This window comes from Oryx dammah, unplaced genomic scaffold (genome assembly GCF_014754425.2).
Source record: "Oryx dammah isolate SB20612 unplaced genomic scaffold, SCBI_Odam_1.1 HiC_scaffold_28, whole genome shotgun sequence".
NCBI lineage: Eukaryota > Metazoa > Chordata > Mammalia > Artiodactyla > Bovidae > Oryx > Oryx dammah.
This window is the reverse complement of record NW_024070212.1, coordinates 67,992,314-68,136,492: the sequence shown is the minus strand read 5'-3', so window position 1 is coordinate 68,136,492 and position 144,179 is coordinate 67,992,314. Positions and strand designations below refer to the sequence as shown.

The 144,179-nt window shown below is 39.8% G+C and overlaps 3 protein-coding genes across 3 annotated transcripts in view; 1 reads left to right on the top strand and 2 right to left on the bottom strand.

Moving 5' to 3' along the window:
- The window catches only part of ERICH3 (glutamate rich 3), a 125,278-nt gene extending 75,895 nt beyond the window's left edge, over nt 1-49,383 (bottom strand). The window contains exons 1-6 of the mRNA XM_040232552.1: nt 49,277-49,383; nt 15,129-15,222; nt 12,433-12,558; nt 7,986-8,057; nt 6,249-6,377; nt 851-1,009 (exon numbers count right to left, since the gene is read on the bottom strand). Coding sequence (XP_040088486.1) covers nt 851-1,009; nt 6,249-6,377; nt 7,986-8,057; nt 12,433-12,558; nt 15,129-15,222; nt 49,277-49,299 — 603 coding nt within the window. The 5' untranslated portion in view covers nt 49,300-49,383. The remainder of the gene's footprint in view (nt 1-850; nt 1,010-6,248; nt 6,378-7,985; nt 8,058-12,432; nt 12,559-15,128; nt 15,223-49,276) is intronic.
- A 43,419-nt stretch (nt 49,384-92,802) lies between these two features.
- CRYZ (crystallin zeta) lies at nt 92,803-120,659 on the bottom strand. Its single transcript, XM_040232550.1, has 9 exons — nt 120,546-120,659; nt 115,251-115,374; nt 113,505-113,657; nt 109,706-109,869; nt 103,242-103,293; nt 97,304-97,453; nt 93,685-93,786; nt 93,480-93,575; nt 92,803-93,066 (listed from the first exon to the last, which is right to left on the bottom strand). Exons 2-9 carry the CDS (start codon nt 115,359-115,361, stop codon nt 92,902-92,904), a joined length of 993 nt encoding a protein of 330 aa, XP_040088484.1. The 5' UTR covers nt 115,362-115,374; nt 120,546-120,659; the 3' UTR covers nt 92,803-92,901.
- A 98-nt stretch (nt 120,660-120,757) lies between these two features.
- On the top strand, nt 120,758-142,426 carry TYW3 (tRNA-yW synthesizing protein 3 homolog). The gene is made up of 6 exons (XM_040232551.1): nt 120,758-120,946; nt 125,074-125,154; nt 127,410-127,508; nt 127,726-127,797; nt 130,070-130,203; nt 141,967-142,426. The coding sequence occupies exons 1-6, from the start codon at nt 120,773-120,775 to the stop codon at nt 142,181-142,183; spliced, it is 777 nt and encodes a 258-aa protein (XP_040088485.1). The 5' UTR covers nt 120,758-120,772; the 3' UTR covers nt 142,184-142,426.
- The last annotated feature ends 1,753 nt before the right edge of the window (nt 142,427-144,179 follow it).

The window sequence follows — 144,179 nt, the reverse complement described above, 5'->3', positions numbered from 1 at the left end:
CATTTGGGGGTTATATTTATACTTTTAATATGAAAAATAATTTATTTAAATTAATTTCTTAGTGACAAGGTCATCTGTCAGCTTTAGGTAAAAACATCTTAATTTCATATGTCTTGTTTACTAATAATGACTGGAACTAAATTCACCCATTTTAGCATAATTACAATTGTACTCATAACACAGATTCTTTCTTAAGCTGGCAAATGTTTCTTCTTGCTCTTAGAAATACAAACAATACCTTTTCTAATTACTAAATGCCCCAATTGTCCTTCCCTGTTAGAGTAACTCATGTTTTATGACTTCCCTACCTCCTTCTTGTGCTTTGTTTAAAATAAGTGAAAATTACCTGAGACATAACCTTGAAAAAGAAGCATAGTCAAGCTTCTGAGTGTGATTAATTCAGGATTTTTTTAAGACAGACATTCTTTTCCTTCTATATCCAACCTTCTCCAGAGTCAAACTTGAAGCAATTTCATACACTGATGGTAAAGTAAGTCAGCATGCAAATGCAAGCCTATTCTTGGAAATTTTCATTTTCTAGGTTTCATGCATTTTAAAATTTGGAAGCAGTCAACACTGTGTCTATTCTGTTAGAAGTCATATCTAGCCATAAAAAGATCCTCTTGGTTTTTATACAACCTTTCAAGTTCATGAGAGATCATCTTATATTATTACAAGTCTATTCCTTAATATTTTTCCCAATAACACAGAAATTATAGGTCTTCCAATTAAAGTAAAATATAATTAAACAGAAGTACAGAGCAAGTGTTTAATAAGTACAGAATATAAATTTCACTGATCAGATTAATTGAATCTAGCATCTTAAAAACTGAGAAGAAAAAGCATTTACCCCAACGGGAAATGGAGTTTCAGTTTCCAGCAATGAGGTTTTTGATCTGGATCCCAAATTTATCTTTGGAACAGTTCGTACTGCAGGATTACTGGGAAGAGGTTGTAATCGAATTGGAGGCTGCATATTTCCGGGAGCAGTGTATGGTCGAGGGGCTGTCTAGACAATTAGGGAAAAAATTCCATTTAAATTAGTATCTTGACATGTTTCCAGAACCAATTAATAACTCAACAAATTGCCTAGAGTAATTAATGGTGCCTTTTTACTGAACAGATTAAACTTTAATTATGTCCTTCCATTATACATACCCTTATGACCCAATGTATTTGTTAAAACATATGATGTGGAAGTTTTCTACATACCTAAATGTCACAATTGTAGAGTATTTTAGATAAAGATGTTCTCTGTTAGGTTCCTATATTTTATTCATACTGTAAACTCACTTACAATACCTAGTTGATGCTAAACACAGAATGAAAGTTTTAGTCACTCAGTCATGTCTGACTCTTTACAACCCCATGGACTGTAGCCCACCAGGCTCCTCTGCCCATGGAATTCTCCAGGCAAGAATACTGGAGTGGGTTGCCATGCCCTTCTCCAGGGATCTTCCCAACCCAGGGTTCGAACCCAGGTCTCCCACATTGCAGGCAGATTCTTTACCATTTGAGTCACCTGGGAAGCCCTTTGTTCAATTAAATGTTAAGTTGAATAATGTTCTAATTTTAAAGACCTAGGGCATATGATTAGAATAAACTCATTCTAGGTTTTAAGCCTTAAGACTAGTGCTGAAGTAAAAGCAGACAATATGATTCAAAATGAGGGAAGGCGAATGCTTACCTCCAATGCATTACCATTTATTCAATCTCTTCCTTGAACTATTAGGAAAACAAAAATAAGAACTGGTAACTGGCAACTTTGGAAAATGCTATCAAAATGTAGATGTTTGGAGATGTTTTCCAAGTTAGACAGTTTCCACTTGCTCCTCTTCTCTGCCTTCTCCTTTCTGCTCTGGCTGTTGGGAGTCATTTCTTAATGGACCACACCAACTAACCTCAGGTTTCCAGTCGGATTTGGCCAGTGAAAGACACTGGCAGGAGATCAAAGACAGGAGGGAAGGAGACTGGGGTCCTAATGCTGCTGGACCCTCCTGCCAAGGTCACCATGGGCCAACTGGGTCCCTCCACCAAAGTCCACAGCTCTTCAGGAAGTCTTCCAGAAACCGCCTGCTGGTTCTGGTCTCCAATACCTCCCTTTCCCCTTAGCCCTACATGATGTGGTTTCCCGCTGTGTTCACCCCAGCATGCTTTACATCCCTAGTTGGTTTTCCTTAACCCTGCCCGCATCTTTCTAAATAGTTTCTTTATTAAACTCATCCTAATTACCCTATTTGTGTGAGCCATCTGTTTCCTGCTGAGACCCTGACTGATGCATTTTCTAATCAAGAATGTACTGCAGAGAACACCAAAAGTGCCAGTTCAGAGCATTAGATGTGCCTTTGGGAGCACTGACAGAACACTGTAACCTTAGCATAAAGATCAGCAATGTTTCAAAAATGGAAAAAACAAAATGTTTGGCCCAGTTGTTCTATTACAATAAAATACTGGTAAACCCGTTAAGAATAATACATGCAAATTTGGGTAAGAGGGTGTGAGAAAGATAGTATGTAAATGATTCATAAAAAAGGTTTATTACATTGACTCTAAAGAATAGTGACCACAAATATTCAACTCTGGAAAAGTGTTGTATAAATACATAAAAAATGGTGATAGGGCTGCTCCCACAAGCAAAAATGGATCTTAGTACCATCTTGACAAGCATGTTATACATTGCCAAAGCTTTGCTTTTGTTAAGTCAGCACTTGTTGAATTCCAACTCTAGTTACTGTGAGGAGATGAAACAGTAATTTGTAACATCTAATGGCAACACAAGACAATTAGTGTCAAATGAACCACACAAATACTACCAAAGAGAGAATAATAACAAAATACCTGGAAACTAACGAACTTAGAACTAAAAGTTATTTGGAACAAGCCAATGAGACAAGTATTAAAAGTGAAAGTTTCACAAAAGTAGTTACATTTTATCCAAATGAATGAGCAATAAAGGATAATGTTAAATAGAAAAGAAGGATGGTGAATTTGGACATCCAAGTAAGAAGAATCAGTTGTGAACCAAACATGGGAAGGAGAGCAAAAGCAATATATATCAAGATCTGCTTTCCTTTCTTCCTGTAACATAACATTTATTAGGGAACACGTGTGCTGTGCTTAGTCGCTCAGTTGTGTCTAACTCTTTGCTACCCCATGGATTACAATCCATGGGGATTCTCCACGTAAGAACACTGGAGTGGATTGCCATGCTCTCCTCCAAGGGATCTTCCCAGCCCTGGGGTCGATCCCAGGTCTCCCACATTGCAGGCAAATTCTTTACTGACTGATCCACCAGAGAAGCCCCAAAATACTGGAGTGGGTAGCCTAATCCTTCTCCAGGGGATCTTCCCAAACTAGGAATCAAACTGGGGACTCCTGAATTGCAGGCAGATTATTTACCAGCTGAGCTACTAAGGAAGCCCATTAGGGAAGATGGCTATAATAAATAAGAACTATATTTCCCAGCATCTTTTCCAATTCCATATAGACGTATGCCTCAGTTTTGTCCAATGAGATGTGAGCAGAAGTGATATATGAAACTTCCAGACCATGCTCTTAGAAAGAAAAAAAGTGTCTTCACTTTCCCCTATCCTCTTCTCTCAAGCTGAAATATCCACATGGTAACATACAGGGATGCCTGGCGTGCTGCAGCCCATGGGGTCACAAAGGGTTGGACATGACTGAGCAACTGAACAACAAAAATATGCCATTGTGGCTTGAGTGGATGAAGACAACACACTAAATATGGCAGATCAGTGACCCAAAAGGAGTCTGAGCTTTTTATGACTGAGAAAGTAGAGATAGCACATGACCTGAAACTTAAGGTGGGGAGCACATCCTCACATTAAAGTCATTATCTTGGTCTCTGCACACAAACCTAGACAGGAAACCAAGTGGATTGACTAGAACAACATTTAGTTTAAAGAAATAGGACGTAAGCCTCTATGAGCCAAAAGGTGCAAGGTCTTAAAACCCACAAAGAGAAATCAAGCTAGATGTTTTCTGAAAAAGGGAATCAGATTATCCAAAAGAATTCTTTTGATCTCTGTGAAGGAAATATGCCTTAAGACTCACTCCTGTCTAAAAATCCAACCGAATACAAAAACACTGAACACAGGATTTGGAAAGCAGGTTACTATAAACTAAAACATGATCTATTTGCTGCTGTGCTCTAAATGTTACTTCCCCACATTTGCATTCAGTTAGATAAATGTGGCAGTCAAATGTTTAACTGATTACATGTATCTCTAAAAAACAAATCTGTACCATTCAACTAACAGCTGTGAGCTACAAACTGTTGTAGTTCACATCAGAAGCCACCTTAAATTTGCTACACTTTAAACTGTTCATAATGTATTTTCTGGGAATAAATATGGCACTGTAGCTTAACATTTTCAAAACGGTACCAGAATGTGAATTGAAATTCACTACCTGGTGATTACTCAGCATAGCTGAACATTTCTAATTCTTCTAAGAAGATCTCTGGGGGTGAATTTTCCAAGCATGTACAAAATTACTTGAATGACTCTCCACAGTTTTAATGGCATGGTGCAGCTAAAAGCTACGTGCTATTTTGAAAGTCCAGGTGCAATTAGTGATCAAGTGCAGTAACTATTCACTGTATGCTTTCTTTATTCACTCAAAAAAGTTAAAAGAGAAAAATGAATGGCAGTATCCCCAAAGGATTATCTTCATCCCAATAGCACCTAGAGGTCAGGAGTCAAGTTTCAAGGATATGTAAGCAAGTCAGGAAAACAAAAAAGAAGGACTTGAATTTCTGTAAAATGTGAAGTACAATTCCAAAATCACAATAGGTATCCCTTCCAAGGCAGAAGCACCACAGGGGGTGATCAAGTGAGGGATCCTGGCTTACCAGATAGAAAGGCTGCTAAAGTGCTGGTGTCAGTGTTTCCTGTAATTTTTAAATTACTTTCTCACTCCTGCCACATTAAGATCTCCTGGATGTATCATAAACTACTTATTGAGGCTGTTCAGCTGGAAAATTGAAAAGAAAGCCTTTCAAGGTTTTTTTCTCCCTAAAACAGGTGGGAAGATAGAAAAGGGAACTTGATTATTTCTTTTGTTTCACCCAGGATAAGCTTTTGAAATTCTAGTGAATCTGCCACCCAATGAAAGAATATCTGTGTACATATACATTTAAATGAAGCCTGGAAATATGGTAACAACAAAGGAAAGACAGTTGCTTTTTATAACTTGAGCTGTTCATCGGTAAATGTCAAAACACATTCACTTTTGAAAAATTTCAAACCTTAACACTATATCTGATGAATCTACTTCAATAATCTGTGAAAACACTGCAATACCTCTATAAATACTATACAATCCAAAAAATGTTCATGCTAACAAGGAAATATATTAGGCCACAAAAAGCAAGAATAAAGACGTCATCAAAGTTATTTGTTGAAAGCTGAAACCATCAACTGCCAGCAAATATTTTGCAAATCTCTTCCTGTATTTATATTGTTTCAAGCTACCTATTCCTTCAAGCAAATACCACCCCTAGGTTGTAAATGAATTGAACTAGAATGAAATTTAGGGGTGTGTGATTTCTTTAAATGGAATTTTTGTGCATTTAATTATTTTTCTTCTAGATTATGTACATAGACTTCTGATAAAAGAAGCTCAGATGTAAGTATCTGGTTCATGTTCTGTAGCGTATTGAATTTGTGTGCATAAAAACCCTTTACAGATAAGGCAAGAGTAGAGAGAATAGCAAGAACAGGATCCAGAAGTCAGAAAACACAGAACATGTACGGAACAACCGACGGCTCAATTGTGCTGCACTACAATCCATAGGGTCACAAAGAGTCAGACGCAACTGAAGTGACTTGGCACACTCACACATAGGGTGCTAAAGGGTAATGGTGAGGAAAAATATTAAGATAGCTAAATTGATGTCATGTGGTTTGGAATCTTAAGTGTCAGTTGCAAGAGTCTGGATTTGCACAGACTACCGTCTATAGGCAACACAGAGCCAGTGAAGGTACTTGGGCATATAAGTAACAAATAATCTGCCCTTCAAGAAAACTAATCTAGTAGTAACAAAATGGATTTGAGAGTGGTGACACTGGATGAAGGTGGGACATTCAGTAGGCACAGAGTTGAATGGATATAAGACTATAAGGATGATACAACCATGTACCCAGAGAGCATTCTTTCTGAGAGTTATAAGAAATCATGAATTAATTATTGGCATGGTGCAAGTCAGCATGATTAATGTGACTCACCGGCGTTACTGGACTGGAATGCCCTTCATCAACCAGAACACTATGGCCACGGTTAGTCTTGGGGCCAACGGGGGGGCGGGGAGACAGGAGGGGTATATTATTTTCTATAGTCCATCTTGTGTGCTCTCCCTAGAATAAGAAAGTGATTTAACAAATCAGTGCATAATTAGTCGTCTAGGTTAAATTAATACCTGCCAGAGAAGTGTTATATGACTGGAGAAGTTCTTTCTCGTGCTTTTCAAAAGTACTCCATCCAGGGACCATCATAATAACGAGGAGATGTTTCCACAGCTGTACTAGAGAGTTGGGTACGGTAGTGAAAGGCAAGAAATTGAGTATGCTTTACCTAAAGGAATAGCTGTGCTCATGGTAATAGCCACAGATGCAATGTATCCTTAGTTTTAGCATAATGTTTATTAATTTGCTTGAAGCAGATCACTAAAAAAGCACAATGTTCCTCACTACTCTGATCAGTAGACACTACCAGAAAGTATTACATTTCTGTCTTGAAAAAATTAAATAATGCCATCAGCAAAAGGTTATATATGACATAAGGGGGGCCTAAAATATAAGTCTTTTGCCAAGTGCAGCTACAGGTGGAAATTGTGATGAATAAAAACTGTACAAGGAGGAAATAAAGTGTCTATCAGGAATTTCTGCCAAGGTTGCAACATGCCCATGTACCTGGTTAGTGTGTCTGGCAATACAGGCAAGAGTGAATACAACACTGTTTCAGAGACTATTTCCAGTAACCATTTTCTCCACCAACACTTCAGCAGATAAATTATAGAATCTATCATTCCTTGACAGAGAACACTATTGGCAAAGTTGACTTAACTACAAATCTTTCCACACCAACTTTTCTGATCCGGAGAAACTGACCCATTGCCTGTTATTCAACAAAACTTTTACAACAATAGTATGTTTTGACCAAGATAAAATAGACAGATTTGAGTTTATCAGGCAAGAGGGAAAATTACTGTTTCCTACTGCAAGTTATTCCACAGAAGCTTCACGAATATTCATCAGTTTGTGAAATGTGTCTGAAGTCCCACATTTGTAGCACTACACTGAAAATGAAGAACAACATGTGGGCTTGAATGACTCAACAAATTGAGTAAAACTGCCAACCTAAACTGAAACCTTTCAAACATGCCTAATTGAATCTCTCATCTCTTAATTTAAATTTATACATTCCCTAAATTGACTGCAAACAAGAAATATCAAATGCAAAAGTAGAAAACAAGAATTTCTAAATGACTTCACAAAACCTCTAAATCTTATGTTTTGTTTGCTAATATAGATCTTTCCTACCATATATTTTCAAAGGTCACATTCACATGAAAAAGTACCATTGGATAATTCTTAAAATGCTCCATTTTTGATAACATTGAGAACAGCACAGTCTATTTTTACCTTCTTATGACAAACAAATCTTTTGGCCTCTATCACAAATCAATCAAGAAAATACAGAAGCAAAATTTCAAACTTGAGGACATTTTCAAGTTTTTCTTTGAATTAATTGTGCCTTATATAATTTCTCTTGTACAGTAGCTCCTATTTTGTTCTGATCTTCCAAAATAACAGTGGCCAAGATTCAAGCATGGTGGAACCATTTGATGTCAGTTATGAGTTACCCCAAAATAAAGTGACCCCAAAGAGCTTCAATAATAGTACCACTGACCTTCAAAATCATGAAATAATATTATGAAGTAAAATAGTTATGGAACTCCTTACCTTAAATCTCTGAATTCGCTCCTTCTTAGCTAAGGTCTCCAGTTTCTTTTTTATTTCAAGCTGATGGTAACGCTAAACAAAGAGGAAAGAGTGAAGGAAAGCATCCTATCAATTATAGTAAAGAAATTTTGAGAGGAAAATAACCCCACTAGCTAACGGTATTCTCAATTACCCCTCTTGTCATTGAGATGGAGAAGAATCATGTGCATAAGTGTGCAAGTGGGAATATAAATTGGTACAACTCTTTGGAAAGCCAATTCCTAACATACATTAGGCAGTTAAAAGTGCTCCTACTGATAACCCATAAATTTCACTTCTAAACCTAGGGGAAAATCTAAATAATAATAAAAAAAATGTTTTATGCACAAAGATGCTGTCTGAAAGTTTTTTTTTTCCTTCAAAGCAAAAATTCAGAAGCATTATAAACCTTAAAGAGAATGGTTTAAGTTTGGGGCACATCCATATAAACGGGACAGAATGTAATTTTTAAAATAAGGTTCCAAAAGATTTGGCTTTAAAAATGGAAAATGCGTGTAATGCTGATAGAAGTAGAATGCTGAACTGCTTGGAAATGCAATTTTGTTGATCGAGCTCACATCGTGTGCCTGTCCCAGTGTTGGGAGAGTGCTTTGTGAATATCATCTCTTCTTGAACAAGGCCAATTGCTAAACACTCTAGTTCTACAAATGAAGGAACGAGGCAGAGGGCCATGAACTTACCCCAGGTCACACATTTAGTCAATGGTAGAACTGTAATTTGAATCCTAATCCTGGGCTTCCCTGGCGGCTCAGCTGGTAAAGAATCAGCCTGCAGTGCTGGAGACCTGGGTTTGATCCCCTGGAGAAGGGAAAGGCTACCCAACCCCTGGAGAATTCCATGGACTGTATAGTCCATGGGGTTGCAAAGAGTTGGCACGACTGAGCGACTTTCACTTTCCTTCTGACATTAACTTCCTGGCTTGTCTCTTTTTTTTTTTTTTCTTGGAGAAACCATGTTTCTCTCACACCATGATATGGGTTTATTAATGTCTATATATGAATAGACAAAAGACAAAAAAGAAATGTGACTGTTAACAACAGTTATCTCTGAGAGGAGAAATTATGCACAGTTCTTTTCATTTTTTAATGCTTTCTTATGTTTTTCAATGGAGAAGGAAATAGCAACCCACTCCAGCATTCCTGCTTGGAGAATCCCATGGACGGAGGAGCCTGGTAGGCTACAGTCCATGGGGTCGCAGAGAGTTGGACATGACTGAGCCACTTCACTATGTTTTCCAAAGTTTTGGTAGTATATTAGTTATATAACTTAAAAATAAATTTCATGTAAAAATAATCTGCTTATAATTTAATTTGAAATCATTCAGACACCTTTGAGAGTGTTTGATATATTGTCACTTTTAAAAACTGTTTTTTAACTGTTCTTGATCCCCTCCTGCTGCCTTTAAGACCCTGCAGACTCAATCATTCCCTCTCTAAGTATCATCAATTCTCTCCTCAAAGCCTTTCTCCTCTTTCTTTCCTGTTATCTCACCCACTTGTCACCAAACTTCATTAGATTCACTATCAACCATTTCCCACCTTCCGCTTATTCTCACCTCACTGCAGTCCCCCTCTCCCATCCTCACTCCTCTCTGTGCCTGTGTGAGCGCTCAGTCGCCTCAGCCATGTCTAACTCTTTGCAACCCTGTGGCTCTTCTGTTCATGGGGTTCTCCAGGCAAGAACACTGGAGTGGGTTGCCATGCTCTCCTCCAGATCTTCCAGACCCAGGGATCAAACCAGCGTCTCCTGCATTGCAAGAGGATTCTTCACTCACTGAGCCACCCAGGAAACCCCACTCCTTTCTACCATCCCTGAAACCACTTTCCCAAGACTACCAATGTCTTGGCCCTTGAGGTCAAACAGGATTTCCTTTTCTCCCCAGTAGTCATCCTACGGAACCATTCTGTAGCTTGTAAGACCCTGCTGGCGTCCGGGTCACCACTCTATCAGGTTTTCCCACCAGTTGGAGGTTCTTATCTAGTCCATGTCGTTGTTCCCAATTTCCTGCAAGGCACACACCACCATGCTAGAAACCTCAGGGCGCCTCATGTGCCTCCTCCCTCTCCTGGTCCAGGCAGAGTCGGTCTCTCTGTTCTCTCTCCCTCTTCCTGATCCCCATGGACAGCTGCTTCTCCCCGGCACTTCCACTACTGCTGTGAGCCCACACCCTCTGGCAACAGCTTCCTAATTGACCTCCCACCTCCAATCTTTTCCAGCTCATTAATCCATCTTCCACATTTTTAGCAACATCATCTTTCTAAAGCAGCTCTGCTCATTAATTTCACTCCCCTGCTGAAAAATGTTTCATCGCCTCATCACCTACACATCTAACCTAGCTGAGACTTGAAGGCCTCAAGAAACAGGGCCCCAAACTTATTGGAGAGTGTCACTTGCTGCCGCTCTTTCAGCCAACTCACAGTGCAGTCTGGCCTCAGTGAGCTTTCTTTTCTACCCACAATGTCCCCTCACACCTCTGCAACTTCACACCTGCTTTGCTTAGATCTTTTCATGTCAAGCAGCATTCAATCCTCCAGGCTCAGTTCAAATGGCAGGACCTCTGTTTAGCTTCTTCCTACTCTCACAGAGGCAAGTCATCATTCCCTGCTTTTTGGGCTCAGTCTCTTTGTTCCTCTCATCTAGCATGTGATCACTTTCTACAGCATTTTTTAAAAAACTTTATCTCACAGCTACATCATGTAACCCCATACTGGTACATGGTAAGCTTGCAATTAACTTTTCTTGCATGAATGAATATATGAATATTAAAACAACATTAGTAAACAGTATTGGCATAAACTAAATGTGAGACAAAGGTGACAATTTAGAAATACTGAATAGTTTATTTTAAATTATATTAATATATTGTGTATCATATAAAATTATATATTACACGTTAACATTTATCTGAACTATTTATTTCAAACTTTAAGAATACACAAAGACTTTCATAATTGCACATTTAATAGTTATGATGTGTGCATTATAGGAAACTCTAGAAAACCAAAGTTCAAGGATCAAGACTAATATAGAACTTGGTCCCTATTGATTAAGTTTGAAATTATGTACAGGTTAATTTTACACTGTACTATTTTTTCAACATTAGTTGTAGAATTGCAACTAATACTTTTACAAGGAAGTGAATTTGGGAGCCATAAACAATGATTCTATATAATTCAAGCACATGATATAAGTCACAAAGTGACTCAGCCATGACTTAGTCGCTCAGTCATGTCTGACTCTGCAACCCCACGGACTGTAGCCTGCCAGGCTCCACTGTCTATGTAATTCTCTAGGCAAGAATACTGGAGTGGGTATCCATTCCTTTCACCAGGGGATCTTCCTGACCCAGGGTTTGAACCCTGGTCTCCTACACTGCAGGCAGATTCTTTACTGCCTGAGCCATCAGGGAAGCCCATAAATCACAAAATGAATTCCTAAATGAACAAATCATATACATCTGAAGTGAGCATAACACTTGCTCACTTTAGTAGCAGCATACTAATAAATATTTTCAGTGACACTACACCCACTCCAGTATTCTTGCCTAGAAAATCCCATGGATGAAGGAGCCTGGCAGGCTATAGTCCATGGGGTCCCTAAGAGTCGGACATGACTGAGCAACTTCACTTCACTTCACTTCACACTTAGTACTGGTTTACTCTTGAATCTACAGTTACTCATAATTGTATAGTGCACCCACAGGTTGATGGTTTCATGAGCCAAGTTTTCTGATTTACTGCTACTTGGTCAAGCAGAGAAGTGATATGCTTTTTCACAGACATTAAAATGATGCTGATGCTTGAAACTACAAGTTCCATGGAGCAAAGCTAAAATGATTTATCAAGTTAGCTAGATATCCTTCTAAAAATGCCATGTCAGAGTGGAAAAAAAAAGTTGTTGATGCTTGGATTGTGAATCTATGCTGACCAATGTAGCCTAAAGTAGGAGGGACGGCAGATGTTCCAATGCCTGTTCCTTGAAATTTAGCATACGGCTGAGCTTCGGAGCCTTCAAAGAATAACAAATCTGAAATAATTCATGGCAGTGGAATTACTGATATTTAAACAGATGTCACTTTTTTTTTAGCAAATGGAAATTGAGGTACAGATGGTGAGGACTGGTATGTTTTAAAGTAGCCATTATGGACTAAAAATCTACATTTGTTAAGTTAAATATCACAAATTATACAACGATGTCCGTATTTTTCCCTAACTGAAATGAAGAAATGCTTACTTTGGTGTCTTGCCTCCTCTTACTACCTAGAGAGATATACAGTATTTCTCAGGTCACCTTGTTTCATTCATTTTTAACGAAATACAGTAAGAATTCCCCCTGCTTCTGGGTACAAAAAGTATTAATTTTCTTACTAGAAAGTATCAGTTGTAAAGGAAATAGTTAATACTTGTACCTCCATATCAAGAACCTTATGGAAAATAGCCTGGGCTAAGCACTCCCGGATATATTTTTGGTGATCCTTCTTCATGATGTTTAGTTTGTATTCCTTTTCAGAAAGTATTCTTCCATTTCTTGTGATCTGTCATGAATAAATAAAACATACATAGAAACACAAAGCAGAGAAATAGATGGACAGTCAGTCAATCGAAAGAAAAATAGGCAGCATCTTTAAAGCCTAGAGTATAGTACTATGGTTCACTTTTAATGAATGTTTCATAAGAGGGGAAAAAAGCAAAAGGCGGTCTCATAAACTCATCATTGGGAAAACACATACAGGTGGTGCACTTGATGTTTAAAACAAGGTTTTCATTAGTGTAACAATTTTCCCTTGATAGAACCCAGGTGTTCTTTTCATTTCTTTTTTTTTTTTTTTTTTGAACACATTGGGGAAGAAGGGGGAGTGCTGCCTTGAAACAATAAATAGGAGCAGTGATCATAAGACTGATAATCTCACAGGAAATACTTTGAAGGGCAAAACGTAAGCTACAGAGGATCTCATCAATTTGTTTTTAAAATAATTGGTTTCATTACTTTGTTTTCACACTGCTTTTCTTCTTCTACTCTCCAGCCCAGAATGTAATTTAATTTGCTGTGATTCAGATATTTTCAGATTATATAGTACTAGAGATACAAAGTATCCCAGATGGGTTTCCAGAGACATCATTGCAAGTCCCAGGAGTGATAGTTTCTGGTTTTTATTTTATTCCTTCCTAAGTGCTATAGGTATATTTGTTCTATTTTTAATATCTTCCCTAAACTGAGGATGTTATACTTCCTAGAATGTTCATCTTCTTCCTTTTCCCTTATTTAAATACTGCTCTTCTCTTCACATCTAATTCAAGTCCACCTATTTCTTAACTGATAACTAGGTTTTTAGCACTGTTGTTGCAACATATTGGAGTATTGAGATCAACTAGAATTGTGCTACAAGTGATTGGTTATTGATCATCTTTTTCATGAATGCATTTTCTAACGGAAGAAAGGGGTGTGGTTATAGAAAGTGTGCTTGGAATTGTGAATAAATCAGTTACAGACCTTGAAATGTGTTGTCCATGGGATACCATGTCCTATTTATCCAATCAGGAAAAATTGTTGAGAACTTCCTGTACTGCCCCTCCCTCAGCAATTAACGTTGTTATTTCTCCCCAGTTAGACTGGAAGCTCCTATAGGGCAGAAGTTCTTAAACCTGAGATGAAGAATCACCTGGAAGACAAGCTAAAAAACACTGAAGGGCCCTCCTCCAGTTTCTGACTTAACAGATCTGGAGTGTTGTTGTTTTGTTGCTGACCCTTTGTAACCAAATGGACTGTGGCCCACCAGCATCCTCTGTCCATGGGATTTCCCAGGCAAGAATACTGAAGTGGGTTGCCATTTCCTTCTCCGGGGGTCTTCCCTGATCAAACCTGTGTATCCTGCATTAGCAGGTGGATTCTTTACCATCTGAGCCATCAGGGAAGCAGATCTGGAGTGGTGCTCTAACAAGTTCCCAGATGATGCTGAACACTCCCGATTCAGGGACTGTATTTGCACGACTGCTCTAGAGAAAGGGCTGTGTCTTTGCTGTTTGAGTTGCCATGTATATAATTGGTATTCAATAAGTGCTTGTTAATGATGTTGATAAGAAATACAAAGTCCTTCCCATTTCATAGGAAGCTCATGGACTGTTATCCAAAAACGCAGTGTTAATAGCAACCACAGTAATTACAACAACCATTTCTTCTACCTCTCTGATTGTCACAACTCTGAGTGCTGGGTATCATTATCTTCATTATCTTTCTTCAACTGAACACTTTGGAGCTGAGAAACTTAAGTGTTTTGCTGAAGATTTTGTCTTGTAAATGGCAGAGCCAGGTTTCAGCCAGGTCTATCTGATAACAAAGCCCCAGGAGACAAAAAGCAAACTCTCTGAGATCTACCCAGATAGAGTGCCAAGCACATAAACAACAATTAGAAATGCGCTGCATATCCTTTCAACACCATGGCAACAAGAGTTAAGGAAACTCACTGTGTTTTAAGAAAGTAAACAGCTAAAATCGTTAGTCACACTTTTTATAACCACACCCCTTACTTTGAATGGAAAGCTATAGTATTTTTTAAAGGTTTTCACATTATAGACATTTAGAGAAGTGGAAATTTTCTGGAAATGGTAGTTTTGGAGCTAATGAAAGACACTAATGTATCAATAAACTGTCACATGAATGAAAGAGTTTTTAAAAATTTAAAGGAAAATTTTAAACTGTTCATATCTTCCACATCATATTCTGTGATTATTAAAAACAATATTTTTTCCTGAAGACAGTAAAGACTTCTCTATCCTAACTCCCTAATAGTTCCTGGTTTATACAATATGTTCAATAAATATGTGCTGAATAAATGAGTGAATAAGCAAATGAAATATGTTGTTGGAAAATAACAGGGATTTTCCTTAATAATTTATAAGTTGCCTTAGCAGCCATCCTGATCCCTCTTCTTATCTTTTGAAAGATAGACTCAAATAGATAAATCAGAGCTTTGGAAAGGAAGTAATTGTTCTAAAATGAGGGAAGGGAAAAATGTCATTGTTAAGTTCAAAGAGGAAACTAGAAAAGATAGGGAAATATTGGTCTTAATGAAACAAGAGGGTAGGTAGAAACAAAACCGAATCTTACCAGCCCTGATCTTAAGAGATGCCGCCTTATCCTTGTATTGTTAAAATATCCAGCCAGGTGTTTATCCGTGAGACTATTATATGCAGCAAGTAATCTGGAACAGAAAAATGAAACCATTAAGGTTTTATGAAGTGTTACTTGATAACCAAGGAATTCTTGACTCTCATCCCCAAAGTATGCATTATCTTTCACTCATCCAGCCAACCAGTCATTTGTGTATGTGTTTAATAAGCAGGTATTAAGCACCTATTGGGGCTTCCCTGGTGGCTCAGATGGTAAAGAATCAGCCAGCAATTTGGAAGACCTGGGTTCAATTCTTGGGTTGGGAAGATCCCCTGGAGGAGGACATGGCAACCAACTCCAGTTGGAGAAGACTCTTGAGAGTCCCTTGGACTGCAAGGAGATCAAACCAGTCCATCCTAAAGGAAATCAGTCCTGAACATTCATTGGAAGGACTGATACTGAAACAGAACCTCCAATACTTTGGCCACCAGATGCAAAGAGCCAACTCATTAGAGAAGACCCTGATGCTGGGAAAGATTGAAGGCAGGAGGAGAAGGGGATGACAGAGGATGAGATGATTGGATGGCATCACCAACTTGGTGGACATGAGTTTGAGCAAGCTCTGGGAGATGGTGATGCACAGGGAAACCTACTGTGCTGTAGTCCATGGGCTTGCAAAAAGTCGGACATGACTGAGTGACTGAACAACAAGCACCTATTGTGTTCTAGGTTTGATGATAAGAACTGGGAGACAGTTTAATGCCATTTTATCTCACAGACAAGTATGGAAATCAGATGTGAACTATTAAATTGGTTATGAAAAATCCAATAACAGAAAAATACAAAAAAAAACATGAGGATACAGGGAAGAAGATCAGCAACTCCTCTTGTCAAGAAAGTCTTCTTAGAACTTCCACAGTGGTCCGGTGGCGGGGAGTCCGCCTGCCAGTCGGCCTCATCCCTGGTCCACATGGATCCACATGCCACCAGGCAACTGAGACCTTCCTTAAGAGACTTGTCTTGGGCGGTTGCAAGATGAGTATCTCTCCACACCTGCCCACCAGAATCTTAAAAGCTTATACAGAGGCCTTAACTGGGTTCAGTCATGTACAGGGTCCCAGTGGTCTCAACAACACATTGCTCTCTCAAGTCTGGGGCATACATTCCATGGACGAGGAGTGGGGGGTGAGGAGCCTCTGATTACCCAGGTCCAGCTTGAGGTGGTCATATGCTTTCAATAACCTCATTAAATACCTCTGCTAGATTTGAAGACCAGGGGGCACATTATTTTCGGTATCCTTACTGATGCTATTTATTATGTTGAACACATCTAAATAATGATGTGTTCAACACATGAAGGTACAATTTTGTTTGTGAAACATTCTTATTGGTATAAGTTTCTAACTAGCTCAAGCTCAGCAATTTAGAAGTGTTAACTTCCACATATATAGCTCGACAATTTCATTAATTCCACATCCAGAACCAAAAAAAGAAATTCATAGAATTACAGTTGATTTCTAGGGTTTTTCACTTAAAAGAGAACAAATTGGTTCCCTGGTCATATGCTACACCTTGGTAGATAGTTAAAATAAGGGTATAAATTAAAGTTTGAAACTATGTTTTCTAAGTTTTAACCTATCCTTCATTAACTGTTATCTTACAAAAGCAGGTACACTATACATGTACATATATGCATGAATGTGCACACACATATATATACATACACATAAATATGACTGTGTGTATATACATAGACATAGGGAGTGAAGGAAAACACATCAATCTAAACACAGCCCTAACATAAAGCTGTCCTAACAAATGCATGCCCTATTACCTGCCATAAAGATTAATAATCTATATGTTTAATGAACAGCTGATCCTTAACTTAAACTTATTCTGAGACCAGAGCAGGGACACATATCATAGAATGAAGTAAATGTCATTAGCAACAATTTTATTTAGCTATTTGCACTACCTTAATTACATGGAGATAGTGTTGGTGACCTTTTCCTGTCTCTTCTCCTTAATGCCCACCTCAGGAAAGTTCCATGCTGTTGAATAGTATGGAAAGTTTGATTTTGTCCACAAAAGAGAGTGAAAAGCATTTACAAAGCTCAGAAGCCAAGGTGCCACATGAGAGTTGCAGATGTATGAACAACTGCGGAAACCATTATTTCACTGGGTTTACGTAAAAAGACAACCTGAGGGCTTCGGTAATGCACACACAAGACCAGCCCTGGGTAATGCTTTGAAACCATCTTTTAAATCAACTGTCTTGGTGTCCTATAGTTCATCAAAGGTTTCCTGTCTCCAAAAGGTCAACGTTGTATCCCTTACCCTTTCTGAATCTCAGAATACCTTTTCAGCAACTCATTTCAGAAAGGTGAGCAGGTGTCTCTCAGTCCTAACAATCATGATTCCACAGTTCACAGATTCTTAAGCTAAATCATTAAACTGATATCATATATAGTCTTTTTTGTCTGTTTTTCAGGCTCACTTTTTTTTTCAGGCTCACATTTTTAAAAATCAATAGTTTTGGAATAACTATGAGTGCTAAAACCCTGATTAAATGTAGCAGGGTCAAAATGTTAAGATAATGTGAACCTCAACTTCCCTAATGACAGTAAAATATCCCATTCTTTTCATTTAGACTTTGAAACATTTTTAATATTTAGGTCTTAATAAGAAAACTTAGCCAGCTTTGGCACCATCTCATTCTAATTCTGCTCTCTCAGGCTCGTATTGAATGAGTATGTGTCTATGAGGCCCCTCCAATCTTACTGAGAAGTGCAATAGATCTAGGCAAGTTGAAATCTTTGCACACATCAGTTTTCTCACCTTCTACTGTTTAGGAAAGATTGAGGGCCCCTGGTAGGGATGCCATGTGTAAAGCATCTCTTTCCGTGACTATGAATAATAACCAGCTGGGTCCCCTCAGGCTCAGTCATTTCTTTTTCAGACAATGCCTTAATTTTTTTAAACTGAAATTTTAGATAAATGAGTTATTTGCTAACAAGAAACTATACTAGATTATATACAGATTTAGTAAAATGGTTGTTATGGATTGAATGTATGTTTCCCCCCAAAATTCACAGGTTGAAGAACTCCCTAGCAGTCCAGTGGTTAGGACTCTGAGATTCCACTTGCAGGGAGCACTGGTCAGGGATCTGGGATCCCACAGGCCCAGTGGTGCTGCCGGAAAAAAAAAAAAAACAGAAAAAAAAGCACAGGTTGAAACCCTATTCCCCCATATGATGATATTAGGAGGGGGGCCCTTTGGGAGGTGGCTAGGTCATGAGGGTGAGCTCTTAGAATGAGATTAATACTGTATAAAAGAGACCCCAGAGAGCTCCCATGTCCCTTCCACCATGTGAGGACACAGCAAAATGGCCATCCACGAACCAAGAAGTGAGTTTTCACCAGACACTAAATCAGCTAGTGCCTTGATCTTGAATTTACCAACCTCCAGAATTGTGAGAAACAATTTCTGTGGTTTATGCTGTCATAATACCAGATTATGGTATTCTGTACAACAGACTGAACAGAGACAGCAAATAATGCAAACATTTCCACAGTCAACATATAAATGTCACCCTCATTGTGACCATCAAGCCCCCTTCACAGGGAGAGGGTAGCAATCCCATGGCTCAGTCACAGCCATGATCTGTCTCATCCTTTCCACTGTTTCTCTTCACAGGCCTTGGTATGATTTGCAGCTTCCTTTTGCATGTATTCAATTACAAGATTTACAATTACAGCCACACTTAGGTTTAGCAGAGCTCTTCCGATCTTTCTGCCTTTGTTCTCTCCACTCACTGCTACTGTTCCTCCTCCCCAACACACACACACACACACACACACACACACACACACACACACACATGTTGTTTCCTTGCATCCAGCACAACCCTGGACCAGATGAGGTCACCTCGCCTGGGTTGGGATTGCACTGCGTCTTGAATATTCCATTCTTTTGCAAGTTACTGTCGGCATCCATCAAAGCTGGACTTCCTGGTCACCCACATCGGCCCTGTGATCCTCTCCTGCTCCTATCTGTAAGATCAACAGCTGTGTTGGTCACAGTGACCACCTGGCTACTGTGATCACATCACTCACACGCCATGCTGTTTACACAAAGGCCCATAACTAACTGGCCAAACCAACCTGTTGGCTTCTTTACATGAAGGACAAGACTCTGTACACAACCCCAGTACACTGGATGGGGAACGACCCACTTTCTGGCTCAATGCACTGGGAAAACTTTCCCCCAGGAAACAAAGCAACTCTACGATGATTCCTGTTTCCCCCGCTTCAGTCTGCACCTCCCCATTCCTGTGGTGCCTGAGTATTAATGAGCAGCTGCTGAGTCACAGGGAGAGCGGCCTTCCCAGCTGCAGCCTTTCAACATTTGACCCTTCAACCCTTGACTCCTGCCTCCCACCATGTAGATGATATAATAAGGGCTCTGAACTAAAAAGGTCAGTTCTTATCAATCCCTCCATCTGCCCCTTAGAGAGTCTATCCCATAGAAACCCAGACTAAAAGGAAAGTCACGATAATATGCATCACAGACCATTTACTGAGTACTGACTATTTTCAGGGCATTCTGTACAGCCCCAGGGACCCAGAGATGGCACAGACACTGTACTCATGGAGCTCCAATGAGGGGCTATGCATGTACATAGGTGTGTGTGTTTGCGTGTGTGTGTGTTCACACATGCTTGATTTCTTCCCATGTCATAGGCTAATTCTTTCACAAATAGTTACTGGGTGTCCCCATGTCAGACACCATGCCCTCAGCTGGGGAAGGAGTGTGGAATCTCTGTCCCATTCTGCAGATTACACTTTCACATACATAGTCCTACTTGTCTGCTTCCAGGCCTCTGGAATGTGAGCAGTATCTGTTACAGCTCTTCCATCTTCCTAAAATGGAAAAGCTCCAAAACAGGATTATTGCTTAAGGTGAGTCAGTCCAAAGAAAACATAATGAGAGTAAGGTATCCTGGACCACACTGATAGAGGGATCTCTTGAACTCCAACACCTACTCCCAGCATGCCAGTCCCCACAATGTCTACTTCTGTAGAGGGAGGGATGTAGGGAGGGAGAGGGATATAGTGGTGAAGACGCAGCTTCAGTCCAATCTGGTTTTACCATTCCTGGCTCCACAGCTGGGAGCACATGACTTAACCTCTCCATGCCTTGATGATTCTGCCTTGCACAAAACACTTGAACAGTCACACAATTCAGTCAAGTTCTTTGCTACTTTACAACAAAGATCACCTTTCCTTCAGTTTCCGATGACATATTCCTCATTTCTGTCTGAGACTCCATCAGAATGGCCATTACCATCCGTATTTCTACCAGTGTTCTCTACTGTGATGTGTTGTGTATGAAGATGGATGCTTCCTCTCCTGCTCCCTTTTCTTTGAGTCCTCATGAGAATCACCTTTAAAAGCTCCTTCAGGAGAAAATATTTTCACACCATATGTATCTGATAAGGGGTTAATATCAAAATTATATAAAGAATTCATACAACTCAATAGCAAAAGCAAACAAAATAAAAAACACAAAACACAGATAATCAGATTAGAAAATGGGAAAAACACCTGAATAGATATTTTTTCCAAAGATTTATAAATGGTCAAGAGGAACATGAAGAGGTGCTCAGCATCATTAGCCACCAGGGAAATGCAAATCAAAAACACACTGAAATATTATCTCACACCTGTTAAAATGATTATTATCAAAAAGACAAGAGATAACATGTTTTGCCAAGGATGTAGAGCAAAGAAAATCTGTGTGCACTGTTGGTGGGAATTTAAATTGGTGTGGCCACTGTGGAAAACAGTATGGAGGTTTCTCAAAAAATTAAAAAAGAGAACTCCCATATGATCCAACATCCCACACTTGGGTACATATATAGAGGAAATAAAATCACTATCTCAAAAAGGTATCTATACTTCCATGTTCACTTGGAGCATTATTCATAATAATCAAGACATGGAAACAACTTCAGTATCCATCAATAGAAAAATGGATAAAGAAAATGTAATACATGCACACAGACTTGAATATTATTCAGCCGTAAAAAAATGAGCAAATCCTGTCCTTTATGACACAAATGGACCTTGAAGATAGTCAAGTAAAATAAGCCAGAATGTGAAAAAGAAACACTGTATGATCTCACTTATATATGGAATCTAAAAAATCCAAACACAGAAACACAACAGAAGGGTGACTGCCAGGGACTCAGGGGTGGGAGAAATGGAAGAGATTGATTAAAGGTACAAACTTCTGATTATAAGGTAAGTAAGTTCTGGGAATCTAACACACAGCATGGTGACCTAGCAAGGTTATGCACAAAATCCTTCAAGCTAGGCTTCAGCAGTACCTTAACCAAGAAATTCCAGATGTACAAGCTGGGTTTCGAAGAGGCAGAGAAACCAGAGATCAAATTGCCAACACTTGTTGGATCATGGAAAAAGCAAAGGAGTTCCAGAAAAACATCTGCTTCATTGACTATGTTAAAGCCTCTGACTGTGTGGATCACAATAAACTATGGAAAATCCTTAAAGAGATGGAAATATCAGATCATCTTACCTGTCTTCTGAGAAACCTGTATGTATGCCAAGAAGCAACAGTTAGAACCGGACATGAAACAACCAGTTCAAAATTGGGAAAGGAGTCTAACAATATTGTATATTGTCACCCTGCTTATTTAATTTATATGCAGAGTACCTCATGCAAAATGCGGGGCTGGATGATGTACAAGCTGGAATCAAGATTGCCAGGAGTATTTACACCACAGAAATTGGCAAACACTACAAGTAAAGTCTCTTTTTTTCTTTCTGAAAAGCCAGTTTATCAGCATACCACTGACTAAATTTAAAAATAAGTAGCAAGATATATAACATGGGATAAATAAAATGATTAATTATATGAGCAAAAATATAGAAATATGTTTTATATACTTTTAATCCAGAAATTGATCTTTTGTATTTAATATTTGACCAAGTGGCCTCATATTCCTATTCAACTTTCTCCTATCCCTGACAACAACAACAAAAAAAACATAAGGACTCCAACAAATCCACTGACATTTTTCAGCAGCATTTCAATCAGGAAATTTTATGCAGGATGTCCCTTTACATTGCCACAAATGGAAAGATTCAACTCATCTACCAATCTGGAAAAACTGATTACACCATTGTATGCTCAACAGAATCAAGTGAGACTTAGGTGAATGAGCGCAGTTTTATTATTAAGGATGAGAAGCCTAATCAAGAAGTACTTTGCATTTCAGAGGTCACTAAATCTGCAATTTGTAGAGTTTGATGGTGTCCAAGGGGGGCCTATATCAAATCTCCACTGCAAAGCAGGCTTTCAGCCAGATAAAATGTTTCCTCAACTCGCATACCAAGTGCTTATACTGGGAAAGCAAGTTAAACGAACCACAGGATATTATGGCTTGCTTGCCTTCACGTTACAGTTCAAGAAGAATGGAGCACAGTGCACCAATCCAAATGTCTCTCTTTCTGTCCATCAGAAAAAAATTTGTAAGAATCCACTGAACTCCCACTGCATGAAGAAACTCATCACACTCAAGCCAGCCAACCAAATGAAAGACTTTGAATCACAGTAAGAGTCTTAGCAAAGAAAGTTAATAATATCTAGATGGAAACAACTCCCCCAAATAAAATATTTGAAGGCAGCACTAATAACTAGAAAAAGCTTTCTATCATTAAAAATTGCAAGTTTGTTATTAAAGAGTAGGAAATTCAAGAAATATGTGACCTGACCCCTTAACTCTTAAGAGATGCAATGATTTTCCTGCAATTAGTTAAGGCAAATGCATTTATAACACTTCCTGCCCAAAGTAAATTTAATGAGATTTAAAAAAAAAGGAAATGATTGGGAGCCAGAAGGCTTGAGGTCAAATAATAACTCTACCCCTTAAAAGATGTCTGGCCCTGGAGAATTCAATCTTCTTCCCTTTACAATTATTGTCACCATGAAGTAAAATGCTGTGACTGCTTCCTGAAGGAGATGATCTATGCTTATGGGTCTGGAAACAGATTTACCTGGAGCCCTTCCCAGGTGGTGCTAGTGGTAAAGAACCCACCTGCCAATGCAGAAGACATAAGAGACACAGGCTTGAACCCCGGGTCAGGAAGACCCTCTGGAGGAGGGCATGGCGTCCCACTTCAGTATTTCTTGCCTGGAAAATCCCATGGACAGAGGAGCCTGACAGACGATAGTCCATAGGGTTGCAAAGAGTCAGACATGACTGAAGTGACTTAGTACAGCATATTACATCACTGGATTACAGAAATTCATATGTGAAAAGGTCTGGTCAACTCCCTCATTTTATATTTAGGAAACTGAGGTTCTAAAAGTAGGCATGATTCATTAGTACACTCAGATCCATGTCCTCACAAAGAAAATGCAGAACGTCTCAGGAGTTCCCACAAAATTGTTCCTATCCCTTTCCTTCGGTCTTTGTCTTGCCTTCCACCAGAATTTCTTTCATCCATGTTTAATCACTCCATTTAGATTCTTACAAGATTCTTCCCTGTACACTTCTCATCTGTTGTAGTATGGAGCCAGGTCCACTGTAAATACCTATCCAAAAGTGGTTGAATGAATGCTCAATCATTAATAGAAATCAAATATATTAGTCCAATTCATCAATGTATAACCTTTAAAAAAAATCATGTGGACGAATCATAACATTTCTTCTGCTTCAGGGTAAGAACGGAAAACAATCTACAAGAGATTGAAGAGCGTGTTTTACATGCTCTCTGTTAATGCAGAATGCTCAGTGTCGATGAGCACACATCGCTGACAGTGTTAGTGTTGCTGTTTTGGTTTTGTCAAATAAGTGCCTTTGTGGTGTGCTTCAAAGTTACATTAGAATAAAAGTTCCCAGGGAGGCAAGGAAAAAAAAAACCGTTTGAGGAAACTTGAAGAAAGACCAGGACAGAAGAGCAATTGACATAAGGGTCAATTATTTTCCAACCCTTTATAAGAAAACTCTGCCAACTAAAATTAAACCATGAGTTTCTGCTGCCTGCCCCTTTATAGAGGGTGATTGGACGGACTAATATCATATAAATGATTTTGTATTATATTCTTCATTTTTTTATTTGCATCCAAATCTGCCGTACTTCAGCAATTATGCTAAATATTGATTTACAATTTCTCTCAGTTTATTCTAATTAGGCATCCAGATGTGATCCATCAGGTTATTTTATTTATGGCCTTAATATTAACAGTTAGAACTGGACATGGAACAACAGACTGGTTCCAAATAGGAAAAGGAGTACATCAAGGCCGTATATTGTCACCCTGCCTATTTAACTTCTATGCAGAGTACATCATGAGAAACGCTGGACTGGAAGAAACACAAGCTGGAATCAAGATTGCCAGGAGAAATATCAGTAACCCCAGATATGCAGATGACACCACCCTTATGGCAGAAAGTGAAGAGGAACTAAAAAGCCTCTTGATGAAAGTGAAAGAGGAGAGCGAAAAAGTTGGCTCAACATTCAGAAAACGAAGATCATGGCATCCGGTCCCATCACTTCATGGGAAATAGATGGGGAAACAGTGGAAACAGTGTCAGGCTTTATTTTGGGGGGCTCCAGAATCACTGCGGATGGTGACTGCAGCCATGAAATTAAAAGATGCTTACTCCTTGGAAGAAAAGTTATGACCAACCTAGATAGTATATTCAAAAGCAGAGACATTACTTGGCCGACTAAGGTCCGTCTAGTCAAGGCGTGTGGTCATATATGGATGTGAGAGTTAGACTGTGAAGAAGGCTGAGCACCGAAGAATTGATGCTTTTGAACTGTGGTATTGGAGAAGACTCTTGAGAGTCTTTTGGACTGCAAGGAGATCCAACCAGTCCATTATAAAGGAGATCAGCCCTGGGATTTCTTTGGAAGAAATGATGCTAAAGCTGAAGCTCCAGTACTTTGGCCACCTCATGTGAAGAGTTGACTCATTGGAAAAGACTCTGATGCTGAGAGGGATTGGGGGCAGGAGGAGAAGGGGACAACAGAGGATGAGATGGCTGGATGGCATCACGGACTCGATGGACGTGAGTCTGAGTGAACTCCAGGAGATGGTGGTGGACAAGGAAGCTTGGCGTGCTGCGATTCATGGGGTCGCAAAGAGTCAGACACAACTGAGCAACTGAACTGAACTGAACTGAACTGATTAACAGTGTGGAGTGACTAGTAAAAACAAAGCTAGTGTCCAAACTGTGCTGACTGCTGGCAAGATAGTTTTTGCAGTGTTCACAGATGAGGCAAGAGAAAAACAGGTCATGAGGAGTCAGTTGCTAATTGTCTATAAGAACTGACTTGAGCCACAAAGCTCTTCTCTGGAGACTTAAGAATTTTTTATCTTTTAATAACAAAACAATTGTGGCCACTTCAAAAATATTCATTAATAGAAGAATAATATCCAAACACGGAGAAGGCAATGGCACCTCACTCCAGTACTCTTGCCTGGAAAATCCCATGGATGGAGGAGCCTGGTAGGCTACAGTCCATGGGGTCGCACAGAGTCAGACACGACTGAGCGACTTCACTTTCACTTTTCACTTTCATGCACTGGAGAAGGAAATGGCAACCCACTCCAGTGTTCTTGCCTGGAGAATCCCAGGGACAGGAGAGCCTGGTGGACTGCCGTCTATGGGGTCGCACAGAGTTGGACACGACTGAAGCGACGCAACAGCAGCAGCAGCAATAACCAAACTAAGGGAGAGGAGTAGGCTGTTTGGAGGAAAGGTGACCAACAGGAAAGTTCTAGAAACCAATATTTCTTATCACTAGCATTTATTGATCATTTCCTTTTTTGTAGTGCACAGTAAATTCTCTATGTTAGTTGTTGTTGTTTAGTCACTCTTTGTGACCCTATGGACTGTACCCTCCAGGTTCCTCTGTCCATGGGATAATCCAGGCAAGAATCCTGGAGTAAGTTGCCATGTCTTCCTCCAGGGGATCTTCCAGACCCAGGTATCTAACCCACATCTCCTGTGTCTCCGGTATTGGCAGGTAAATTCTTTACCACCGAGCCATCTGGGAAGCCCAAACTCTCTATATAACATGCACTGTATATTTTAACTCTCAAAACAACCCTGCAAAGTACTATTATCCTCCCTCTTCATAGATGAATAAACTGAAATGTAGAGTAGTTATTATAGACAATTAGCTCACAACTGGAGAAGGCAATGGCATCCCTTTCCAGTCCTCTTGCCTGAAAAATCCCATGGATGGAGGAGCCTGGTGGGCTACAGTCCATGGGGTCGCACAGAGTCAGACACGACTGAGTGACTTCACTTTCACTTTTCACTTTCATGCATTGGAGAAGGAAATGGCGACCCACTCCAGTGTTCTTGCCTGGAGAATCCCAGGGCTGGGGGAGCCTGGTGGGCTGCCATCTATGGGGTCGCACAGAGTTGGACATGACTGAAGCGACTTAGCAGCAGCAGCAGCAGCTCACAACTAGTTAAAAGGCATATTCTGAAATCAAACAAGGAGCTGTTATGCTTTAATCACTCTACTGAACTGTGCTCTATGAAGTACAACTGCCCCCACGGAGCTCAGCCTGGAGAAGGAAAGGCATGTAGGGTGTCAGTAAGTGAACAGTCAGCCTGTAAAAGGTGCTAAGAAGGCAGGACTGTGACAGGTGACGAGTGAAAGTTCAGGGAGGATGTATTAGCTCAGTAAAAAGAAAATTGTTTAAAAATCAAAGGAAGGGCCTGTAAGATGGTGTGCCCCACGCTCCCAGGACTGGATGGTTTTGTGACAGCAGTGAAGAGTTTTAACAGGGAAATGGTATGACCAGATTACCCTAACCCTCCTTTTAACACCAAATTCCTCCTGTTGTGTCTTGAGGAGGTAGAGGATAGTAGGTAGTTGAGAGTCTGACCTCTCTAGTCTGGTTTCCTGAGTTTTCTGGTTTTCTGATTACTAGACTAGCAATCAGAGGCAAGGGTTACAGTACAGTTCAGTTCAGTCCCTCAGTCGTGTCTAACTCTTTGCAACCCCATGGACTGCAGCATACCAAGCTTCCCTCTCCATTACCACTCCCAGAGCTTGCTCAAACTCATGTCCGTCAAGTGGTGATGCCATCCAACCATCTCATCCTCTGCCATCCCCTTCTCCTGCCTTCAATCTTTCCCAGCATCAGGGTCTTTTCTAATGAGTCAGTTCTTCACATGAGGTGGCCAAAGTATTGGAGCTTCAGCTTCAGCATCAGTCCTTCCAATGAATATTCAGGACTGATTTCCTTTAGGATTGACTGGTTGGATCTCCTCGCAGTCCAAAGGACTCTCAAGAGTCTTTTCCAACACCACAGGCAAGGGTTAAATAATGGAAATAGTAATAGTATTATTTCAGAAACTCAGAGCATCATATCGTTCAATCTTTACATAGCATTTACCCAGTACATAGAAAATGCCCAGTGAATGTTAGAAGTTACCATTGATTATACTCATCCCCTCTCATCATCACTTTAAACCCAAATTGAAATATTACTACATGGGTTAAATCTAATTCCTTCTTAAAAACTTCCAACATGAGTATTTTCTTCCCATATTTAACTTTCCCCATTGGCTTCCCTGGTGGCTCAGATGATAAAGAATCTGCCTGCAATGCAGGAGACCTGGGTTCAATCCCTGGGTCAGAAAGATCCCTTGGAGAAGGGAATGGATACTAGCCACTCCAGTATTCTTGCTTGGAGAATCCCATGGACAGAGGAGCCTGGCAGGCTACAGATCATGGGGTTACAAAGAGTCAGACACAATTGAGTGACTAAGTACACATGTACATTGGCAGGAAAACCTTCCTTAAGGAGGCTATGCTCAAAATCTACTTATCCCTATTTGTTCCTCAAAAAGCGGCTAATCGTTATCCTCTCAGGAATGGATTCCATAAATCTAAACAGTATATTTTTGAAGTGAGAAAGCCAGAGTCCTTAATTGTCCTTTTTCTGTATTAAAACATCATGAGAGCATTAACTTTGTCCTACTCACTAGGACCTCGTGCTCTGGTTACATGGTACAATGGAAACTACTTTTTGAATATACAAATATTTTTGCTTTGTGTACCTTTTCAAATTCTTTCTAGTTGTAAATTACCGATTTTGAGTTAAGAAGTCATAAAACTAGTATTTTAGAGAGGAAGGATCTGAAAACCCTTCATGTTATTCCATTTGTATAGAAACCAGAAACCCAAGTCAAAGAGGTAACTTTCAGAAGTGGGGAATATTTTCTAAAATCCAGTATGGAGGTAATTGTCTCCTCTATTTCATTAATATCCTATTTGCTTTAATCCACTGATCCAAGTTAGGATACAAAGTATTGCAAGTAGTATATTGCCACTCCTTGATGTCATAAATGATTACATTTGGGAAGCCTCTTTTTTCCCTTAATCTGAAATTGTCTATGTAACTCTCATTCAAATCACCTATTCAAATTCACTAAAAGAATATTGAGCTTTGATTCTATTGGCTTCTGGATGTCCATATTTTCCAAATCTAGTTGTATGTTTGCACTTAATATTCAGCCTCTCTGCTGGGTCAGTGATAATCATGGTAGACAGCTCTAGGCGTGGGACCGACCAATCAGTGAGCAATCAACTGACATCTGTGAGTATGTCCCACAAGCCACTGTGCACTTGGCAAAAAAAAAACACAAAAAACATGCTGTGTTCTCTAATGTACTTTGAAGAATATCGTATAAGGGAAAAAACTAAAATTGTACTAAAGAATTTCTGCAAAACTTCTGTTGTTTATGTCCCCCAAAGTTTAAGTCAGTTTCACAAGGGCTGGGTTTCTTTTTAAAATGTCATGCTATTTCTAATCATTCTCAAGACCATGTCACCAGTGGGTTGTCCACTCACCCCCATCATCTGGAATCAGAAATATCCAGTTTAAGCTTTATACTGCTACTTTTGCTTTTTGAGTTTTGACAAGTTGTTTAATCACAAGTATCCTCAGTTTCCTCATCTGTAAAAGGGGGGAAATAGTAGTGCCTCACCCATAGAACTTAAAGATTAAACTTTGAAAGGTTACAAGGTTAAAGATTAAATAAGATAGTGCCAATAAAGCACTTAGTACAGGGCATGGCATCATTTGCTGCTGTAGTGTTTAGCAATGTTTTATTCTGAAAGGAACCACATATACACCTGTGCTCAGGTAGGGGTAAACACACCATGCTTTGGGATCACAGAGGAGGTACATCAAGAGTTGAGAGTAGAGGGACAATTCAAAAAAACAGGAATGAAATGAAGTCTGAGCCAGTAGAAAGAAGTCTAATAAATGCCAGCCTATGTGAAGAGAGGGTGAAGAAATTCACATCAAGACTGTTATAGGAAGAGGGAATATATGCAAAAGCTCAGGGATGAGAGAGCACCCTGTTCCCAGACTTTACCCCGTAGTCCTGCCAGGTTCTCCTGCCCCAGATGGAGCTTCCATTTCCACATCCATTGCATACAAACACACACACACAAACACACACACTCTCTCTCTCTCTCTCTCTCTTCCAGAGCCTCCATGGGAAGCATGGAGGATTTCACTATCTCAAAGGCCAGAGGATAAAACTGAGTAGAGGCTGGTTAGTACACCTCTGAGGTTCATACAGTTTTATGCAACAGGGTGCTTATTAGGTAATAGGCCTGGGCTGTTGAAAGGTTACAAGGGATCTTTGAGGTCTTTGCCCTCAAACTACTTAAAATTCAACTGAGGAAATACAAGCGTACCTCAGAAATATTGCAGGTTTGGTTTCAAATCACTGCAATAAGGTGACTATTGCAATAAAGTAAGTATTATAATAAAGTGAGCTACATGATTTTTTTCCCTTTCCTGGTGCATAAAGAAGTTATGTTTATAACCTGTATTCTATTAAGTATGCAACAGCATTATATTAAAAACACCTTTATTAAAAATATTTTAGCTATAATATACTAACCATAGTCTGAGTCTTCAGAGAGTAATCTTTTTGCTATTCGAGGGTCTTGCCTTGATCTTGATGTTGACTGCAAGGTTGTGGCTGTGGCAATGTCTTAAAATAAGACAACAATGAAGTTTGTTGGATCAATTGACTTTTTGATGAAAAATTTCTCTGTAGCATGTAATGCTGTTTGACAGTATTCTTTGCTCATCCATAAGATACAACTCCTCAGCCATCAACATTTTACCATGAGATTTCAGCAATTCAGTCACCTCTTCAGGCCACACTTCTAATCCCAGTTCTCTTGCTATTTTCACATCTGCAGTGACTTTCTTAAGAAGTCTCGAACACTTTAAAGTCATCTACAAGGATTGGAATCAACTTCTTTCAAGCTTCTGTAAATGTTGGTATTTTGACTCTTCCCATGAATCACAAATATTTATAATGACATCTAGAGTAGTGAATACTTTCCAGAAGGTTTTCAATTTATTTTGCGCAGACCCATCAGAAGAATCATTATCTATGGCAGTTATAGCCTTACAAAATATGTTTCTTAAATAATATGACAAAACTGAAATTACTATTTTGTCCATGGGCTGCAGAAAGTATGTTATATTAGCAGGCATAACAGCATTAATCTTATACATCTCTATTAGAGCTCTTGGGTGACCAGGTACATTGACAATGAGCAGTCATATTTTGAAAGGAATCTTTTTTTTCTAAGTAGTAGATATCAACAGTGAGCTTAAAATATTCAGTAAACCATGTTGTCAGAGATGTGCTGTCATCCAGGCTTTGATGTCCCATTAATAGAGCAGACAAAAAGTAGATTTCACATAATTCTTAAGGACTTATAGTTCAGTTGAGTCGCTCAGTCGTGTCTGACTCTTTGCGACCCCATGAATCGCAGCACGCCAGGCCTCCCTGTCCATCACGAACTCCCGGAGTTCACTCAGACTCACGTCCATAGAGTCAGTGATGTCATCCAGCCATCTCATCCTCTGTCATCCCCTTCTCCTCCTGCCCCCAATCCCTCCCAGCATCAGCGTCTTTTCTAATGAGTCAACTTTTCACATGAGGTGACCAAAGTATTGGAGTTTCAGCTTTAGCATCATTCCTTCCAAAGAAATCCCAGGGCTGATCTCCTTCAGAATGGACTGGTTGGATCTCCTTGCAGTCCAAGGGACTCTCAAGAGTCTTCTCCAACACCACAGTTCAAAAGCATCAATTCTTTGGCGCTCAGCCTTCTTCACAGTCCAGCTCTCACATCCATACATGACCACTGGAAAAACCACAGCCTTGACTAGACGGACCTTAGTCGGCAAAATAATGTCTCTGTTTTTGAATATTCTATCTAGGTTGGTCATAACTTTTCTTCCAAGGAGTAAGCATCTTTTAATTTCATGGCTTTAGGATTCTCTGAATAGTAAATAAGCGTTAACTTCAGCTTAAAGTCACCAGTTGCATTAGCCACTAACAAGAGAATCAGCCTGTCCTTTGAAACCAAGCATAGACTTCTCTCTACCTATGAAAGCTCTAGATGGCATTTTCTCCCCATATAAGCCTGTTTTTATCTACACTGAATATCTGTCATTTGATGTAGCCACCTTTATTAGTTATCTTTGCTGGATTTTCTTGATAACTTACTGCAGCTTCTACAATAGCACTTACCGCTTCACTGTGCACCTTTATGTTACAAAGATGGCTTCTTAAAGCTCATGAACCAATTTCTGCTATAATAGCTTCAAACTTTTCTGCAGCTTCCTCACCTCTATCAGCCTTCATAAAAGTGAAGGAAGTTAGGGCCTTGCTCTGGATTAGGCTTTGGTTTAGGGAAATATAGCTGGCTTGATCTTCTATCCAGATCTCTATACAGTAGTAACACTGTTTCGTTTTCTTATCATTCATGTGTTCACTGCTGCTGCTGCTGCTGCTAAGTCGCTTCAGTCATGTCTGACTCTGTGCGACCCCAAAGATGGCAGCCCACTAGGCTTCCCCGTCCCTGGGATTCTCCAGGCAAGAACACTGGATTGGGTTGCCATTTCCTTCTCCAATGCATGAAAGTGAAAAGTCAAAGTGAAGTCGCTCAGTCGTGTCCGACTCAGCGACCCCATGGACTGCAGCCTACAGGCTCCTCCGTCCATGGGATTTTCCAGGCAAGAGTACTGGAGTGGGTGATGTGTTCACTGGAGTTGCACTTTTCATTTCCTTCGAGAACTTGTCCTTTGCATTCACAACTTGACTAACTGTTTGGTGTAAGAGGTCTAGCTCTTAGCCCATCTTGGCTTTTGACTTGCTTTTTTCACTAAACTTAATAATTTCTAGCTTTTGAGAGATATATGACTCTTCCTTTCACTAGACCACTTAGAGGCTATTGTGAGGTCATTAATTGGCCTAATTTCAATATTGTTGTATCTCAGGGAATAGGGAGGCACAAGGAGAGGGAGAGAGAAGAGTGACCTTCTGGTTGCTAGAACAGTCAGAACACACACAACAGTCATCAATTAGGTTTGCCGTCTTATATGGGCCAGTTCATGGAGCCCCAAAACAAGTACAGTAGTAATAGCAAAGATCACAGATTATGGTAACAAATTTAAGAATGAAAAATTTGAGACATTGCAAGAATTACCAAAATGTGATGCAGAAACATGTAGTAAGCAAATGCTTTTGGGGAAAAAAAAAAAAAAAGAAAAAAAAAAAAAAACGGTGCCAATAAACTGCTCCATGAAGTGTTGCCACAAACCTTCGATTTGTAAAAACTGCAATATCCTTGAAATGTGATAAAGTGAAACACAATAAAATGAGATATGCCTGCAATGGAAGGACAGTTGGATGTGCTATAATCATAATAGCTTATCGTGTTTGGCATATATGATCTCATTTAATCTTCAAAACACCCTATGCACCAGATTTTTAACCCCATTTCACAAATAAGTGAACTATGCCCACATAGGATGAGTATCCCAGGAGAACTGAAATCAAAACTGGGTCTTGAATGACAAGTCAATTGTTGAGGGAGAAAATAAATGTAAATGGGTGATGACAAGGGCAGAAATGCTGTCCAGGCTCATCCTAAGAAAGGAAAACATTATATACAAAATGTCCCAAAGAGATAGAACACAAATCCCCAGTACTCAAGTTGAAACTTGCTACGTATTTACCATAGAATTAGTGCAATCAAAGAGAGCTGAATTCTACAGTATTAGTAAATCATCAGTTAAGTCAGTTACATATTATATGTCAAATAGGCTTCAGTGGGTTGTCTTGGCTTAGAAGTCCGGTCATTGTTTATATTTGACCATGGAATATAACCTCTTATAGATGCAAAGAGCTCCTTAAAAAAAAAGGAAAAAGAAAACAAAAAACCAGCCACTAATGAGGGCAAAACCAATAAAGTTACCAAGCATGTTGGGTAGGGAAGGCTAATATAATCAACCTCTTTAAAGATTATCTCATTCCTCTAAAATGTAATTCTTATGTGTAGTAATGAGGTTTAAAATAGTAAGGACATCCGGTCAAAGGTTAAAGAGATTGACTAAGTCTTAAATGATCAATGATTTTTTTAAAAGTGCTTATAAAATTCACCAGTCCTTCTAGCATTTGTCAATGTCAATGTAATGATGCAGGTTTCTGAGTTTGTCCTGAATTAGATAAGAAAACTAAGTAATCTGGAGAAGTAAAAATGCTCTGGGTCAGAGTTTCCATTTTATAAAAATCCTCAGTTGTCCAGATCATGGTTTCTTTAAAAGGGCAGTTTCATTTTCAAGGTTATGAATAGGTGGATCAGTGCTAATTTTCATTGTAAAAATCCATGAATTTAAAAACAGGTTACCATTTAAAATAAATTAGTTTAACTGAACAAGAAAGTGATTTATGGACTAGAAATACATTCATCTTCCCTCTCAGTTAGTTTAGTCTATTTCTACTTATTTTGGGCTGTATATTTACGTATTTTTGGTTGATGTACTTTAAGAATGAAATTTTAAGGATTTTATAATTAATCTTATAATAATCATTTCATAATATATACATATATAAAATCATCATCATTGTTCACCTTAAACTTATACGGCTTTATTTGTCAGTTATATCTCAACAGAGCTTGAAAAATAGAACCAGAGGAAAAAACAAACAGAGAAAAATACATATGCAGCATATGCTTTGCACAAAGATCAAAGTAAATATGCAACAGCTGCCATTCATTGAGTTTGTAACATGTGCCAACATTCCTGCAAGGGATGTATTTATATTTACCCCATTTTTTGAAAGAGAAAAGTGAGACACAAAGGAAATTGACTTTCTTGAGTTCACATAAAGCACAACTGAGATTCAAACCTCTATCTTCCTGACTCCAAACATGCTCCTCTTTCTACTGTGGCATGCTTATTTCCTATTTTTTTTTAATGAAACATTGAGTTTCCTCTTGGAATATCATTTCTTTCCATTTAGAGAAATACAAAAAAATAAGGACAGTTTTCACACACTTCTAATCCTGCAGATACTTTAAACCTTTGCTTGTTTTCCCTTTTAAGCGTTCCAGCCTTCTGCCCACACTCCCCAGAACAATTTCTCAATGTTCTTCAGTCCCACACCCCAGCTTCCTTCTTGAGCTGCCCTGCTCTCTGTCACTTGAGATCCCTGGGACTTTGGGATCAGTTCTTCCTCCTTGCTCTTGTATTTGGCCCTGAAACCAGACTTCTTCCCTTCTGAGTCAATATCCTCACTAAGAACTGGAACCTCAAACCCCTCTCTACAGACTAGCCTGAGATTAGCCTTGCCCACTCCTTAAACCTACTTCCAATTCTGGAAGATACCAGCCAGGGTCAAAGCTCTCAGTCTCAAGTCTGATTGGGGGGAAGGAGAGTTTTTATAAGAAAGAATTTAACAGTGATAACCTTATGTAAATCCCTACAAATTGTGGTGAAAAAGTCATTTGCTGGCATTTAGAGACAGAGAGCCTAATTTCAAGGAGAAAAGGCACTCAAACTCACTTTTAAAAAGATTTTGGAGATGAACAGAGATAAATCAGAAATTAATTTCTTACTTAGAATTGAAGGCAAAGATCTTTCAGTTAAGAAAGGAAATCCTAGTGCACACACTTGGTATCATATCCAAGGTTCTGAAACCTGAGCAAAAGAGAGTCTTGAAAGAGACAAAAACAAATTTGAAATATCAACTTCCCAGGTAAGCCAGATTTTGCTTGGTTTTACAGCACCTTTGACGGCTCCTAAGAGTTTGTCAACTAAATAAACACACAATGTTGTCTTCTTTCACTTATTCAAAGTCACAACTGGCTACTCTTACCCTGGCAATGATGATTGTACTTACAATACTGATTTTAGAGAATACTTTTTACTTTTTTAAAATATGTCCAGGTATCTTTTCTCCCCTCTTTCAAAACTCTTCCCCCAAATTTAATCTCTCTAGCATACCTTGTCCAATTAATCCAACTCTACATCTGGCTCAGGACTTGGGTATGGTAGTTCTCCTACAGAAAGTTGGGCTTACTCACATATGTTGCATCTAAGCTCTAAGGCACTCAGTTAGCACATTAACACTTTCTATGTGCTAGGCCCTGTGCTAAATGCTTTAAAGTATTTCATTCAATCCTCACAAAACCTACAAAGCAGACATATGTTCCACAAGGATGAAAAAAACAAGTTAGAGACACGATAGAGAATTTACGTAGGGTCACACAGCAGCTATGTGGCAAATCTCAGCTCAGACTACCCATATCCTGAGCCAGACAGCTCATTACTGAGGCTCTGCACTGGACACTGTTGACTGGCTCCCAGAAACCTTTCCCAAACCATTCTCTCTTGCCTATTGCCCACAGATGTTAGGAAAGCCAAACCTATTCTTTCCCACTCTGGTAAGCAGGCATGTTCATTGATGCAGTTCTTGGGCAACAAGATATAAAGGAAAGTCTAGTGAAAACTTCTAGAAATGTTTTCCTCCCAGATTAAAAGAAAGCCATCTTTATCTTTACTTTCCTTTTTATTTTTTAAAATTTATTTATTTCTAATTGGTGGATAATTACAATATTATCCTTTACAATATTGTGCGGTTTCTGCCACATATCAACCTGAGTCAGCCACAGATATACAAACGTCCCCTCCCTCTTGAAACTCCATCCCACCTCCTATCCCATTCCACTCCTCTAGGTTATCACAGAGCACCAGTTTGAGCTCCTTGCATCATACAGCAAATTCCCACTGGCTATCTATTTTACATACGGTAATACATATGTTTCCATGCTACTCTCTCAATTCATCCCACCCTTTTCTTCCCCTACTGTGTCCATAAGTCTGTTCTCTATGTCTGTATCTCCACTGCTGCCCTGCAAATAGATTCATTAGTACCATCTTTCTAGATTTCATATATATGCATTAATATATGATATTTGTTTTCTCTTTCTGACTTACTTCACTCTGAATAATAGGCTCTAGGTTCATCCACCTCATTAGAACTGAAAAAGTCATTTTTTTCATCCATGTTTTTCCTTTCAGTTTGGGATGGTTTTATAAAGCTATCATACATGGATCTAGGATGGTCATCTTGGTACCATAAGGAAAAGACCAAAAAAATTTAAAATAAGGACCTTGATATCATAAAATAGAATCACCTACCCCCCAACTACTTGTGAAATAAACAGTAAGTGTTGTTATAATTTTAAGTGAAAGTGTTAGTTGCTCAGTTGTGTCCAACTCTTGGTGACCCCATGGACTGTAGCCCTCCAGGCTCCTCTGTCCATGGAATTCTCCAGGCAAGAATACTGGAGTGGGTAGCCTTTCCCTTCTCCAGGGTATCTTCCTGACCCAGGAATCCAACCCAGGTCTCCTGCTTTGCAGGCAGATTCTTTACCATCTGAGCCACCAGGGAAGCCCATTTGGCTTTCTGTTACTTGCCAATGAAAATATTTCTGTCTGATACTTACTAATCACCCTGCTGCCCAAGGATGGCAAAATTTAAGGAAGGTCAGTGACTTTTAAATCTTTTTTAAAAAATAAAATGTACTATTCTGGTCTTTTCTAGAACTCAAATGACTTTCTGGAAATAAATATGTGCTGAATATGATAATATAGTAAGCACTCAGCAAATATTAATTGAATTGATGAGCTAATGTACTCTTAGAATTTACCATAAATGGTCACTAAAACAGGTGACATATGTCAGCAATTCCTGAGCTAAATCCTAGGGATATTGGACAAACGCAAGATATAGAGAGATGTGGTTTATACCTCAAAGAGTTTTCATTTTAGTTAAAAGTAGGAAGACAACTGGAACACTATGAGGGCAGTGCCCATATGGTACTTTAAAACAGCAGAGTCTTCATCATAAATGGATGTTGAATTTTGTCAAAGGCCTTCTCTGCATCTATTGAGATAATCATATGGCTTTTATTTTTCAATTTGTTAATGTGGTGAATTACATTGATTGATTTGCAGATATTGAAGAATCCTTGCATCCCTGGGATAAAGCCCACTTGGTCATGATGTATGATCTTTTTAATGTGTTGTTGGATTCTGATTGCTAGAATTTTGTTAAGGATTTTTGCATCTATGTTCATCAGTGATATTGGCCTGTAGCTTTCCTTTTTTTGTGGCATCTTTGTCAGGTTTTGGTATTAGGGTGATGGTGGCCTCATAGAATGAGTTTGGAAGTTTACCTTCCTCTGCAATTTTCTGGAAGAGTTTGAGCAGGATAGGTGTTAGCTCTTCTCTAAATTTTTGGTTGAATTCAGCTGTGAAGCCATCTGGACCTGGGTTTTTGTTTGCTGGAAGATTTCTGATTACAGTTTCAATTTCCGTGCTTGTGATGGGTCTGTTAAGATTATCTATTTCTTCCTGGTTCAGTTTTGGAAAGCTGTACTTTTCTAAGAATTTGTCCATTTCTTCCACGTTGTCCACCAGAATTGAAAGAGACACGTGTACCCCAATGTTCATTGCAGCACTGTTTATAATAGCCAGGACATGGAAACAACCTAGATGTCCATCAGCAGATGAATGGATAAGAAAGCTGTGGTACATATACACAATGGAGTATTACTCAGCCATTAAAAAGAATACATTTGAATCAGTTCTAATGAGATGGATGAAACTGGAGCCTATCATACAGAGTGAAGTAAGCCAGAAAGAAAAACACCAATACGGTATACTAACGCATATATATGGAATTTAGAAAGATGGTAATGATGACCCTGTATGTGAGATAGCAAAAGAGACACAGATCTGTAGAACGGACTTTTGAACTCTGTGGGAGACGGAGAGGGTGGGATGATTTGGGAGAATGGCATTGAAACATGTATCCTATCATGTAAGAAACAAATCGCCAGTCTATGTTCGATACAGGATACAGGATGCTTGGGGCTGGTGCATGGGGATGATCCAGAGAGATGGAGGGGGAAGGGGGTTCATGTTTGGGAACTCATGTACACCCGTGGCTGATTCATGTCAATGTATGGTAAAACCAATACAGTATTGTAAAGCAAAATAAAGTAAAAATAAAAATTAAAAAAAATAAAACAGTAGAATCTTAGAAACATCTTTTTTTAAAAGAGAGCCTTGATAGTATCGCTTAAAAATAGGAATATTCCACAGAAAAATGAAGAAGAAAGAAAATGACCAAAATGATTATTTATGGATGGGAGGATTTCAAGCAATTTTCATTTCCCTCTTTGAATTTTTCCACATAGAAAAACTTCAAAATATAGATAAGTATAAGAGGGAAAATAAAAAATCTATTGTGTCACTAGTACCAAGAGATTTGAGATCCTTTCTAAGTCTATTATTCTAATTTACAGCAGATTAGTTTTATTTGAATCTAAGCAACAAAAACAATATTATTGTAAATATCTTCGAGCAAACTATGAAGAGAGACAACTTCTTAAAATGAGAGCCACATAATATTCACAAATATGAAATATTATCATCCATGGTATATAGAGAATGCCAAATTAACTGCTACTATAAAACATTATGATTCAATTCAATTTAAAATCCTTAGCTTTTAATGCTGTTTCATAACTACTATGTGCAATTTATATTGTCTGTTTAGTTCCCTGCTGTGTCTTCTCTTGTTTCAATATTTTGCCCTAAGAATTTTCATTAATTTATAAATATTTATTACTATTATAAGAAAATAATAACCTTCATAGAGAAATGGATCACCAGCTTCAAATGTTCAATTTTCTATCCCAAGTAGTGTCAGACACTGAGAGGTGGGGAGTAATTTGATTACTAATCAGACTTAACAAAAGAAAAGCTCAACACTTACTAGTAGAGATCATTGACTTATTGCCTTAATTATTTCTCTTCACTTAGTCCTTTAATCATATTTTCTGTTTGCTTTCATTTTTATCTCCCTTTTTGAATTTCTGGCTTGCAATCTCCACTCCCTATGACCCTCATATTGTTAAATAACTTATTTTCAGTTATCCTACACATGTCATAAAAACCATCTTCAGCTTTAGAAGGACCAAGTTGGAAAAAAAATAGCATCAGGAGTTGCAAACAGGTAGTATCATTGCACTGCTGCTGCTGCTGCTGCTAAGTCGCTTCAGTCGTGTCCAACTCTGTGCGATCCCATAGTTGGCAGCCCATGAGGCTCCCCCGTCCCTGGGATTTTCCAGGCAAGAGTACTAGGGATTCCATCCCCATGGACTGCAGCCCACCAGGCTCCTCCATCCATGGGATTTTCCAGGCAAGAGTACTAGGGATTCCATAACAAAGTACTGCAGACTGGATTGTTTAAACAGAAATGTACTGTCTCATAGTTTTAGAGGCTGGAAGTCCAACATCAAGCTGTCAACAGGGTTGATTTCTTCTGTGGGCCATTAGGGAAGGATAAGCCCCAGCCTTTCTCTTAGGCCTACAGATGGCCATCTTCTCCCAATACCTTCTCATGGTCTTCTCTCTGTATGTACGTGTCTGTGTTCTAATCTCCTCTTCTTATAGGGACAACAGTCATACTCGATTGAGGCCCACACCATTGGCCTCATTTCAGCTTAATTAACTCTTTAAAGACTTCCCTGGTGGCTCAGATGGTAAAGCATCTGTATACAATGCAGGAGACCTGGGTTTGATTCCTGGGTCAGGAAGATTCCCTGGAGAAGGAAATGGCAACCCACTCCAGTACTTTTGCCTGAAAAATCCCATGGATGGAGGAGCTTGGTGCAGGCTACTGTCCATGGGGTCGCAAAGAGTAGGGCACGACTGAGCGACTTCACTTTCACTTACAAATATAGTTATAGCTGAAGTATTGGGTGTTAGGCTTCAACATAAAAATTTGTAGGGAGGGGAGAGACAAAATTTAGCCCCAAACACAGCTATAACCAGAAAGGTGATCGATTTAAGTAGGTAACATGGACTTAGACAAAGGTACCAAAGAACATGCTTCCTGGGTTCAAAGAAATGCAAGCTACTGCACTTTGACTCTGAATTATCTGTGCTGACAAACGGAAAAGATCATTGATGATCCATCAAAACAGAAAACAGATACCTCCTGGATCCTACCACATCTGTGCAGGGAACTCGGATGGATGACAAGAGGATAATGAAACTCTCCAAAGACAGTCCCCAGAGAACAGGGCACAAGAAGAAACTGCACCTTATGGTAATCTGCCCATAGACAAAAGTTTACCACCCAAAAGGGGCAGGAGACAGAAAGAGGAATAGTGAGAGGGGTCTCACCAGACAATGAGAAATTATTTAAAAATCCAAATCCATACACCTACATTCAAAATGTTCTTCACTTGTTAAGTACATTTCTTGCAGCTTACTATAAAAACAATTTGACAACAATTCTCAAAAAACCTTTAATCCTAATATCGACCAGAATCTCTCTAAAGCATGATTTTTCAAGCTGTGGCTACTGAACTTGTCACATCTTTTCCTCTTTTCTCTGGAAAGACATTAATCCAGAAAGGCAAGCTCCCAGGTGGATAAGTTTAATTCAAATATATTTTCTGATACAACAAGGCACAGCAATGATCTTGTCAATGAAGGATGTGTTCTCTAACCGGGAGCCCTACAAACAGAGTGATTTGGTGCCTCTGGGTAGTGAAAGAACCAAATGGCTTCTTCTGGGCTGGAAACAAAGGTATAATGCAGTATTACATTTGGGTTGGGGCTTCCCTGATGGCCCAGATGGTGAAGAATCTGCCTGCAATGCAGGAGATTTGGGTTTGATCCCTGGGTTGGGAAGATCCTCTGGAGAAGAGAATGGCTACCCACTCTGGCATTCTTGCCTGGAAAATTCCATGGACAGAGGAGCCATGGGATCACACAGAGTTGGACACAGTTGAGCAAATAACACATACACACACACACATACACACACACACACATTTGGGTTGAATTTTTAGCCAACACAAGATACAAATGAACTATGTAGTAAAAATTATCATTGAAATTTTAATTCATAAAGTATAATAATAGTTTTATGTATACCATACTATTCAGTAATTATTCATATGCTTGAACCATAGGAGCTAGGACAAAACAAGGAACTAAGGAAAAAGTCAAAATGCAGTGTCCAACACAAATAATCTACTTTTGAGGGCACTAACCAAGTCCTGTTCAATGCAATCAGTGAGACAGGCTGGGATTGGGGAGCCCTTGTTGCGGTGCTGCAGTGCTTGCACCTGAACACATCTCTCCTCCAGCAACAAAATACAAAGAAACTATATGGGATGAAAAATAACTACATGCTTGCGGCAGCTGGGTCAAATTCTGGACAAAAGATACAAAGAGACCAAAAAACCCAACTGCTGCTTTGAAGAGCCCAGAGCCACATTGGGGTACTGCACATGCCCCTGCACTAAGGGGTGGGCAAACTATCTAAGCCACCCTCTGACCCAACCCCTGGATAAACCCCTACTCTCACCCCATATAAGGAACAAGCTCACCCCCAGCTCAGGGAGTGAGTAAGCAAGGGAAAGTGTAAGAATATTGGGTTGGGTTGCCATGCCCTCCTCCAGGAGATCTTCCCCACCCAGGAATCAAACCTATATCTCTTATATTTCCTGCATTGGCAGGCAGGTTCTTTACCACTAACACCACCTCAGAAGTCCACATTTATATTTATCTTATTTTTATTGAAAGCATAAATGTATGTCCTTTTTTGTACTGACAAAGGTTTTCCTCTGAATGCCTCAACTGATTCTCCTCTTTCCTCATCCTCTTTAAAAATATAAATCATATTCATAATGTATCATTTCAGATTTCAAGTTTAGAGAAAAGTGACAAAAGACACTAGCAAACCAGTATGAATGCAGAAATTTAACTTTTTTTTCCTCTTTTTCACAAATTTTCAGTTCAGTTCAGTTGCTCAGTTGTCTCCAACTCTTTGTGACCCCATGAATTGCAGCATGCCAGGCCTCCCTGTCCATCACCATCTCTTGGAGTTTACCCAAATTCACGTGCATCGAGTCAGTGATGCCATCCAGCCGTCTCATCCTCTGTCATCCCCTTCTCCTCCTGCCCCAATCCCTCCCAGAATCAGAGTCTTTTCCAGTGAGTCAACTCTTCGCATGAGGTGGCCAAAGTATTGGAGTTTCAGCCTCAGCATCAGTCCTTCCAACGAACACCCAGGACTGATCTCCTTTAGAATGGACTGGTTGGATCTCCTTGCAGTCCAAGGGACTCTCAAGAGTCTTCTCCAACACCACAGTTCAAAAGCATCAATTCTTCAGTGCTCAGCCTTCTTCACAGTCCAACTCTCACATCCATCCATGACCACTGGAAAAACCATAGCCTTGACTACATGGACCTTAGTCGGCAAAGTAATGTCTCTGCTTTTGAATATGCTATCTAGGTTGGTCATAACTTTTCTTCCAAGGAGTAAGCATCTTTTAATTTCATGGCTGTAATCACCATCTGCAGTGATTTTGGAGCCCCCCAAAATAAAGTCTGACACTGTTTCTACTGTTTCCCCATCTATTTCCCATGAAGTGATGGGACTGAATGCCATGATCTTAGTTTTCTGAATGTTAAGCTTTAAGCCAACTTTTTCACTCTCCTCTTTCACTTTCATCAAGAGTTCCTCTTCACTTTCTGCCATAAAGGTGGCGTCATCTGCATATCTGAGGTGACTGATATTTCTCCTGGCAATCTTGATTCCAGCTTGTGCTTCTTCCAGTCCAGCATTTCTCATGATATACTCTGCATATAAGTTAAATAAGCAGGGTGACAATATACAGCCTTGATGTACTCTTTTTCCTATTTGGAACCAGTCTATTGTCCCATGTCCAGTTCTAACTGTTGCTTCCTGACCTGCATATAGGTTTCTCAAGAGGCAGGTCAAGTGGTCTGGTATTCCTATCTCTTCCAGAATTTTCCACAGTTTATTGTGATCCACACAGTCAAAGGCTTTGGCATAGTCAATAAAGCAGAAATAGATGTTTTTCTGGAACTCTCTTACTTTTTTGATGATCCAGGGGATGTTGGCAATTTGACCTCTGGTTCCTAACCCCACCTAATTGGACAGTTTATTTTAAATTGACAGACAGTTATGGAATCATTCCAAAGAATATATGATTTTCAACTATTTGTATGGGGAAGTGAGTAAGTCACAGAGGGAAAGATCCAAAGATTCAATGTGCATACTACTTCTTTTGTTTTGTACCAAAATCAGCAAATCAGCTTAAGGATTTTTTCAGTACTAAATTCTAGAATCTGAAGTTTTCATTGAAACTGATATCTGTGGAAAGCAAAAGTCCTGAAAATACATAAGCATCCCAGATCAGGATTATTTGAGGTTGATTTTAGAATTGCACAATGAGTCAGTTGAACATTAAAAATGCTTTATTTTCTTATCTCCCCCCAAAACTTTTCATAGTTATTAATAACCAAAATAAATTGGGGGAAGTCTCTACTTCTAACAGCTAAGAGATGCCAATCTTCAATAGGGAATGAGAGAAAGAAGTGTGGATTGCTACACAGCAGCCTGCATTTGACAGCGCCCTGTGTGCTAAACCAGAAGTTTGTAAACTGGGATATGCACTCCCTTGGGATACCCAGAGATTTCCTAGGGGAACCCAGGCAAGGCTTGTTTGAAGGGAATCAATCTCTAGACCCTTTAAGTTTCCTCTGTATACTCTCCTAATACTGGTCTGCCTAAAAAATGCACTCCAAGCCATATTGAGCCACCTCCCGCCTTTCTGTTTTGTAATCAACTTTCCACTTTCACAAAAGAAATACATCAGTCTCACCATACGGTGTCTTCTTAGGGTGTACTGAACTTAGAAAAACATTTGTGAGACAAAGGGACAATTTGAAGTATTATGTAGGTGTTGATATAATAAATGGCTTTGACTGGGCAACAAACATGATTGCAAGTAGTTTCCAAGGTTTGCTTCCAGCACAACTGAAGGAGGACCTAATTGAGCTGTAATTTGACAGATCATTGAAAAAAAGGGGTAATAGATCACTATGTGATGTTTGTCATATATCTCTGAAAACTTCAAAGAACTGAGTGATGTTGTAAAGCAAATAGGGCTTCCCAGGTGGTGCTAGTGGTAAAGAACTTGCCTGCCAGTGCAGGAGACATAAGAGACATGGGGTTTGATCCCTGGGTCGGGAAGATTCCCTGGAGGAGGGCATGGCAACCAACTCCAGTATTCTTGTTGGAGAATCGCCATAGACAGAGGAGCCTGGTGGGCTATAGTCCACAGTTGCAAAGAGTCGAACACGACTGAAACAACTTAGCATGCACTCATGCAGGAATAAAACAAATAACAAATCCCTTTCCATTCCCATCTAGTTATGTGAACAGGTTTGTTAAGCAAAGGGATAAGAGATGACATCTCTTCTATAAAAAAATAAGAGAACAAACTCTGTAACAAAATGATCAGAGAGGAAGCCAAGACAAATGAGCGTGTTCAGTTCACTTCCTTTAACCAGAAACAATTTACTCCATGAAGTCATGTTAATACTGAATATGAAGGTAAATAGAAACTACCCAATTTGAAATCAAATATTTAATTACTTCAAGTCTGAAATTCTGTGCCACAGATAACTTTGGTGGCAGGAGCTGTGAGCAACAAGGAGACTAGAATGCTACTACAAAGTACTACACTTGCTAGGAAGGCAAAGATACTGTAATCAGTTTCATTAACAGTCAACAAGAGACGTAAGTTACAAATTATGTACGTGTGTGTGTGTGTGTGTGTGCGTGTGTGATGATAACTTTTAAGATCTACTCCCTTAGCCACTTTCAAATTTAAAATACAGTATTATTAACTACTGTCACCATGATGAACATCACATCCATATGAGTTACTTACTCTATAACTGGAGGTTTGTACTTTGACCACCTTCCCCCATTCTCCAAGTGCTCCCCCACCCCCCGATCCCTGGCCACCACCAATCTACTCTCTGTATCTATGAGTTCATGTTGTTGTGGTTGTGGTTTTAGATTCCACATATACGTGAGATCATTTGGTACCTGTGGTGATCATTTCACAAAGTAGACAACTATCAAATCATTATGTTGTATACCTGCAACTAATATAAGGTTGCATGTTAATTATATATCATTTTTAAAAAATAGAACAAGAAATACCATGCTGGATTGATAAAAAGAAGGCAGAGACAAAATGCAGTGGCTATTCCATATGTAAATGACATGTTGGTTTATAATCTTTGTCACTTTTGGATATACATATACACTATACACTATCTAAAAATTGATAATTTTACCTATAGCACTTTGTACTCTGCCTTTGATGAAATAGAACTGAGTGATTTGAGAGTACTAAGGATATGCTCATTCTTTCTAAATCACAGTTCAGCATCTTCTGTTACTATAGAAACATATCTTCACATTAAAAGGTATAAATTAATAAGTCTAAACCAAAAAAGAAAAGTTTCAAAACCTTGGAATAATCTTTCCCAACATACATCTTCTGCATTTTTATTTTCTCATAAACTATAATGCTTCCCATTCTTCCAGTTCCTCAAAGCAAATTTACAGATGAGTGTGACTATCTCTACTCAGAGCCAAGCTTATCTTTCACACACGGAGCCAACTGCACATGGATTCAGTGATGATCCTTTGAAGGAGAGAGAAGAGCCATATCATTTTATCCTCATGCATGACTGAGGGGTATAAAATCCCCATTCCACCTCCAGAACTAGAGCATAACCCACAAACACCCACACAAACAAATAGCAACTCAGGATGAAATTGAACAAACTAGAGGGACTATCAATTGAAATTTTCCACCCTAAAACAATTTCATTAGAGACGGCATTGCCAGAAACGGTATGTTATAGTTGACTTCCCCCAAATTACAATGCAGCTCAGAAACAAAGTCTCTATTATAATCTTTGGCAGAAGTTTTTAAGACCATTTTTATTTACTCCAAACTCTATTGGAACAAAGTCAGCACCAGGCCCTTTGCAATTTTTACGTCAAGTGTTTCCTGCTGTAATTAAGGAAGCAGTGGAACTCAAAGCAAGCACCAAGAGAAAGCATCTTATTGACTGGTGGAATTTTAGGAATTTTAAATTTCTGTTTTGCTGTACAACTGCATTTTATTACCACTTTAAATCGTAAAATGTAATAAATACAAATTGCTTCAGTAATGATGGAAAACTTTCTCAGCTTTAATGAAACCTTTTATTTGCTACTGGAACTTCTATTCTTTCCAAATGGTAGCATAGACAAGAAAAATAATGACTACTTATATTGAGGGAAAACTTTAGCAATTTGAATAATTTTATTCTTGGGTGACTTTTAAGGCATTTGGAGTTGTTATGTTTATTGTTTTCATTTATTTTTGAAGTAAAAACAAAAATATATACATATAGACACTATCACAATATTATTTTCTAATTCTATATCAAAATACTGATAGCTATGTACCACTATCACCTGTCAGAGGTTGGTCTGATCTGATTGAGAATTTTCATCTTTTTAGGGCTCCCTCACATCTCAGCTCTTGACCATGAGAGGCAGATACTGTATAGGTTAGTCACACAGGCTCTGCAGCTGGACTCCTTGGCTTTTTATTAGAGCCCTGACCCCTCCTACCTGTGAAATCTCTGAAAACTTCTCAGTCCTCAGTTTTCTTATGTGTGAAAACAAGAGTGACTAGAATCTGCCTCATGAAGTGAGTAAGAAGATTAATGAGGTACTTCCTGTAAAACAGTAGACTAGAGTCTGGCACATGGTAAGCATTTAATAAATATTTAGCTCTTATATGGTTTTCTTTTGTGAATCCATCCACCTCTAGATTGGATGCACTGTCAGATGATATCATTCATTCCACAAACAGCTGTTGAGCACTACTTTATACAGGAATAAGCAGAGGGGGCACAAAGATGAATGAGACACAGTGTCTACAACTTTAGTGCACGATTATTATTGCATCTTGCTATCTTTCTTACAGAGTACCATGAAGCACACTCTTTTACTAGATCACACATTTTCCTATTTTTCCCATGTGCTTGGAACTAATCGAGCTTCAGAAAAATTTCACTTCAGTTTCTGAAATCTTAATCATGCACAATTTAGTCAGCAGCTACAGGTTTTTCCACATTTGAAAATAGATGATTAAATGGTCTAATCAGATTCTGACTTAGCCAAAAACTTGAAAAACATAGGAAGACGACCATGACTGACACATTCATTTTCCTGAATGTGGACACTACAAAAAGCAGCTGCAGAAAAATAGTGCTATTTACATCCCACTGACCCACAGCAACTAAAACTGCACAGAAGTTCAGCAGAAGTTCAAACCCTTCAAGTACCTAAGTGTTAGTCGCTCAGTCGTGTCTGACTCTTTTCAACCCCATGCACTGTAGCCTGCCAGGTTCCTCTGTCCATTGATTCTTCAGTATTCTTCAGAACACTGAAATGGGTTGCCATGACCTCATCCAGGGATCTTCCAGACGCAGGGATCGAGCCCTGGTCTCCCGCCATTGCAGGCAGATTCTTTACCATCTGAGTGACCAGAGGATCCCCTCAAGTACCTAAACTAAACTCAATTTAAGATAAAATAGAAAGCTTACTTAGGCATAGTTTCATCACTTTCCAAAAAGTTCTGAAACTGACTTACAACAGGTCACCTTATAGGCCTTTAGCTTTTTCAAACAATTTCATTTATATCTTGCGTTCAGAGAATTCATTAAAAAGCAAAATCTTTAAGTTTGACTATAAATACTGAACCCAGCGACTAATGTGGTATTTCAGACATCACAAACTCTGAATGATCTTAAATATGTTGTCCTCTGCTAATTTGCTGCTCTTGAAAATGTGCAATAAATTCAATTAAAAAGGAAAGCATCTTCAAATTAGTTGCAATATCAACTAGGATATTATCTGCTTACTAGATGTATCATAATAAAAAAAAACCCAACTAATATGCATTACATTGTTTAATTCAAAAGGAAACTGGATACTCTCTCTTCCAATGAAAGGACCAAGATCCACTGGGGGTTGGTTTTATTTTTTTCTTTTCAACAGCCAATAATGACTGTGTTAACTTTCTAAATCAGACTGAATAATTGCCAAAATATGTCTTCCAAGGAGTCACCCTGCCCAACACAACAGGAGATCATGTGTAAACACACAGGCACCCTTCTTCCTTCTTCCTTCTTGCCTTCCTGCATCACACCACCTCCCTGGTCACAATATTTTTTTAAAAAACCCCTATGATCCTTTTGAGATGGGGCAGATAAAAATCCTGAAATATGGGGTACCCTCACAGGAAACCTCCCTCAATGCGTGTTAAATCAACGCACAACTCGTTTAAATGCAAGACGCCACAGTGAGAATTTATCTCTAAGCCTTGATTCTCCAAACGAATGCGCATGCTTTGACCTTTGCTTTTGTATTTAAACATGTATGTTCCACCACGCAGGATCCTCTTGGTCTCAGCTAATGTCCCTGCTTAATGTATGCATTTTTCACATCCATTTTTAAATCCTTCCTGAGTGAACATTTCAAAGGGGGCAAACGTCATCGAAAGAAGTGAGGGAGGGGAGAGGGGAGATACGAAGCCTGGGATGTCTGCCATCCTCGCTGCCACCCAGAATCCGTATTCTTTTCCTCCTCTCCCCAGCCCCCTCTCCCCGCTCGCCCCTTCCCTCAGCAGCAGGAGGAACGGGCGGAGGGGCCGCTGGCTGCAGCCACCACCTGCCGCGGCGTGGAAAAGCTCCAGTTGTCACTTACCCAGCAGGGTGAGAATGGCTCATTTTTGCAGGATCCCTTTTGGACCCGCGGCGGGCACGGAGGATGCGTTCGCGGGACCTGTGCACGCCGGGGCCGCGACAGTTGCCTTTGCCGGGTGGTTCTGCACTGCGGTCACCAGTGCGCGGGGCACTGGGGCTGGGCCGCCGCCCCTAGGCGCCCGGGCTGCACGCAGCCTCCCAGGCCCTCACCCGCCCGCGGTATCCACGTCCTCCGGTTGCTAAGGAGGGAAGGAAGGCAAGCGGGGAGGATTTAGAGAAGCCCAAGCGCTGCTGGAGCCGAGCCCCGGGAAGCTGGAAGTGAAGCCCAGCTTCCAGCGCTTTTACTGGGCCCAGATGTGAGAGGACACCCAGGCCCCTGCGCTGTAACTCTATGGCTCTCGTTCCCTAGGCACCTGCGATCTGAACACACACACCCACTATGTGGGCAGGTTCCCTTGGCACCTACGACATGAAAACACACGCGCACACACACACATACACACGCCCTGCTTAGGCTGGCGTGCTTTCTGCTAGGCCCTGGGAAGGGAGGGTTAGTTCATTAAGAGCAGGGAGCAGCTACTGTGTTGATATCTTGGTTTCCAATTGTAAAACAGACCCTAGATTGCAAGTTCCAGGCAAAGAAAGACGCTCTGGCTTTTGATTTTGTTTCTGCAACTGCCAGAGATTGCTGTTCCTAGATTTCCTCCTTGAAAACCCCCAACCTTGCTCCTAGCTGAGGTCACCATTTCTGGTGGACAGGGCTGAGGGTTCTGATATTCAGAAAGTGGGAAAGATGCTGTTTCTCAGTGAAGCATGCTGGCACCTGGAACTTGTATTTGAATCTAGTAGGGAAAATGCAAGTTTTAGACAAAGAAGCCTGGGTTTATGTAAGTGGGCCTTGGTGTGGAGGAAGTTGAAAGCCCAGGATTCAGATGAGCTATTCCTAGTGCTGTTTTTGCTTTGTCAGATTCTATGCTGGGTAATTTGACCTCCGGCTTCAGGTTTGCCTTGTATAAGTCAGGGTTGGACACATTCAAGGTGACTGAGTTTTCTATGGATCTCAGTTCTAGCTCGGCCACACTTACCAGTGTGAAGAGCATCACCTCATTAATGACGTTCTGCTTTCCCACGTGTCCTAAAGGCCCAAGAATGTCAGAGTCCAGTCTCCTTCACATGACATTCAAGCCCCTTTATCATCTGTCCCCAGCATCCTTTGCCAACCGCATTATGACCACTGTCTCCGCCTCTGCTACCCTAAACTCTAGCAAGATCAAATTTTCACTTTCCCTCTCAGGGGAACATGCTTCTACCCTGACAACTTGACAAACTTCTATTCATCCTTCAACTCTTACCTCAAATCTTGTCTTCTTTGACTTCCTTGGGTGAGTTGATGACTCCTGCCTCTGGGGTCCCCCTCTGCCTGGACATATCTGTTTCACACTTGCTTACTGATCTATGGCTGCCCCTACCTGAACCTGAGCTTCTCTATTTCATGGTGTATATCGACTTTATTTTTCAGTAGTCTCAGAGGCAAACAGCCGTGTAACAATTGTTTGGAGTATAAATGAAGGAAACAAGAAAAATCTCTTCAAAGTGGTAGCATTTTTACTGAGTACTTACTAAATGTTCTCCTTGGTCTTTTATTGAGCACTTACTAACTGTTCATTATCTCACTTAATCCTTACCTCTATTCTCTAAAGTTGGTTTTTTTTTCCCTCCATTTCTTTTTTTTTTTTTTTTTTTTTGCCTCAAGTGTATAATAGCTTCTAAGTGGAAAAACCAGGATTCAAATACAACTCTGATTCCAAAACTTGTGTTTTTAACAATTACAGATTCCTTTCCCCATAACTCCTGTGCATTGCTGTAGAAGTCAAATTTTCTATACTATCAGAGTTTTCTGACCTGAAAGACCAAGAGTCATCTCTGTAGAGACATAATAGCATTCTAGCTCAATAGCTTAGGTCCTGAGACAGAGGACTCCAAGCTGCTTTGGGGAGCAGATGGCTAGAGCAGCTAGAGAGAGGCCAAGGTTGTCAAAGAAGAAATGTGTGATTTGAAGTGGCATTTTATATTTAAATGAGGAAGCCTTATAGATAGATACCTAATCACTGCACAGCCATAAATGGCACTTGAACCCACCCTCCCCCCATAAGCTTACTCCTATTGATTGTCATTTCCCTTGGATGGTGTCCTTAAAGTTCACTGTAAGTAGATTTCACCTGGATAAAAACTGGGAGGGAGAGAGAAGGGACTACAGAGAGACTTCATCATTTTCCTAAGTGTTACCAACCCCTAAGGATGGTGTAAATAAAATAATATTATGTAAGTACTAGTTGTTACATATTAATTCATTTGTGCAAATAGAAAGTGGTATTCTCTCACTGGTGGAATGAGAAAGAAAATTAAGATCCACTATTTAGATACTCAGGGTTTTGTAGGAAAGACTATCTGGCACGCAGCAGACAGTGAGGTACCCTGAGCAGCATGTAATAATTCATAAATGGGGTTTGAGTTCACTACCCCTGCAAGCTGCACAATTTCACATCCCTGATGAAAACTGCAAGGAAGCTACTAATTTTCACTTCAGAAAATGCTCACTGTGAGAATGCATTGGGAATTTAGCCAGAAGGAATTTCTATGTTAATTTCTAGTATGGAGATGGGAAAAAGGAAAAGAGAAAAAACAAAACAGTAAATTAAACTGTTTCAGAGTCCAAATAGTCACTAGAGTCATTTTCATTTTCTCACAGGGAAACAAGTCCCCAGATGTCCCTGGTAGTATCATAAATACAAAGAGATTTCTGTTTTGTACAAAGACCTGTGGAATTGTGCTTTGGGGACAAGAGGTTGATAGAAGCAGGAGAGAAGAAACACGAGAATTAATCCTAGAATGATGACTGGATCTCTGCTTTGGTTGAATACTAGCTGAACCTGGAAATCACAGATCTAAACCATCAGTGACCATCTCCTAGGTCGGGGTGGGAAATCCATGGCTCAAGGGTCAAATCTTTGCTGCTGCCTGGTTTTTTACATTCCACAAGTGTAGAATGGTCGCTACGTTTGTAAATTGTTTGAAAAAGTCAAAAGAAAAATAATGTCATAGGATACATGAACATTACATGAAATTCACATTTCAGTATCCATAAGTAAAGTTTTGTTGGAACAGAGACACACATTTGTTTGTAAATCACCTATGGCTGCTTTGGTGTTACAAAGGCAGAATTGAGTAGCTGTCACAGTGACCTTATGGCTCACAAACTCTAGAATATTTACTATCTAGTCCTTTACAGAAAAAGTTTGTCCACCCCTGGCTTAGATTGTCACTGTAGTCAGAGAGGTAATTTACCCTCCTGGACTTTGAGAACAGATACCACATCTTTTATCTTTTATCCTCAGTACCTACCACAGTGCTTCTCACAAAAGTATACTCAACAAGCAAATGAAGGAAAGCATAAACAGATGAGGAATAAGTTTTCCCAAGGGTTTATTTTCTCCCACAGGTAAAGATCAACTCATCAGTACTTTCTCCTCAGATGTAGCTGACATGCATGACGATCTGATGTAACCTTCTTTTAGCAGCACTATACATAACTCCACTTTATTTTCTTGGGCTCCAGAATCACTTCAGACGGTGACTACAGCCATGAAATTAAAAGACACTTGCTTCTTGGAAGAAAAGCTATGACCAACCTAGACAGCATATTAAAAAGCAGAGACATTACTTTGCCAACAAAGGTCCGTATAGGCAAAATGACGGTTTTTCCAGTAGTCATGTATGGATGTGAGAGTTGGACCATAAAGAAACCTGAGCACCAAAGAATTGATGCTTTTGAACTGTGGTGTTGGAGAAGACTCTTGAGAGTCCCTTGGACAGCAAGGGACTGTCCAAGTCCCTTGCTTTTAGTGCAGAAATCTGAATCCTGGGAGCAAAAGTTATGCTTGAAATGTATGAGTGTGATTAGCTTCCTACTTAATAATACATATTTTATTTTTAAAAATCAACATTTTACGCACAGAACCATGCACAAAACTGTGTGTGCTTCTGTGCACAGTCACATCCCAAAGGGTGTCAATCCTAAAGGAAATCAGTCCTGAATATTCACTGGAAGGACTGATGATGAAGCTGAAGCTCCAATACTTTGGCCACCTGATGTGAAGAACTGACTCACTGGAAAACATCCTGATGCTGAGAAAGATAGAAGGTCAGAGGAGAAGGGAATGACAGAGGATAAGATGGTTGGATGGCATCACCAACTCAATGGACATGAGTTTAAGCAAGCTCTAGGAGTTGGTGATGGACAGGGATGCCTGGCGTGCTGCAGTCCACAGGGTCACAAAGAGTTGGACACAACTGAGTGACTGAACTGAACTGATAAAACTCCAGTGGGACTTCCCAGGTGGCTCAGTGGTAAAGAACCCACCTGCAAATGCAAGAGATGCAGGAGACATGGGTTCAATCCCTGGGTTGGGAAGGTCCTCTGGGGGAGGAAAAGACAACAGCCCGCTTCGGTATTCTTGCCTGGGAAATGCCATGGACAGGAGCCCGGCAGGCCACAGTCCATGGAGTCACAACCGAGAGTCACATGACTGAGCATAAAACTCCAGTAGCAAGTAGCGTAAGCATTTCATCAGGACACAATTGTAGATGGTTACGTTTATAAGAGAGCTTCCTAATATCTTGTATTCTCCAACATTAGCTTGGGTCCTTCAGAACTTCAGCATTGAGAAGTTGGAAAATAAAGAACAAATGTACAAGGATTTAATTTCAAACCTGAATTGTTTTCCAGCTTTCCCTAATAATCTTCCCTAATTAGCTTAATTCCAGTGAGTCATTTGGTGAAGCATGGTATTGGGTATTATATAGGAAGGGCTTAGCAGGCATATGCAATGGATAGAATGACAAACTCAAGGGGACAGTCCTAATTTAGAGTTCTGAGCAACCAGGATAGGCGAGGTGTCTCCAAACACTTCTACTCCTGTTTCTGAGCTAGAAAGAATCTACAGACAGATTGGAATGGACATTTAATAGACTTATTCAGTGGCCATGGGAAATCAATGGCATTTACTGTACCTGAGGCCTCAAAGACAGAGTGACTGTCTGCCCTGAAGCTAAAGTATATCGGCTACATAGACATGCAGAAAAAGAATGACAAAGTAAGTGCAAAGTGCAGTGATAGAAGTACAGATATGGTGCAATACAGGATGCCTTTTGACTAATGGCCTCATCCTACCCCATCACCCATCATTTCCAGTCGGGTACTCACTCATTGTGATGATGAACACCAGTTCTCACTAATCACATTCTTATTTCAACTAGCCTTAATACCCTGATTATTCCTCACCATCTCCCAGGGATTCTATGCCAGCAGAGGGAAAAGACTGGCTATGTTGGAAGAGAAACATAGCTGTTGGGAAGGCATAACCATAAGAAATCTGAGAGTAAATGATATTTGTATTTTAATTACCATTATAATTCTGATAAATGCATTCCCCACCCCATCCCAAAATTTGTCTAGGAAGGTCAAGGAAGCACTCACAGATGAGGCAGGATTTAAGATGAGCCGAAAAAGATGTGTAGGAGTTGGCCAGGAAGATGGAGCTTCGGGGGGAAGAGGATGTCTTCCCCAAGCCAGGACCTCCCCATTTAAGCCTCTCAAGCTGACAGTGGACTCAGCCAGTCTGTAGAACCTATCCTGGTTTCTACAGCCCAAACATTAATGGAGGTTGTGATTTGGAAGAGAAAAAAGGAAGAAGAGGAGAAAAAAAGGTAGGAGATGACGGTTTTATCAAGAAAATGGGAATTGAACAGAGCTCAGTCCTGTTAAGCCACTGCTTCGGGGCCACCTCCTCTTCTAAGGCTTTTTCTGACTGCTCATGCTACATAGGCAAATACTTGGTTTTGCATGCACGTCTCCTCCAACCCCAAGCTAAGTTTCTGCTCTCTACATCAGGCCAATAAAATTGCCATGAATTTAGGAAGCCCTTAATAAATATTTGTTAAGTAAGTGGTATAAGGGGTGTAATCTATGTTGTCCTAGACACTCCATTTGGAGGAGAGGATGTGAAGCGGGTGATAAGGGTCATAATAAGTATTTCCCAGGCTATGGCTCTAACCATGTAGAAGTGAATTTGTTAGATGTTAACAAGCTCACCATGTCTGTAACTATCCACCATTAGCCAAAAACTGCTTTCTAAGTCATAGGCATTGAATCTGGGAGAGGAAATGAGCAGAGATCTCACAACATCTGGATGCAATGGAAGACTTTCTTCCAATAGGTTTGCTTATTTGGTCCAATATTTCCTAAGCAGCTACAGATGGCTGACACTACTGTTTGCCATGAAAAATAGCATATCTGGAGTCCACAGAACCCCGCTTTGGCTCCTCTTGACCTAACAGCAAAGAATATCCATTGACTTTACTATGTACCAGACACTATGCTAAGTGCCTCCCTACTTGAGTTCTCACAACTGTAAGGTGGGTGTTATTTTTCTCTCTATTTTATAGATAAAGAAACTAAGACTCAGGTAAGTTAAATACCACCTACTGAATGGCACAATTGAGATTCAGATTCCATTTTCTGTGATCCTAGAACCCACAATTTTAAACACTTTGCTCTCTTCCCTCCCACCTTAAAGAGGTAAGGAATACAGCCACACATGGGGAAGGTAATTGCTGTAAGTTCACTGACTGCAAGGAAAGTTGTCCTCGATTATACCAACCGTTCCCCCAGCTTTCCCCATGCACCATGGCTCAATAATATGGCTGGTGAAAAGAAACCGACAAGCAGGAATTTCATTTATTACAGCACATCTGTTTTCTGACAGAGTAAATAGAATGGTCCACATCCTCTAGCCCTTAAAAGAAACGATCTCTAAAATGTTTTACAGCTTCATTTGATTTAAATGGCACTGGACTTGGCTCTTCCATGGGAGCAAACTGCATTGAACTTTAAGCATTTCGGCATCAGAAAAACTGCTGACTGAATTTTCTTTTCTCTAGCAAAAAGACAAGGGGGAATGTATATATAGTACTCTATGCAATGAAGTTGATTGTATAAACAAAAAGACTGCATTTCTTAAACTCAGGTTAAAAGTAGATTCATGGTGTTAAAGAGAAGACTAAGATTGTTCATATAGGAAGTGGATGATAGTGAAACTTGTGAAACAAATCATATGAATGGTGGTATCTATTTTTAAATAAAAACATAGCTTTATTGAGGCTTCCTAGGTGGCACAATGGTAAAGAACCTGCCTGACTGCAGGAGACACAAGAAACGTGGGTTCAATCCCTGGGTTGGGAAGATCGCCTGGAGGAGGAAATGGCAACCCACTCCAGTATTCTTGCTTGGAAAATCCCATGGACAGAGGAGTCTGGTGGGCTACAGTCCATGGGGTCACAAAGAGCTGGACATGATTGAGTGACTGAGCATGCATGCGCACATAGCTTTATTACCTACAAATTCATATTATAACTCAAGCTAGATTAAGGTCTTAATCCCAAAATTAGGTACTACTTGATAAGGTCCTTGAGAAACAAATACTGACTAAAGATATTTTTTGGTAATTAACATATTAGTTTCATGTAAATAAGTACCCCTAGAGGAGTTTGAGTATGCTTTCACTAAGAACTGCTCAGTTAACACTTTCTTCCTAAGAGCACGGAGGTTAAAAAAAAAAAAATAGTATTGTCATTGTTAGAGTGATCACAGATTCTGAATTAATGAGACTTTCCCATCCTGATCAAAGAAATGGACATGTGTACCAAGCAGCAAAGAACATACAAAGGAGAAGATACCTTCTGGAATGGAAGTTGGAAACTGAAATTATCCACCTGTCAGCTCGGTGTAGGAAAACGCAGAACAAGTGAAAATAAATCAATAGGTGGGCAGATTAAAACAGCAAAACCATGAGTTCCTGAGCTCTACAGATTTATTTGGAAAGAAAAAATCTGGTGATTCCGTGAAATATGGATTATGTAACACAGCCCCCATAGCCGACCCAAAGTCAGAATTGTGGGGGTTCTCCCTTGCTCTAAGTTTTTTTCTTTTTTTTGAAGTGAGTTTTTCTCTCATTTAATAAAGGCCATTTCAGATTCCATAATTCAGTAGAGGAGGAGGCACCATGACCACAGGGCTTATTGTCTGCATCTGTGCAGGGCTGTCACCATAGGGAGCTTTTATCCCTGAGCTAAATGGTCGGCCCAGGTGGGGACACAGGAGAAGGGCTCTGATGAGCCAGAGTTCCACATCACTGGACACGGGAGCAGGAAATTTCGTGGCTTCATTCCTCCGATATGTTCTATAGGCTCACACAGTAATCAAGACTATTTCCTCAGCTGTAAGCCAAAGGGGGGAAAATTAAGCTGAACATTAAGATGTGCTGTGGTATGCAGACGCTTTTGGCAAGCAGGGGAAATATAGCTTTAGTGACTTAAAAGGTACTAAGTGGCAAAGAAAGAGGCAAAGTCTTAAATGGAAGGTACTTAGTTTCAATTATCCACAATCACAAAAAAGTAAAATACATAAATCCCCTTCACTTTGCTTGCTACCACATCTTTGCACCCAGACTTAAGTGGTTATGTATATGTGACATTTAGATTGTGAGAATTTTCTTCAGATATACCAATGAGGTTGTTTTAAAGAACAGGTTTAAGAAAAGTAAGAGTTTCTAGCTCCCCTGTTTCATCCAGATTTTAATCAGAGACTGGGGTTTGAACTGGAAAGCTGTCACCACGTGAGGTGACACCCATATCTGCTTCTCGTCCACTTCAGATGGGGCTTGCACATCTCTGTCACCTTGACATTAGTGTTAGTCGCTCAGTCGTACCCAACTCTTTGCAACCCCATGGACTGCAGCCCTCTGTCCATGAGATTTTCCAGGCAAGGATACTGGAATGGGTTGCCATTTCCTTCTCCAGGGTATCTTCCCAACCCAGGAAACGAACCCGGGTCTCCTGCACTGCAGGCAGATTCTTTACCAACTGAGCTACAAGGGAAGCCCCGAAGTCACTTAGTCGTGTCCAACTCTTTGTGACCCCGTGGACTGTAGCCTGCCAGGCTCTTCTGTCCATGGGATTTTCCAAGCAAGAATACTGGAGTTGGTTGCAATTTCCTTCTCCAGTGGATCTTCCCAACCCAGGGATCGAACCCAGGTCTCCCGCATTGTAAGCAGATGCTTTTACCCTCTGAGCCAAGTCCTTAGTCTAAGTGAAAAGTCGCTCGGTCTCATCCGACTCTTTGTGACCCCACGGACTACACAGTCCATGGAATTCTCCAGGCCAGAACACTGGAGTGGGGAGCCATTCCCGGCTCCAGAGGATCTTCCCGACCCAGGGATCGAACCTGGGTCTCCCGCACCGCGGGCAGGTCCTCTACCTGCTGAGCCGCTGGGGAGGCCCCCTTGACATTAGGCACGGCCATAATTCTTGTTCTAGCTGAGGCAATACAATTGAAAAATGATATGTGTCACTTTGAGGTAGAATCATTGAGGGCTCTGCAGTATTCATCTTTTATCCCCTGTTGTTGTTGTTGTTGTTGAGTCTCTCAGATGTGTCTGACTCTTTTGTGAACCCGTGGACGGTAGACTGCCAGATTCCTCTGTCCATGGATTCTCCAGGCAGGAATACTGGACTGGGTTGCCATTTCCTTCTCCAGGGAATCTTCCCAACCCAGAGATCAAACCCCATCTCCTGCAATAGTGGGTGGATTCTTTACCACTGAGCCACAGGGGAATCCCCTTTTACCCCCTGGGCCCAACAGTCAGTGACATTCCTTAGCCTATTGTTCAAGTAAGGAGAGCATGGAGCAGAGTGTCCTGCAAACACATGAACACAAAAGAGGAACAAACTTTCACTTTTTGAAGCCACTGAAATATGGGGGTTATTGGCTATCACAGTTTGCTGGCCTAATACAGCCACAGAGTGGCTATGAAAGCTACTGACAGGCTCCATCCCTCAAGTTTCTCATCAGAAAATAAGGGCCTGGTATATGGTGAGCTTTCAAAGAATGGTAGCTTGTTCATCCCCATAATAAGAGCCACTCTTTAATAACGACTTATACTCTGCCAGTCGATGTCTTCCCTTTCCATGCATCATCTCTCATCCTCACACCAATCTCATAGGGGAGGTGTTATTGATCTTTCTATAGATGATGAAACCAAGGTGCAAAGAAGTATGCTAGCTTTATAAAAGTTGATCAGCAAGCTTGTATGTAAAATGAGCCAGATCTTTCTGATCCAGAGCTCTTACTTTTCCCACCATGCCTCCTCCCCTCAAAATAGCTCACCTCTACATAAATGAGATATTTAGTAACAAAGCCTCTTGACCAATGAAGGATTAGTCTCCAAAATTTACAAATAGATCATGTAGCTCAATACCATAAAAACAAAGAGCCCAATCAGAAAATGGGCAGAACTCAATAGGCATTTCTCCAAAGAAGACATATAGATGGCCCAGAGGCACATGGAAAGATGTTCAATGTTGTCTTAGAGAAATAAAAATCAAAACTACAATGAGATATCATCTCGTACTAGTCAGAATGGCCATCCGCAGAAGAATCTGCAAACAATAAATGCCGGAGAGGGTGTGGAGAAGAGGGAACCTGTTGGTGGGAATGTAAATCGGTACAGCCACTGTGAAGAACAGTTGGAGGCTCCTTAAAAACTAAAAACAGAGCTGCCGTGTGATCCAGCAATCTCACTCCTAGGCATATATCTGGAGAAAAACTTGGTTCAAAAGGATACACGTACCCCAGTGTTCACTGCAGCACTGTTTACAATAACCAAGACATGGAGACAAACTAAATGTCCATCAGCAGAGGAACGGATAAAGAAGATGTGGTATGTATAGACAATGGAATATTACTTAGCCATTAAAAGAGTGAAATAATGCCATTTGCTGCAACAGGGATGGACCTAGAGATTATCACACTAAACAAGGGTAAGTCAGCAGAGAAAGACAAATCATCATATGATTTCACTTATATGTGGGATCTAAAAAAAATGATACAAATGAAGATATTTAAAAAAACAGAAGCAGATTCACAGACTTGGAAAATGAACGAACGGTTACCAGGGGAAAGAGTGAGGGGGAGGGATAGATTGGGAGTTTGGTACTGACAGGCACACACTGTTATGTTTAAAACAGATAACCAACAAGGACTAACTATATAGCGCAGGGAACTCTGCTCAATATTCTGAGATAACCTAAATGGGAAAAGAATTTGAAAAAGAATTTTTTAAATGTTAAGCATCTTATTAAAGAAACAAATGAAAATAGAATAAGTTATTTAAAGCTTTAAATCATCATCTTTTACATACATGACATCTTTCTCACTAAAGACTTGGTTTTAATGATTCTAGCTAAAGCCATAACCAGCAATTCCTAATCTGAGGTTGCCAACTGCTAAAGGTTTATTAAAGTAATAATGTGGTTTTTTAATCTATTTTCAAGATTTCCACAAGTCTAGAAGAAATAATATAGTTTTGGCAGGTGACATGGCTGCTAAATTTAAAAAATCACCATTTTATTTTCTATTTTCTCAAAAATTATGGATCATCTCACTGTAGCACATTTAGATTTCTCAAAGGAAGCAATAGTTGTTATCATTCTTGAATAAAAATGTAGTCTTTTTCAGAACATGAGATTTATGATGATTAAAAAATATATATACAAGGAGCTCTTGGTTATAAAAAGGTGGTTAAACACTATTTTGGTTTCCCAGATGGTGCTAGGGGTAAAGAACCCACCTGCCAATGCAGGAGACATAAGAGAAATGGGTTCGATCCTTGGGTTGGGAAGACCCCTGGAGAAAGGCATGGCAACCCACTCCAGTCAGTATTCTTGCCTGGAGAATTCCATGAACAGAGGAACTTGGTGGGTTCTGGTCTATAGAGTCACAAAGAGTTAGTCAGTTAGAGTAAGTCACAAAGAGTTAGTGACTTAAGTGACTTAGCAAACACTTTCATATCCCAAATCTCAAATTTTGACTCAAACAAGCCTAAATTTACTTTTCTCCATCTTTTTGCATCTTAGCTCCTAATAACCCAGGTTGCCCCCTAGAGTCCAGAGAGGCACTGAGAAGCTGCGCAGCAGGAGACATAGATGCCAGCATAGGAGGATGGCAAATACTGCAGTGTTAGTAGAGAGATCAGCAGGGGAGGGAATTCAGAGGAATCCATAAAGGGAGCAACTCCTCTGTAGTTAATTCAATAAAAGGAAGAGCTGATGGATTGAAATGAAAGGGACAGAATAAAAGTAACCTGTCACTTTTGGGGATATGCTCATGACACCTAGAATTAGGGAGAGGATACATCTCAGAGGAATTTACAAGAGATATTTGTAGGAAATGTGAATCAGAATGAATGAGAGATGATGAAATGGCTTTCTGTAGCCATCCCTCCCTCCATCTCCCTCTGCTGGAAACCTGCTACTCACTTTCAGACTTATTAAATTAGAGGTGCTCCTGGCATCCCCAGAGCAACTACAGTAAAATGTGTTTCAAATGGACCTTTTGTTCAGGTTTCAGGAGGACAGTTTCAGCCTCATCATCAAAGCAAATAAGCAACTCAGCTACAGTTGCAGTAGCAGTATGGTAATGACAATGAAGGAAAAAGAATCACTGAGTATGTGTTGAGGGCCACGTTCTGTGCTAAACACTTTAAATGTCATGTTTCATCTTATAGTCAAACACTAGTATTTCCCCCTATTAACAGAGAAAGGTGCTGAGAAGCAGGGAATTGAAGTAATTTGCTCAAGTCACAGGCTTGTAAGTGGTGACGCTTTCTTAACAATGGCGCTCAGCCCTTGTGTTACACTGTCCCCTGCAGGGTGACTCAGTTCAGTTCACTTCAGTCCAGTCACTCAGTCGTGTCCGACTCTTTGTGACACCATGACTCACAGCATGCCAGGCCTCCCTGTCCATCACCAACTCCCGGAGTTCACTCAGACTCACGCCCATCGAGTCGGTAATGCCATCTACCATCTCATCCTCTGTCATCCCCTTCTCCTCCTGCCTCCAATTCCTCCCAGCATCAGGGTCTTTTCCAATGAGTCAACTCTTCGCATGAGGTGACCAAAGTATTGGAGTTTCAGCTTCAGCATCAGTCCTTTCAATGAACACCCAGGACTGATCTCCTTTAGGATGGACTGGTTGGATCTCCTTGCAGTCCAAGGGACTCTCAAGAGTCTTCTCCAACACCACAGTTCAAAAGCATCAATTCTTTGGCACTCAGCTTTTTTCACAGTCCAACTCTCACATCCATACATGACCACTGGAAAAACCATAGCCTTGACTAGACTATGGGTGACTGGGGATGAACAAATCCACCAATGAAGGGTGTCATCAAGAAGGCAGAAGGGAACTGGTGTTTATCAAACTCTTCCAATGTGCTAACCCCCTTCACATACCAGCCCATTAAACTCTCAAAATTCTAGGTCAGGGGAAGGAGAGGAGGAGAACAATGACGCTCAGGGAGATTCATGGATTGGTCAACCAGATAGACAAGGTGAGACACAAACCAAGGCAATCTAAATCCACATTTGATACTGCTGCCTCTGTAGTAAGCTGATTCTGATTTGACCTCAAAAAAATTATTTTTCCATGTAAAATATCAGGATACATGACCCAATTGCAGTTTATATGAGAAACACCTAGATGTTTGCTCGGAAACTCAATACAAAGTCATTTTGTTACATGGCAGTTAAAAGCATCAATGTGATACTGGTTTACATTTTCAGATGGACAAGTTCTTCTGTATTATGCATTGATCTGGTCACATCTAGACACTGTGCCCACATGATAGGGTCCTGTCTCTAGGTGCTTATGTCACTGCATTCTCCAAATTCAGAGGCAAGGCCCAGCCAAGCTCTCTGAGTTGTATTCTGAAATCCGTCTTCATTTGGTTCAAGGTAAGGGAAAAGCATTTCCCTCTCATCCATGGTACATAGTTGTGGAATTAGGGAGAAATCAACATGTGTATGGCTTTTCCAATGAAATCTTCACAACCAGCTCCTTCCTTCTGGCAATGAATTGCCTTATTTCTTAAACCCTGGTAGTGAGTGAGTGATGGGTTAATGCACATCCTTTAAGTGTGATCAGCACTTCTAAGAAGTGTCTGGGACAGCCATGTAGGGTCACAAAGGTGTGCACAGCAAGTCCCAAAGTGTACTGTTCACAGACCATGATGTGAATGGTGCCTCCTGCAGTTGTGCAACTGGCAACCCTACTGGCACCTATTATTTTATTCTCCATACGTGAACCATGAACTTCCTGATGTTCAAGCTGGATTTAGAAAAGGCAAAGGAACCAGAGATCATATTGCCAACATCCGCTAGATCATGGAAAAAGCAAGAGTTCCAGAAAAACATCTATTTCTGCTTTATTGACTATGCCAAAGCCTTTGACTGTGTGGATCACAATAAACTGTGGAAAATTCTGAGAGAGATGGGAATACCAGACCACCTGACCTGCCTCTTGAGAAACCTGTATGCAGGTCAAGAAGCAACAGTTAGAACTGGACATGGAACAACAGACTGGTTCCAAATAGGAAAAGGAGTACATCAAGGCCGTATATTGTCACCCTGCTTATTTAACTTCTATGCAGAGTACATCATGAGAAACGCTGGACTGGAAGAAGCACAAGCTGGAATCAAGATTGCCGGGAGAAATATCAGTCACCTCAGATATGCAGATGACACCACCCTTATGGCAGAAAGGGAAGAGGAGCTAAAAAGCCTCTTGATGAAAGTGAAAGAGGAGAGTGAAAAAGTTGGCTTAAAGCTCAACATTCAGAAAATGAAGATCATGGCATCCGGTCCCATCACTTCATGGGAAATAGATGGGGAAACAGTGGAAACAGTGGCTGACTTTATTTTGGGGGGCTCCAAAATCACTGCAGATGGTGAATGCAGCCATGAAATTAAAAGATGCTTACTCCTTAGAAGAAAAGTTATGACCAACCTAGATAGCATATTCAAAAGCAGAGACATTACTTTGCCGACTAAGGTCCATGTAGTCAAGGCTATGGTTTTTCCAGTGGTCATGTATGGATGTGAGAGTTGGACTGTGAAGAAAGCTGAGCACCGAAGAATTGATGCTTTTGAACTGTGGTGTTGGAGAAGACTCTTGAGAGTCCCTTGGACTGCAAGGAGATCCAATCAGTCCACTCTGAAGGAGATCAGCCCTGAGATTTCTTTGGAAGGAATGATGCTAAAGCTGAAACTCCAGTACTTTGGCCACCTCATGCGAAGAGTTGACTCATTGGAAAAGACTCTGATGCTGGGAGGGATTGGAGGCAGGAGGAGAAGGGGACAACAGAGGATGAGATGGCTGGATGGCATCACTGACTCGATGGGCGTGAGTCTGAGTGAACTCCGGGAGTTGGTGATGGACAGGGAGGCCTGGGGTGCTGCGATTCATGGGGTCGCAAAGAGTCAGACACGACTGAGCGCCTGAACTGAACTGAGGGTACCTCTCCTGAAATTAAGATACAAAAAGACTGTTTCACATCAAGAGTCTTACATTCAACAATCCAAAATTGTTGCATTAAAAATGCAATATTACATTCAACAATCCAAAATAATATTCAACAATTACATTCAACAATCCAAAATAAAATAGTTGCATTAAAATGCAACAATCCAAAATAAAATTGGTGGATTCATGTCAATGTATGGCAAAACCAATACAGAATTGTAAAGTAAAATAAAAAATTAATTAATTAATTAATTTAAAAAAGAAAGAAATAGCTCTCAGAGTAAAAAAAAAAAATCCAAAATAAAATAGTTGCATTAAAAATGCAATAAAAAGTATAAGTTTACCAAACTGGTGAGTACTCTGGAAAGCATCTCATTGACAAATCCACTGAAATAACTGGTGATGTCTAAGTTAAACATGACTTGGAAAGTATCAGTGTCACTAAATATCTGAAAGGATTTCATACAAAAGAGAGAAAAGCCTGAGAAGTTTCATGGATGATAACTAAGGAAAGAATCTGTAAGATAATTTTTGGTTAAGTAAAAGAAAGAACCTTCCAGAACCAAACAACAATTATAAATCCTATTGCAATGACTCTATAGGTAAGAACACATTTTATACTCATGTTATAGAGGATGTGTCCAAAAAAGCAATGGGCAGTGTTTGATGATAGAGAGGTCATTATCTCTTCAAATAATCAAAAGGGAGGATCAGTAATGTTCTTGAGAAGATCCTCACAGAGAGTTATACTGACCTAAATGGATCATTAGGCTTCTCCTAGGAAATCTTCACTTGATGAATGTATGATAGTGGCAATCTCCTGTGATCCTCTAGCCCTTCACCTTCACCAACCCTTATATGTGGCAATTTAGAAGTTTCTCTCAGGTCTCTGGAAGGGATGGAGAGAGTGGGATGAATTGGGAGAGTAGTATTGACATATATCAGTTCAGTTCAGTTCATTTCAGTTGCTCAGTCATGTCTGACTCTTTGCAACCCCATGGACACCAGGCCTCCCTGTCCATCACCAACTCCCAGAGCTTGCTCAAAATCATGTCCATCAAATCAGTGATGCCATCCAATCATCTCATCCTCTGTCATTCCCTTTTCCTCCTGCCTTCAGTCTTTACCAGCATCAGGGTCTTTTCAAATGAGTCAGCTTTTCGAATCAGGTGGCCAAAGTATTGGAGAGCTTCAGCATGAGTCCTTCCAATGAATATCCAGGACCGATTTCCTTTATGATTGACTGGTTGGATGCCCTTGCAGTCCAAGGGTCTCTCAAGAGTCTTCTCCAACACCACAGTTCAAAAGCATCAATTTTTCAGCACTCAGCTTTTTATGGTCCAACTCTCACATCCATACATGACTACTGGAAAAACCATAACTTTGACTAGATGGACCTTAAAGTAATGTTTCTGCTTTTTAATCTGCTGTCTAGGTTGGTCATAGTTTTTCTTCCAAGGTGCAAGCATCTTTTAATTTCATGGCTGCAGTCACCATCTGCAGTGATTTTGGAGCCCAAGAAAATAAAATCTGTCACTGTTTCCATTGCTTTCCCATCTACTTGCCATGAAGTGATGGGACCAGATGTCATGATCTTAGTTTTTTGAATGTTGAGTTTTAAGCCAGCTTTTTGACTCTCCTCTTTCACTTTCATCGAGAGGTTCCTTAGCTCCTCTTCATTTTCTGTCATAAGGGTGGTGTCATCTACATATCTGAGGTTATTGATATTTCTCCTGGCAATCTTGATTCCAGCTTGTGCTTCATCCAGCATGGCATTCCACATGATGTATTCTGCATATAAGTTAAATAAGCATGGTGACAATATACAGCATTGACATACTCTTTTCCCCATTTTGAACCAGTCCATTGTTCCATTTCCAGTTTTGTCTGTTGCTTCTCAACCTGCATACAGATTTCTCAGGAGGCAGGTGAGGTGGTCTGGTATTCCCATCTCTTTAAGAATTTTCCACAATTGTTTGTCACCCACATAGTCAAAGGCAGAGGTAAGGTAAGGTGAAGTCGCTCAGTCATGTCTGACTCTTTGCGACCCCGTGGACTGCAAACTACTAGGCTTCTCCGTCCATGGGATTCTCCAGGCAAGAATACTGGAGTGGATTGCCATTTCCTTCTCCAAGTCAAAGGCAGAAGTCAAAGGCAGAAGTAGATATTTTTTCTGAAATTCTCCTGCTTTTTCTATGACATATATAAACTGCCATATGTAAAATAGATAGCTAGTGGGAAGCTGCTGTATAGCAGAGGGAGCTCAGCTGTGTACTCTGTGATGACCTAAAGAGGTAGGATGACTTGGAAGGGAGTTCTAAGAGGGAGGGTATATATGTATACATAGAGCTGATTCACCTCACTGACTGCAGAAACTAACACAACATTTTAAAACAATTATATTCCAATTTAAAAAGTTTCTGTCAGGGCTTTTATAACTAAGCAAACAAGCACAGAGAGCACCCTGTTTAGTGAAGCAGCTGTATGTTTTCTTTTCTGAAAGATCCAAGAATCACAATTTGAAAAGCAAGTGGGAATAGAAATAAGAAACCCAACACTTCTTTGTATGTTAATGAGTTCTACTGACTCCTCTGTGTCCAATCTAAGATGATTTTCTTCTTCCTTCCACCAGGAGTCAAAAGCCCCAAAGAGAAAGAGAAAGTAAGACACTAAGGAGCAACAGGCCTGTAGCAGACGTGGTCACATGGCCTGCCTAAACCTGGGCTCCTGAGCTCAGTTTGTTACTTTCTAAAAATGCCCTGTAGAAATGCCACATCTTGTTTTTCCAAAGAAGATAAAATGCCAGATGTTTTTGGTGAAATTTTCTGATTTTTAGAACATTATGCAAGCCAAACAAAAATTATCTGTGGTTAGAATTCTGCCCACTGACTTTCAGTTTATGACAGCAGATGAGGAGTTGACTGTCTGACTATCTCTAGAAAGGAAGGCTTGTCCTTCAGAGAAGGATGGGCGGGAGGTCCGGGCACGAAGTTACATTTCCACATGAGCCAGCAGAATTCTGCAGGGAGGCGGAAGATAAAGCGAAGTGTGACTGGCTGTACCTGTGGGCAGATCTAAGGAAGGCTCTCTCAGGGTGACACCCCGACGTGCTGCTGCACTGCAGGCTTCGATACAGGGCCCTGCGGCTCCGCAGGGCTACAGTCTGCCCTGCACTGTCCTGCTGGAGCTTCTGAGCATTCCTCTCTCCCCTCCAGATCAAATGTGGGGAGACTGCTGGACCCTCAGGCAGTTCCAGCCCCTGTACCTGAGGACTACTTTTTCCCCAAAGGGTACATGAAAATTCTCCAGGCCAAGTCTGACTCTGAGAAAGATGTTCTTCAGTTCAGTTCAGTCGCTCAGTCGTGTCCGACACTTTGCAACCCCATGAATTGTAGCACGCCAGGCCTCCCTGTCCATCACCAACTCCCGGAGTTCACTCAGACTCATGCCCATCGATTCGATGATGCCATCCAGCCATCTCATCCTCTGTTGTCCCCTCTTCCTCCTGCCCCCAATCCCTCCCAGCATCAGAGTCTTTTCCAATGAGTCAACTCTTTGCATGAGGTGGCTAAAGTACTGGAGTTTCAGCTTTAGCATCATTCCTTCCAAAGAAATCCCAGGGCTAATCTCCTTCAGAGTGGACTGGTTGGATCTCCTTGCAGTCCAAGGGACTCTCAAGAGTCTTCTCCAACACCACCGTTCAAAAGCATCAATTCTTCGGTGCTCAGCTTTCTTCACAGTCCAACTCTCACATCCATACATGACCACTGGAAAAACCATAGCCTTGACTAGACAGATCTTTGTTGAAAAAGTAATGTCTCTGCTTTTGAATATGCTATCTAGGATGTCATAACTTTTCTTCCAAGGAGTAGGTGTCTTTTAATTAGGAAGAAGCAGAGATCTTGAGAAGTTCAGCAACAATAGAAACTGGGATGACCACAAAGAGATCCTCGAAAATGTTTTAATTCCTTCGATGTTTTTTTCCTCAGACTGGGGGAAAAGTCATATTTACTGTGTAATTTTAAGTGTCTTTTGCTGACTAAGGTATAATGCTTTAGTTCATAGCACATCTGACTTCAGCCCTGTTTTTAAATGTAAGCTCTTACAGCTTGTTCATATGGATTTTAGTTTTGATAAAAGTTTGGTTAAACAACAAAGCATGAGAAACACCAACAACAACAAAAAAAGTGACAGGGGTAATTCTGTTTCACTCTATAGGGGAATGTGTTTAAGAAGGATAAATGGAGAAAGAAAAAAATTTGAGATATGGTTAGATTGTAAAGGTAATGGAGCTCATATACAGATATTATAATAAGCCTCAGAGAGGCAGTCCTCAATTTTCCAGACTGAGAAGAAACATGGTGAGTAACTCCAGGGCTTATACATTGTTTTTCACTTACTTAGTGAAGCTCAACACAGCTATTCAGAGAAATCCATCAGCGTGGAGAGGCAGCCACATGATGAAACGGCCAGCCAAGTCAGGCCAGATGGTGTCCAGCCTGAACCGCCCCTGCACAAAAATGGGTGTCAGACAAGGTCGTCAATAGGCCCTAAGCTATCTAGCTTCCCTGCGCAAGGACGCTCAATCATGCAACAAAAATCATGAACATCTGGGTAGAACGTGCAGCTGCGCCTCCCCAGAGCGCTCTGGTCTCATCAGATGGCTGGCCTCCACTAATGTCTTTAGGGCAGGCCAGCCCTGAATGACTGAGTGCTAATGACTATGAACTGCAGGGTCATACACCTGAGGTTGTATGTCTGATTGTCAATCATTTCTCAAGTTTGGCACTGCTGCACAGGCTGACAATTAGCCTGAGTAAAACCAAGGTGATGTTTTTAGTTGCCCCAGGCAAATCGGGCAAGCAACCAAAAATTACCATCAATGGCGTGGAGTTAAAAGTCATATTCAATTCCCACTGCCTATGTAGTCTCCTTGCTGTATAGTAACAGGTCCTCTCCTCTGCTTTTCTGTGGTTCTTTGAACAGTCACCAGTAGAGGAGCTCATTATTGGAACAAGGAGTAACAACACATTTTAATAAATCCGGCTTACTTGGGGGAATTTGACAGACAGGATTTGTGGTGATGAAGAATCTGATTACAGATAAAAACCAAAGTGCAAGACTGCCCTGCTGTCCAATCTCCTTTGTGGATGTAAAATTTAGTTCATTACCTTTACCTTCTGGAATAACATTAATTCCACTCTGCACAAAACATCAAATGGCAGCACTGGTAACCTTGTCAAGGAATAGAGCTCCTCATCAGCAATTGACATAATATTTGACCTGCCTTTTTAGGAACTGGCAATAGTTTCGGTTCAATAGTCATGGATACAATGAAGTTTTGCAAAAGTGCACAAGAAAATCTATGGGAGTTATAATCCATTGCATAGACTGCTAATATTCTAACAGTGTTTGTGAAATACTGATCCAAACTTCTATAAATTTTTAAGGAAGAAAATTTTAATTTCCTGCACTATTTGGTTTCTTTTGGCAGCAAATAACTCAAATGTAAAAGCTGAAGACAAATAAAAGGAGAGAATATTAGAATCGAACTGAGGACATAAATTGCTGTAGGGTTTGCTTTCTGCTGAAAGGGTTTTGCTTTCAGTTGAATTAAATCTTGGACTTTCCTTTCTCTCTTTCACTATTTTAATTTTCGCTTCTTCTTTTCACCAAGCCCATATGAAGTAAGTTAGAATAATAACACTCTTGATACCGATGCATACAAAAGTGTGTACTTCCAAGAAAGCAAATTTGCCTGTCCAAATCCACTTATTCTGAAATGGAAAAGACAAACTAGTAAACAACTTAAAATCATATGTATGTAGTGAAACCAACAAACTTAGAAATATGGATCACTAATGTTGAAAGATGTAGAAACTGATCTTTATTTAGTAAATGTTTGTTGAGAGCACATTCGGGGCAAGGTTATTCCTGTTGTCTCTAAAGGTGTCATCTTCCAAAACTGGTTTTCTCATATAATAGAAGAAACCTTCCAACTGAAGAAAAAAGTCTCATCTATCTACCGCTTCAGGTGTAAAAGGTATCTGCAATCTTGATCTGATGACAAATTCCTTTATATCTTTTTCCTTCAAAAGGAAGCTTCAAGCAGGAACCTATTGGCAAATACATCCAGGGCTACCTTTAAAGCACCAGGTCTAATTCCCACTGCCACAAGACTACCAACTCTGACAAAGCTCATCCTGCATGAAAATCCCTCAATGTTGAGAGATTGGTAGTAATACCTATAATTTCCATATATGAGAGATGTGTACAACAAGTCCCCTACAACAAAACTTCAACTTTTGAACTTTCAAAGATACAAATATGCACAGAGAAAGGATGTAGATAGACAAGAGAAAGAAGAAGTAACTGATGAACCCAAGAGATTCACAATGCAGGAAATGGCAAGAGGATTTGCTTTATTTGAGGAGGCACTGTTGGTTTTTCAGGCACAGGACCCAAACGTAGAACCCTGCACGAAGAGCCAGTGCTCCCGTGTCATCTATGATGAGAAAGAAAGAGCTACTCTTCAGACAGCACTGGACCATTTTTTCAAGAGGGTAGATAGAACTGAGTCTAGCCTCAGAACCAGAATCTGTGCCATCAACAACAGGGGTGAGTGAAACTGTGGCTTGCCCTCCATCTCCTTTGCTGATGATCCTTCTCTACCATCTCCTACCTCCTCTATCTCCTCCAGTCAGTAACTCTTCTTGCATGTTTGCTCGATACCAGCCCGTGTATGCCAGCTGTTATACTGTACTACTGTGCTTTTCAAGGTATTATTTTTATGTATTATTTGTGTGAAAAGTATTATAATCCTGTTACAGTACAGTAATGTATAGCTGATTGTGTTACTTGGGTACCTAGGCAACCTTGTTGGACTTACAAACATGTTCTTGGAATGGAACTTATTCGTATGTAGGGACTTAACTGCATTGAAACACGGAGATGACCAGGAGTGAGTGTAGGGACCTGTGAATGCAGTTCGATGACTAGGTCAGTCTTGCCTACTGGAAGAAATCAAAGGTATTTTTCTGTCAAGGGCTTCCCAGCACTTACCTGCAACAGGGTAAACGCTGAATAAATGTTAATTTCATGTTTCTCCTCCAATTCTACTTTATGTTGCTATAGCATTTTAAAGAACACAAAGAGTATTTATATGCATTATCTTATTTTACTATTACAACACCATTTGGATATCAGCTTTATTTTATGTTTCAAAATACAGACAATTGGAGAGGACAGATCTATATAGCCTGAAGTCACACAGCTAGTCTTAGAATTCATAACCCTGATCTTCAGATTCCAAGACTCAGTCTCTCCTCTACTGTTCCAAGCTGCAAGTATTTAGTAATGTGTATCTGGCCATTTTCTATCTTATTTTTAAAATTCTTTTCACTGTATGTCTTCACACTTCCAAGGATCATTTATCATCTCCTTTGTTTTCTTTTCTGCTTGTTTCTGTTTCCCTGATTCTCAGGTTGTGCAAGTATTAGACGTATAATATTCATCAGTGCATGATTAAAGATTCTTTATGCAGGATCTTGAGTTCCTCAAAGCTAATGACACCCTACAAACAAAGCACATTTTATTCTGGGCTTTGTTTTTCCTTCGAGCCCTTTTGCTCAGATACCAAACACAATTTGCTTTTTGCTTGTGAGATGGAAAGAAACAGTTGTGTGGCTACAGCTATTATTGTGCCATTACCATTCTGAGGTGTTGATTTTGTGCTTCACGTTTTTCCTGTGTTCTTAACTTGATCTCCCATCTTGAATTTTTATTTCACTCTAATCATCTTTTAAATTTGAAGTCTTCTTTTTAGTTTGGCAATTTCAGTTGGAACACTAGGTTTAGAAAAAATGTTCACAGAAAAACTGAAGGTTAAATCAGTTTTATTCTGTAAACAGTGCCTAAATTATCATCTCCTTCCCATAACAACCCAATTAATATGTGAGAGCGGAACAGAAAAGCCAAAATGTGCTCTAAAAAGATAGAGCTAGTGCGACACCTACTGGTGAAGAACAAACTGCACTTTGTCATCAGTAACAAAATGGACTTCAGTCAAGGATCCTCCCAGAGAGATTTTATTTCAACAGACCTATATTGTGCGACTACCTGGTAGGTCTCAGGCTCTGTGACATGCACTTGAACTACTGATAGGAGAGAGATGATCCTTCCATTCAATAATCTAGCCACGTACTGGGGAAGAAATGTCCATCTACATACCTATCTTTAGGGAGATGACAAGTATGTCAGTACTGTATTTGGGTTGGGGACACACAAGATGTTACAGGGGTCACAGAAGCAATTTATTCTCATGGATCAGGAGGGATCCACAGAGGTGGTGATATTGAAGCCCTGAAGGATGAGTAAGTTTAAGGCAACTTTTAACTGGGGTCAGTGTAGAATCCCAGAGCTGATCTGAAAATCATGCTACTTTATGTGTGACCTTGGGTAAATTTTCTAAGAGAAATAAGGGAGTGGAGGGTTGATTGCATTTTTAAAAAATATAACGCAGGGTAGGGAGGTTTTTTATAATATTTTGGGTTTTTTTTGTTTTTTCCTATTCACATTTTCTTTTAGCCTTGAATTCTTACTAAATTTCCTCCTGATTTTAAAATCTTGCTTCTAACCTGAGAATTTGCTATCTCAGTACTTAATGCTACACCAATTTTTCCAGAGTTCAAGGCACTTTAACACCAAAACATGGTCAACAACCTGCAGCCATTCAAACACAGTAGCGAGTAGGGCGTACAGAGGGAAAGGAGCTGCACACTGGAAATCAGAAGTTATTTTGGTTCACTTGGAACACAGAGAGCAGGCAGAGAAATGAGCCTGGAGAAATGGAGAGGCCCCAACCCCAAGGGGCTTTGAGAGCTCAGCTAAGGAGTGTGGATTGATGGTTTAGGCTTCAGGCAGCACTGGAAGGTACACAGGACAGTGATAAAATCAGATTTTCTAATTAGGAAAATTCCCCTCACTGCAGTGTGGAGGGAAGGAGGAAGACTGGTGAAGGCCAGGCAGGTAAGGTTCAAAGCTGTCTAAGAGCTCAAGAGACAGGAGAGCCTGAACTGGGGCAGGAAATGTGGGGATGGGCAGAAAAGAAAGTGCTCTAGGAAGGAGCATCAGCCAATATTAGAGTGTGTCTGGATGTGGACTCTGAGAAAGAAGGATTTTTAAAGACACTTTATGCTTATATGGCTAGAAAAAAAGAGGACATTTCTTTTCCTTAAACAAAGAATGAAAGCCCAGTCTTTTAAAGCAGCTCTTTTTTTTTGTATCTAACATTAGGAAAGAGTTAAAATATTTCTCATCAGGTAAGAGCATAATTGCTCCACAAGCCAAGCATGCAATTTTACAAACTAAATTTGTAAACTTTCAAAAAGTATTGATCGCACCTGAAAACATTTAATGAATGCAATTAGGAAACAAGGGCCCAGAAATGGCAATTTGTATTAACAGTGCTTTAGTACTGCCATAAAAACCACACCCATGATCTCTGGGAAATTGGGATCACCATAATATCTTCCAAAAAAGTTTAAAATTTTTTAAATGAACAGCTATGATTATAAATTGAGACATCAGATATAATGTGAAAGAAACCATGATTTCCCTTGCTGTCAAAGTAATTCTAAAGAATACATTTTGTCCATTGAGTATCAGAATAAAACATGCACTTATTGATACATTTATATATTCTACAAATATTTGTTGAGTGTTTGGATGAATGAATTGCCAAGAAAAATACAAGTATGAAATATAAACTTCTAACCTTCCATGAATGGATAGTTCATTTTTCAAGATTTCTGTATGCACATCCTACCTACACCTATATGTATGCATACATGCTCATATGTATGTATGCATGTATGTACATATTTATCATATATATCCATTAAACAATAGTTTTAAAACTATAAAGTATGAGGAAATATTCTAGAAATAAACAATAAAAATATCTTCTTTAATAAACTTATTTGACCTGTGACAGTTGAAGAGTGAGAAGAGATTATTTAATTCAGGTCTTGTTTATATAAAAACATAACTTTACAGCTTTAAAGCATACCTTACACTTTTAACCACCTATATCTTACTACCTATCAATGTACTTGCTGTTGTTGTTTAGCTGCTAATTTCATGTATGACTGTTTGCAACCCCATGGACTATAGCCCCAGGCTTCTCTGTCCATGGGATTCTCAAGGCAAGAATACTGGAGTGGGTTACCATGTCCTCCTCCAGGGGATCTTCCTGACCCAGGGGTCAAACTGGTGTCTCCTGCATTGGCAGGCAGATTCTTTATCATTGAACCACCAGAGAAGTCCAATATAATATTCCTCCTTCAATTGGGTTCATTAAATAAAGCTTATAGAAACTTTTTTTTAAAAAGTCAAGTGACTATTAAAGTTATGATAATGATATATATATACTATATATGTATATATAAGTATATATGATATATATAATGAGTATATATATAATAAGTATATATGATATATATATAATGGTATATATACTATATAAGTATATATATAAGTATATATGATTATATAATGAGTATATATATATAATAAGTATATATGATATATATATAATGATATATATATACTATATAAGTATATATATATATAAGTGTATATATATATATATACACACACTTATACACACTTCTTTGGGTACTACATACAGAAGATATGCATTTTGAAAACTGTTTCATTTAATACTTTACATGGTTCCAGAAGAATAATCATTACACACAGTGTTCTCTTCAAAACAAAGTATGTATGAAGTGTATTAAAAGCAGCACAAAGGAGAATAAAAACAACACAAAGTGAGTAAGGTGGTTACAACCATCACCTGGGAACATGTATCCTATACTAGCTAAATAGGCAAACTGAATTATTTTTATCTGTAAAATTATTTGATCAAGAAGTAAATATTCTGTTTATTAAAGGTCTGTTTTTGAATCATCTGCTTAATATCTGCAACATGTATTTCAGATGCTAAATTAAATGTCATCAGGTGGCATTTATCCATGTTTTGGAATTTTACATTGCTCCGAGATGCAAGAATTGAAAAAGACAAACCCTAACTTTCTTATTTAAAAAAAACCAGCTTTGGCTACATTACCTGGATTTGTTTATCAGAATATTTACCACATCCTGACCTATAAAGCAATGAGCTTTTATGAGGGTCAAATAAATAAGCAATGTTGCTAAGTGTGCGAGATGTTTTGGCCCTCTATCAGGCCTGGGAGAGAATAATTGTCCATAACCAGCTTTCTCATAAGTTTTGACATGCTTTACATGTAGACAAGTGAATTCAAACTAAGGGATAAACTGATTTCTCTTTTGATATTAAGAAATGAAAGATAACAGTTTATAGCTATTGAAATCTTTGGATGTACATAACCATCATAGGCAAGATGACTTTAAGCTTTGATTCATATAGCCATACACATGTCATTCTTGGTTTTACAGAAATGTTTAGATCTGATTAACTTGTTTTCCAAATGTGGCTTGGGTGTCTGTAGTTGGGGGAACTTAATTTTGTCATGAAATTTGTCTTTCTGGCATTTGCATACAGGAAGGCAGGCTAGAAGGGCCCCCAGCAGACTATGTTTAGAAATGTTCAATAAGATCACGTGAGTGCATTTCCCCAGGATTAAGCCATGCAATCTGTGTTGTGGTAAAATGCATAAACTGATGAGTGAATGAATGGCATCAGTTCAATGAGTGAGTGGACCTAGACTGTAATATTTCATCTAACACAAGATTACACCAACCACCATAGTCTCTCACTGGATCATGGTGATGGCCTCTCTTTGTATATGCTCTACATGGCAGCCAGAGTGGTCTTGTTGAAACAATTCAGATCGTGTATTTCCTTGACATCTTCCTGTGGTAGTCTGCTGGGGCCCCTTCTAGCCTGCCTTCCTGTATGCAAATGCCAGAAAGACAAATTTCATGACAAAATTAAGTTCCCCCAACTACAGACACCCAAGCCACATTTGGAAAACAAGTTAATCAGATTCGGCAGACGAGTTAATCATCTGCTTGCCCTTGGGGCATTGCCTTGATAAGCAGCACCTTGGAGACCTCAGGATTTTCCTCATCAGTGCTCTCACAGCCAGTCACTCATTCTTTGGGTGGCGAGAACCAGATGTCATATTGCTGGTGGTTTGTTAGCCCTGGATTGTAGCTAATGCCCCATCTTCTTTATAGGAGCAGAGACAGCAGTGCCGCTTGGAAGGTGCTTTAGAGACTTGTTCTAGGAGTCTTTTCAGGAGGTCCAGCCTAGACCCCCATCCCTGTCTCCCTTCTAGTGATGTTCAAGCACTTATTCTCTATATAAACTACTTCCTGCTTCACAAAGTGCTTTTATTTCTGTATCTAAACACTAATGGGTACACTTTTAACTGACATTAAAAATCTAAATATTTCCACTGATCTCTGATTCCACGGTAATCTCCTTGTTACTGTGCGGATGTCACCTGTTACTCTCCCTCTTCCTCATTCTACCTTGGTTACAGATCCACATGCTCCTTCCTCAGGGCTTTGCACTTGCTATTTGAGTTGCCTCAAATACTCTACGTCCAGATATTTTATCTGCATGCCTGACTCCATTACTTCTTCTAGATTTCTTGTTTAAAGATCACCTTCATGGGTGGCATCCTTAATCACACTATATAAAATAGCAATCGCTCCCAACACTCTCCTGACCCTTACTCTGCTTGATTTTTCTCTATAGCTCTTATCATCACTCAACATTTCATGTACTTACCTGTCTATTTGCTTATCACTGTCTCTTTCCACTAAAGTGCAAACGTTATGAAAACAGACACTGTCACTGATGTATAACCTGCCTAGAGAACAATGCCCATCTGAGAGCAGGTGCTTAACAAATAATCATTAAGTGAATGGTGTGTGCTAAAGTAGTTGTGAAAGTCTTTAGTCAAATGGGAGAGCTAGAGATTTTCACAATTTACCAACCAGTTACTATGTGGCAAGTACTATTCTCTACCTTACATGAGACAAAAGACCATCACCCGTCCCTGGACAAACAAAAGGTAGTGGGGGTCAGACAAGTCAAAAATAATTGTAGTCAATTATACATCAATAAAACTGGGAAGAATAGATAATTGTAATTTATTCACTCATCCAACATATATTTATTGAACGCCTACTAGAAGAGAGAGAAAGAAATTTTTCACAAGCTTTCTGTGTGCCAACCATTGTGAAAAGGCACATTAAGATTTATCTAATATATTTCACAGCAACCCAATATGGTAAGTAATTGTTGTCCCTGATTTACAACCAAGAAATCTAAGGCTACCTGAGGCCCAAGGTTTCCCCATTAGTGAAAGATAAAGATTAGACCCTAGTTCTGTCTGACTCAATACTATTATTCTGCTTAAAGGAACTTGGGAAAAAGCCATCTAATATGTTATGAGATCAGAAGAGCTTTCTGAGTAGAACACTGAAGGTAAACCTCTAAAGGTAATATGTTGAAATTAGGCAAAGATTGGAGGGTAGGGCATGCCAGGCTGATTGAATAGCATATGTGAAATATTGTGATAGTCTACTTTGCCTGAAGAAAGAAACACAGGTTGTCTGAGTTTCTGTTTTCTTTGATAAAGTATGCTAAATTTTGGCCTTCTGAATTACAAAGCACACACACACCACTATAAACAATGGCAAAATCAATTTAATACATGATATAAATCAATCATGCAATGCAAATAATCAGCATGAAAGAATTACATATAAAAATGAGATTGAGGAAGATCTAGAATTCTAGAGTCTAACAAAAGAGATATGATTGCCTATAAACAACATTTTCCATTTATAGCATATAATTAAATAACTTACGTGACAATTAAATTACATGCCAATTAAATAGAATTGCAAGCTTTAATAAAACAAGTTTAAAACAAGTGGAAGTTATTACTGAAGCACGTCAGTTGCTTTTTTTTTCTACTAAGTTGAATTGACATTCTAAAAATTAATACTGACCTATGTTATGCACTTTCTGTATTTAGAATATAAGTTTAAGAACAGGCTGCTAAACATTTTCAAGGTAAAAATTAAATAAGGTTAAGAGGAATGGATGCTTATTTCATCCAAAAAATAATAATAAAGGGAAATAAATGCTTTGAGGGATTGGTTTTACTTTTATTTTTTGAAGAATTTCATTTTTTTTTTCTGTTGACCATCCAAAGTAAGGTTTTCTTTGAAGCAAGATAACAAGAGCTAAGCTTTGATAGCACATAAGGTTAACTTTTTCATACTTGATCCAAATGTCAATTTTGTAATTTATAGTTAATGTAAAAACCTGTATACATACCTCTGTGTTTTATTCTGTGACATAATTTAAACTTCAAATTAAATATGATATACATTGCATGTGTGTGTGTGTGTGTGTGTGTGTATTAGTTGAGACAGAAATTTTACAGGTAGGAAAACCTAACCCACCTTTATCCTCCTTCATTCTTCAAACATTTGAGTGCCTGCTCTTGGCTAGCACTCTGCTAGGTCTTATTCCTCACCTCAAGAAGCTTAAGTTCTAGTGCAAGAAAGTTAAAGATGAAAACATTCAGTCCTCCTGATCCGAAACTGCTAATCATACTAAGCTTCAGTGATTCCATCTTCTTTCCAATTGTGTTTTTTAAATTTATAGAAATACACTCTCACAAATGGTTTGAGTGACATCTGGCGAATAGCTGCTCCCACATTCTACCTACCTTCCAGAAGGAAAAATGTCTTGCTCATTTTCTAAATACATGCACCCAGGAATACATGCAAATCATCATAAAATTAAATGATGAGGTTCCAATTTTGTCTGGAGAAAAGGTTATAAATGGGAAATAAATGACATGGACAGGAGCAAGGGCAGGAAGACTCTGAGTTTGAGGGCAAGTCAGAGGGGAAGGCTGAGCAGCGTATGCTACATGCAATTGGCTAAACTTAAATGTAGATGAAGCAAAGTAGTGAAAATAAGGCTGGAAGTTGAAGATTGATTATAGGTTCGATCCAGGGTTAGGTTTCCTTGAGTGGCTTTTGTAGGAACGTGGCTCAAGGTAGTTGAGGATTTCTAATGACCACCCTAGGCTTGATGGAATGGAGGCTAAGGCCAGTGGACTGGGGAGAAATGAGAGGTCAAATGAATGAAGGGACTAAGTGAAGATGAAGAACAGGAATCATTAAAACAAGAAAAAGGACTTTAAACTCCATCTGCTCTGGAAGCTGATGTCTCCCCTCTAATCACTTTAGAAAGGAGTATTGAATCGTCCTGGTCCTCAGCCTGGGGGCTGGAAGTGAGGTAAATGAGGTCACAGCCATAGTAATAACACAGATTCTATTATTTCAGTGAGTCCCGGCACGGGCTCAGGGCACCCAGCTCCCTGAAAAATCTTCCCCAAGTATTTCTGTCTAGACAGAGTCTACTTTTCAGGAACCTGAGTGCTGTTGCTTCTGTACTGCATAACCTAGTCCCCCAGTCAGCCTCTGAACACCCCTACCCCGGGGGGAAAAATAGATAGAGTGCTTGGACCACCTGGTTGCAAATTCCCTATCTTTGGTGAAATCACAGTGTTCTGAATGTTTACTTTTAAAATGCATTGTGAGTATATTTTCATGCAGAAATGAAGGTATATTCCACAAATTAGTCCATAATGAACATTTACTCATTTATTCAAGAAATACTTGGTAAGTTCTTTCTGTGTGTGAGGTACAGAGAATTCAGGAAATGAAAGAATCCCTACACTCAAGACATTTACACTACTGTAGTTATGGAAGCAGGCAAGTAAGTAGTAGATTGCAATAGTGTAAGATGTGCTTATTTGCTTCTATGTTTGTGGGGGCTGTGAGTGTGTATGAGTTTGTGTTTGGACCTATCTTCTTCCAAAACAGAATTTAACAGTCTAGGCAGGGTGGGAACTGTTCACATTTACTCTAGGAGTACAGAAAATGTGCCTGACTCTGACTAGAGGTGGTCAGGGAAGACTGTCCAGGAGGTTATCATATTGCAAGTCTGAAATTCCAGGTGCTGCCTTGACCTCTTTGAGTCTCACAGGGTCCCCAAAACTTAGCCATTGCATTCCTCTACTCTTGCCAGATATGCCCTCACCTGGCAGGAACGCCTCCCCACCCAGCTAGTTCCTTTGTAAGTGGGACTGGCTACAACCATCCTGTCCTCAGTTTAATGAGTTTTCCCTGGAAGCCAGCCTGTGAAACTCTTCAAACAAACAAATCACACTCCAACAGGAACCACAGCATCCTCTACCCCCTTGTTACTACAAAGCCTGCCTCTCACACCCCTTCTGGTTCATTCTGCCTCTGAATACATCCCCCTTGTGACCCCGGATGACATTCAGTACACTCTTCCCTGGACTGTGAGTATATGTGACTAGTATCACTTTCCAATTTCATCTAACCTGTGTTGGGTGTTTCGAGTTTGGCCTTCTCACACTGTTTAGGGCAAGAGATTGATAGCTTATGGTGAATGGTGTCGGATTCGTGATCTCTGAAGAAGATTTAGCTTCTGGACCAGGGACCAGGTTTGATCACTCAAGAGCTTTTGTGTAGCAGAGTTTTTACTGAAGTGACAAAGGGACAGAGAAAGCTTCTGACACAGACATCAGAAGGGGACGGAGAGTGCCCCTCTCGCTGGTTTTAGCAAGAGAGTTATATACATTTTTTAGTTAGTTCTTACAATAAATCAAAAGAATGTCTCAATGTTGTAAAGATCTTAACTAGACATACTCCAGTAATTTACATTTTAAGATAACAAGATTAGCCAGAAGGTTTTCAGGAAGGAGAAACTGTCCTCAAGCAGGACACGTTGTTGTTATATAATCCTTAGCATAGAGTTTAAACGGAGTTGTTTGTCCTGTAATTATCAGTTCTGGGCCTAAAGAAAAAAATATTTTATGTGACTAAGACTAACAAATGTAGAGGGGAAAAAAAAGGCATTTGTCTCTTCCTCCTCCTTGAGAATTCCAGACCCCTTTCACCTCCTCGGGGACCCCAGACTTCTTATCAACCTGCCTAGGAATTGACTATCTCAAGTTCCATCCTTCACCCACCCAGTAACCAGAAGGTGATTAGAATAGTTAAGTGTCAGTTAAGTTTTAATAATTAGTTATTATAAATAATTATTTAATAGTTAAATTATTAAATAGTATTTATTTAATAGTTAATTAAGTTTAATAATTAGTGTAAGTTTTGGAGAATGAATAAGATTTAGGTAGGTGGAAAAATGGAGAAAAAAGAAGGGTGTCAGAGCAGAGATATGAGCATGGTGTATTGTCTAAAGGAACAATGGGTTGATAAAACCCCCTGTAGTGAAGGCTGAAGCTGCAAAGGCAGGGCCCTTTGTGCAAAGCTGTGGAGCTCATGGTTCTTCCTAAAAGGCATTAAGCTATTTTAATCAGACATTTTACAGAGAACATTCTGGCAGTGTGTAGCCAATGGACTCAAAGTAGGACAAGAGTAACAGTCGAGCAGCCAGTGAGAACACCAGGATAGAATTCCAAGCAGGAAGCACCAAGGGTTCCAACCAAGGCATGGGCAGTGAGTCAGATTCTGTAGGTACAAAGAGAATAGAATCCATTCAACTTGGTGACCAGCTGGATGCAGGACTGGGGACATAGGAGAGGGAAGAAGAGAGAATGACTGCTGGACTTGGGTCAGCAGGTTCAAAATTATATTCATGCACTGAGATAGGAAATACAAGAAGAGGAACAGGTTTGTGACTGGGAAGAATTCAGTTCTTGACATACTGATTTGGAGAGGTTCACGGAACATCCAAGTGCTTTCCAGTGGGAAAGTCCATATGGGCCTTAGAGAAGGTTGGAGATAAAAGTTGGAGAGTCATTAGCTCAAAGGTGATACTAACGCCTGGGTTCAGGATAAGGGAATGCATAGAGAAAAAGGGGTGCCAGTCAAGGGCAACATATACAGGAAAGAGTCATACACAGTTAAGCAAATCTACATTTAAGAGGTGAATGGAAGAAGCAATGTTTGCAAGAAAACTGAGAAGGGTCCAGGGGTACCAGGAGAATGATGTTCTGGAAGACCAGATGGGAAAGAAATTGAGGTGTTTGTATTTTAAAAGAGATAATGAAGGTACAAGACCAAAGTTCATGAAGAGGCCAGAGCAATGGGATTCAGAGCAAAAACAGAGAATTATTCTTAATAAGGGACGTTATCACTTCTAGTGAAGCAGGAGATAAAGACAAAAAAAAAAAAAAAGTCGCTTAGTCATGTCCAACTCTTTGCGACCCCGTGGACTGTAGCCCACCAGGCTCTTCCGTCCATGGGATTCTCCAGGCAAGAATACTGGAGTGGGTTGCCATTTCCTTCTCCAGGGAATCTTCCTGACCCAGGGATCGAACCCAGGTCTCCCGCATTGCAGGCACACGCTTTAACCTCTCAGCCACCAGGGAAGCAGGCTGCACATAGATTTGTAAGTGTGAATAGGGTTAGTGATTTCTTCAATTAGAAAAAACTTTCAGATAAATTGCCTACCATTGGGTGGAATAACACTCTGGAAAACAGTATTCTTCATTTGGTTAACCAGCAGGCTGATGATAAAAAGGCAAAGAATTCCAGCATCTTAAAAGTTTTCATTTATGTGGAAATGTAGTTTGATAGACATAAAAGGAACATAATCTGAGATGCACTTAGAAGTTAGTGATAGATCTATAAACAAGAATATGTGAAACCAGCTAATAAACTCAGAACCTACTCCAGGATGAAAGAAACTGCAAGACATGTAAAAACTCAAATTACATGGATAAACTGTGAAATAGAATTACAGTGTTAATTCCTAAGAAAATAATAGCTCACCGAATAATGCAAGGGTACAATTTTGTTAAAACACATTTGTCACACCTACTAAAACTGCTTTGATTAGAAGTGAGGCTTTCAGTTGGATTTCAAATGTGATGCTGCAATCAAAATAAACATCCAAAACAAACTGATGAACCCAAGTTCTTCTTGGGTTTTATATTAACCATGAGTGAAGGCTGAGAGTTCATTCCTGGGAATGTAAACACAAAGTTTCCTCAAGATCAGATAGTTTTTATCACTGAGAGAATCTTTTTAAAAGAAAATGGAATATTTTCAGAGGACAATGTATTATTTCAAAAAACAAGAATAAAATAAATAAATCATTATGATCCACTTAGGACAAATTTAATACAAATACACTATAATTTTCTATGGAGCATGTCATAAGGATAAATCATAAATTTTCAACACAGGTAAGAACTAATTCTGAATGTGCAGACTTACAGTTATAGAAGAGTCAAAATAAATATATGACTCTGAGATGTAATAAGTTATTTATTTTGATATTAAATTCTTTAGATCTTTATTTAAGAAAATACATCTCTTAAATATAATGTAGCTACCGATTTGCCAGAAATAACATTTTGTTAAAAATACTTGAAAATGTCAGAAAAATAAACATGTTGGGGAAAAATATTTATAACCCCGTCACTAAGATAAAACATATTAAAAAATAACTACCAGATATCTCTTACAATGGTCTTCCTGATGATTCAGCAGTAAAGAATCTGCCTGCAGTCAGGAGATGTGGGTTCGATCCCTGGGTCAGAAAGATCCCCTGCAGAAAGAAATGGCAACCCATTCCAGTATTCTTGCCTGGAAAATCCTATGAACAGAGGAGCCTGGCAGGCTACAGTCCATAGGGTTGCACAGAGTCAGACATGGCTGAGCACGCACCCATCACTTGCAATGCTTTAAGTAAACACAGATAACAATATAGAAGTGGAATTATAATATGCATCTTCTCTATCCTTTAAACTTAATATTCTTAATACTATGTCTTGAACACTACTAATCCATATCTGTTACTGAAGTTCTTTTTCCACTTCTCTCTTTTATAATTTAAGCTTTTGAATAATAGGAGGAAATTTTCACCTCTGAAGATTATAAAAATAGTCTATCACGTTTTTGTTTTATATAATTCCATTTATCACATTTTAAATGTTCCAACCATCAAGTCTTTTGATACTATATGTGAAGTCGGATTGTAGTTGTTTTTTCTCCAAATGGGTACCCAGTTCTCTAAGTAACTTTTCCCCTCTGAAAAGCTATTTTTATCACCTGCTAAAGTGAGAAACATTTCTAGACTGTTCCACTGCACTATTGCTATTCTTGGACTAATATGTCTCTACTTTAGTAACTCTAATTGGGGGAAAATTTCATGTCTTGTGAGACTTTTTCCAACTCTTTTTCTAAAGATTTCTGGTTAGTTGCCCCTCTTTTTTTTTCTTCCCATAGACACACACACACACACACACACACACACACACACACTCCAACTCTTTTTCTAAAGATTTCTGGTTAGTTGCCCCTCTTTTTTTTTCTTCCCATAGACACACACACACACACACACATACACACACACACACACACACACACACACACACAAGAAGAACTTCCTAAACATTTTTTTAGGTTCCTAAAAAGTCCTATTGAGATTTTAGTATGAATTACTTTGTAGAGTATGAGGGTAAGGAAAATCTTTACATAAATCTGACCTAGAAATCTTTGAGTGTTCTATGTCTCCTAGGAAAGTTTTATAGTTTTTTTTTAAGATCCTATATGTTTCTTTTAGATTTGGTTACTTATATTTCACTGTCTTTGAATTAGTAATAGTTGAATTGCCATTGTGAATAAAGTCTTTTCTCATTATATTTTCTAACTGATCAAGTGACTTTTATTAATTTTTATATATTAATTTTGTATATTTCTTTTGCAATTAACTACTTTTCTGACCTCATTAATAGTTTTTCTGTTTGTTCTCCTGCATTGTCCAGGTTTTAAATAACAGAACTGTAAATAGCGATTCTTCTGCACACTCTCTTCCAGGATCTGATTACATAAAATTTTAAAAATTTAAATGACATGCTTATTACTTATACTTTCCATTGATTTTACATAGACAAAATATATATATCAGTGAATAAACTTAGCTCTCTTGGTTGGCTCAGTGAAGATTTCCTTAATTACTATTCCCCCCCCCCCCCCGGGTTCTTTGGAGGGAGCACACTTGTCATTCAAAGGATGCATTTAGGACTTCCCTGGTGGTACAGTGGACAAGAACTACCAACGCAGAAGGCATGGGTTTGATTCTGGTCTGGAAAGATTCCACATGCCACGGAGCAACTAAGCCCATACACCACAAGGTGCAGGGCCCACGCACTGCAACTGTTAAAGCCTGCGCATTTAGAACCTCTGCTCCACACTAGGAAGCCACCACAGTGAGAAGTCTGTGCACTGCTGCTAGAGAAAGCCCACGCAAAGCAACAAGAATCTGCGCAGCCAAAAACACAGGTTGGATTTGTATTTGTTTTTTGTTGGCTCTTAATTGTTTACTCATCGCTTTTCTTTACATTTTTGAAGAGGGATAAAATTTACCCATATGACCAGTGAAGTTTACTGTAGTCAGTACTGCTGACTCATACCTGCTAAGGGAATTTGTATTTAGGTTTCCTTTTATTTTTTGGCATCTTTCAGGATGCTCCATCTTCATTCCTTTTTCTCAACTTATTTTTTATGGTTAATAAAAATGAAAGGATGATTATTCAGACACTCTGCAGGACTGAAAAAAGTCAGTTTTCATTCTAATCCCAAAGAAAGGCAATGCCAAAGAATGCTCAAACTACCGCACAATTGCACTCATCTCACACGCTAGTAAAGTAATACTCAAAATCCTCCAAGCCAGGCTTCAGCAATACGTGAACCCTGAACTTTCTGATGTTCAAGTTAGTTTTAGAAAAGGCAGAGGAACCAGAGATCAAATTGCCAACATCCGCTGGATCATGGAAAAAGCAAGAGAATTCCAGGAAAACATCTATTTCTGCTTTATTGACTATACCAAAGCCTTTGACTGTGGATCACAATAAACTGTGGAAAATTCTGAAGGAGACAGGAATACCAGACCACCGGACCTGTCTCTTGAGAAACCTATATGCAGGTCAGGAAGCAACAGTTAGAACTGGACATGGAACAACAGACTGGTTCCAAATAGGAAAAGGAGTATGTCAAGGCTGTATATTGTCACCCTGCTTATTTAACTTCTATGCAGAGTACATCATGAGAAACGCTGGGCTGGAGGAAGCACAAGCTGGAATCAAGACTGCTGGGAGAATTATCAATAACTTCAGATATGCAGATGACTCCACCCTTATGGCAGAAAGTGAAGAAGAACTAAAGAGCCTCTTGATGAAAGTGAAAGAGGAGAGTGAAAAAGTTGGCTTAAAGCTCAACATTCAGAAAACTAAGATCATGGCATTCGGTCCCATCACTTCATGGCAAATAGATGGAGGAACAGTAGAAACAGTGCCTGACTTTATTTTTGGGGATTCTAAAATCACTGCAGATGGTGACTGCAGCCATGAAATTAAAAGATGCTTACTCCTTAGAAGGAAAGTTATGACCAACCTAGACAGCATATTCAAAAGCAGAGACATTACTTTGTCCACAAAGGTCCGTCTAGTCAAGGCTATGGTTTTGCCAGTAGTCATCTATGGATGTGAGAGTTGGACCGTGAAGAAAGCTGAGCGCCGAAGAATTGATGCTTTTGAACTGTGGTGTTGGAGAAGACTCTTGAGAGTCCCTTGGACTGCAAGGAGATCCAACCAGTCCATCCTAAAGGAGATCAGTCGTGGGTGTTCATTGGAAGGACTGATGTTGAAGCTGAAACTCTAATACTTTGGGCACCTGATGCAAAGAGCTGACTCATTTGAAAAGACCCTGATGCTGGGAAAGATTGAAGGCAGGAGGAGAAGGGGACGGCAGAGGATGAGATGGTTGGATTCCCGACTCAATGGACATGGGTTTGGGTGGGCTCCGGGAGTTGGTGATGGACAGGGAGGCCTGGCGTGCTGTGGTTCATGGGGTTGCAAAGAGTCAGACATGACTGAGTGACTGAAATGAACTGCAGGACAGAGTGCTAATAAGTACTTTGTAGACATTATCTTCAGAGAAGGCAATGGCTCCCCACTCCAGTACCCTTGCCTGGAAAATGCCATGGATGGAGGAACCTGGTAGGCTGCAGGCCATGGGGTCGCTGAGTTGGACATGACTGAGTGACTTCACTTTGACTTTTCACTTTCACGCACTGGAGAAGAAAATGGCAACCCACTCCAGTATTCTTGCCTGGAGAATCCCAGGGACGGGGGAGCCTGGTGGGCTGCCATCTATGGGGTCGCACGGAGTCGGACATGACTGAAGTGACTTAGGAGCAGACATTATCTTGTTTAACTTGTACAAACTCTTTGAGGTAGATGTTACTACCATATTACATGTAAGGAAATCGAGACTTCAGATCACTTGGTAACTTGCCCAGGACTCTAAAACTAGTCAATAGTAGAGCCAGGATTTAAAGCCAAGTCTTCTGCCTCCATAACCCATGCTCTTAACCCTACCAGTGGGCTTCATGTGCCCTGGCTCTCCTCCCTGCTCATCAGGGAGCTGTTCTTCTCAGATCCACACCTGGAGTGAGGTGGTCTCTTAACTGCTTGCTCAAGTAAGACATGAATGTCTTCTGCTCTGTCACCTACAGATTGACACTTGTCATCTACCTCGACAAGGATCAAATTATGAGCTGCTGCAGCTGCTCTTTCAACACCCCCTGAAAGTTCAGGTGAAGACCAGCAATGAAGAACTTTGTACTCTGGGAAAACCTGGCAGAACAGGTTTCAGATAATTAGATATTTTCAGATTTTATGAGCCCAATTCTTGCATCTCCTTGTATCTAGAAAAGCATTAAAGTCCTTCATGGTGACGTCTGCTCATCGTGACTAGCAGTGACCTTCACAAGACTAGCAGCAATATGCTGTGAAACATATGTGCTTGATTGCATGTAATTCCCCTTCATCAAAATCACATAGATACTGACCATCTCCTCTGGAGCAGTTTCTCAGAGCTATTTGAGACACTGTCTCCTGGGCTATAGTCCTCATTCTGCCCCCAAATAAAACCTAACTTTAACTCTCCTGTTTTATTTGTGCCTTTTCCCCCCAATTGACAGCTCTTAGTCTGGCTTTTCTAAAGTCAAAGATAAATGTCTGTCGTGTGACTGCTGTGTACTCTCCAGCATTTGCTATAATCTGAGTCTGCCACTCTCCACCCACTTACAAGGCTTTCTCTGGAGTGACTGTATATCCAAGAGTGTGAATTCTTGAACCTGAAGTTGTACCAAAAATTTAATCCTGTAGTTTCTAAAAAGGACATGAGGAATGCTGAGGACTGGGCATATGTTTCTAGCTGGCTCAGATACTTTCTGTGTAATAAGGTTTGATACTCTAGGTGGCCTGCATTAGAGGTAGTGACTGAGTGGAGGCTTTTTCTTGTGACCCACTCTGCAGGTAATTTGGGTCAATATGTCAAATGATTGACACTGGAATTAGTATATATTCCCAATGGACTTTGACACAGGGTTTCCTCTTTAGTTATTAGTACAGTTGTCTCTTTGTGGATACCTTTACATGAAGCTGGGAAAAGATAAAATCCAAGACTGCTAATCTGTGGCCGCATTTACTTGCGTGCATTCGTGCTGTCACTCAGTCATGTCCGACTCTTGTGTGACCCCATAGACTGTACCCTGCCAAGGCCCTCTGTCCATGGAATTTTCCAGGCAAGAATACTGGAGTGGGCTGCCATTCCTTTCTCAAGGGGGTCTTCCCAACCCAAGGGCTGAAGCCGTCTCCTGTACTGGTAGGTGCATTCTTTCCTACTGAGCCACCTGGAAAGCCCATCGCCACATTTAACACACACTTAATGAGCATCTATACCAGGAAATCAGTTTGGGATCAGTGTTAGACTCCATCTTAAAGAACATACATGGACTGTCCCCATCAACACCTATCGATCATTGACACGGGTCAAAGTGGATTTAGATTTCTTTCTGTGATACATTTCCTAGACTCCTTCCTTGGCAGGAGGAAGCTCCCACAAAACAAGCTATTCCTAAGCCCTATGGATTAGCAAAATTTTCCTATGACAGTTTTAAATGACATTAAAAACAAAAATCACTGGACCAAAGGAAAAGGTAGCGTTGGAAAAAGAACTAAGGATTGAGCTGAGGTGTTTTCCTGTCTGTGAGACATGGTTGAAGAGGTTGAAAGAGCCAGGTCAAAGTGACCTGCTGTTCTTGAGTTATCTTGTGCAGAAAAAAAGCTTTTAATTGTGAATTGTGGAGGCTCCTTGGCACACATAGGATTTCTTGCCTCTGTAAAGCTGAGCTAAGGACATTATAAAATGCTACCTGATTTTTCTTCCCTTTTCTGAAGCATACAAGTTGTTTTGTACTTCTCTGGCCAAAGCTACTTTGGATAGCAGGAGCGAACGAATGCATTGAAATATAAGTGTGTAGTTGGCAACCTCAAGCTACACTAGGTATCCCTCATTTTTGTCCCTAGGTCATCTTTTGTGATGGTCAGTTTTGTGTCAACGTGTCATGTTTTAAGTAGATTGTTTTACGTAGATTACCATCCACGATGCAGGTAGGCCTCATGCAATCAGTTGAAAGCCATAGGACAAAAATTGAGGTTTCCCAGAGAAATAATTCTGCCTTAGTACTGCAATACAAAAACTCATCAGGCCCCATAATTGTATGAGAAAATTCCTTAAAATAAATCCATCTATCTATACATATATATACACACATTTTACTCCATGTGTTTTACTCAGCTGTCATCTCTACTCCATTCTAAGCTCAAGAATGTGGACTATGTCTTATATATCTTTGTATCCTCAAATTCCAGCACAGTGCCTTCTAAACTCAATGTGTTCAACATTTTGAAATAATAGAATAATCCCTTCATAAAAGACTTGAATCAGAAGGTAAGTGACAACTGAGGCAAAGATGATTAACAGGGTCAGAACTAACAATCTCGGGCAAAATGAGGCTGGAAAGCAGGCAGCCCAACACGCGTAGTAGCCAGGGTTACAAGCCAGGAATGCCAAAGGCCTGGAAATTAAATGAGTTTAATCTCAGGCCACCAACATAATGTCAGCTCAGCTTTATCCTACTAGTCATATGACCACTGGCATGACAGTTCACCTTCTTAGCCTCAGGGTGGCTGATCTGTTTGATCTTTTAACACACATATTCTGTGATTCTAAGCAAATCACATATTATGTGATTCTAAGGTCAAAGCCAATGGACAGAAATTCAGATGCTTAAAACAGGAAATAATGCTTGTTGATTCTACAAGTTATTCTCTCCTTTGTATCAGGGACAGCACTGGTGACTGGGGTAGTAGCCCTGGAACTATGAGCAGCAAGAGTGCTGTGGAAATGGTTTGCTGAAAACTCGGACAAGGACAGAACTAGAATGACAAGGAGATGTGTGCAGGAAATATGTCCAATGCTATATAATAACAAATATGGTCGTTAATGCATAAAATTTGGCTAGTTTTTTCTTTGAAATAACTGAACTGTATTAATGAATTGTGCAGTGTTAAGTCAGCGGTATGCTTTAGCTTATTCAACAGATGAGGCAAATGTGAAAACAGATTAAGCTGACTTTTACAAAATAATTATCCCTTTATCTTTTTGAATGGGAAGAAATCTTCCATTTTGAAATGATATAAAATGCTAGTCTCTAGATTCATAACACTGCTTTTTAAACAACTTTTTCAAATGTTATTTTACTGTACAAGACTAACCTGTAAAAGAAATAACAAATAAACTTGGAAAATACAAATAGTAAAAACACTTCCGCATGGCACATGAGTGAGAAGCCAATGACAGCCCTGAATTATAAAAGTTAGCAGTGCTTTCTGTTCACTATGAAAGCAGGATTCCCAGTTCAAACTAGAAATTGTTATTCAACAGAACAAATCAGGTCAAGAGAATCAACCATACAACAGACAGGAGGCTGTGTTCACATGAAGAAAAACAAGAACAAAAATAACAATCAAACCTCATTTCCTGAGACATAATGTTCACAGCTTCCCTAGTGGCTCAGATGGTACAGAATCCACCATCAATGCAGAATGCAGGAGACCTGGGTTCGATTCCTGGTCAGGATGATCCCCTGAAGAAGTAAATGGCAACCCACTCCAATATTAATGCCTAAGAAATCCCATGGAGAGGATCCTGGTAGGCTACGTCCATGGGGCTGCAAAGAGCTGGACATGACTGACCGACTAACATATATATTATTGATGGCAAGATTTCCAGGTAATTATCCTTTTATTTAGTTTAGATAAAGACCTCCAGCACAGAACACTGTTAGGAAGTACCCTTAGTTTGGTGCTATGTAGAACTGATATAAGGCAAGTACTACATGTAAAATAAACTAGAAAACCACCATTTTTAATTGCCTCTAGAATTTATTGCAATTACCATGTTATAATAACAAAAGCAGATCATTCTTAATGCATCTAGTTTGATTATTAATTTAAATAAAAATATATGATCCCAATCACACAAAGAGATAATTCTAAATTTACTTTGAAGTTGAATCAATCAATACATATCTTTTTGGAAACTATGCACCCAGTATCATTATAGCAGAAAGAAAGCTGCTGTTCTCACAGAATATATGGCTCATTAACCTAGTGAATATCATAAAATATTGGGGATATTGGGAAAATAACAAATCTCTCTGAACACTGTTTATCTTGCCTTTCTGAGAGACTTGTAGATCTAGATGAGATTAGTTTGGGAAAGGGGTCTCACTTATTCCAGAGAATCATCAAGAGTCCAATGTAGTTCTGGGCTAATCAGAGATTAAAGAACCTTTATAAGGAGAAGCAGGCTTGGAAATCAAGCAGTCCTATTTTGGATTAGTATGTTTTAGTCAAAGGTATGGGATTAATGATGAGTATCAGTTAGGAATTTCTGTAATGTCCTCCAATGCCAAGTGACCACTAACATCCTATTTCCTACTACTATGACTCCTTGATGAGAAGTAGAAGGCATAAAGAAAGTTGCCAGCTATAAAATAAACAGCACTCCAATGCTTATGATCACTAAAGACAAACCTTTTTTTTAAATGTTAAGAAATTCACTGAATCAAATGAATGCTAAGTAGAGCAAACACAGTGTACATAAAACTGAGATATGGAACCTCTAATTACACAGGAAATCAGTGGAAGGATTGATCATTTTAAGAGAAGAATCATTTTTCCAGTAGCCCCACTGCTATGAATGATATTTTCATGAGCCTGGGTAGCCTTCTCCAGTAAATACTGGGGACCTATTACTGGTCTCAACCAACCAATTTCAATTCCGGCTTGAAGGGCTGCTGCAAACTGCTGAAATTCCTCCTGAGGGAAAGAAAACATCTTTTTCAATAGAGGAACACATGACAATTTTCAGAAGCATTAACATTTTTCAGAATCTAAGAAAGCAGTAAGAGTTTTCTTGTAAATGCGTGGCTTTTGTCAACTTGTCCAGAACTATAAAAAAGTAGTTTCGTATATGTTAACCAACGCTGCAATTTGTCTGTGGCAGTCTCAGTTTACAAAATACCTATTGTTATGGAGTAACTGGTAATTACCAACAGTATCTCCTCTCCTTCATAAGTGCCCTGGCTTGGAAAATAAATTATATTGTCACCCTAGCTATCTTCCAGGGATTAATCCTTAACCCACTTAGATAACTAACCTTAACATCTACTTAAATTTTCAGTCTGCCTGACTAGGCAAATTATACCAATGTATCAGAATCACTATTCTACCTTGGTGGATGAAAACAGAGTAACTCCTTTTATGCTAGATTCCTTTGTCATGATGTCCCGTGGGTTTATTTCAATAGGGCCTCTGCTGCCAACAACCTAGTATGAAAAACAACATGTCTATAGTTAAAGATTACTGCAAAATAGTGTTAAATAGTGTTAAATTATGAAAAAACTGCAAAGTGATAAAAAAAAAGGAAATACTTACTATTACTCGTCCTCCATGTGACAAAAGATTCAAATCATTACTAAGATTTACATTAGCTAACATTTCAATAATCACATCAACTCCTTTTTCACCAACAGATTTCTATATAATATAAAAGAATGCAGAGTAGATTAGAAAAAAAAAAGATTATCATAGTGCCATATATTACAGAAATATATTTAAAATGACATAAAATGCTGTATTTTAAAGATAACTTAATTATACAGTGATGCTGTAATTCCAAGGTACCAGCCACATCTAAAATGACAGATTTGTATTAAATAAATTGCTATAATGAAATAAAATTTGTCCAAAATTTTCATGTGTTTAGACTCAATTTGACTATAAAGTACTTCTTCCTTAGGCGAAAATTTTCTGTCTTCAAAATGTATTTTAATAGAAGAAGAAGCAACAAATCAAAAATCAAAAACTGCATTGGTGCTCCCATTTCTATTAAAAAACAGACAACAACAAAAAAGAAAAATTGACTTGTTGGTGTGCAGTATTCTGTGTGTGTGTGTGTTTAGTTGTGTTCTCAGTGGTCTACAATCAGCTTGGAACACTACTCCTTTTCTTTTGGGCTTTCTGATGTCAATTCCCAACATCTAAAATGGCTCTTAAATAAGCTAAGCTATATATTTTCATTTTAAGAAAAAAATGAACACCTATGCCCAGCACTGTGTGAGGTATTATGAATGTCAAGATGGACATAGAGAACCCAAAATAAAGAGGAAAATGGAAAACACTACAATTAAAGGTGTGATGTGATGGGCTAAGTACTGCATTGAAAGTGAAAGTGAAGTCATGTCTGACTCTTTGCAACCACATGGACTGTAGCCTACCAGGTTCCTCGGTCCATGGGATCTTCCAGGCAAGAGTACTGGAGTGGGCTGCCATTTCCTTCTCCAGGGGATCTTCCCAACCCAGGGATCGAACCCGGGTCTCCTGCACTGCAGACAGACGCTTTACCATCTGAGCCACCAGGGAAACAAACCATACATTTTAGAGGGGGGAAAAAGTTACAAATCTGATCACCTGTAAAGGTCAAAGAAAACTCCACAGAGATGACGGTCTCGGTCCTGAGGGTTAAGTAGGAGTTCTTAAGTAGAACAGAAAGAATAAGGGTCAAGGAGAAGCTAGACATGAAGCAGTCAGTCTGGACAAAAGAAACAGAAGAGCAAAGACATAGGAATGGAGAGTAAAAGCTGGAATTGGCAAGTGGCCCAGCAGAGCTGGAGTATGCATTTGTGAAAGAGATGGGGGCGGGGGTGGGAGGGGAGAGGTAGGAGATAAGAGACTACAAATTGGTTCAGACTATGAAAATACATCAAATGCCACATTAAAAGATTCGGACTTTGTGGAGACAGATGTTCATTAGTTAATTCTTGTGCCAGGCACTGTTTTAGGCCCTGGAAGTACAGCAGGGAACAAGAAAATAGAAATTCCTATTCTCATGGAGCTCTCATTTATTTCTGAGGATGTTTTTCTGTTTCTTTCTTTGAAACAGAGAACCAAGTAACTCTGGAGACAGTAGGGGAGAGAGAAGGGGGCATTAGCTCAGCTGTGAGTAAGTCAAGACTGGAAAAGATGAGGGCTAAAGGAAGTTACAACAGTGACGCGGAAAGAGAAACAGACAGATATGAACGGCGTGTCAGGGATGAAACCGATAGATAAGGTGACCGACTTGATGTGCAAGAGGCAGAAAGGTGACTAAACAACAGGAACAGGAAATGAAATGTGGGCGTCTATCCTGGGGGACCAGATGAACGGCCACGTCTAGCAGGCTGATGGTGCGAAGGAATGAAACAGGCCAGAGACAGTGCTGGAAACCAGCAGCGTAAGGACGTGTATGAGATGGATCAGGATGACGGGGTAGCACCAGAAAAAGTGAGAGACCAAGAGGAAAGACCTATGGAATACCAAGTGAAATGAAGAGGAGGGAGACTAAAAGTGAAGTTAGAGAAGTGAGAAGAGAGCCAGCTTCCAGGAGGTGTAGTCAGGGTCAAGTACAATGAGAACTGAGCCAAGAGCAGCTGGCTGGTGATGGGATTATCAGTGCCCCTGACAAGCCAGGTAAGTAGCTGGTGTGTGCATGCAGGCTAAGTCACTTCAGTAGTGTTCGATTCTTTGCGACCCCATGGACTATAGCCCACCAGGCTCCTCCATCCATGGGATTCTCCAGCCAAGAATATCGGGATGGGTTGCACTTGTCAAGGGTATCTTCCTGACCCAAGGATTGAACCTGCATCTCTTACATCTCCTACACTGTCAGGCAGGTTCTTTACCACTAGGGCCACCTGGAAAGCCCTGCAATGGAAGCAAAATTGCAGTGGGAGGTAAGGAAGTAAGAGTTTAAGTACCCCCTACTTTTTCAAGAAATGTGTGGTAAAGGAGGGAAGGTGAGGAGAAAAGGTTAAGAGAATGTTTTTGGAGAATGAGAGAGACTTAAGCAGAAGGAACCAGTATAAGAGATAGAAGCTATAAGGTCTTGTGGTCTTAGAATTACATTGCAAAACAAAAAACCTATTCTTAAAATAACTGGCCAATTTTCATCTTTGATAATGATATCAGGAGTGCATGCTCAATCAATTTTGTATTCCTCAACATATACAAAGGAGAGCCTTTATTCAGTTTTTTGGCAAGATGATTTAGAGGTAATAAACAAACTCACACTCGGTTTTTCCTCAGTTTGTAATGACCTTGTTTACACTGTAATCAGTACCTGGGGTATCCTAATTCTTTCTCAACATAGCAAGTAGTGTGAGGATCAGCAAAGTAATCAGTGTTTAGTAAACTGTTACTATGGCAAAGATGGAGAACTCCAGAACCTGCCTGAATTAGACTGCAGCAATGGAATAGATGTAACAGTAACTAAATTCTGCCTCACCATTTTGATGAGGTAGTGGTTTCTCCTCCAAAAACATCCAGTAAACAAAGAAACTTAATTCCCTAGGCCAGACAGATCCAGTTTGTAATCCATGGATAATTTAACTTTCTATGGAAACTTTATACCAATAGAAGTTATATTAAGAATACCTTTTTGATGCCAGAGGTGGGGCAAGGGGTGGGGTATGGGTGAAATGGATAAAGGTGGGATCAAAAGGCACAAATTTCCAGTTGTAAAATAAATGAATCATGAGGATGTAATGGACAGTGACTACAGTTAGAAATACTGTATTACATGTTTGAAAGTTGCTAAGAGAATAGATCTTAAAAGTTCTCATCACAAGAAATAAAATTTTATAACTATGTATGGGGACAGATGTTAACTAAATTTACTGTGGTGATCATTTCACAATATATAAAAATAAATGTTTAAAAAATGCCTCACAGCTGCAAATACAAAGCTGTGGCTTTACTTAAAATGTGATTTGCATTAAAGAGTACTGATTTTTATAACTATAAGCCTCTAGAGAGGCTATATTTTATTTAGTAAAAATAAATAAGACAGAAATGATAGTGAAGGTTCGAAAAGTAGACATCTCTACTTTTAAATTAATTAAAGCTTTAAAATACATAGGCAAAACAAACAACTTGAAGAGAGTAGTTGATAAAAAAAAAACTTACAAAAGAACATGAAACAAAATTTTAGTTTTATAAAATTATAGAACAATTTTACCTTAATTTTATCAATATAGTTAGCTTCTTTGTGATTAAACACTTTGTGGGCTCCATTTTCCAAAACAATCTTTTGTCCTTCCTCAGTACTAGCTGTGCCCAAAACCTTTAAGCCATAAGCTCTTGCAATCTGGCATGCTGCTATTCCAACCTTAAAAAACAAAATACAGCCCAGTAGTTTTAGTAACTTTGCATCTCTGCAAACATTTATTAAATACATACAATTAACGTAAGGTTCTTCTAGGTTCTAGAGTATTGCTAATAAATGTTAAGAGTCTAAACAAAGAAATAAGAAACACTGTACAAAATGTTCACTTAGCATCTGCTTTGTACAGAAGGGTTTAAAGATGGTCAAAATATACTCAGTGACTTCATACTTTACCAGTACACATAAAATACTAGATAACAACAGTAAGTCATCTACCACTTACGTAGAAGAGACAGGTATGTACATGGGCAATTTTATATTCATGAATATGATAAACATTTATTATTTACTACGTTCAAGACATATGATAGACGGAGTCCCTGAAGAACTATGGATGGAGGTTTGTGACATTTTACAGGAGGCAGTGATCAAGATCGTACCCAAGAAAAAGAAATTCAAAAATGAAAAATGGTTGTCTGAGGGGGCCTTACAAAAAGCTGTGAAAAGAAGAGAAGTGAAAGGCAAAGGAGAAAAGGAAAGATATACCTTTTTGAAGGCAGAGTTCCAAAGAATAGCAAGGAGAGATAAGAAAGTCTTCCTCAGCGATCGATGCAAAGAAATAGAGGAAAACAATAGAATGTGAAAGACTAGAGATCTCTTCAAGAAAATTAATGATACCAAGGGAACATTTCATGCAAAGATGGGCTCAATAAAGGACAGAAATGGTATGGACCTAATAGAAGCAGAAGATACTAAGAAGAGGTGGCAAGAATACACAGAAGAACCATACCAAAAGGATCTTCATGATCCAGATAACCATGATGGTGTGATCACTCACCTAGAGCAAAGACATCCTGGAATGTGAAGTCAAGTAGGCCTTAGGAAGCATCACTACAAAGCTAGTGGAGGTGATGGAATTCCAGCTGAGCTATTTCAAATCCTAAAAGATGATGCTGTGAAAGTGCTGCACTCAATATTCCAGCAAATTTGGAAAACTCAGCAGTGGCCACAGGACTGGAAAAGGTCACTTTTCATTCCAATCCTTAAGAAAGGCAATGCCAAAGAATGTTCAAACTACCGCACAACTGCACTCATCTCACGTGCTAGCGAAGTAATGCTCAAAATTCTCCAAGCCAGCTTCAACAGTACATGAACCAAGAACTTCCATATGTTCAAGCTGGATTTAGAAGGCAGAGGAACCAGAGATCAAATTGCCAACATCTGTTGGATCATCAAAAAAGCAAGAGAATACCAGAAAAATATCTGCTTTATTGACTACGCCAAAGCCTTTACTGTGAAGATCACAACAAACTGTGGAAAATTCTTAAAGAGATGGGAATACCAGACCACCTGACCTGCCTCTTGAGAAATCTGTATTCAGGTCAGGAAGCAACAGTTAGACATGAAACAACAGACCAGTTCCAAATAGGGAAAGGAGTATGTCAAGGTTGTATATTGTCACCCTGCTAATTGAACTTATTTGCAGAGTATATCATGTGAAATGCCAGCCTGGATGAAGCACAAACTGGAATCAAGATTGACAGAAGAAACATCAATAACCTCAGATACGCAGATGACACCACCCTTATGGTAGAAAGCAAAGAACTAAAGAGCCTCTTGATGAAAGTGAAAGAGGAGGGTGAAAAAGTTGGCTTAAAACTCAACATTCAGAAAACTAAGTTCACAGCATCTGGTCCCATCACTTCATGGCAAATAGATGAGGAAACAATGGGAACAGTTACAGACTTTATGTTTTGGGGCTCTAAAATCACTGCAGATGGTGACTGAAGCCATGAAATTAAAAGACGCTTGCTCCTTGGAAGAAAACCTATGACCAACCTAGACAGCACATTAAAAAGCAGAGACATTACTTTGCCAACAAAGGTCCATCTAGTCAAAGCTATGGTTTCTCCAGTAGTCATGTATGAACACGAGAGTTGGACTATAAAGAAAGCTGAGCGCTGATGAATGATGCTTTTGAACTGTGGTATTGGAGAAAACTCTTGAGAGTCCCCTGGACTGCAAGAAGATCAAAGTAGTCAATCCTAAAGGAAATCAGTCCTGAATATTCATTGGAAGGACTGATGCTGAAACTGAAGCTCTAATACTTTGGCCACCTGATGTGAAGAACTGACTCATTGGAAAAGACCCTGATGCTGGGAAAGATTGAAGGCAGGAGGAGAGGGGAATGACAGAGGATGAGATTGTTGGACGGCATCAGAGACTTGATGGACATGAGTTTTAGTAAACTCTGGAGCTGGAGATTGACAGGGAAGCCTGGCGTGCTGCAGTCCATGGAGTCTCAGAGTCGGATGCAAGTGAACTGACTGAACTGATGTGCAAGATGTGGTTCTTCACACATGAAACGTATGTTCTTAGGAAGGGGAGATAACAAACACATGAAGAAATAAATGAATAAAGTAAATTCAGAGAATGAAAACTACTTGAAAAAAATAGCATATCGGGTTATAAAGAGTTAGAGAACCAGGCCAATTAGGTCATCAGGAAAGGCATTCTGAAGAGACCTGAATGGAGAGAGGGACAAGCACAGTCTGGGACAGGTCTGGGAGGTCTGCTGGAGAATGCTGCAGACTGAATGGTCATGGCTATCCTGCTGAAGTGGGGAGGAGCTTGGGGCATTCAAACATCAGCAAGAGGGTCAAGAGGCTTAAGGGTGGGACATGCGGAAGGGAGCAAAGGTGAGGCCAGAGAGGCACAGAAAGGCCGAGGCACACAAGGCCTTGGAGGTAAAGACTTCGGATTATATTTAAGAGCCATGCAGAACTACTGGAGAGTTTAAGCAGGAGAGGGATATGATCTGATTTAGGCTTTTAATAGAACATTCTAATTATATGGGAGCCACAAAGAAGGTAGGGGGAAATGGGAGCAGGAAGATCAGGACTTCATCAAAGATTGGAGGTGGGAGGTGAGGAATAGAGAAAAATCAAGAATATCTCCTAGGTCTCAGGCCAGAATAACTGGGTAGATTGACTTGGATGAGGAAGATGAGAGGATCAAGTTTGTGTCAGCATCAAGAATTCACTTTGAACACACTGAATTCAGTCAACTGAAGATGCTCAATCATTAGTTGAATATGATAATGGACTTGAAAAGAGTTCAGAATTGGACACATACATTTGAGAATCATCAGTTTATAGATAGTACTTAAAGCCACAGGATTGCATGAGATCACTAGAGCACTAGATAAATGTGCTTAGCATAAAGGAGAAATAAAACTATTTTAGGAATATAGATAAAAGCAATCATTTAAATTATAATACTAGGAAACATGTTTGATCCCATGCCAAATGAATGGTACAGATAAGGGTCAGCCCATACATTTAGAATAAGCTTTCTCACACTTGGCACTATTGGGCCAGGTAATTCTTTGCTGTGGGGACTATGCTGTGCAGTGAACGGTGCTTAGAAGGAGCATGCCTAGATTCTGTCCACTGGATGCCAGACCCTTTCATCCAGTTGTGACAATCAAAAATGTCCCCAGACACCACCAAATGTCCCCAAGTGGGAGAAGAGATGGCATGAAATTACCCCTCATTGAAAACCACTGATTTAAAGGAAGATACAATTGTTATGGACTGGGCAAGGTAGAAGAGGATTGAGATGAAAAAGATGATGGAAACTAATTAAAATTGTAACAGAATCACAAACTCCCAAGCCTGAAATAAGACCTTAAAGACTGTATGGCATATGGGAGTGAGGAGCCTGAACCCAGCTGGGTTATGCTGAGGATTTGTTTGATTTAACCAAAACAAACAGGGAACTCACTGTGAGTGTGAGAGACATTCAGTTCCATGAGATACCAATACACCATGGGGTTAGCATGGCTGATTTTTGCTACTTTAATTTTTCAATTAAAAAAAGGGGGGGGCCTCTAATAAAACCACGATTTAACCTAAGAGATAATGTAAATATTATCTCCTTATGATCTAACTATTTCAAAGGGGCACTCTTTGAAGAGCTATTTTAAAGGAGTTGCTTATTCTATTCTTGTCAACAATTATACTAACAATATTTCTTCAATAGATTATATACCATTATGTGTCAACTATTTTTTCTTCTATTTATTTTGCTGACAATAAAACAGGGCACTCCCCACCAGCATATCAGGATGTTGGCTGTGTTCACAAATTCTACACCATTTTAAATACACAACATAATCCCAAAGGAATTTGATTTAAATGAGGACAAAGTACAAATAGAAGCAAGACAAAACCCAGCACTGTTTCCCCCTGATGGGCAGCCAGGATCAGAAGCGCTTCACACACCAGGTCGCCAGCCTATCCCTGCCAGCCAGGGATTTAACAAACTCAGCCAGCACGGAGAACAGTCTGGATTTGGCTTTAAAAAAAAAATCATGATGAAGCGACCTGGCTTTTTACAAGAGGGGTAAAGGGAATAAAAAGGGATTTTCTTTAAACTCATCTCTCCCCTTCCTACTGAAATCTCTCTTTTTGATACAGAGCACAAGGTTAGCTCTGTGAAAGCCAAGGCAATTTAAATAAATACATGTTGGACAGATTCTGTACTTATTTAGCATTAAATTTATTTATTTAGGGCTAAATTTAACCCCCAAACTGCCTCTTCAGTGAGGCTAAACAACGGGAGTTTTTGAAAAGGGTATGTGTTATATTTTCTCAAGCCCCAGAAAGACGATCTTGGTGTTTTTTTTTTTTTTAAGTAAACAGTCTATCTGTGAAATCCTTAAGTTGATCTATTGGAAGTACATAGGAAGCTGGGCTTGAAACCTCGTGATACATCCACGGAAAGTAACAATTATACAGAGGTTTGAATTCTCTGTATTACCTGTCCACTTTTAGAGGTAAATGCATTTTCAGGATGCCCCTCATTATGCTGGGAACAACCTGCCATTAATAGGTTACTTCTTTCCATCTCCTCTCTGGAATACAGTGTCCTGAAAGAGTTAATCTGCTTCCTCATACATCCAGCCCCAGGCCCTGTATTTTAAAAAGGCGAAATGTCTCCAAAATTTCTAAAGCCTCTACATGCAGGATAGAGGTCATGTGGATTTCTTGTTAAATTCCAACCTCAGAGCTCTAACTTTTCCTCTAAGCTCCTCGGAGGCAGATTGACAGCCAGTTTCTTGAAGAGGTTTCTGACAGCTCTGTGTTGGGTGATTTCACTGCAGGGCTGGTTTGATAAGTTCTGAGCATTCCCCAACCCCCACCCCCCTACACATGTCCATCTGCATTTTAAGTTGTGGGTTGTGGTGTGAAGGACACAGCTGTATACTATGCACCCTGCGAATGTCATCAAAGCGCAGCAGGCGAGCAGGAAGGGAGCTAGAAAGGATGAAGAACTCACAGTGTGGCTTTGCAGTGCTGTCTGGGGCAACAGAGGTAAAGCTTTAATGAGCCTTAGTTTTCTTATCTAAGGGGATGTGGAATTTATATTAACCTTAAAGAACTGTTTAAAATCTAAATAAATATTCTTATAACATTCACTTCTTGAAAAGAAAAACAAAGCCCGTTTATCTTGGTCCATACCAAACACAGGTGGAAAACCGAATGCATACATTTCTGATCGGGTAAATCTGTTGAATTTATTAACCAAGAAATGCTAAACGAATATGATGGGGAATCACCTTCAGAAGACAGAATCTAAAGTCTCACTACAAAAAGAAAAAAAGTCATCACCCTTGACTATATTTATAAATTTGGTTTTTAAAAGCAACTTAAAGAAATATAATGTGAAACCCAGAAACATAACCTCTATAAAAAAGGCAAAAAACTTAAAAGAAAAAAATACTTACTCCTCCACTAGCTCCATGAACCAGAACACTTTCTCCAGGTTTCACACGGGCACTGAAAAAGAAAGCACAGGTTCATCGCCTTACTTTGGAGCTAATCAAGCTCAGTGTTTGTCATAATTCTTAAGAAAATTCTACCTTCATTTCAACCAACAGTTACCCAAAGAAGAAACTCATCCTGATAGACAACCCGAGATATTCTCCACGCTCCCCAGACTCAAACAATGGTTCTTTAGAACCACAGATAAAAGAAAACATTCAATTCACTTATTCGTTCAACAAATGTCTACTGGGAGTCAGCCATGTGCCAGATATTGCTGGGGTGCCAAGATCATAATTGTGCTACCTGCTAAGAGGCTTTGTGAATGTGTCAAGGGAAATTGCTTCACCTAGAAGAACTGGAGTCTCCCATTCATTCCCACAGAAAGTGTCTCAAAAAGGGTCATTATAGCTCAGTCTTTATTCCATGGTTCAGACTCACACCTGAGTAAATGCAGCAGCTACTGTCTTCCTTCTCCTTGCTTTTCAACACCTGGCTGCACAGCCTCCAAGCCCTTGTTTCAGAAACCAATGCTGAGTCAGCGATGGTAAGAGAGTAAGAAATATAACAAGTCCTGTCACACAGGTTCCCCTACCACCCCCTAAACTGCCCAGAGCCTCTGGTAAAATGACATTCTTTTGACCTCTGGTTCACCCACTCCTTTTCTATTACACTGAAAACAAAAACATGCAGCAAGACACAGTGATGCTTTATCATTTCACATGGACAAATGCTGACGTCACAGGCCAGCAACGGCCGTGTGGTCCAGATCTCTCAGTGAAGATCCCTTGTTTACCAGGACAACAGGGGGTGGTCACCCTGTAGAGTGAAGAAGGAGTGGAGACCCACTCCAATAGTCTCACCGGAAAATCCCACGGACAGAGGAAGCTGGTGGGCTATACAGTCCATGGGGTCGCAAAGGGTCTGACACAGCTTAGCGACTAAATCACACCACCCTGTACAGATATCCTGTTCAATCTGGGAGTGAGAACACAGTCACCGAGTCCTGCTCAAGGCCGTGTGCCAACAGCTGACAAATGGCAGCTGTGAGTCAGTAAATGAAGTTTCTCCAACATGCTCGCTTGGAGATGGGGAGTTGAGCACAGTGAGTTAAACTGAGGGTTTGGAGTGATAAACTGAGACAGCTATTACCAAAACACTTGGACATTTTGAAAAGTAAAGTACAAATTTAAGGGAACAGGATTACCAATGTTATACTCTGGGTCATGAAATACTTCCAGTGATTTTTTCTAAATCTTATAAACAAGTCTCCACACACTAAGTACATTGTCCTAAACCTCTGGGCCTGCAGCAGGTGGAGAAAAAGCAGGCAAACTGTCTACTGGGTCTCCATTGCTACCTTCCATCCTCGTGTAGTCACTGTGATGGTTAAGTTTAAGTGTCAGCTTGACTGGGCCATGGTGCTGGATATGAGTCAAACATTCTGGATATGTCTGTGTAGGTGCTATTTTGGATGAGATTAATGTTTAAGTCAGGAGACTTTGAATAAAGCAGATTATCTTCCATAGTGTAGGTTGGCCTGGCCACTTGAAGGTCTTAATAAAACAAAGACAGACTTTTCCTAGAGCAAGGAGAAATTCTGACAGCAGACTGTCTCTAAACTTGAACAGCTACTCTTCTCAGGCTCTCCAGACTGCTGGTCTCTCTACTGACTTTAGACTCAGCAGGACTCCATCCATCAATACACACATTCTGTTGGTTCTGCTTCTCTGGAGAACACTAACAGTCCTCTGCCCCTGGGGCCGGTAGCAGGGCTGGAGCATGTGGCCTGGCTTTCCGTGCTGCTGTTACCCCCTCCTAGTCATTGAAGCCTAGGACCTGGCCCACAGGGTTCCTTGTTGTTCAGTTGCTAAGTCATGTCCAACTCTTTGGGACCCTATTGTCTGCGACGTGCCAAGCTTCCCTGTCCTTCACTATCTCCTGGAGTTTGCTCAAACTCATGTCCATTGAGTCAGTGATGACATCCAATCATCTCGTCTTCTGTTATCCCCTTCTCCTCCTGCCCTCAATCTTTCCCAGCATCAGGGTCTTTTCCAATGAATCAGCAATTCGCATCAGGTGGCCAAAGTACTGGAGCTTCCAATAGGTTTCTTCTTACACCCTAAATCCAGCCCCAACCTGAGAGATTTCAACATTCATGGGAAGAAAACTCACAAATCCTGAATTCTCCTCTACTTCTACCACTCACTTCCCATACCTAGTAGTCATCCCTAACCATTCTACCTGAGGAATATCAGACACTAATAACCAGTATTGATCTCCTGTTCTGATTCTGTAACCGCATATTCCCTCAAAACCTTTTCTTTGGCTTCACAGAGCTTGCTGTCTGCTCCTTTTCTGCCCTCTTGCTGCTCCTGCCACACTCCCATCAGCCTGGATGCCATGGGACATTACCCCAACTTCCTTCTTTCTCTCCACTGTTCCCATTTCCTTTGTGCTCTTTCAATTTGCCACTGATATTCCAGCCCTGGATTAATATTATAGTCTACTTTCCCTGGATAATGTATCCAAATGGCTAAATATCCTAAGAAAAAAATCACATAACCATGCATTTTGGTACCACTACAGTTCTGATTCTCAAAAGGTCACTTTGCTTCCTATTTAGTTATGAAAATGAAGCAATCACATATGAACTCCTTCAATGCCTCACCTCCCTGCCCACAAACTTTCCATTAAGTACACCAATGCTGAAAGGTTGCTGTTGAACCACTAAAGACGCTGGGATTCTTGGCCTCTGGAGAAGAATTCAATCCGGGGCTAGAGACTAGACTTGATTGCTCAGAGCTTTTGTGTAATAAAGTTTTATTAAAGTATAAAAGAGATGGAGAAAGCTTCTGATGGGGGCAGAAAGAGTGCCCCTCCCTAGTGTTAGCAATGGAATTATATACTTTTTAATTAGTTATTACAATGAATCAAAAGAATGTCTGGAGGTTGTAAAGATCTTACTAGACCCACTCCCATAATTTACATTTTAAGGTAACAGGATTAGCCAGAAGGTTTTTTCCAGAAACTGTCCTCAAGCAGGATACATTTTTGTTATATAACCCTTAGTACAGAGTTTAAACTGAATTGTTTGTTGTGTAATCATCAGTTCAAAACTTAAAGATAAAAACATGATTTATGTGACTAAGACCAAGGAATGTAGAGGAAAAAAAAGTTTGTCCTTTCCTCCTCCTTGAGCATTCGAGACCCTTCTCTCTTTGGGGACCCCGGGACTTCTTATCAACCTGCCTAGGAATTGACTCTCTCACTGCCTCTGCCAGGTTTGACAGGCGAGTTGTCCTTTGGATCAGAAGCCAATCTCTCTACCTCTGTGCTAAGTCCAATCCTTGCCCAGCACAGGATCTTGTTACATCTACTATTCTGCCCTCTTCTCCAAGCTTTCCATCTATTTCTGCTACATCCTTTCTTAGCTATAAAAATAACCAAGTCCTGTCCATCTTAAAAAAAAAAAAAAAAAAACCCTTTGTTCCCACACTCTCTTCAAGTAGTTTTCCTACCTCTTTCTGCCTGTCTCCCCGCTTTTTAAGAGTAGTCTCCATTCAAGAATCGATTTCCTTTTCCTTTCTCAACCCATTCATTCAAGCTTCGCTCCATCACTCTACTGAAAGTGATCTGACAAAAACCACCACTGACCTCCTATCACTAAGCCTGGCTGTTATTTTGTTCCCAAACAGTTCTCACTGCTGTACTGACAGCTAGCTTCCCTCCTTGGTAGCAACATCAACTACCACCCCTAACACCACCCACGCTAACTGAGCACTTGCTCTGTACTATTCGCATACTAACAGCTTTATATATGCAGGTCAGGAAGCAACAGTTAGAACTGGATATGGAACAACAGACTGGTTCGTCAAGGCTGTATATTGTCACCCTGCTTATTTAAGTTCTATGTAGAGTACATCATGAGAAACACTGGGCTGAAAGAAGCACCAGCTGGAATCAAGATTGCCGGGAGAAATATCAATAACCTTAGATATGCAGATGACATCTCCCTTATGGCAGAAAGTGAAGAGGAACTAAAAAGCCTCTTGATGAAAGTGAAAGAGGAGAGTGAAAAAGTTGGCTTAAAACTCAACATTCAGAAAATGAAGATCATGGCATCTGGTCCCATCACTTCATGGGAAATAGATGGGGAAACAGCAGAAACAGTGTCAGACTTTATTTTGGGGGGCTCCAAAATCACTGCAGATGAAATTAAAAGATGCTTACTCCTTGGAAGGAAAGTTATGAGCAACCTAGATAGCATATTCAAAAGCAGAGACATTACTTTGCCAACAAAGGTCCATCTAATCAAGGCTATGGTTTTTCCACTGGTCATGTATGGATGTGAGAGTTGGACCGTGAAGAAAGCTGAGCGCCGAAGAATTGATGCTTTTGAACTGTGGTGTTGGAGAAGACTCTTGAGAGTCCCTTGGACTGCAAGGAGATCCAACCAATCCATCCTAAAGGAGATCAGTCCTGGGTGCTCATTGGAAGGACTGATGCTGAAGCTGAAACTCCAATACTTTGGCCACCTGATGGGAAGAACTGACTCCTTGAGAAAGACCCTGGTGCTAGGAGGGATTGAGGGCAGGAGGAGAAGGGGACGACAGAGGATGAGATGGTTGGATGGCATCACCAACTCAATGGACATGGGTTTGGATAGACTCTCGGAGTTGGTGATAGATAGGGTGGCCTGGCATGCTGTGATTCATGGGGTCACAAAGAGTCGGACATGACTGAGCAACTGAACTGAACTGAACAGCTTTATAAGCATTACCTCATCTAATTCCACCACACCCCAAGGTGCTTTCTATTATTATCTGTATTTTTCAAGTCAGTAAACTACAGTTGAGACAGGAAAGCAACTTGACTAGTAGTAGGTGGAGACAGTAGTAAAACTGAGGCCTTCCTGGCTTCAACACCTACGGGCTTACGGATGTTTAACGGACTCAGTGACCTCTAGACTCTCGGCCTTGGGTTGCACTTCCTTTGCCCCTCTCAGGACTCTGTCCCCTGCCTCTGACCACATGCTAACTATTCATGCTCAGTACAGTTCCAGTCTCTCTGCACTGTTGTTCTCACTCCCTGAGGAATTTCTGTGACTTTCACTTCATCAGCTCTTACCACATGCTGACAGCCCCAAATTTAAAGCTCCAGCCTTTGAGTTTCAGACTCTTCCATCCGACAGGCTGCTGGACTTCTCCATGATGATGTCTGTCTCAGTTTCATGTCCAAAACTGAACTCAGTTTCCTTCTGAAACTTTTCCCTCCTTCTCTTTGTCAAGTCAAACATTACCCGTTATAAAGCTGTAAGTATTCTCAAGCTCTTTCTCTTCCTCATTCTCCACATGCAAATAGTTACCAAATATTTCTGATTTTACCCCCTAAATAGTTATCCTTTCCTCTCCACCTCTACCATGAGTCTTGCTCTGGCCCCTAAGTGTTAATAATGTCCAGAGGGTACTTCTATAAGATTCTCCCATGTCTTTCTCCACTCTTATCATAACATCCATCCTTCCCATAGCAGATGGGTGATCCTAATAAAACACAGATGTGACAATATCATTCTCCTGAATAAAACACTACATGACCCCCAAGTCCTCACAGAACAATATGTGAGCACTAAATCTAGCTTTTTGCAATCTGAGGTGCACCTATTTGATAATGACAGCTAAAATTTACTGAGAGATTACTATGTTCCAACTTTATTCTTCACCACTCTTTGCCTTGAAATCTTCTAACAAAAGCAAACTGCTATAGCTCTTCTCCCCAGATACCCCTATGTTTGCTCCCCATACCAGCTCTTCCCATTCTCTAGAATACCCTCCCTATTCCCAGCTACCCTTTCCCAGGATAATGCTCTCTGATGCTTTTCGAATACCTAGGGAATTTGATTAAGATATAGATTCTCAGGTATCAGCCATGGAAACTGACCAGGGGGACTAGGGTAGAGCCACTGTACTTTAAAGTTGCAGCAATTAGTTTCTGGAGCTGGATAATGAGATTTTTGAACCATGGCTTTAAAATAACCCAAGACTTATGCCTTGCCAGGAAGCCTGACCTCATTACCACAGGCATGTCCCTTGTGATCCCGTAAATCCCCATGCACATCTCTACCGCTGTCCTTTCCACATTATATATCAGTATTATTACTCTTATGTCTCTCTCCCTTACTAGACTATGAGCATCTTGAAGACAAAGATGGGGTTTTGCTGTTCTTGTCTTTTTTTCTTCAGCGATGAGAACAATCCACCAAATTAGCAGAGTTTCCGCTCTATAAACCTTAACGGTAACTTAATGGGAACCAAAAATGACCAATGGGTAGACGGGTGGTAGGAAGCATAAATTATATATTACCTTCCTCCAATTAATATCGCCCTCCTCTGGTGCTGGTTATAAAGCTGACAGAGTGTGTTATTACCTGTGAAGCAGAGCTCGATAAGCAGTAAAGTATGGGATGCCGATGGCAGCTCCTTGTTTAAAATCCAGTTTTTCAGGCAGTGTGTAAACAGTGTGATCGGCTGCCAGAGCATACTCAGCATAGCCCCCAGAGATCGTCCTGGTAGCGAAAACTCTGTCACCTTTCTGGGGAAAGCAATAAATTAATAAATGCTTCAGGGATTAAAAAGGTTGTCAACATGGGTGTAACCCTTTAGAATGCAACATTTATAACAAGAAATAAAAGGAATATTTATATATTGTTGTCTACATCCTAAGGTCTCATAAAAACAACTTCAAAATATGGAACATTTTTAAATGTTTTATTAGTGGAAACTAGAAGAAGAAAAATCAAGGGAGATAGGAAAAATAAGAAAAAAGAGAATGTCCAGAATGGTCTAAAGATTATGATGATAACTTACCTTTATTGACAGCTTGCTGTGCAAGGCACAGCATTAAGTGTCTAATGAGTGTTATCTAATTTGATCTTCACAACAGTCTATGAGGAAAACTTTCATTACCTCCCTTTAGATAATCCCACTTCAAAGATGAGGAAATGGAGGCGTAAATAAGTTCAGTAATTTGCTCAGATCAAGCAGTTAATAAATGGTAGTTAACATAAATGTTTTTTATCCAAAATACTGGGGAGAAGAAACAAATACAATGTAAGGTTTCTTCCAAACACCTGTTCTAAATCCTTTCTGTAGGTTTGTCCCCGCATTTCCCTCATTTTTCACACATGGACCAAAAGGCAGGCAACTCTGCCTGGATCCCGACAACAAAGATGAGCCAGGAAAATGTCTTGACCTGTTGCAGCACCAGAAACATATAACAAACTCTCCATAAATGCCTACTGGGTCCTCACTACTGGAAGGTAGATGTGTAACTGAGGGTAAGGAAAGGCCCCATGCAAGCACTACAGGGTGGCTCCATGTGGCCTGTACACCAAGGAAATTAGACTGCCCAGTACAAGCACCTTTTCTAAATCCTGTTTCTTCAATTAAAAAAAAAAAAAAAGTAAATAGTCCTTGGAATAAGCAAAACATTAAGGCAGTAACTCTCAATACACTTAAATTTGCCCTATAATACAACATTATAGGGTGAAGTAGAGACAGAAAAGGTTCCAAGGGCACCCAGGAGTCAAAGACAAGCATCACTGCTTAACAGTGTTGCCTGGAAACGGTCAAGTATGACTAACATCAGATTAATCCTGTTTTTACGGCTTAAAAACACACTGCATTGATTTCAATATAATCCCAACCTGTTTAAGAATTCACTATGAAAAGCAGTACTTTTAGTTCTGTGATGGATATTAATAGCAAGACATTCTCCCTAATCTCAAGTTTCTTAAACTCTAGGAAGAGGGGAAAAAAGGAGAGAGAGAATTTTACAGCAAGGTAAATCTGATGAGCCATCAAAGATAGGTACAAGAAAAAGAAAGAACTATTTCAAAGTTGAGGGAATCAAGAACAGCTAGACTGAGAAACTAGTATTTGAGTTAGATCTTGAAAGATAAGGGGCTTCCCTTGTGGCTCAGCTGGTAAAGAATCCGCCTGCAATGCGGGAGACCTAGGTTCGATCCCTGGGTTAGGACAATCCCCTGGAGAAGGGAAAGGCTACCCACTCCAGTATTCTGGCCTGTATAGTCCATGGGGTTGCAAAGAGTCAGACACAACTGAGCAACTTTTTCACTTTCACTTTGAAAGATAGGACAAGATCTTGAAAACTGGAAGTGGGAAGAGATGCTAGCGATAAAGGAAACAAAGTTAAGTCAGGGAACAGTGATAGGAATAGGTGCTGAGAAATCACCAGCATGCATTCCCAAGGAATAAGTAGTTTAATATGTGGAATATAACAGTTTTGGGAGATAAAAATGAAAAGAAATGAAAGCTGGAGGCTAAAAGCCCCTGAACCTATGTTTACAGGCTTTGATTTAGTTCTGTCACATAGAAGAACCAATACAAAGACACAGAGATGAAAGAGCACGGGACATGCAGGGAAGAACAAGCAGTTATTACGCAAGGATAAACTACAGAGTGAGAAGGAATGAGAGATAAGAATGGAAAGATGGGTAGGAGAAAGACCACGAAACAGTCTTCTTTTATAACATAAGCATTCCAGCAATACCCTGAAATCTATAAAGAACTGATACAAGATTTGAAACATAGTGTAAAACAATCTAAATTACATTTTAGAAAATAACTCCTTATAGAGCAAGGATAGATTTGAGGTACTAGGAGTGAGGGTGGTAAGTTAAGTGTCTGTTATAAAAATCCAGATAAGCGACTATGTAAGATAACCAGAACTACACTAACAGTGGGGAGGAAAAGAGGAGAGAGAAACAGTTCCAGTCAGGGAGAGCAGAGTGAGGGACAGATAAGCCTCAGACCCCAGATGTCACCAAGACAGTGCCACGCGAGCAGCAGGTCCACTGGGAGAAAGAGAAGCTCAGTTTTAGACAAAGAGTTTGCTGAGGTGGGCCCTGCAACACAACTTTCTGTGATGACATAAATGCTCTCCATCTGCACTGTACAACAGTGGCCACTAGACACTTGGGTCTATTAAGCAATGGAAGAATAGAATTTTTAATTTTAATTGAATTTGAATTTCAAACAGCCGCACATGGCTCGTGGCCACCGTATTTGGAAAGAACAGGTCCAGCTCCTAAGCTAAAGATATCACACTAGATAATGGCAACTGAGAGAGCATACGAGCCCATCATGAAGAAGGAAGATAATACAAAAGGCAGAGTCTACATAGGGTCAGTGGGCACTGGGCAACACCAAGATGTGAGGAACATCCAGAGAAAAAGAAGCTTGAAAAAGGATGCTCAGAGAGGAACAGGAGGTGGGGGTAGGGGGAGACCTGGAGAATATAATGTCACAGAAGCTGAAGGTTTTTTGTTTTTTTGTTTTTTTTTTTAAGAAAAAGTAAGTGGCTGAGAGTGTCAAATGTCCCAGAGAAGTCAAGACAGATAATAACATAAAAGGACCCATTAGCTTCAGCAATATAGAGGCCATTAGCGACATTAGTAAACATCATCTAGGTGGAGCGGTGAGGGCAGGAGCTGGACTGCCATAGGCAGGGGAGTAGAAAGCAAAAGGAATTTTCCTGGCTTCCTGGGCCAGACCCTGTTAATCTTCGCTCAGTTCAATTTTGGTAAATGTGCTGCCACAGTTGAGCAGGTCAAGGAATGATGAGGATAGATGCTAGAACATGAATATGCTATCTAGGTTTTTTATATCTTTTTGCACATAAATAACAAAAGCTCTGATCATAACACATAACATCTACATTGACTCAGCCACCTTGGTCTGAATCATAGCTCTAAAAATGTATAGTTGACCTTGCATTTGTTCATCTTTTACTTATTATTCAAAAGAATTAGCCTTCCCTTTATTTTGTGTAACTAAATTTTATAGAAGGAAAAAAAAAGAAAAAAACTATGTTGGCTGAGTATTATCAAGAGTTAGGAAACAGTATAATTTCCTTACTTATTATATTCTTGCCTTAAGTATTTCTGTTAAATCAAAGGATCACAGTTCAATTCTACGGGGATGTGGAGACACAGAAATTACCCAACACTTATTCCCAACAATGCAAACAAGCAAGGTCCCTAGATAAAAGGCAATTTCTTTTTTGACTAGAGGAGTCCCTCAAGTGGCAGAAATTGTATAATCGGGCCTTTTAAAGACTTAAATACAAACACATTTTAAAGCTATGTCAAAATGTTAAAAAATATACATTTTAAGCTAAAATAGAAATAATTAAAAATGTAATACCTTGAAAGCAGATACACTCTCCCCAACAGCTTCTATTATCCCAGCCACATCAAAGCCAGGAGTATAAGGTAGAGGTGGTTTTACACTGTGAGTGCCAGAGCGAATGTATGTGTCCACTGGGTTTACACCACATGCTTCAACTTTAATGAGAACCTGCAATGACAATGTACTTCAGTTCATACAGAGCAGTTAGGCATTCATTCAGTATTATCATAGGACTGGAGTGGAGTGATCATGGGAGCTACAAAAATAGAGGAAAACCCTGCCTTCAGTGAGCTCACATCCCAGTTTTAGAAATCACCATATAAATAAAAAGATAAGACAGAATGGTTTATGTGCTATACTAAACACATCTGGGGAAAACAGTGGTGGAGATATCTGAAGGGATGTGTGCAGAGACCTCTACATGCTCATCAAACCTATTTTCTCCTCCTGGACAGCAAGGTAGGAAGAATATTCCTTCCTGGTTTCTTCAGAGTTATAAACAGTCAAATGGAATGTAAACATAAGTGCCGAAAGCTGTTTTTGGGACTGACCCACAAAGTCCTTCCTAGGCAATGTACATAGTGTTTCCACCCCTTCTTAGTGACTTCAGAAGACAGGTGTTGAAGGTGGCAGAGCCACACAAGAGAAGAAGTACAGGTCCCTAAATCACTTTGGAAGAGAACTCTATGCACTGACATTTTAGAATTGTGGAATTTAGTGAATGAGAACCACTGAGATTTTTTTTTTAACTTTTTATTTTATATTGGGGTATAGTCAATTAACAATGTTGTGATAGTTTAAGGTGAACAGCAAAGGGACTCAGTCATACGTGACATGTATCCATTCTCCCCCAAATCCCCTCCCATCCAGGCTGCCAACCATTGAAATTTTGAGGCTACAGCTATTATAGAAGCTCATCTGACCTTAATACAGGATGATTACTTCTGCTATCAAAGTAAGGAGAAGCCTTATGAAGGAAGCAGTATTTTATCTGGATCTTAAAGGATGAGTAGATATCTTTCAGAATGGAAGAAGTTAAAGGAATAGTATGTGCAAAGACAGAAGGAATGAAAGGACCTCTTGGGGAAACCAGACAAAGCTTGTACTGTCACAGCAGTCTACAGAGAAGAAATGATAAGAAATAAATCTTTGCCAAATCATAACCAAACTGTAAAAACTCTCATAAGGCTCGCTAAGGAAGTTAGACATGTGAGTGATGGAAGGTGCAGTAATAAAAATATACAATGTTTATTGAAAAAGTACATTGTTAAAGTCACTGGAAATGATTAAAATCTATATTTAAAATCTCTTGTATGTGAAAAAGCATGTATGCAGAAGAAAATTATTCATCATGAAAGACTGTAACTGAATAATCATGACTCCATTCATAAAAATCCAATTACTTCACTACACAGATGATTTTCAACTTCAAAAATTTTCTTATGTTCTTTCTTTTTATACATTTACTTCACTAGTTAGAATTATATGTTCTCTTTGTCAGAGCTTAAGGTGTAAACAGTACAGTGAAGTGAAGGTAGCTCAGTCGTGTCTGACTCTTTGTGACCTTGTGGACTGTAGCCCACCAGACTCCTCTGTTCATGGGATTATCCAGGTAAGAATACTGGAGTGGGTTGCCATTCCCTTCTCAAGGGTCTGTCCTAAAGCAATGTCTTTATAAATCATTCTTTCAAACAATAACTTCATGTGCTAGAGACATACACTCAGTGTAATTATTGCCTGTTTTTAAGTAATGATTTCCACCTGATGGTCTTTTGGAATTGGTACAGCAACATCCGACTGGAGTTTCAGCACTTCTGGTCCACCAAATTCAAAAACTCTAATAGCTCTCATCAACTTCTGTCCAGTTGCCATGGTGATCTAGATACTAAGAAAAAAAAAACATATTGTCATATTGTATCTAGGCTATCACTCTGTTTTTCCCCCTGGAGGGGGAAGATCAAACAATTTTTCAAACAACAATTTAAATCATGAGCTTACCACTGATCTCATTTCATGTTTAAGGACCTTTCATCTTACAAATCCTTCAGCTACAAAGCAAAATGCTTCATATTATTTCCTGTAGGGATTCAGTGCTTTCAACAAGGGAATCAAACATACAAACAAAAACATCTGGATAGACGATGCATGATACAATTATCTTAGGTTTCGTTTTGTGTAAGCTTGGGCTATAACATCTTGGAAATTCTAGGAGTTAATGTAAGTTTTCTTAACATTAGGTAAACAGATCTTCTTTTGTTAGATTATATTTTAGATATAGAGAGAAATATAAAACATACAATAAACATTTACCTGCTACCCAGCTTTAACAAACCTTACCACTGTAAAAACCTAAAACGTTGTATTATAGATATAACTGAAGCCTCCTCTAACTGTCCCCAAACCCATTTCTGTTCCACAATTCTAGCAGGTGACTATTCCCATAAACTCAGAGCTCATTGTTCTCAGGCAGGATGTAATTCCACTGCTACATGTATTTGCACTGTTAAACAGTATGTGCTATTGTTATTATTTTGCATGTTTTCAAACTTTATAAATAAAGTTTATAATCATATTGGATCACATTGTACTGAATTCTGCAACTTGGTTTGTCCTCTCAGTATTAAGTTTTTGAGATTTATCAACTCTGAAACATTTAGTTTTATGAAGTTCATTCATTTTACAAAGAAAAATAAACAGCTAAAAACTGCTTTGAGTGTAATCTTCTGTAAATCATAAGTATAATTTATAGTTATCCTTTCTCTTCTACCACTGTAAATATTGAAATGAAAACTCAGAGTTAAAATAAGCTTAGAAAGGTAAAGAATATATATATATATATATATATATATATATAGTAACTGGAAATCTTACATCTATAGAGATGTAATGAAAGGGCTTTGTCTGACCTCCATAATTTTGCTTGTCTGCTATGACAATTTCTTGAAATTAACCACACCAAATATTGCTAAACTCTGCCACCACCAGGAACATCTTTGCTAACTTCTGGAGTAATCATATTCACCAACCACGAGCAGCTGAAACATCAAAAAGAGTTGCAGAAACTAAGACTTGAGATGAAAGAATTCAGACTTTCACTGTACTGAAGCCCAACACGGGACTCCTTGGAACAAAGCTCATGCTAACTATAAAATGCCCTTAAATGTGTGGGGGGAATCAAAGCACTTTGATGGTGTTATTAATGGAAAGTTCTTGATATAATTAACCAAAAGTTGTGCCATTTTAAAAAGCTTTATTCAAAATGATTTAATATAGCACCTAGTATAGAAGAGAAAATAAACTCTCCATGGCTAAAATGCTGTTTAGCAATGAAATAGCCTAAAGGGCAGTATTCTTATTTAAAAAGGGGGTGGGGTCAGAAGCAGGTATAAGCCTCATGCACTGTACAGCAGCTGAGCAGTCTTATGGGTAAGAAGCCCATGCAGGAACTAGGACAGAGGAACAGGCAGCTCATGCCCTACCTATGCAGCAGTTTCACTCCTGCCTTTCTATTTGGATCTTCACTCAAGCTGAGTATTTCTTAAGACCTGAAAGCAAAAATATATATAAAGAAAATAAAACAGAAAAAGAAAAGGTTGTATAGACCAGCGTTTTCTACTCTGAAAAGAAGAACATAGCTCTTTTTTTCTCCTTTTTGTCTTCAGCATGGTGTTGTGAAAAGAGTGTGGGCTTTGGAATCTGACAGCTCTCAGTATGAATCCCAGATCTATCATTTACTAGCCATGTGGCCTTGGGCAAGGCAGACACTGTTTTTGAGCTTCTTCATCTGAAAACTGAGTTCTACTCAGGGTTACTATGCAAGAGCCAGGGTAGGTATGAAGCACAGAACCTAGCAAATGTTTACTTCTATACATAGTGATATCATGATTCTTTTCCCCCTTAGTTTCTCCTTTCCAATTTCATATACATTAAGATAGCTTTGGTTCTATAATCTTATAGTCATCTTTGATTTAACAATATTTATGGGACTGTTGTAAAATCAAGTCCTTAACCTCAAAGAGTTCACAGTCCAGAGAACTATTCAAACAAAGCACTAATACCAAACATTGGCTGTTATTCATTCAACATGCATTTTTGAACATTAACTATAAGGGAGGCACTGTGCCACACACAGAGAGCACAGAGGGCAAGGATAACAAGCCCCAGACTCTCCCCACTCTGCTTTCATCTCCCCTCAATGCACACGCACACACAAACACCCCCCATGTTAAGAGGTGTAGCTCTCTTTCCACTTTTAATATCTACTTACTTCCTCCCTATTTATTTCTTTCAAGCTCTCACATCTATCTTCTCACCAACAGACATCACTAGTACCCTCAAAAAACTGTAGCAATAATAAAAGCAAAATTACCCTGAAATAGGATCTGTCAAAAAATATCTAGCACATACATTTTTTTTCCTCGCATCTGGACATTTGCTAAATTGGAAGAAAAGAACAAAGGAAGGAAGAGACTCACCCTTAATCCCGATTTAGAAGACCCCACCCCAGCCCGGTCTTGCCCAGTACTACCTGTGGAGCTCATAAGGAAACAGGGCATGACCTTGACCACTCTAACTTCTACTTTGCTTCTGGTGGTCTTATTTCCTGCTGAGCCCTTGCCACTATGATTGCTCAGGTTCCAATCTGCAATCATTGCCTTTGAACCCCCTCAACTACCTACAGGATCATCATTTGCTTCATAATATAGGTGCTATGCTAAAAAATTGTTAAAATAGTACTTATTATTCTTAAACCCTAGCAATACCTGATTTCTTCTATAAAGCACATCTTTCACATCCAGTAACAGAATTTTCACAATAGGTAGAGAAGCAACAGTTACTAAAACCACCATTTAATTATATGAAGAACTGGAAATAAAATCACCATCCTTCTTACAGATGAAGAAACATCTAAGGGGTTGAGATTCACCAGGGTTACATTGAAGCAGAGCTGAAACCCAACACCTTAAATGTTATTGGGCGCCCCCCCCCCCCCCCCCCGCCCCAACTGTAAAATCCTTTTCATCTCACCCTTTGAAATACTGGCAGAGAGGACCTTTAATTTCTTAGAGATAGAATTTATAATGATGATAGTGAGACAGACTGAGCTAGAGATATGAAATTCAGCTAATCTGCAGGTAGCATTACATATTTTATGATTAAGACATCTGCTTTGAGTCTGAAATTTTTCAAATGCCCATAAGTTAAGGGATCTACTAGAGATACACAGAATGTGATTCTTTTAGGAAAACTATAATGATAATAAATAATAATAATTTTCCTATCTATAAAATGGGGCCAACGCTCCCTAGCATAGGATCCTTGTGAAAATGAGCTGCAGCAGCACATGGGGGGGTGCTTCAGAGCATGCCTGACAGGCTGTAAGCTCTATTATTCAGAGTGAATCACGTACAGTCAGCAGCAGGCTCATCACACTGCTTGTGTTTTTTAATTACAATGTACTTTAGCAGGGTTTTCTATTTATCAAATATAAACTTTCAATCAGAGCACCCTGGTTTATTGTTCAGTTTTACTTTTTAACCTATGAAATGTTGCCAACCATATTTTGCAAATAGAGGAAATACAGAATTTAAAATTCTTCCTTCGACACTGATATTTTTCTAGCTATGCTTGAATCCGTTTGGTTTAAAGGAAAATTAAAGGGATAGGGAAAAAGTTGGAAATATATTCTCACATAGAATGAACAGATCGAGTCACAAAGCCAAAGCAAAGACATATTATTTTTAAAAAAGTTCTTACTTTTCAAGAATTTCTAACAAGAAAAAAAAAAAACTTAAGAGAATCAAACATTATAAATGTGCTACGGTTGATCAAGAATGACTCATAGTATCATATTTATTCTTAAGCCAGAAAAAAAATTTTTTAATTAAAAGCAGCCAAAGAAAAGTCTCTTCTTAGCTGAATGACCTTGTCAGGATACTACTTCATGGGCCTGGCTCTTAGTACCCATTTTTGATTAGGAGGGCAGGAGTTGATCAGATAGTTATTCTAACCCCCTGCAGGTGTTTGGAAGAAAAGATTGGGTGGAACTAACGGGTCAGGCTGCTTCTGCGCTGGGGGAGCAGAGCTCCGTGGCATTTACTACTGCTGACCAGACACTCACGGAGTGTCCCAACGGTTTCAGTGGGAATCACACAGCCATTTTCCACTAATGCTGTGCTATGCTCAGTCCTGTCGGACTCTAGGGGACCCCATGGGCTGTAGTCCGCCAGGCTCCTCTGTCCATGGAATTTTCCAGGCAAGAATACTGGAGTGGGTTGCTATTTCCTCCTCAATGGGAATCTTCCCAAGTGAGGAATCAAAACTGCCTCTCTTACCTCTCCTATGTTAGCAGGCGGATTCTTTAGCACTGTGCCACCTGGGAAGCCATTTCCACTAGCTGCTGACAATCAGTCCAAACTTTAGCCTTTCAATGGCTGAATCATTAATACACCTTCCTTGGTCACTGAGATAAGTCTCCTCTAGAAACGTGTAAATACCCAACGATGTGCTAACAGGGAATTTCGTTTTTTGAAGAGTCTCCTAGATGAGAGTCATGGCGGGGTGGAAGGGGTCTACACAATTCTCTCCAAGACGTCATCAAAGCAGGAGGAAAGACCGGAGAGAAGGAGCCCTAGGAAACCCGAACCCGAGTGGCCGCGGGTCACAGCAGCCGCGAGAGGCCGCAAGAATCCAGAGCCCAGGCCGAGGGGAAATCTAGTTGGGGGCAGGCAGGCAGAGGCTGCAGGGTGGGCGCCCCGCCGTGGGACCCGAAACCCTGACCCTGCCAGTAAGCAAAATCGGGCTCTCAGGACCAGTAAGTCAAACTGCCCTGGTGACCTACAGGTGATCAACTTGCAGCCCCGGTGATCAACGTGCAGCCCCGGTGATCAACGTGCAGCCCCAGGTGCGGAGTAACTTTGGCCACAAACTCATCCCATGGTTCTCGGGGAGGACGGGACGCAGGAAAGGAACGCAGCCAAAATCCAACTCGGTTCCTTTTGGACGAGCGCTGGGGAAATCCTCAGCCTGAACTGAGGGACTTTTAAAACCACTTACCCCGTTCCAGAGCGGAAAATCAAAATTTGCGAGCGTCCCCCGAGACTGCACTGGAAAACCGGGCGGGCCCGGCCGGCCACAGCAGTTTCAGGCTCCGCCCCGCCCCGCCCCAGGGGCGGGTCCCAGGAAGGAGTTTGGACCTTCCCGGCCACCATTGACTTCAATATGGCTGCCTCCAGGGAAAACAAGGCTAACGTGAAAAGTCCAGACCCTAACTCCTTAGTCGCATGGATCTCAGCGCAGAGTTCAAGAGATGGAAGGCGCAGTGTCTGGGCAAAGCGGACCTCAGCCGGAAGGGCAGTGTGGACGAGGACATGTTAGAGATTGTGCAGCTCCTAAATGGGCAAGAACAGTTTTTCACCACCAGTTCCTGCGCTGGCCGAATCATCCTCCTAGACGGGGTGAGGACCCCTTGTGCCCTTCCAGTCCTGCCCTGTAGTGAGCACGACTGGAACTCCTACACCCGCCCGATGTAACACCCCAACCCAGCTTGCCTATTTGTCCTTCTGCTCGGTGATCTCGGTCTCTTTAAACTGACAGCGTTACTTAAACCGATGTGTCTAAAATTTTAATGTGTTTATTAATTACATGGGAGAATTTTCAAAATACATACTCTGATTCTATACATCAAGGCTAGGGCTTAATCTGCATTTCTTACAAGCCCCCAAATAATGCTGAAACTGCTAGCCTGGGAATGATGTTGAGTTGCAAGGGTTAGAGACTTAAAAAAAAAAACACTAAGGGAATTTTATTTTTTCAATACTAAGGAGATTTAAAGATTTTCTAGGCTGGCGAGGCTGCTCCCTTCTGGTCGGCCGCTCTACCAAACCATTGTTAACCAGTTGATTGCTGCTCGCTATGGTTAAGGAGTTCACTGCCTCCTAGTGGCCCACTCCATTATTACAACTCTGGTAACTTTTCAGTTCAGTTCAGTTCAGTAGCTCAGTCGTGTCCGACTCTGCGACCCCATGAATCGCAGCACGCCAGGCCTCCCTGTCCATCACCAACTCCCGCAGTTCACTCAGACTCAGGTCCATCGAGTCAGTGATTACGTTGCTTCAAAAAAGGAAGCCACGAGGGAAGCCCTTGTGTCTCAGCTAGTAGAGAATCCGCCTGCCGTGCGGGAGACCTGGGTTCGATCCCTGGGTTGGGAAGATCCCCTAGAGAAGGGAAAGGCTACCCACTCCAGTATTCTGGCCTGGAGAATTCCATGGACTGTATAGTCCGCGGGGTCGCAAAGAGTTGGACACAATTTTAAAACTTTAGCACCCTGCCTGGCATATTAAGTGCACTATAAAAGTTAGCTGTGTGTTCACTTTAACATTAAGATTGAATTCAGAGCTTGCAAGACATCATGCTTGTAAACTCATTCTTTAGATCTCTCACTGACAGGTCATGTGAATGCCTCCCAAGTTAGCAGGGTCTATTCATTCTTATCTTGCTTCCATTGCTTGCTTGCTTTCTCTCTCTTCCCTCATTTCTCCTGCCCTGTCTTACCTGAATTTACGCAGTGATTTCCTAACAGGTCACTGAATTACCAGTCTCCCTACCCCAAACCATGTTACACGCTGGTAACAGATTCCCCTTTATAAAGCACAGTTTGTGTACGTCACTCATCTATGCTGAAATACTTTGTGCTTTGTTGTGCTTAGTCACTCAGTCGTGTCCAACTCTTTGCAACCTCATGAACTGTAGCTCGGCCAGGCTTCTCTGTCCATGGGGATCCTCCAGGCAAGAATACTGGAGTAGGTTGCCATGCCCTCCTCCAGGGGATCTTCCCAACCCAGGGATGGAACCCAGGTCTCCTGCACCGCAGGTGGATTCTTTACCGTCGGAGCCATCAGGAAGCCCTGGTGAGATACTCTAATACACTTTTCAGCTGTTTTTCCCCTCTGACTCTTCATCTTAATCTGGTCACTGAAACTGAACTATTTTCTTTTTCCTCTTACATTTATCTGCCTTTGTTCATCTTTATTTTTCCTGAAATGTTTACCCCCATCTTTGCATATCTGAGACATACCTCCCCAAACTCCCCTTTCCTACCTGAGCACAAACACACACATCCACTTGGAAGCAATGACTACTTCTTCTGAATGATCTTTAGGACTTTTTCCTGAACATCTTTTCATTTTATGTATTACCTTATACCTTGTATTTATTTCCACTTTGCCTTATTTCTGGAAGAATTTGGATCAGCTTACAAGTAGGCAATACAAGAAGGAGAATAAAAAGTGAGAAAATCTGGATAAAAGGAGTATAGATAAGATGAAGCAGAAATGGCATTAGTTCTTAAAATATACCACGAGACTGTTAATTTGCTAGAGGTGGGTCACACATTTGGTTGTAAGATTTAGGGTAGCCAGCATTAGATCAGAAACATCAGTCCCTGACTGAGGTCATTCAATGAAAACAGATCAGTTATTTGAAGAAGCACAACTCTTCTCTGTTCTAAAGCCAGATGGCAAAGTCTCCTGTGTACCTAATGTATAAAAGTCACCTTGTGGAAGTATGGTGATTGATTTATTTTCATGAAACACAGCATGACTATATTTTAATACACAACCAAAATATAAAACATCATTGTAAATTGACAGTAAAATACGGTATTTCATTTTCATTGCCTGACAAATGGTTAATCTTAGTAATAAATGAGCTCTTAGAAACCAGTAACAAAGACATTGATAAACCAAGACAAATGAAAAAAAAAAAAAGAAGAAGAAAATGAAATAACACAAGTGACTAGTAAGGATTAAGCATAAGAAGATGACTGAGTTGAACAGTAGCAAATGAAAAGCAATTTCGTTATAATACCATATTTGGATCTGACCTGGGTCTCCTGCATTGCAGGTGAATTCTTTACTGTCTGAGTCACCAGGGAAGCCCAATATTAACATTTGTACAGTTTTAGGAAACATACCCACATAAACACTGGGGGCCAAGATTGATGAAATCCCCTCTGTATAGTAGGGGAAAATCTATTATAGTTTAGACTCAAAACTATAAATTTTGGATATTTTTAGTCCTAGCACTTCCAATTTGTTGGAATTATTTCAATAAGTTAGTTGGAAAAATTTACAGTTTATATATAAACCATGTTTACTGCGTAGAAAGTGCATGTGGTTTCCTGTATCCTTTCTCAGTTGTCCTTGAGGATAGGATCTCTTTATATGTATTGCTGTTGTTCAGTCGCTCAGTCAAGTCAGACTCTGTGACCCCAGGGACTGCGGTAAGCCAGGCTTCACCATCTCCTAGAGCTTGCTCAAACTCAGGTCCATTGAGTCAGTAATGCTATCTTACCATCTCATCGTCTGCTGCCCTCTTCTCTTTTTGCCTTCAATGTTTCCCAGCATCAGGATCTATTGTAATGAGTCAGTTCTTTACATTAGGTGGCCAAAGTATTGGAGCTTCAGTTTCAGCATCAGTCCTTCCAATGAATATTTAGGACTGACTGCCTTTAGGATTGACTGATTTGATATCCTTCCTGTTCAAGGGATTCTCAAGAGTCTTCTCCAAAACCAAGCTAGAAAGCATAGTTCTTTGGCACTCAGCCTTCTTTATGGTCCAACTCTCATGTCCATACATGACTACTGGAATAATCATAGCTTTGACTATGCGGACCTTTGTTGGCAAAATAGTGTCTCTGCTTTTTAATATGCTGTCTAGGTTTGTCATAGCTTTTCTTCTGTTTATATACAAAATACCTAATAGAACTTGACAAATAAACATTTTTACAGTTAATAAGCAAAGAATATTGGTAAAATATTTACCTTCTCGAAATTCTGAACTTTCAGTCCTAGCTCTGCTCTTCGGTGCTACATATAAAGTCTAATCCAGAGGTCACAAATTTATGCCTCTAGTGACTAGGGACATAGAAAGGTATGAACAGATCAGGCATCAGTAAAAAGTGGTAGCTCCTGTGTGGGACTGGAACAGTGCTTTCTTACAAAAGGAATTTTTAAAAATATTTTTAATGTTCTGCTAATCATATAAAACAGCTAGAGTACAACTTAGGGGCTACTAGTATATAACCCCTTGTAATAATACCTTTTCTTCTAACAAAAACATGACCGTATTTCAGAAAATATTTATTAAGTATTTTTATCTTAATAAACAAATTACTTTCTTTCTATCTCAAATAATTTCATTTTTGTTTTATGTTTAATTTTACCCAAAAGCCTATTCAATTGTTCTTAGTTATACTTAAAACCACCACTTGGAATTCTTAATTCTTAGGAGAAAGCCTAAAATGGGCTTCCCTGATGGCTCAGATGGAAAAGAATCCTCCTGCAGTGTGGGAGACCTGGATTGGATCTCTGGGTTGGGAAGATCTCCTGGAGGACAGCATGGCAACCTACACTAGTATTCTTGCCCGGAGAATCCCCACGGACAGAGAAGCCTGGGGTCACCTAAGAGTTGGACACGACTGAGTAACTAAGAATAGCACAAGCACAAAATATGCTACACCTTGTACTTCTTATTTTATACATATTATGTGACTAACTTAAATTATGTTATTTTTTCATTTTAGAGTGTCAATGGTTCTGAGGTTCAGAAACAAAACTGTTGCTGGCTACTGGTTACACACAAAGCCTGTGTGAAAGATGATGTGGTAAGTTTTTATATATAAATTTAGAAATAAATAATTCACAGTCACTTTAAATATATATGAAAAGAATAGAAAATTCAATTTATGTGCACAATTTTAATGACTGCAGATTACAAGGGCCAAAGAGCATTCATTACAATGGCTACTTTTTTAGTTGTGGGAGACTACTGTCTATGCTGGATTATTTAGTTCCCTAAATTAAAATGTTTAGGTGAGTTCATATGAATTCATATCAGTCGGGCGTTTTACATTACTGGCTCAGGTGCCTAAATGTTGTCTTCAGAGTACTCACTCAGTCCCCTCTGGGTACTGGTTCTCTCTGTATGTTTGCCCTTCTCTTCCGCTGCAGATAATCTTTGTGGCAGGAAAGATAGCTGCCAGCAACCCCAGCAGAAAAAGATTCACTTTTAAGATCCATGCATTATTTCCAAAGGACTCTGAGTCATCCTGCCTGGTGAGGCATTCTCTGCCAAGATGAGTTATCTTTGGCAGTAGAATAGAATGATCTCCTTGATTAGACCCAGGCACTTGTTTGATATTATATAGTGGGAGCAATGAGCGACAGGGTCACAACTGACAGTCGCACCAGAGTCAAATGATGTGAAGGAGGGAGAATGGTGCAGGTAGGTTAGGCAGACAGAGGTAACACCTGCCTCGTCCAGATTCTGTTGCTGTTCAGTCACTGAGTCACATGCGACTCTTTGTGACCCCATGGACTGCAACACACCAGGCTTCCCTGTCCTTCACCATCTCCCAGAGCTTGCTGAAACTCATGTCCATTGAGTCGGTGATGCCATCCAACCCAACCATCTGTCATCCCTTTCTCCTGCCTTCAATCTTTCTAGCATCAGAGTCTTTTCCATGAGTCAGATCCTCCCATCAGGTGGCCAAAGTATTGGAGTTTCAGCTTCAGCATCAGTTCTTCCAATGAATATTCAAAACTGATTTCCTTTAGGATGGACTGGTTGGATCTCCTTGCAGTCCAAGAGACTCTCAAGAGTCTTCTCCAACACCACAATTCAGAAGCATCAATTCTTTGGAGCTCAGTTTTCTTTATCGTCCAGCTCTTGCATCCATATATGACTACTGGAAAAAGCATAGCTTTGACTAGACAGACCTTTGTAGGCAAAGTAATATCTCTGCTTTTTAATATGGTGTCTATGTTGGTCATAACTTTTCCTCCAAGGAGCAAGCGTCTTTTAATTTCATGGCTGCATTCATCGTTCACAGTGATTTTAGAGCCCAAGAAAATAAAGTCTTACACTGTTTATATTTTTCCCCATCTATATGCCCTGAAGTGATGGGACCAGATGCCATGATCTTTGTTTTTTGAATGTTGCGTTTTAAGCCAGCTTTTTCACTCTCCTCTTTCACCTTCATCAAGAGGCTTTTTAGTTCCTCTTCGCTTTCTGCCATAAGGGTGGTGTATCATCTGTATATCTGAGCTTGTTGTTATTTCTCCCAGCAGTCTTGATTCCAGCTTGTGATTCATCCAGCCGAGCATTTCTCATGATGTACTCTGCATATAAGTTAAATAAACATGGTGACAATATACAGCCTTGACGTACTCCTTTCCCAATTTTGAACCAGTCTGTTGTTCCATGTTCAGTTGTGACTATTGCTTCTTGACCTGCATACAGATTTCTCAGGAGGCAGGTTAGGTGGTCTGGTATTCCCATCTCTAAGAATTTTCCACAGTTTGTTGTGATCCACACAGTCAAAGGGTTTAGCATAGTTAATGAGGCAGAAATAGATGTTTTTCTGGAATTCCCTTGCATTTTCTGTGATCCAGCAGATGTTGGCAATTTAATCTCTGATTCCTCTGCCTTCTCTAAATCCAGCTTGAACATCTGGAAGTTCTCCGTTCACATAACAGATTCTAGCTGAAGCATAATAATACATGTGTCTCAATCTTCAATCTAACAACAAAGCATTTAGACAGATCTAGTACAGTCTTTACATTCCATATTCCTTTATTAAAAATATAAAGTAATAGTTTACTCGTTTGAGGTATGGTTTGAAAGAATGCCACAGATGGTTTATGAGAGGATTAGAAATCAAGTCTCCTAAAAGAATAAGCAGATTAATGAGTTTTGGAGAAAGAGATTCAAGAAAGCAGAGTGAAGAGTTACTGTGGAAGAACGATGCAGAATGAGTCTGAAAGTTCCCTGGAAATATTGAAGGTACATAAGATAAAGGGTCACCAAGGAATAAGATCATGTATTTGTGTCTAATCCTAATGTTTTCCGTATATTTAGATTGTGGCCCTGAAGAAAGCGAAGGGCGATGCCGTTTTGAAATTTGAGCCACTTGTTCTTCATGTGCAGTGTCGACAGTTGGAGGATGCACAGATTCTGGTAAAATTTTGTGATTATACTTGAATTTATAGGTATATGAGTAGATGTAGTTTTGAACTTTAAATCTTCTACCACAGTTAATACAATGTTAGTTTAATCAACTAATGTTTTATCTGATTATAGATTTGAGGTTATATATGTTTCAGCAGTTTGTAGAGCTAAAGTGTTTATCTGGTTAGCCAGATGATCAGAATTTAACAAACTTATTTTCTTACAGCATTCAGTGGCAATAGATTCTGGCTTCAGGAACTCTGGCATAACTGTGGGAAAGAGAGGAAAGATTATGCTGGTAAGGTACCTTTTGGTGAAAAGCAATTCTTTGATCATGAAGTAATCCAGATTATCAAATAACCTTCTACTCAAATCTTCCTGCCATTCCTTGTTCAGAAACCTTCAGTGACTGACTTTTCTGTACAGGGCAAAGTCCAGAGTTCTTAGCTTTACATTTGAGGCAGAGTACATCATGAGAAACGCTGGACTGGAAGAAACACAAGCTGGAATCAAGATTGCCGGGAGAAATATCAATAACCTCAGATATGCAGATGACACCACCCTTATGGCAGAAAGTGAAGAGGAACTAAATAGCGTCTTGATGAAAGTGAAAGAGGAGAGTGAAAAAGTTGGCTTAAAGCTCAACATTCAGAAAACGAAGATCATGGCATCCTTCATAACTTTTCTTCCAAGGAGTAAGTGTCTTTTAATTTCATGGCTGCAATCACCATCTGCAGTGATTTTGGAGCCCCCAGAAATAAAGTCTGACACTGTTTCCACTGTTTCCCCATCTATTTCCCATGAAGTGATGGGAGCGGATGCCATGATCTTCATTTTCTGAATGTTGAGCCTTAAGCCAACTTTTTCTCTCTGTTTCACTTTCATCAAGAGGCTTTTTAGTTCCTCTTCACTTTCTGCCATAAGGGTGCATGACTAAATAGAAAAGCAAAGCTCATGGTACTGATTTGAGTCCCCATCTCACTCCCCACTATGTACGTCTGGTGGCCTGAGCAAAAACAACCACTCTTCCACCTTTCTCTCCTTTGTCTTCTATATTAAATTAGTGACAAATCTGTCACATCTACCTCTAAGTCCTCACTCCGACTCCACCTCTCGCAGCCCTCTTCCACTGCCCCTACTTAAGCCCTCTTCATCTCTCACCTTTGTCTTTACAGCAGTCTCCTGCCTCGCCTTCATCCTCCCCATCTTTTCCTTCAGTCCCTCTAGCCAGTAGTGTCAGAATGCCGGTTTTGAAGAAGTCAAGGTCACCTGGTATTTTCTCTGACTTTCAAGATCTTACATAAATGAACTGTTTTGCATCTACCTTATGTATGCTCACATTCCACTAGCATGCTTCCACTCCAGCCAGAGAAAATGCTGTTGGTCGTTTCCCAAACGTATTATGCTTTTCATGTGCTGTCACTATAGAAAAGTTCTTTCTCTGGCTGAATGCTCCCCTTCTCCCATTGTTACATCTGGTGAAATTATACGTATGCTTTAAAATCCCATAAAACCACCACCTGTCTCAGTTGCTCTTCTTCTATTGAATACTTTTCCTTAGTATTTTGTGTTTGTGTGTGTGTGCATGCATGCACGCACACGCGCATTTATGTGTTTCTTCTTGGTACCGTGTTGGATTGTGATTCTTTGTTCACTTGGTATTTCATTCAGACGTGTTAGCTCTCTTTTAGATGGGGACCATGTGTATTCATCCTGTATCTTCATACCTTCCGTGGGGCCTGCAAAATTGCAGACACTCAGTAAAGGCTCGTTGAATGAATTTTTCTGCCTCATAGGAGTTTCTGTTGTTTCTTAACCTATATCCAGTGTTTGGATTTACTGGGAACATGCTGACTGTTTCCTCAATGGGGTTACTAAGATTGGCAACCCTAAAGCATCAAGAAAGCAGCCACTTTGTGTGGTGGAACAGGCCTGCTTTATCTTGTAACCGCCCTGCACAAGCATTGCTAAGAGAGCCTTCAGCATCCAAGCCATTTTGATTTTCCCTTAAAACTTCTGTTGAGGTTTCATTTATTTTGTTTCTTTAAATAGTGTATTAAAACTTCCTTAGATTTAATGAAATTGATACTATTAAGTCTGTTGGACTCTTTGATAATATCTGCTTCTCTGAAAGACAATGTATAAAACGATTTTCTTCGCAAATGACTTTATATGATGGGAAAATCTATTTACTCTCCTTTGATTCAACTGTATTTGACTAAATTGTATCAAAGTGCAAACCTAAGTGCTGAAATGGAGCTAAAGGAAAGGAAAGGAAAGTCACTCAGTCGTGTCCCACTCTTTGCGACCCCATGGACTGTAGCCTACCAGGCTTCTCAGTCCATGGGATTTTCCAGGCAAGAGTATTGGAGTGGGGTGCCATTTCCTTCTCCAGCGGATCTTCCCGACCCAGGGATCGCATTGTAGGCAGATGCTTTACCCACTGAGCCACCAGGGAAGCTCTCTAATGGAGCTAAACTATATATAAACACAGCCCTGAGAGGACTATTCTTTAGTTATCTTCAGTGTCTCTAGTACATAAGTCATCCAATCTAAATTGTTTCTTGTAGGCTGTCCGGAGCACCCATGGCTTAGAAGTTCCATTAAGCCATCAAGGAAAACTGATGGTGACAGAGGAATATATCAACTTCCTACTAAAGATAGCAAATCAAAAAATGGAAGAAAACAAGAAGAGAATTGAAAGGTATGTTAATGATATATTTCCATGTTAGTCTTATATACCTAGGTCTTCTTTGAAAATATTAATGCACATCATCTCCAGTTTATACTCCCAGCTGCTTTTATATTTGTAGCCTTATCATGAATAATAAAGATAATGAAAATAATTGATGCGAGTAGGCCAGTGGTAAGAAACCTGCCTGCCAGTGCAGGAGACATGAGATGGGAGTTCGAGCCCTGGGTTGGGAAGATCCCTCGAGAAGGAAATGGTAACCCGCTCCAGTATTCTTGCCTGGGAAACCCCATGGACAGAGGAACCTCGTGGGATACTGGCCACAGGATTGCCCAGAGTCGGACACAACTGAAGAGACTTAGCACATAGTACGCATAAAGGCCAAACTGCAGTGGGTACTACATGGAGCATAAAGGGGAGGAAGCTCCAGGCAGGACAGTGGGACATGCAGCTGCCAGCACCAGGCATTAAGGAGAAACAGTCACTCAGGTGAGAGCGAGGCAGCCACAGGGACATAACTGATCCAGCCGAAGGCAGCCAGGGACACGGTACACTCTGCCCCTGGGATGGGACCTACTGAAGATTACTTAAAATCTCCTTTTGAGGAGAACAGCCTGGTTAATTTTAATCTGATAAATATTTTATACCTCTGGCTAGATCAGAACCCAGCTCTTGTCATGAATTAGATTTGAATTGGCATAACTGCCCCAGTCAGAAGGATTATGACTGTCCGTGCACATCTTTATATTTCTCTTGTTTCTGCTTGATTAATTTTACATTACTCTTTTTCAACTTTTTCCTCAGAGTATAATTTTTGATATAAAGAAGTGACTATTATGCTGCTTTTTATATATAAAGATAAATGCCACTAAGCTACCATCAGTAAGATGTGTATTTCTGAGTTATTGAAGAAATCATCTTGTTGTCATTCATTATTTCCTTTTGGCTTTCTCCCCACCCCTTTGGTCTGGAGAAAGCAATGGCACCCCACTCCAGTACTCTTGCCTGGAAAATCCCATGGACGGAGGAGCCTGGGAGGCTGCAATCCATGGGGTCGCTAAGAGTCAGACACAACTGAGCGACTTCACTTTCACTTTTCACCTTCATGCATTGGAGAAGGAAATGGCAACCCACTCCAGTGTTCTTGCCTGGAGAACCCCAGGGACGGGGGAGCCTGGTGGGCTGCCGTCTATGGGGTCGCAGAGTCGGACACGACTGAAGCGACTTAGCAGCAGCAGCAGCAGCAGCAGCACCCCTTTGGTCACCTCACACCCAGTCAGTCACTGCCAAAATCACTCCTGACTCACACTTCTCTCGCCATCCTTCCTGCCACATTCTTCATTCAGGACCATTGATCTAAGAGTAGAATGTTTCCAGGGTGTCTCTCTGCTAAGCCATTCTCTGTAACACCATCAGAATCCTGTCTGTAAAGTGAAAAGGAATCCTCTTGCTTAACTCGTCTGCTTAACATTCTTTAATACCTTAAAATTCTTTAATACCTAGAAGTTTTTACTAAACAGCTAAAGCCAGAAGCCACTCTGGCAGCAGAGTGGCATGATGGAAAGAGGTAGAATTGGGTTCCAGAGGCAGAACTGAGTTCAAATCCTGCACCCACCACAACGTAACTCTTTTGGCTTCAGTTTTCTTGTATCTGTCTTAACAATTTTAGCATATATTAGACAGCATATATCAAATGACAGGCCCCATCTGTGTCATGTCATGATTCTTAGGATAGCCTTTCTCCTTCTTCACTGACTCATACAGAGAATAAGCCTGTAATTACCTCAGTATCACCATCCAGCTTTTTCATCCAGAGCTCCTTATTTGAACCATAAAATTAACAAAATTATACAGGTGACTATTTCTCAGTTCTCCCAGCAGTGCCATATAAATTATACCAGCCAAGATACATTGGAGATAAGTTAATTAATTCATGACATAAAATAGTGGCTGTCTGTGGGCATTACGGCTTAATTTTTTAGTGGAAACCTGGTTGAAAAAGCCTAAGAGTTTTCCTGATCATAAGGTACTTTGAGCAGATGTTCTAAATAAAGTGATTTCAAGAAAGTAACTGAAGTTACCCAGCCATTCCACCAGGCTGCTGCAGCTGCTAAGTCACTTCAGTTGTGTCCGACTCTGTGCAACCCCATAGATGGCAGCCCAACAGGCTCCCCCGTCCCTGGGATTCTCCAGGCAAGTACAGTGGGTTGCCATTTCCTTCTCCAATGCATGAAAGGAAAAGTGAAAGTGAAGTCGCTTAGTCATGTCCAACTCTTAGCGACCTCATGGACTACAGCCTACTAGGCTCCTCCGTCCATGGGATTTTCCAGGCGAAAGTACTGGAGTGGGTTGCCCTTGCCGTCTCCATTCCACCAGGCTACAGAGTTTGAACTGTACATAGGTATTTATGGGTGGTTTTTCAGTCGCTAAGTCATGTCTTAGCAACCCCATGGACTACAGCATGCCAGGCTGCAGTATTTATTGGTACCATCCCAAAAGTTGGCTACATTTGTTAGTATTCTAACCATGAGACTATTGGTGAAAAAGTAGGATGTAGGAAATCAGTTTCTCTGTTTTCTTACTTGAATTTCAACAAGATTATAAATATAGCCCAAGATCAACTAACTATACACCTGGTGAAGTTAATTGAGCCACGTTCACCAACTATAAAATCAAATTATGCTTTAAATCCATTGACTCAAAAATATGTTTTGAGATTATAGTGTGCATGCTGCTATCAAGAGAGTCATGCTCATCATATAAAATCAGTGAAAAATTAAAGAAGGGTAAAAAGTGTCTTAAGATACTGATTAGAAGATTACATGTGAATTCAGAAAGAGTGAACAAATTAGGGAGCTCCTTGGGGAACAGCTGTATATTCAACCAAATGCAGAAAAAGAGCTACTCTTCTGATGTAGAAAAGAGAAAAATTAAACACTGGAGGTGATGAGTTCTGCAATCAGATGTTGAGTATAAAATTGGTTTGTCATGGGACCAAAGTTTCACAATTCAAACAGCTGTAATAAGAGAAGTTTTAAAAGTCAAAATCCTGAGTAGCATTCTAGCAACAAGAAATATTCTTGAAATGTGATAATCAAAAGTTAAGATATTATTTTAATAGCAAGAGGTCTCTTTCGTAAAAAACAATTCCCAAGCCCACTTCTTCATGGGAAGAGGAAGATAATTTCATCTATAATGATTTCCAGGTGAAACATGGGAAGTTTGGAGGTTTATTTACCAATTACAAGAGAAGGGCTATCTTTGTAGCTGTTAATAAGAGATCAAGATTGACTGAGATTGGATGAAATTAGCCATGTTCCTCTTCTCACCAACTGTGTAATAAGAAAATAAATGTTAAATAAAATGTAGAATAAAAAGTCCCAGTATATTGGCATATAATATTGATAAAAATTAAGCAAATTAGAGCAAAAAAGTAAATATTTCTAATGGTTGGTGTTTTGTTTTTTACTTTTTTATGGTAAAATATACCTAACAGAAAATTCACAATTTTAGCCATTATTCAGCTCATTGGCATCCTTTCCTCAACATCCCTGCCAACACTTGTCTTTTGTTAAGTGCCATCCTTACAGGTATGAGGTGATATCTCATTATGATTTTGATTTGCATTTCCTTGATGATTAATGACACTGAGCATTTTCCTTATACCTGTTAGTAAGCATTTGTGTGACATGACTTTGCTACTTTCCTTCTGGTGCTTTTTCTTAGCTTCCTTCTGGGTTTCTCTTGTTATTCTATCTATTGGTTAAATACTTTTGTTCTCCAGGATTCCTCCCACGGCCCATTGCTTTAGCTTCCCCAGACACTGGTTGCTAAGTCGCTTCAGTCATGTCCGACTCTGTGAGACGCTATGGACTGCAGCACACCAGGCCCCTCTGTCCATAGGTATTCTCCAGGCAAGAATACTAGAGTGGGTTGCCATGCCCTTCTCCAGGGGAATCTTCCCAACTCAGGAATTGAACCCATATCTCTTATGTCTCCTGCACTGGCAGGAGGGTCCTTTACCATTACCGCCACCTGGGGTAGATCTTCCAAATATCTCCCAAGTTCTGGGCCCACATATATAATAACCTATTGAACATATCTAACCAAATATCCCATCAGCCTTTCCTCAATATCTTATCTTAGTCTTAACCTTTTTCACAATTTCCTTGGTTCAGAGTCTTATCATTTACAAGCATTACTGTTTATGCCTCAGTGCAAAGAGAAATGTGAACCATATTGAATTATACTTACTTAATTGCATGTATGTCTTTTTACCCCACTACAAGATGGTCACCTTTTAAATAGGACTAACTCCCCCCACACACAGATACCAACCAAACACATATCCATACATACCCACACTTTAAATATCTCTTATCCTAAAACTTTATAGAGTAAAAACCCAATAACTTTATTGAATTAATCATAAATAATAAAGGAACTGAAAAGTTAATACATTGTATTGAGTTCCCCAAAGGCAAGTACAGTTTCTTATCATTTTCTGAGTGTCTGATAGGAGAACAGTGGTTAATAAATGCTTGCTGAATTTATTTGACAGACTTGTTCTAACAGTAGTGCTACTTTAAAGAAAAATAGTGCTAGCTTTACAGCTTCACAAACTTAAGGTCATTATTCTGGAAGACGTGTAAGATGGCTCACTGATGGGGCTACCAGAATAGACTTGCTACACAGTCTGGGTAAGAAGTAACAGGACTCCAAGTAACAAGGGGAATGGGAATGATCCTGCAGAGCATAATCCTAACGTGGCAGCAGATAGAAATGAGGGCAGAGGAGAAGGCGGAGTCAAGTCTTATTTTTTTTTAATGGAAATAAAGCTGGTAAATAAATAACGCACACAATTCTGTATATACTCATGGTCAGAGAAGTAAGTAATATAAAGGGAAAACATACATTTTCTGGTATTTTCTCCTTGGGTGTCCCCTCCCCTCAGTTTTTCCTCTCAGAATTCCTCTCTGTGCCAGAAGAGAGAGGAATTCACCTCGCCTGCTCCCATTCATTCTTGCGATTCAGCCCAGGCTTTGGGGTTTTTGCCCCCAAGGAGTATTTCTTGATCTTTCTTGGAGCTAAGTGCCCCACGTTCTCCTATTTTATCTTAGCTTTTTCGTGGCACATTGAATTTATCTTTACAGCTCTGCAGCTCCCATCAGGCCCTGAGCTCCCTGAGGATACAGGCCATCTCCCACTTGTTTTTAGCACTTGGCACAGGTTCTGTCACATATGTTTCTTAATAAAAATGCTAGAGTTTAAAGTCAGTTAAAGATCCAAATACATAATACATGAGAATAGTCTTCTTTTGTTATTTGTGAGTAATAGAAGCCTAAAAGGGTGTGAGGGCTTCCCCAGTGGCTCAGGGTTAAAGACTCCACAGAAGATGAAACACAGGAGATGCGGTTCAGTCCCTGGGTTGGGAAGACCCCTGGGCAACCCACTCCAGTACTCTTGCCTGGAGGATCAGTCCATAGCATTACACAGAGTCAGACACAACTGAAGCGACTTTACACACATAAGTAAGTAAGTAAGTAAAGTCAATCAGTCGTGTCCGACTCTTTGTGACCCCGTGGACTGCAGCCCACCAGGCTCCTCAGTCCATGGGATTCTCCAGGCAAGAATACTGGAGTGGGTTGCCATTTCCTTCTCCAGGGATCGAACCCGGGTCCTCCCTCGTTGGAGGCAGATGCTTTAACCTCTGAGCCACCAGGCAACCCCACACATGCACAAATGCAAAACGATATGAAGTTGTGCTTAAGATTTCATTAATTTTATGTTCCTATTTCAGAAGTCAGAAATACCAGCTTTTTATTGTCCATGGTCCCCTAACTGATCTGAAGAAAAATTAGTTTTCCCAGAGCTGGTCTGAAAAGTTCTGTCATGAAGAGAACTATATACAAGTTGCCCTGTGTCATGATACTCTTGACTACAGAGGTAGAAAAACGGAAGACCATTTGCTTTTCTTTGGAGAGGAGCAGAAAAACAGTTGCCTGAGCATATATTTCTTTTTATACTCCCAGCTCTTTTTGTTGCCTTTGAAAGTTGAGAAAATTATACTTTGAGAATTGGGCTTTGGAATGCTGTATAAAGGGTCATAGCATGAGAAGAGAACATGTAATTGAGAAACAAATTTCTGACTTATTGAGTAAGATAGTTTCCCACAGGACATTTTAAAAGTTCCCTTAACAAAGAAAAAGAAAAAAGTAGTTGAAATTGTATTCTTGGCTCTCAACATGGAAAAGGTCTTTCTTCCTTTTTACCACTTGTTTCTTTGGTTCCCCAAGGATTATAGCTTTGAATTCTTAGGTTGTTTAATGGAAGATTAGAAGTAAGGCACCTATTCCTCTTTAATTACCTTTTTAGTGTGGTCAACAAGGTATTTTACACAGCTGTTAATTTGCTGTGCTCATAAAAGAAGAATTTAATCTTATCTTTAATTTTCGAGGAATACAGTAGAATCCAGAGAAAATACCTGGTTACCTAAGTTTAAAGAGCAGGGTTTGGGAGAGACTGATAGAAGAGAATGTTGAATATCATGAATAGCCTCTTATGATCAGATAAGGGTGATTCATACCCTTTTGTAGCATACTTAGATTTGTTTTACATAAAGTGAGTCATTCTACTGAGGCATTTTTAAAAACCATGCTATATAGGCAGTGTGGAAAATGAGAAGAAAACCAATCATTGAAGTCACCCAGGATAATGGCAAGACCTGGAGACAAAGATCAGGCCAAGTGTAGAAGTTTTCATGAGTGTAAAGGACTGAAAAGAATATTGGTAGATAATCTGAGGGGCAAATAAAGGAGTTTAGTCTGGAAAAGTGTTGGTGAGCCAGGTGAATTCTTACCTTATTGTTCACATCTCTGGTGGGCAGGATACTGAAAGAAAAAGCATTCTCCACTTGACAGGAATGCAGGGCAGTGTGTGTGTGTGGGGAACCAGGTTTCAGGTAAGTAAGGATATAAGGAATATGTTAAATGAAAAGGTTGTGACCATGTTATGGGATCTAAAATAAATATCAGTTTAAATTTTTTGAAACCTTTTGCTCTAATTCTTAAAGTTCTGTTTTCTCTTTCACTGTACCTCCCTCTTTGAGATTGATTTATTTATTCTAGAAATACCATTTAGCCCTAGTTATCTGCCAAGAATGGTGATGAATATCAAGGTGTATAGTGGTGACTACGTAAGTTCTTAAAATATGGATAGGAAATGTGATAATCATGTTAGGTATATCTTAGCATTGTGTGAAGTATTTGGGAAGAGGCTGTTAGCTTGGTTTTCTTAGGGCAGTTTTAGAGCTTTTGCAAGTGAAACTTAGCCTGTTTATTGAATTAAAGTAAAGAACATAATTGGTTCAGATAGCAATCTATCCTGTAGATGTCAAAAACTTCCTGTCATAATCTACCATTATAATAGGATATAAGAGCATGATGGAAAAAGGAATGGCAAACCTCTTCAATATTCTTGCCTTGAGAACCCCATGAACAGTATGTAAAAGCAAGAAGATATGACACTGAAAGATGGACTCCCCAGGTAGGTGCCCTTCTTCAATATGCTACTGAAGAAGAGTGGAGAAATAACTCCAGAAAGAATGAAGAGATGGAGCAAAAGCGAAAACAATGCCCAGTTATGGATGGGACTGGTGATGGAATTAAGTCCAATGCTGTAAAGAGCAATATTGCATAGGAATATGGAATGTTAGGTCCGTGAATCAAGGTACATTGAAAGTGGCTGAACAGGAGATGGCAAGGGTGAACCTCGACATTTTAGGAATCAGTGAACTAAATGGACTGGAATGGGCAAATTTAATTCAGATGACCATTATATCTACTACTATGGGCAAAAATCCCTTAGAAGAAATGGAATAGCCATCCTAGTTAACAGGAGTCCAAAATGCAGTACTTGAATACAGTCTCAAAAAGGACAGAATGATCTCTGTTCGGTTCCAAGGCAAACCGTTCAATATCATAGTAATCGAAGTCTATGCCCCAACCACTAATGCCAAAGAAGCTAAAGTTGAATGGTTCTATGATGACCTACAAGACCTTCTAGAACTAACACCAAAAAAAAAGATGTCCTTTTCATCATAGGGGACTGAAATGCAAAAGTAGGAAGTCAAGAGATAACCAGGAGTAACACGCAAGTTTGGCCTTGGAGTACAAAATGAAGGAGGGCAAAGGCTAACAGAGTTTTGCCAAGAGAACACTGGTCATAGCCTCTTCCAGCCACACAATAGACAACTCTACACATGGACATCACCAGATGGTCAATACTGAAATCAGATTGATTGTATTATTTGCAGCCAAAGATGGAGAAACTGAGAAATAGATTGAAGGGACTAGATCTGATAGACAGAGTGCCTGATGAACTATGGATGGAGGTTCCTGACATTGTACAGGAGACAGGGATCAAGACCATCTCAAAGAAAAAGAAATACAACAAGGAAAAATGGTTGTCTGATGAGGCCTTACAAATAGCTGAGAAAAGAAGAGAAGCAAAAGGCAAAGGAGAAAAGGAAAGATATACCCATCTGAATGCAGAGTTCCAAAGAATAGCAAGGAGAGATAAGAAAGCCTTCCTCAGTGATCAGTGCAAAGAAATAGAGGAAAACAACAGAATGGGAAAGACCAGAGATCTCTCCAAGAAAATTAATGATACCAAGGGAATATTTCATGCAAAGATGGGTACAATAAAGGACAGAAATGGTATAGACCTAACAGAAGCAGAAGTTACTAAGAAGAGGTGGCAAGAATACATAGAAGAGCTATACAAAAAAAGATCTTCATGACCCAGATAATCACGATGGTGTGATCACTTACCTAGAGCCAGATATCCTGGACTGTGAAGTTAAGAGGGCCTGTAGAAGTATCACTACTAACAAAGCTAGTGGAGGTGATGGAATTCCTGTGGACCTGTTTCAGGTCCTAAATGCTGATGCTATTAAAGTGCTACACTTAGTATGCCAGCAAATTTGGAAAACTCAGCAGTGGCCACAGGACTGGAAAAGGTCACTTTTCATTCCCTTCCCAAAGAAAGGCAGTGCCAAAGAATGTTCAAACTACCGCACAATTGCATTCATCTCACACACTAGCAAACTACTGCTCAAAATTCTCTAAGCGATGCTTCAATAGGACATGAACTAAGAACTTCCATATCTTCAAGCTGGATTTAGAAAAGGTAGAGGAACCAGAGATCAAATTGCCAACATTTGTTGGATCATTGAAAAAGCAAGAGAGTTCCAGAAAATCATCTACTTCTGCTTTGTTGACTACCTCAAACCCTTTGGCTGTGTGGATCACAACAAACTGTGGAAAATCCTTCAAGAGATGGGAATACTAGGCCACCTGACCTGCCCCCTGAGAAATCTGTATGCAGGTCAAGAAGCAACAGTTAGAACTGGACATGGTACAATGGACTGGTTCCAAATTGGGAAAGGATCAAGGTTGTATATTGTCACCCTGTTTATTTAACTTATATGCAAAGTATATTATGCAAGGCTTATGAAGCACAAGCTGGAATCAAGCTTGCCTGGAGAAATAGCAATAACTTCAGATATACAAATGACACCACCGTTTTGGCAGAAAGCAAAGAGTAACTAAAGAGCCTCTTGATGAAAGTGAAAGAGGAGCGTGAAAAACCCAGCTTAAAACTCAACATTGAAGAAACTAAGACCATGGCATTTGGTCCTGTCACTTCATGGCAAATAGTTGGGGAAACAATGTAAACAGTGACAGACTTTATTTTCTTGGGCTCCAAAATCACTGCAGATGATGACTGCAACCATGAAATTAAAAGATGCTTAACTCCTTGGAAGAAAAGCTATGACCAACCTAGAGAGCATATTAAAAAGCAGAGACATTACTTTGTTGACAAAGGTCCTTACAGTCAAAGCTATGGTTTTTCCAGTAGGCACGTATGGATGTGAGAGCTGGACCATAAAGAAATCTGAGCACTGAAAAATTGATGCCTTTGAACTGTGTTGGAAAAGACTTAAGAGTCCCCTGGACTGCAAGGAGATCCAACCAGTCCATCGTAAAGGAAATCAGTTCTGAATATTCATTGGAAGGACTGATGCTGAAGCTGAAACGCCAATACATTGGCTACCAGATGTGAAGGACTGACTCATTGGAAAGGACCCTAATGCTGGGAAAGACTGAAGGCAGAAGGAGAAGGGGATAACAGAGTATGAGATGGTTGGAAGGCATCACTGACTCGATGGACATGCGTTTGAACAAGCTCTGGGAGTTGGTGATGAAAAGGTGTGCTTCAGTCTACAGGGTCCCCAAGAGTCGGACACTATTAAAATCGTGATAAGACCTCAACAATGCCAGAAGCGTTCTTAACTTTTAGATCATTTTATTTGGGACCTAGGATAACACCTCGGATGTTTACCTTTTTTGTTCAGTAGTTATTTATTCACTTACTGGGCATATTTTTAACCAGGTGTGGCTGCACTGTACTCCATGCTAAGAATAGAACAGGTGACAAGATAAATGGAGTCCTTGGTGTCACGGAGTTTATATTCTGTAAGAATAGTCACATTGGAGAACTTAATCAGTGCCAGGGTCTGTGCTAAGTACTTACATATATAACCAGCCCTCTGACAGCCGTGCTAAGTACAGGATAACAGCTAGTTTTCTAAATGAGGAATCCGAGACTCAGTGAGGTTGAAATTAGCAACCTCAGCTTTCCCAGTGGAGCACTGATGTGAAGCACGTGGAGCAGACCCAGCCACTTGCTGCTTTCCGCTGTCTGCCACAAAGGAACACAGACCCTCCGCTGGAAAAATGAGTAAAGGGAAAGAGTAATTTACAGTAAAAAATTCAAATAATGAACAAAATATATTCACTTTCAAAGAAATAAAAAAATAACGAGAGACCCTATCACCTATCAAAGTAAAGCATATTTTTGATGTAATATTCACTCTATGAATGAAGTGGTCTCAAGTTCTGCTGTTAGGAGCATATTTTTTTGAATACCTATTCTGGAAAACAGTATTTATCAAGAGCCTTAAATACTTATACCTTTTAACCATGTAATTACTTTCAAGGTATCTATCCTAAATAGCTGAAGACTCAGATCGTATTATTTCCAAAATGTTTATAACATTGTTTGTATTGGGAAAACTTGAAAATAAAGGCCAATCTAAGTGACATAATGTTATACTACCATTTAAACGTATTATTTTGTAATTCATTTAGTGATGTGGAAAGTGTTTTCAATAAATATTAAATTTGAAAAAAACAAAGTAAAACTTTGTATGTAATATCACAGATGTATAAAAGACAGGTATATGTATACATGGACAGATGTATTAATTCAGTAAGCTGGAAAAAAATAAAAATATTGAGAGTGGTTATTTTTAGGTAATTATGTGGAGGTCATCTCTGTAACTTCATATATTTTCCAAATTCTCTAAAATTAACTTCTGTTAACAGTTACGATTTTTTTTTGTAAAGAAAAGTATTTCTGTCCTTTTTTTACCTTTGTTTGACTCCTACATCTGGAATAGAAACAGGATAGAGGTTGTCAAGAGGTGATTCCAATCCAGTTTTCAAGACTGTTCTTAAAGAACTGAAAATGCATTACTTTTCATAAATAAGCTATCATGAAAACAAGAAGTATATTATTTCTGTGATTTATTTCATATCTTAAGGTTAATATGAGATACCAGATTTATATAATTTTATGTTTGAGGAATATTTCAGTCAGTTTGTTTGAGAACACACAGATACATAACAGAAGTATTTTATTTCTTTACAGGTTGTACCACTGCCTACAACATGCTTTGGAAAAAGAAACTGTTTCTACAACCTCACATCCTAAAGAGAAAGTTAATACATCATATATTCATAAAAAAAAAAGGAACCCAGCAAAAGCACGTGGCAAACGTGTTACTGAAGAAAATGATAAAGAACTGGAAAATAATGACCATGATGATCCAGGAATCAGTGTTACTATCTTCCCTGAAGACTACTGAGATTTGGTTCCAAAATGTCTTGGTAGAATGATGTTTCTAATAGATATTATAAAGCTGCTCTTAATAAGAGTTTGTTGAGTGTATCAGACTTTCAGAAAAGCAAGATTTAACTTTTCTCTATATTTTAGAGAAACCCTTAACTTTTAAAAACAACTGTGTATAATATTTACTCTTAAGTACTATCTTTTAAAATCACATAGTCATTGCAAAAATAAAATTATGATTTTTTTTTAATGCCTCTAAGTTTCAGTGTCTACTTCAAAACAGAACTATTATACCCTTCCAAGGGAACCTTAACATTAGGAATATTTGAGTAAAAATCATAACATTTTTCTTAGTTTTCACTTTGAAATCAACAGCTTTCAAGGGGATCACTTTGCTGCTTATTTTCCTGGAGTCCAAGGACAGGATTTTTCCTCTCTTTAGACTCTGTGAATAAAACAACTGATATCTTTTTTGTTCAGGACAAAATACTTATACCTTCTTTCCCCATTAGGGAATCCCTGGGGGCTCAGAGGTTAAAGCATCTGCCTGCAATGCAGGAGACCCAGGTTCGATCCCTGAGCTGAGACGATCCCCTGGAGAAGGAAATGGCAACCCACTCCAGTATTCTTGCCTGGAGAATCCCATGGAGGGAAGAGCCTGGTAGGCTACCGTCCACAGGGTCGCGAAGAGTCGGACAGGACTGAGCTACTTCACTTTCACTCTCCTTCCCCATTATTTCTCATAAACCGGAGCTTGCCACTGGCACAGCCTCTGTGAAGATGGGCATAGCTTTTCACTATCCTCGGTCAGAAATGATAACTTAAGACACAGAAATCTCCATAAACAAATGTGCTGTGAAAAACCGCAAAGAATCAGAAGCCTTGGTTTGAGTTCTAATCCCTTCCATATTTATACCAAAGGAGTGCTGACATCTAAGTGAAATGAAAATGTGGAAGCACTTAATATTTTTTTGCTATTTATTTTCACTATAAATTGACATTTCACAATGTATTTTCAGAATATCAAATCATAAAAATATACATTTAAAAAGAAATTACTAGTTGGTCATAGAGCTAATAAATTGAAAGACAAAAACACCAGAACATCAAATAAAAATTATATGAGGTAGTCAACACTAAGTTGTGGTTTTGGCATTTCCTATTATTTTAATAATTTAAGTCTTCATATAAATTATTTTTAGATCTGCATCACAGATGCTTTCCTTTTGACAAATACCACTTTATACTCTCATTTTAAAAGTTGATCAACTTGATAACTATCTGCTATGATCTAAAATTTATCAGGGATGGGATCCAGGAAGCTCCAAAGTTACTGTGAGATTTTTCTTTATTCCTCTTTTCTATTTTTTTTTAAATTATTCTTTCTCAATTTTTACTGAAGTGAAGACTCTTGAAGGTCCCTTGGACTGCAAGGAGATCCAACCAGTCCCTTCTGAAGGAGATCAACCCTGGGATTTCTTTGGAAAAAGGAATGATGCTAAAGCTGAAGCTCCAGGACTTTGGACACCTCATGAGAAGAGTTGACTCATTGGAAAAGACTCATGCTGGGAGGGATTGGGGGCAGGAGGAGAAGGGGACGACCAAGGATGAGATGGCTGGATGGCATCATGGACTCCATGGACGTGAGTCTGAGTGAACTCCGGGAGATGGTGATGGACAGGGAGGCCTGGGGTGCTACGATTCATGGGGTCGCAAAGAGTCGGACACGACTGAGCGACTGAACTGAACTGAACTGATAGCTGATTTACAATGTTGTGTTAATTTCTGCTGTATCCATCCTAAATGTAATGGTTTGCCTCTGTTAATCCTAAACTCCCAGTCCTTCCCTCCCCCGCTCCTCCCCCTCTTGGCAACCACAAGTCTAAGTCTCTATGAGACTGCTTCTGTTTCATAGATAGTTCATTTGGGTCATGATCTAGATTCTGCATATAAGTGATATCACATGGTATTTGTCTTTTTTACCTCACTTAGAGTGAAAACCTCTAGGTCCA

Excerpts from the sequence above, each read along its gene's own strand:
- CRYZ (XM_040232550.1), bottom strand. The coding sequence starts at position 115,361 with ATGGCAACTGGACAGAAGTTGATGAGAGCTATTAGAGTTTTTGAATTT. Across the intron at positions 93,787-97,303 it reads ACTATATTGATAAAATTAAG|AAATCTGTTGGTGAAAAAGG; the intron begins GTAAAATTGTTC and ends TATATTATATAG. Across the intron at positions 93,576-93,684 it reads CACATGGAGGACGAGTAATA|GTTGTTGGCAGCAGAGGCCC; the intron begins GTAAGTATTTCC and ends TTTTCATACTAG.
- TYW3 (XM_040232551.1), top strand. The coding sequence starts at position 120,773 with ATGGATCTCAGCGCAGAGTTCAAGAGATGGAAGGCGCAGTGTCTGGGC. Across the intron at positions 125,155-127,409 it reads CCTGTGTGAAAGATGATGTG|ATTGTGGCCCTGAAGAAAGC; the intron begins GTAAGTTTTTAT and ends CCGTATATTTAG. Across the intron at positions 130,204-141,966 it reads AACAAGAAGAGAATTGAAAG|GTTGTACCACTGCCTACAAC; the intron begins GTATGTTAATGA and ends ATTTCTTTACAG.